Genomic DNA, 139,192 nt, shown 5'->3' with positions numbered 1-139,192 from the left:
GCTAGCGACAAATCAAAATTTTCTGGAATCCCCGAGGAGTTAAGATAACAAAGCTTAAAAAATATCTCGCTACAATCACCACCGGCCTAAGCGACGCTCTGATTACGTGCAAAAACCTGAAAAATGATCGCATTTAATAAACGTATTCGAATCAGGATACAATTTTGACATTCTGTCAAAATTTAATTTGAGCGGGTTACATTTTGATTAATCCAGGCTCACGTGATTACCAATCAACCAATCACAATCTTCTTTCGAGCAAGGGAAACCGCAGGCGTATAGCAATAATCAATATTTCTATGGCGCAAATCAACATGAAGATATATTCAAATGCACGTTACATTCTAAGTGACACATAAGAAAAAAAAATTAGGAACAAGCATTGTGAACGTACAGAGGGTTAAAAGTAATTAAATACGGACAACCGAGTGTTTAATAAGCAAGGTGGAGGGCACGAACCCAGGACACTATCGCCCTCTTTAAGTAGCAAATTAACGTTTAACAATTAATATCAAGATCAAAACCTCTGTTACAGTATGATGTTATTGATTAAGATATTATTCATAAGTCAATTAAGACGATATCATTGACACATTACCTCCCGGTCCTCCTGGTCCACCAGGTCCTCCAGGTCCTCCTGGGCCACCGGGTCCTCCAGGTCCCCCAGGTCCCCCTGGTCCTCCAGGGCCATTGGGTTTCCCCGGGGCATAAGGAGTTGGTGTCGTCTTCTTGGTTGGTGCTCTTGGAGATGCTGTTGTAGGACCACCAGGTCCACCTGGTCCTCCTGGACCACCTGGCCCTCCAGGTCCTCCAGGACCTCCTGGACCCCCAGGCCCTCCAGGGCCACCAGGTCCCCCAGGGCCTCCAGGACCACCAGGACCTTTTGGGCCTCCCGGACCTCCTGGTGTGCCTGGTTTCTTTGTTGGTTTAGTTGGCTTTGTTGGTGTTCCCGGACGGCTTGTTTTGGGTCCTCCTGGCCCTCCGGGTCCTCCAGGCCCACCTGGTCCACCTGGGCCTCCAGGACCACCAGGTCCACCAGGCCCTCCAGGTTTCCCTGGCTTCTTTGTTGGCTTAGTAGGTTTGGTAGATTTTCCTGGGACGGGCGTTGTCTTTCCACCAGGCCCTCCGGGACCTCCAGGGCCTCCAGGACCTCCTGGACCTCCGGGACCTCCAGGCCCTCCAGGGCCTCCAGGTCCTCCGGGTCCTCCAGGTTTACCAGGTCTCTTTGTTGGTTTTGTTGGTCTTGTAGACTTTCCTAGGAAGTAATTTTACATAGGCGTCTTCACCGCATGAACACATACGATATTTATGGGAGAAATGTTGTGCAACGGCTACAATTGTGCTTCCTTCTTTTGTAACTACGATATCCATTTTATTTTCGTATCTAAATGACTCACATTGATATCGTCAAGAAAAATTTGTTATAAAACAATAGTTGGAATAATTGTTATGATACAACGAAGTTGCCGGTCTCCTTTACCATCAGTTGGTAAATTAGCATCTCGCTCAAAACTATAACGATCATAATATATCATAATTTGGCACTAACATCAATTGGCAGCTTAGGTGCATGTCAATAGAAAATGCATTATTCACTGACACTATTTGTCCTAATCCTTGAATTATTTTTTTAAAAGCTTCCATAGTAAGCTCAAGTCGTACCTGGTTTCTTGGTTGTTGGTCCGCCTGGTCCGCCGGGACCACCTGGGCCTCCTGGGCCGCCAGGCCCTCCTGGACCTCCAGGTCCCCCAGGGCCTCCAGGCTTACCTGGAGGCTTTGTTGTTTTCCCTGGTCTTGGGGTTGTCTTTGGTCCTCCGGGTCCACCGGGTCCACCTGGACCTCCAGGACCACCTGGTCCTCCGGGACCTCCAGGGCCACCTGGGCCACTAGGTCCTCCGGGTCCGCCGGGTCCTCCAGGTCCTCCAGGTCCACCTGGTTTACCTTTAAAAGCGTGAATTAGATAGCATCAGGCGGTGCTATGATCAAACTGTGTAATAGAAAGATGGGTTGTGAATTCCTCACCTGGAGGAGTTTTCGTTGGCTTTGTGGTTGTACCAGGTTTAGGCCCTCCAGGACCTCCTGGGCCGCCTGGTCCACCCGGTCCTCCAGGCCCACCAGGACCCCCGGGACCACCAGGACCCCCGGGACCACCAGGACCACCTGGACCACCTGGTTTTCCAGGTTTACCTGGGCCGCCTCTTTTCGGTGTTGTCTTAGATACTGCAATAAAAACATGCGAATTGTTAGAAGTCCATCAGTCAATCTTGAGATGCATAGGATTTATTACTCAAGAGTATCCTTTCTAATGAACGCTTTCCGCTCCACTATCTTTTCGCCAGAAAGAAGGACAGTTGAGGTTTATGCGTCATATATTCTATCCAAGAGATCGATCACATGATATGAGTAACCTCTACAGGTTTAAAACTGTAGGTTTTGAAACGAATCCACTCTCGCATATCAAGGGACTAACAAGTGTAAATATTAGAAGAATTGTAGACTACTATTTGACATTTTTAAGGGTACCATTTAGCTTAACATCTTCATACTAACCCGGTTTTGTAGGACCTACTGGTTTAGTTGGTCCGCAAACACATGGCTGAAGCTTTGAAACTGACAGAGTACCACCCGCACCTAAACAGCAACAGGTTAACCATTAAACAGGGTATATGACAGATTAGATAAGTTACATAATGTTCAAATTACAGAATCAGAAAGAGGTTGAAGGACAACATCCTCTTCTCTTTCTCCACCGTGGGCAAGTACATGCTGTCGATGAGTAAATCCGTGTTTTTTGCTTTTTTCTGTCCACGTAAGACCTTGTGTGATGAACGTGTTTTGGAGAAAAGTAGGAGAGGTAATCGGGAGTTCAAATGTTTGGAAGCTTATAATAGGTCAACACATCTAACGGTATAGGACCCTTATAGAACATTGGTTATTTTTAAAATTATTTCTAGATATTTTTTACTAAGGAAGCAAAAAGTCGACAGATATTGTGCAGTGTGATTCAATGAATATAATTGTTATCCAGTTTGAACATTTCATTCATTGATCTACAAATGACCTCAATGTTGCACTCCGTTAGAAGATGTACGTCTGTGAGCAAATATGTAAAAAATATCGACTGAGTTGAGACTTTGACTCCGATCAATTTTTTCTCGCACGGTGAGTTCGTTTGGTGCTTAAGCTCGTTGAATACTTACTCAAACAGATCGCTTTCTTAAGATCGTTTGTGATGTACTGTATCTGCTTAAAATCCGACGTGAAAACGTGCGTCTTGTCAGGATCAGTTGCCATCGAGTCCAATTCCTTTGCGTTGAAGTACCTTCCCACTCCTACTGAATAGATTGTGATACCGTTGGCTCGTAGTCTCTTAGAGATTCCATGTACGTCATCGATTGAGCCACCATCAGTAATAACCACCAGTACTTTACGAGCTCGAACACGTCGGCTTCTCGTGAAAAGCCTTCTGTTGGCAAAGCTGAGAGCCCGACCTGTTCTCGCTCCCGTCCGTGGATAGTAGATTGGCCGGTTGAGAGCCGTGAATAACAATGAGTTACTCTGATATCTGAAATTACCGAAAGTCAATGATCAAATTCTACATCTGTCAATTTACTTTAATTTTTTCATAGAAAAATTTTTTTGGAAATAGGAGGGCCAGAACAGGCATTAGATAACTTCCACTGCTGTCTGATGGATAAGTATTATCCACCCTTCGAAATTCAAAGATGGGAAACCAGATATGTAAACTTTAACAAGGAGGTCAAAGATGATCGCTATTTCCATTGTAAGGGGGAATCTGTCATACCACTTTCGTTCGAAACAATCATTCTAAACGTTTCAGTTTTCCGTGGAGTGATTGAACTGAACATCAACGAATATTTAAAAAAAAGTCATTCAATTTGGATATCGCGACCAGTGAGTTCAGATTTCCCATCTTATACTGAAAAGCAGCTTGATCACAGTTATAACAGCGAATACATCATTGATTTAAGGATATATTTCACACTAGCTTTAAAGTATTTCCTACACTAGTTTTAAACTATTTCCTACAGATGATAACATCACTTTTTCATGAGACAACCAACCTTCGGAAATTAAATATCATCTTCGGTCTTGTTCCATACACAGTTAAGGACACTCGGGTATTTCTTTTGGAAATGGCGAATCCCATCGTCAGTCCTCGGACAAATTCGATTAGTTTTCGGAAGTTTCCGACACCGTATCTTTCAACGCTTGAAGAACCATCGATTAGGAAAGCCAGATCTATTTTGGCGCTACAAGCTGAGAGGATGTTAATGCAACATAACGCTGGTTAGATTAAGCGATGTCGTAACATAAGTGTGTGTAAACTGAATTGTGTTTATTTGATTATGAGAAGTAAAGTGTCAACCCAAAGCTGGGAGGGATTTCAGTGATCTAAATAGAACCCTTCTCCATTGTAAGGCCAAGGTAAGAGTGAATTTTTATTGAGCGAAAACATCGATCACGCAGTGGATCAGTACAAAATTGAACGATATGCACAGATTGACCCGGTGTTTTAACTGCTAAGTCTTCCTTAAGAAAACACTATTGCTGACTATGAGTTATATGTCACAAATGTTTATGACTAAAATAGCACTTTGCGATTTCTTGAAGTATTTGAAGTATTTCTTTAAATATAAATACATGACAGATGTTGTGTTAATATTTTGGATTTCTTTACCTTGCGCTTTTGTTGGCTTTGCTGCAAAATGGAAACAAAAAAAAAGAATTAGTCATTTTAATATAATCTCATATGTAGACAGTTTAATTTAATTTGATTTAATATTACGGTGTGATGCGAGTACTAAATGATTTTCCCACTAATCCTATCTTGTTTATCTATGATATGACAGCAGTAGAGATGTCGTGATTATACATTCCATGACATTAACACTTTGGTATTACTTACGACAAGGTGGACACATTCCTGGAAGCACTGTTGGAGAGACTGCAAATGATTGATTTGTAGGATTGTAGATGTCATCCTTTTGTCCTTTGTTATCAGGTGCGTGTTGTCCCTGATGGTCATCATCGTTGTCATTTCGTTCATCATCATCTTCATCGTCTTCGTCTTCGTTGTCGTCGTCATCATCATCATCATCGTCGTCGTCGTCGTCCTCGTCATCTTTATGTTCTTCATTTTCAGCCATCCGATCAGCTTCTTTCTCTTGTTCCACGGCTTCTTTCTCGATTTCATCCTTGTAATTTGGCTCTTCGGAGGACTTCTGTTGTTTCACATTTTCCTTATCGTTCTCTTTAGTTGGTGTAATAGAATTATTCTCTCGAACATGGTCATTTTCGTTCTCTAATATCAACTGCGTTGTCAGCGGATTCGAGTCATTTTTTTCTAAAAACTCTTTATTTTCGTCATCATGTTTTCCAGTGCTGTTGTAGAATTTGTCTTCATTCTGTTTAAAATCGTACCCGGCAAAGCTCTGTTCCGTCCCGTTGAATTCATGGTAGTCATCTGCGTCTGAAATAAAACCCTTCGTTTGTGGTGAAGCATTCCTGTCAGATCCCAGTTGGTCCCAAGAAGAGACTTTTCTAGTGGAAGCTTTTTCTGATGTAGGACGTGCCTTGACTGGGTTTGCCTTGCTATTCTTGGCAGCAGGTCCGGGATTCGCGTAATGCGGCGAAGTTGGAGCCACTTGAGGCTGAAAGCTCGGTACAGCTTGGGACTGGTAATTAGGTGGGTACCCTGGATAGTTAATGTAACCTTGGAAACCCTTATAACCACCAGTGTCAGGGACACACGGTGGTTTATCTGAAAAAGGAAGACGGAAATATAGTATTTGATTAGAATATGTGACGAGATTCTTAACTCATCTTCTCGTGGCATACGATAGCTGGATGATGATATGTGTACGAGGCAAAGTATGTTTCTATTGCGAAATGTGAATAGAGTGAGTTGAGGTGGGGAATATGAAAAATTAATGTAATGTAAACTGGTTTATTTTATAACTAACCTGGACAAACCATGTTTGACGGACAACATGGCATTGATGAATACGCATATTGCTGTCTTGGAGCACCCCAGGCTACAAATTGAAACGAAGGAAGCTTTAGAGTTAGTCACTTCTTATTCACTTAGTGTTCTTCTAACCAATTAAATGCAGATCATCGCAAAGCTGATGGTGGTAAAAATTAAGCCTGGGAAAAGTCAGGCTCGAATGGGATCCGAACCAAGGACTATTCTGCGATACTGGTGTAGCACAGAAACTAACTGACTGACTGAAACTAACTGAGCTAAGTTTAGGCTCTATTTTAGCTTGTCAATTGTGATTTCTAACCTCAAAGACCTCTCTCTTTTTCCGTGGTTCTGATGTTCGCTTTTCATATATCCTCTAATTCAATGGAAGTTAAGTATAAAATGATACACTTTACTCATCTAATAATTTTCGTACCCAAATTTTGCCTCTTCACCGGTTGTTCATCCTCATACTCATCCTCGTCGTAGTCTGTAAACAAATCATCGACTTCTCTGTTATTGAAATTTCCACTGCTATCTTCACCCCGGCTTGCCGATGTGGGCGTCGTTTTCCTTTCGTTAGTTTCTTTCCTGGCGTTAGCACTATCATCACTTTTGTTCCTATCGTCTTTATTTCCATTTTTCGCTTTGTTCTCCTCATCATCATTTTCTTGATCATTGGAATTTCCAGAGCCAGAGCTTTCGTCGACCTCCTCCATGAAGTCAGGTGTTCCAGAGGTCTCATGGCTAGGGGCTGTATCGACAGGTTTGCTTTCTAGGTCTCCTGCGCCATCATCCTTTGGTTCCTCTGTCACGTCCATACGACCGTCGTTCGCGCTGCCCTCGGCCGAGCCTTTGTGCATGACGTCGGGTGTTAATGGAGACATTTCAGTCCTTTCAGGTCCGGTTTTCATTGTTTCATTCGGCATTTCATTCACTTGGTTGGAATCAGTTATACTGTAGCTACTGTTGGAAACGTTTTGTGCGTTTTCGTAGCTGTCTTTGCCAACATTTGGTGCGAACTGGACGCTATTATTTGCAATGCTTTGAGTGAATTCGTAGCTATCATTGGCTACGGTTTGCGCTTTGTCGTGGCTATCTTCGGCAGCATATTCAACGCTATTATTTGCAACACTTTGTGTGAATTCGTAGCTATCACTGGCAACGTCTTGTGCGTTTTCGTAGCCATTGATGTTAGGACTTTCCACATACTCAGTGCTGCTGTTGTTAGGACTTTCCATGTACTCAGTGCTGCTGTTGTTAGTACTTTCCACGTACTCAGAGCTGCTGTTGGTCGGACTTTGCATATATTCATAGCTGTCATTGGTCGGACTGTGCGAGGTCGCTTCTAGAGAGCTATCTGGATCAAATGATCGGTCATTTTCCTCGGACATATCAGCCACGTGATTAACACCTTCATTTGTGGTATACTCCGTGACGTCACTACTGTTTTTTTTAGCGTCCACGTCACCTATGTCTCGTTTTTCACGGACGTTAGACGCGGAGTGCTCCGACAAATAAAAAGACTTTGATTCAGTGGCTAAGCTCTCTGCCTGCCGCTTTCCCACAAATGAAGGTTTTAAATCCTCCACTGTGTTTGGCTCGTAATACATGGGTCCATAATTGTCTTGGCTGTACCATTCTTGGGCAAAAGAATAGTTTGCTACGAGAAGCAACAGCGTGCTTCGTAGCAGTAATAAAATAATCATCTCAACCCTGCAAAAAAAAAAAACGTATTAATGAACATCTTACGATTTTTCCATTCTATCTCTTCAGCTCAGAAAATACAAGCTAAACACAGGGACACATTTTGTGTCTAAAGTTTATGTCTTTGGATCGAGACGACCAATGAACGAAGCGTTAATGATAACATTTTTATATCGCTGTGTTTCAAATGTGACTTCTATAAATCGAAAATCGTCTCCTCTAAACCATTTCAAATACGTCTCTTCTTATTATTTCTTTCTTTTGAAAGTTATGTCTCGGTCCTGACTCAAACCGTACTCACGCCCTCCATGCGTTAAGGTGAGTCCTCTTGCCACTACATGCCGCCCATTAAGATAATTATCAATCTTAGCATAGCAACAAAACACGAGGTAAAAAGACATGGCATTCTTTATTCTCGATGGAAAGGTGTCAAAGTTTTTCATTCAAGGTAAAAATCTAACTCCAAACTTTGTTTTTTTGTACTTTGCCAAACGTATCAATCACCATCAATTACTCAACAGCTGTTTAGGATTCTTTAATATTTTTATACACAACACTTCTTACAGTGTGCCGATTGCGTCACTTTGCAGTACATCAAACTTGTCTCCTTACTTGTGGAATATAACACCTCAGGTTGTTCCACCTGTTAAGATTTCCCTTTGAATTCAAGAAACCAACTTGCTACAAGTAGAAAGATCCTGACTGACCTATAGGTCTTTCGTGGTTGAGCTTTGGAGTCAACTTTATTTCTATTTTTAACTAAGTATGATCACTTCCCGGCAGACTCAAGGTTTGCGATGGCTAATTTTTGTCATCTTTCTATATCGGTAAACTTAAAGTAAATCATCATTACAGCATAAAATGCTGATAGGTTTTTGTTTGTTTGTGTTAATGTAGATATCTTTTTTGACATTAACACACAGGTTCTCAGTTAGGAGAAAAACGATACAATCTTATAAACGTCAAGGTTAAAACAGGTAATTATCTCGAATCCTCACAGAATTATGTCACCAGTGAAAATTAACTTCATCCTTTCACTATCAGCTACCAGAAAAATCCGAAAATTCACTTTGTAAAAAAAGAAAATGATAAAAGGTGCCACATTTAAGTACTGTAGGATTTCCTCCACAGACGCAAGAGTTCAGACAACATTTCTCAGTTCTATCATTGACTTTATAGGTCACAGGGTTAAATCCCAAGATACAGTTAAAAAAGAAATTGTGTCTAAGATAGAACCTTTCATGCATTGAATTTCATGCAAAATAATCATTTAAAAACTGATCCAGGTTGAATAGACTTAAAAATCCTTAATTTTTCAGAGTCAATAACAGTAGAGAGCTTACGGATCAATTCTGTGTCAAACACCAACTGAAATAGATCGGAGAAAATGTAATCAATTATCCTCGTCATATCCTTTGGGTATCTGAGGCTTCGAAGTAGCTCAGAATAGGAGTCCGGCTTTTTAAAGTCTAAACACGGCTGGTCGACCTGAATAACCGCCCATGGGTAGAATGAAAACAGACTACAATGGCAGTTAGACATCGCTAGGGTCATCTCATTTCTTATCCTATCAAATACGCTTTATAATGGGAAAACTCTACACACGAATATAAAACAAACTCTATAAGACTAACAATCAACTGTTCAACAGAGGATGTTTCTATTTTCCTTTTTTTTTCTTTATTTTTTGTCTTTGGCCTGATAACGTAAACTTGTCAAAGGGTTCAAGGTCATCCGTTGTCAAAAAGTCAAAGCAGTGTTTTTATTGCCATATTAATGATAATTTTCCTGTTTCCTTGTTAAGAAAAGAAAACCCACAGTTTAATAGGGATTTGTAGAATATTCAGCCGATTGACTTTTGCTTCTTTCTTGATCGCTGATCTAATTAAAATTTATGCGTGGAGAGACGAAACAAAAGAAGCGAGGATCTTGAGGATGTTGAACCTCAATAGCACAATAGCTTTGATGAATATAACTCGTTAAAATTACAGTCGAGGAGAACTATTCTGCCTTCATATTCGAACTCTGTTATCAGCCAAGCTAAATCATTTTAAATTCTTTACTTAAATGAGCAAAAAGCTTCTTACCCTTGTCTTTCATTAATGTGCCAGTTTGGGGGGCTGTGCTCTTTCGTAGAGAGATCCTTGATGTTAAGTGTAATACAAGATTTACAAAACGACAACTGAAAAATTCATGTCGGTCATGTTATGGTCACGTCACCAGTCTGTAAGCACTGCTCATGCCTTGGATTTCACTGTTATAAAATAGTTTTTATAAAATAACTGGTATGTTGAGAAACGATTTCGTATTATCAACTTGGTGATGGTTACGCCTTTATTGTCTTCATCTGTGCACAAAGAGGTGAAAGACAAAAATGAGAAGCAGCTGGACATTATTTTGCTAATTTGGTATCAAACAGGCCTCTTCTTCTTCAGATATCGTTGTGTTGTTTATAAAAACTATCATTTTGTTTATGGTGGTTTATTTTAGTACCAGCCTTGAACGAAATAACACGGAAAGCCCCAAGTTAATTTTTATCAATTCCTCTTGAATGTGAAACCACTTACGATATTTGAATATGAAGCGTCAATAAATTGGGCTTATTATCACGAAGTTTTTTTTATGAAAATCACCTTTTAAAACCTTTGATTCTGACCCTGACACCTTCAAACCACCAAATGACCTCATTAACATATATTTAAATTGATTTAATTCATTTCTTGAGGTCCGAAACAGCGCTTTAGTTTCCGGCGAAGGTAGACAGAACTTATCCGGGGCATTGTATTCACTCGCTGAAAAATCTCTTCCAAAAAGGAACAAAGATAAAAAAAATTCCAAAGGAATGTTATCTTCTAACAGATAAGAAATAATTTTCAAAACTTTTATTGCAGTGAATGATGTATAAAATAAAACAGTGTAAGATCTAACTCAGATACTTTTCTGCAAATTAGTTCTTAGATTAAACGTTTCCAATGTGACTTTCCTTTCAATAATCTTCGTTTTTCCAGTTATACGTGAAAGAATAGCCTTTGAACCTTTGAACAACAGTCAATACAAAACTCTTACACGCATTACGAACCATTGTCTTATGGCCCGTTTCGGTACCATGTTAAAATTATTATGACTTATGGAAACGGCTGGCAGTTTATTTCTTCATGCCATATTCAGGATAACGCATTATTAAACAAAGGTGAAAAATTAAAATGGCTGTGCCTTTATAAAAGCCATGAAAACGTGTTCAACAGCGTGTTTTATGCTCTACACGCATAAATTATACAATTCAAGTCATTCCATGAAAAGTTATTCATTGCACGACCCGACCCAATCCTCGCGGTTTTGTTGTTGTTGTTTTTTTTTTTCTCACTCCTCCGCTACTCTTGCGCTTCGTTTCACTGATTGAACGTCTGAACAGGCTAGCACTTTAAGGAAGTTGTGAGTTGCGTTTAACCATGCTTGCTCTTGATAACCCTGACACTATACCATGTCGCGTGACATCATAGGAAAGTCTGATTTTAATTTGCATTGCGTGACTGATAGATTCAACTGCAGAGGCAAAATCAACAGTGTACCACATTTTAATTTTCTTTGTTAATTTTACGATGACATGTAATGTTTGCTACGCTGACATAAGTATAGTTTCTTGATTCAACTCTCTGGCACGTTCAGTTTTAGGTTACACTTGTCACTAATATAAGACTGTCTGACGTGACATCCAAATCCTCAGTTTTCAGAGTTGTCTCTTTCTTTGGCAATTTTCCTGAAACTCGTTACATGTCGATGTGAGTAAGCCCTCTGTGATTCGTAATACAATGGGAACGACTGGTGACAAAAAGAATAGTAGCAGTCTTGACAAGAGTCGCGATACGAATGACTTCCAAGCCGATGCAAATTTATCGTCAAAGGAGAATTACGAATTTGACGATTTGCTCCGTCTGGTCGGCGGATTCGGTCGTTATCCGATGCTGTTGTACGCCTTTATGTGCTTGATGACGGTACCTATCGGCCTTCAACAACTAGTGCTTGTATTTTATGGCGCGTCTCCGCCTTTCCAGTGTGTCGCCTCGAGCACTACCATGAACAGTTCTAATTGCGAGATCGACAAATGTTGTGCCAATTGCACCGAATATGAATTCAAGGGTAAATATACAAGTGCCGTCTCTGAGGTTAGTTTGAGTTTAAAGAAGATTATAACAATTACTACCCTTGAAAATATAGTCTTTTGGTGAGATTGTATGCTATAGAAATATTTAAATATTTAACAGTAAAGGAAGCTAGATTTTTACCCCGTGATTTGATATTTCCCTCATAGACTCTAACTGGGTGTTATCCAATATTTACCTATATAATATCGGTTTTAATTAACATACACACACACACGCACGCCCTCTATAACAGCAATGTTTTGAAAAAGCCACTTTTGATAAAATAATTGGTTATATTCATTTCATACGACTTTTCCCCACTAAACACCTTTTTTGGAGTACCGTTGTAAAGTGTTGAGTGTATCTAGTATTAACGTTTGCAAGTCTGAGTGCACGAAACAATAAACGACGCATAGATGATATACAGACAGTCAGAAATCCCAAGAATAATTAAGCGTTTGACCTCCAGGGTCTCCATGGTCAAATTTTAGGCAGTGGGGTAAGCCCGCTGGTCTTGTAGCTTGTCGTCCCATATTCAAGCCCTCCGCCCTGCTACTCTCTGGATTTGTTCTCGATTGCTCTGAATTAAGAATTCAACTCCTTGGCGTGCGCTTTTGTATTTAACCAACTAGTCTTCCTCCTGGCTCCTGCCAGTTGGGGCTTTTAAACGCTATGTTTAAGTTTATTTACAATGTTCATGTCCAATTATTGCTTAATTTGCAAACGCATTTAGACTTGTGGAATTCCTCTGAAGAACTGTTATTGTTATTATTCCCTAATTTCCCATTCTAGCCGCACCTTTCCTCTGAAGTTATATTAAAGAATTTGGATTTTCGCCTTCAGACCGATGGATATGTCAGGAGCCCATAGGCTCCTGATGTGTCTATTCTGTTTGCTGAATAATGTCTTGATATTATATTGCAAGTCCGTCCTACTGAAAATGAGACACGACAAAAGAAAGACTTGATTTAAAAAAAAAATCGCTTTTATTTATTTCTTTTTTTGGTTGTTATTTTTTTTTTCCAGTGGGGGTTGATTTGTGATAAAAATCATCTCAAAGCGTTGACTCAAGCAGCATACTTGGCAGGACTTCTCGTTGGCTCCTATGCCTTTAGCAGCATATCTGATCATTTGGGACGAAGGGTCGCTTTTTTCCTCAGTATCGCCTTCCTGGTGAGTGCATCGCGCAATGACCACTTGATTACTCGTTTCACAATCCATCATAAAAAAAAGGAAATAATTTACGCGTATCCCAATTTCAGGCCGTATGTGGCACCGTCTCTGCAGTTGCAGACTGCCTCTCTCTTTTCGCCTTGTTCCGAGTCGGTGCGGGAGCCGCTGCCGCTGGTTGTCTACTCTCCCGCTTCGTTTACTGCATGGAGCTGTCAGTTACGTCAAATAGGACTGCTGCAGGGTTTGTCAGCAACATCTTCATGACTGTGGGTTACGCCATTTTAGCTTTACTGGCCTACCTCATGAGAGACTGGAGACATCTGATGCTAGCAGTGTCGGTACCAGGGGTCCTACTGCTCCTTTTCTGGTGGTAAGTCTCTTATTCCTTGAAAGTGAACATAGGAAATTATATCAAGTTGTGAACCTTAACTGTCATTTTGTAAGCCAACTAAAACCGTATCACTTTGTCTTAATGCGAAAAAGGTGGATTCCTGAATCTCCGCGCTGGCTTGTCGCTCACAATCGTCTGGATGAGGCTCATGGCCTGCTCATGAAGTACGCTACCAAAAATGGCGTCTCCGTTGACCCTAAACAGCTGAGGCACATGATCTCGGAAGTAAGGAAAGCTGATGTCAGGAAAAATGACACCCGAAAATATGGGACTTGTGATTTGGTTAGGACACCAAAACTGAGAAAGAGAATTATCATCTGCTGTTTCAATTGGTGAGAAAAGACGATAGAAAGATAATTTGTTTTGTCAATTATTTTATGTGTGTTTCGGTTGTTTGGTGTGTTTATACGCTTAGATCAATTCATTTTGTGTTTTGTTTTGACGTTTAGGTTTGTTAACGCTCTGGTGTACTTTGGACTGAGTTTGAATGTGAAGAATCTCGCTGGAGACATGTACCTGAACTTTTTCATGTTGATTATCATCGAGTTACCTAGTGCATTGTTGGCCTGGTTTTGTCTTCAGAGGTAAGAACATTTGATAAAAGAAAAGGACTCTAGAGGTTGCAAAACAAAATGTTTTGAAAATAATGAGGTGAAATGATGTCCTAGAACAATATATTTTGGTTTTTCTTGCTGTTTTTAAGAATAATGTGTCAACTAAACCTAAATACACTTCTCAGATCCTTCTTTTGGACAAGGGTCAACACACTGTTCAGGAAAGCTCTCCGATCAGTAGTAATGGGAAAAGACGATCCGGAAACAAACTGACTCTATCGTTAATGTGTGCCTTATCGACGTGTCCAAAAAAGAAACGTCCTTGAAGCGTTTAGAGATGGTTCAGTTGTGTTATATAACTCAATGTTTTGATAGGTTTGGTCGCCGCATTCCGTATTGTGCCTTCATGCTAATTGGCGGAGTTGCCGGCATGCTGGTGTTAGCTGTTCCAAGCAAAGCTGGTAAGAGGGGTGAATGGTAGGTTGTTGAATTTCCTGCAGACGAGGATATTGATCTAAAAACCACTAATTTAATCTTTTTCACTTCGCTGCCCGCAGTGTCAGTATGACAGTTTCCTTACCAAAAAACTAGTTGAATCAGTTAGCCAGTCAGACAGTCATTCTCGTTTATTAGTCTATCTATCTGTTCAAACTTCTGCCCGTCCATCCATCTTTCCGTTCGTTCGTTCCATCGTTCGTTCGTCAATCAGTCCGTCAGTCAATTAGACAGACAGGCTGTCAGTCGGGCGGGAAAAGGCAGTCAGGCAGACACTTAGTCGTTCAGTCAATGAGTCAGACACTCAGTCAGTCAGTCAGACAGTCAGTCAGTCAGTCGGCCACACAGTCCGTCAGATAGTCAGTCAGACACTCATTCAGTCAGTCAAAACGTTAATCATTCAGTCAGTGAGACTGTAAGACAGTCAGTCAGTCAAACAGTCAGTCAGGCAATCAGTCGGTCAGTCTGCCAGACAGTCAGTCAGTTGTCAGTCGGTCAATTGCAGTCAGTCAGACAGTTAGTCAGTAAGGCAGTAAGTTAGTCAGTCAGTCAGTCAGCCAGTCATTCAGACAATAAGTCAGTCAGTGAGAAAGTCAGACAGTCATGACACTCATTCAGCTAGTCAGACAGTCAGTCGGTCAGCCACACAGTCTGTCACATAGACAGTCAGACACTCATTCAGTCAGTTAATCAGTTAGTCATTCAGTCAGTCAGACTCTAAGACAGTCAGTCAGACTGTAAGACAGTCAGTCAGTCAGACAGTCAGGCAATCAGTCGGTCAGTCAGCCAGACAGTCAGTCAGTTGGTCAGTCTGTCAGTTGCAGTCAGTCAGACAGTCAGCCAGTAAGGCAGTAAGTCAGTCAGTCTGTCAATCATTCAGACAATAAGTCAGTCAGTGAGAAAGTCAGACAGTCATGACACTCATTCAGCCAGTCAGACAGTCAGTCGGTCAATCAGCCACACAGTCAGTCAGACAGTCAGTCAGTCAGTCAGTCAGTCACTCACTCAGGCAATCATTTAATCAATCAGAAAGTCAGACAGTCAGTCAGTCAGACAATCGTTCTGTCAGTCAGACAGTCAGTCGGTCAGTCAGCCAGTCAGTCAACACTCGTTCAATCAGTCAGTCAGTCAGTCAGTCAAACAGCTAGTCAGTCAGACAGTTTATGACTATCAGAACTTAACTCCTAGTCGTTATTCTCAGAATATCAAGCAGTGATCACAACTCTGGCCATGATCGGCAAGTTCTGTATCTTATCCACTTTTCTGACCATCTATGTTTTCACTGCCGAGCTTTTCCCGACAGTTATCAGGTACGTGACAATTGAATACAACGCCTACCCTTTTCGTGCGATAAATGAAATCTAATTGCAACAAATGAAATAAGCTATTTATGAAAACTGAAATTTCGTCCCCACAAGTGTTTTTCTTTGCGATCCGAATTTGCACCAAGTGATTATTCTTTCAGTTTTCTATTTGATAAAATATAAAATATAAATATATCTTTAGGAACACAGCTGTGGGCGTTTCCTCCATGATGGCCCGTATTGGAGCAATATTGGCACCTTACATAGTTCTACTGGTAAGATATCTATCATCCGTAACCTTTTAACAACAAGGATAGCAATCCCAAAGTTTCGGGGTTTTAATTGCTAAAATTATATCACCTCTTCCCCTAGGCGGACCTTCCCAATCTTAATAAAACGCTTCCGCTGGTCATCTTCGGAATACTTGGAGTAACCGCTGGCATAGTGGGTCTATGGCTGCCAGAGACGCTTTTCAGTCCCATGCCCCAAACCGTGGAACAGGCGGAGGCCTGGCCTGAGGACTACAAGATTTATTGCTGCAAGCAGCCTGGGCCCAAGAAATCAAACGCAGGGTCGAAAAAAGTCAACACCGGAGAAGAGGAAGGACAGAAACTTTGCGATGTTGAAAGTCAGGTGTAGTGCAAAGGCGCAGAACGTAGTTTGCTTATAAAGAAGTGTCTATGATACTTTGTGACATGCAAAATTGCCTCACATATGTAGAAAGGTAAATCCACCGAATGAAAAAAATAAACTGAAAAGGGCAGAGTTCCTTTAAAATGAGCATTTAATGTGTTTTGTGTGAATAAAGTACGTTTGGATTAAGTCTCGCTACCGATGCGATGATTTTATGTCAGGTTAAAGTGCGCTAACTCTGTGGGGATGGCCCAACACGAGAGGAAAACGCCTTGTGCAACCAGCAAGTGCGTTTATTTTTCGTTCAGCAGATAATGAGCTAGAAATCTCTAACCTTCGGGAATGGTTGGACACGTAAGGCGAAGACATGCGTGAGAGAGGTATGTGGGGCAAAAATATGGGATCAGCTTGGACTACAACATGGTGTGGGGCTCGGCAGATAGCTTTGGAGGAAGTGGTGAGTGAATCGATCACGTTTCTATTATATCGTAATGTATAGTGTGCAAATGGTCGTAAAAGCGACAAAATCAGATGAACTGTGAATGATCCCCTGAGCATCGAAAGCGGGTGGTAGTCAAAATTTTGGCGATGGAAAAAGAAAAAAAAACAAGTAGTCTTCCCATTTTATTTCCCACATGAATTGAAACTCGAAAGAATTGAACTACATCATACACCTAAAATATTCCCTAAATATCGTATGAGGTGACTTATAGCTTTGGATAACCATACAAACATATCATTAAGATTCATTATCATTCAAGATGTGTTAATCTTTCAACCAACTAAACATTATCACCGATGCCACTGTTTTCATATGTTGCGTTAGTAAGCCGGGTATTCTGGTTTCCGAAGCTTTCATCTTGAGACAGTGATGAATTTACCACTGCGGAATGAAATTGGGTGTTTGCTCGTCTTCTTTGCTTTGAAACTATTCTGTAGAACGACACTAGAACCAGCGCCATTGGAAGGAGAAGAATAAGTGATACCAGCTGCATGACGAGTAGAGCCACATTAAACGAGCTGTTGGCTTTGTGTTGAATTTCTTGTGACCAATAAATCTTAGGATCTGCAGGAAATTTTTGGGAAATAAAAGTAAACGTTTCTAGAGGAAATTTGCGATATTCCTTTACCCTCTGTTGTCATAAACAGCGCTCTTCTTTACTCTCACGTCGCCTACGTGCGGGGTCATGCACGTCGCTGTTCGTTTCTAGTCTCTCTCTCTCTCTCTCTCTCTCTCTCTCTCTCTCTCTCTCTCTCTCTCTCTCCAGGGCTCTGAGAAGACTGAACGTTCTTATCGTGGAGTGCGAATTGTTTTAAAATTTAACGTTCTAGAGGCCGACATCCCTGAGACCTACAGTGTACTTTCTGAACTCTTTTACACAGAAGATCTTAATACGGAAAGGGGTGTATAATCATCTAAAATATTGCGTATAGCAAGACAAACGACAATTTCATTAGAGCCAACTCTTCTTTATAGATATGGCTTATTAAGAACTTTAGATAGAGACGGATCGAGGCCATCTACATGAGCACTCACCAACACATACCACTCCATTATTTTCAGAGATGAATCCATCTTTACACGTACAAACTATACGATCATTCGATGAGGAACAAAAATGTTGACAGCCACCGTTGTCCTCTGTACACGAAGGCAAAGCGAGTAGTTCTGTTGTGAAAAAAAAAGGAAAGGAGTTGACCCTCTTTGGAAATAACATTTTCCTATTACTTTGGAAGGTTATCAAGATATTGTTTTGCTAAGTATTCATTTATTTGGTAATGTCTAAGGCGAGAGTCTTGCATGTGAACTCGGCCTTTGACATGCGTGACTGGCTCCATGAAAAGTGCAAGAATAAACAAATCCTGTGATTTGGTTGGATAACCGACTGGGTAAGCTTTCTTGTAGGTATTCATTCCGACTGTTGTCATGGAGATGGGTTATTACTTAAATAGAGAAGTTTACATCTTCACCTTTCTCACAAATGAAAGTTGAACTCCGGGAACAGTTTAAGTCATTCCATTTCACCACACCGTTGCGAACTTCAAGGACATACATCTCTCCACAAAACTCTTCTTGGCGATAATTGTCAGGCTGCCCTGAGTACCAGTCCCGGAATGTCACAGGGGATGCGTCGACCCACAACCACTTCGAAGGATCGGAAGGTGCTCTATGTAAACCGAGCCAAAAATGCCTGCTGTGCTGTTGCGTAATGACGAATTCTCGAATCAGGAAAGAGTTTTCTCTTGCATTGGAGACTGTGACCAGGTGAGCATTATATTTACTGCAGTTGAAAACAGCAGCGCGCCAGTTGAGGGATGACTTTGGTGATAGGTAACATGACTTCTCGAATCTTTCCAGTTTTTCGGACAACCTTTTGGAATTATTGAAAGAAAACCGTGATGTCAGTATTCGGAGAGCGTGGGGGTAATAAGTGAGCATCGCAGATAGATGCAACGCTCTTGAGAAACCCAGATTTAAAAGATAAAGGGCTGGTCGTATTGACAGCGTGCTCATACGGCTGGAGAAGCTGCTTTATTTCTTACCGATTTCAGTTAAGTCGAACGAAGATTCCTTTTATATTTTGTTAAAATGATTCAATTTATGTCCATGAACGTCTAATCAAATTGAAGGGCCATATTAAAGAAACTTGTTTCTTTCGGAAGCACATTATTGCTTCTTGTTGCTGTTTGCCCTCTAGTTCGACACCTTACTTTCGAAGACCTGAGAATTAGCACGTGTTGCGTTTCTACATTTTGTCAATAAACTCAACCGTCCGCACTTATGCCCCAATGTAGCGGTTCTTTTATATACCTCATGTTTTTGTTGGGATAATAGTAAAATCATTTTACCAGCTGTTGAAGAACGTTCGACCTGTTGGAATTAAAAATGTTTGGGATATGCGCCTTCTAACACGACTATGGATCCCAATTTATCTTGCCCGTCCGTCAAATTTAAGAAGGATTTTAAGCCTAATGATACTTAGTTATTCGCGTTCTAGCATCGAGGAAACGATCAAAACTTACAGAAACGACACTCTGTTGACAGGCATTTGCTAAAGTAGACCTTGTTTTAAACAAAAAATATGCATGCGTTTATCAACGGCGGGTACCTGTCGACAGGAATATTCCGTTTCTTTACTGATCTCACGTGAAGCAATACGCATAAGCTGAGGTATAAGCAGGTATCTGAATAAAGCAACTTACTTACCTAGTTGCTTGTTTAAGCAAAATATTCCTGCTGCATGCAGTATTATAGCAATTCCAACGATATTCTTAAAATTCATCATGATCTTGTTCTATTTATAGCCTCAGTATTAAAAATGAAGGGATGCGTTCATGACTGCTGTTTTCCTGCGTCGTGGAAGATGCGGCTTTCAAAATTATTTGTTTTCTGTAAAAATAAAAAAATTGGCAAGGGATATCTTATTTTACCCTTTGACAGATGTTGTATGCCTAATAAGGAATCAGGTGGAGCCAGCTTATTTATCATTCGCTAATGAGGTCGTTAACGTGGTGCATCTGATTAAACGAAATAAGCCTCGTTTACGCCAATCATCTTAAATTTGAAAATGCTTTCTGTCCCCGGTATCGTTTTGAAATCGTTTCCAAGAATTGCCCGCACTCTCAACATCACCATGACTGATTTGATAGAGAAACTTTGCATCGGAATCAATTCCGAGTCCCAGTCCTCCGAAGCCGCACCTTTCCCTGCTAGACAGGGTTATGAAGGAAGGCACGGGGAATAACAACAGACACCAGGTCACAAACGCCATATTTCAGCGGAAACAAAGCTAGATATTTGAAATTCATCTAAGCGAAACTTGGAAATTCTTTCCACAGGATTTTCTGCCACTTTTTTCTTGCACTTTTTCACTTTCAAAGTAAAGAGAGCGATATTTTCGAAACATTAATTTGTTGTTTCCCAAGAGGAAGCATTAATTTCATTAAGTAATTTGTTGCAGCTTCCTTATGGAGCAATGCGCAGAGAGTACCTTAGTGCGGGCGCATAATTGCAAGAGTCACGTGCTCAATCATACGATCACCGCACCTCCGCCACTCCCACGTTATAAACGTCATATCAGTTCAATTGTACATAGGGAAGGAGTTTTATCATTTTTCTTTCGCTTTCTCGGACGGTGATGGCGTCGAAATCATGTATAGTTTTTATTCTTCTCATTTGTTTCGTGTTGAATTCGTTTTCAAAACCGGCTCATGAAGAAAATGGTTTCACATCTTGGGTGATGCGTTTAGAAAGCGACGTACGAAACAGAATATTGTCAACTGGTCTTTGTTCAGTTTGTAAACTATTGGCGTTTGTCGCTCAAATTGCGCTCTTAACAAACAAAATCGAGGCGGACGTGGTATATGAAGGACGTTTGTTATGTAAGGAACTGAAGATAGAGGATTCACGAGTTTGTACCGATGTTATCTCAGAGTTTCGAAACGAAGTATTGACAGTCGCCGACAAAGCGTTTCTCGATCCCATTGAACTTTGTGGAAGTCTGTTAGGTCCTTCGTGCGCTCATGCCAGAGATCTTGGGGAATTTTGGAATTTAACCGTGCCTGGAAATAAGCCGCCAGTTAAACCTGTTCCTCCTCCAAAGGTTGGTTTTTCTACCTCCTAATTTCTTAAGTTGTGAAATATTTCTCTGTGACGGTTTCTGTTTACACTCTCCTAACTTTGGTCTCGTCGTGATTAAGAATTACGTCTCACAATTTCTATTTCCCGCTAAATTTTAATAAAGGTTAGGGGTATGAAAGCCTTAAACTTTTTCCCAAACCTTGCCTTTGTTTGATTTTGCAAGGCTGAGCAGGCAAGTAAATGTTCAAACAAGCAAACTGATATGTTGGTCATGTGACAAACAAATCTTCGTCTTGTGACTTGTTCAGATGCGCCGCTTACCGTAACGCATCGTTCAAAACAAGATTCAGCTACTTGTTGAAATTTAGCGTTACAAAATTTATTCTGTACTACATACAATAACTATACGACTTCGGGTAACATTAGAAACCCTGAAAGTTTCGTACGTAAAATGGCCTGATCCTCAGAAAACAAAGAGAATTGTCACACTGAAATTAATATCATGGATTTATGATGGATTTATAATTAGCTAGAGATACCGACCCTTTGAACAGACATTCTGAAAATTGATTCAATTTTTTGTGAGATTTCATTTAACTGTATACTCAAGACTGAGATTTTAGTCAAACAAGGTCAAAATACATCTTAAAAATTTTGTCTGATGTAACTAAACATGCTATGCAGTGACTGGCCTCAGAGGCTCTAACACATACAGTGTGTCAGAAGCTTCGAAACCCTGTCTTGCATTGTTTCTCTTTCAAGTAACAAGAGAAGGTTGGCTGTTGGTGGTTATTGAAAGAAGCCACCTTTAATATATGTAATTTTTATTATGTATTAAATATCAGTTTGTGAAGGGAAATCAACTGCTGATCACTCAAGAATGAAAAGCTTATTTTAGTTAGAAATATGATGGGAGAGATTGCTGAGTGAAAGGTTATTGTTTGTTTTCAGCCTGGCTCACCAGTTTCCCGTGTGTTACACTTTTCTGATGTTCATCTTGATCACCTGTATCAAGAAGGGAGTGACCCTGATTGTGGCGAGCCTCTGTGTTGTCGCAAAAATGATAAGCCTCCAGGTATGTTGTGGTATTTCTTATACTCATGATTGCTACAGCTAAGTTCCAAACAATCTCTTAAAGATGAGATAAGTGAAAGCTGAGTAAGTTTACCATTTCTTATAATATGAAAATCAATTTTACTTGTAGCATAACCTACATGAAATTTAACCCTTCAACTCCCATATCAAATCTGTAATTCTCCTTACTGTCAACCATACAATTCTTTTAATGTTAATTCAGAGGATTTAGTACTGGATCAACTTATCCTCAAATTGACATTTTTCTTTATTCTCATCATTCATCTGGTTGATATTGCATTGATATTTTTAGGAGAAATTCTGTCTTGGTCACTCATGGGAGTTAAAGGGATATTATTAATAGTTGATTATGTGATTTGGCACCATTGGTCTCAAAAGGCTTCTTATAATGTAATTTGAGGAAATTCACACATCTGTTCAAAAATGGCAAAATTGAGCCAGAATACAATGGAATTGCCAACTTTGAATGGAAATTTTTTGTCTTCTAAAAGCTCTTGTGTCGAAAAAGACCTATGAAACCTTAAATTGCAAGATGGTCTGTGATTATTATCACTTTGTTTTGATTACAGCACCTGGGAAGCCCAAAGCAGGAAAATATGGAGACTATCAGTGTGATATTCCTGCAATAACTTTTGAAAGTATGTTGCAGCACATCAGCAGTACACATCAGGTGCAGATATACGGAGTTCTTATTAGTGTTTTATCTGTTTTTTTGCTGGGATGTACATTGTCGGCATGCAGTAAACAATTGCTTCCTTTTTGTGGAAAGAAGGCTTTGATAAAAAGAATGATATAGTATTTAAATTTTACATTTTATATGTTTGTTCACCTATCTTTGTTGTTGTGCATTTTACAGGACATTGATTATGCAATTTGGACAGGAGACATTCCTCCACACAACATTTGGAACCAGTCACGTTCAGATCAGGTGATGTTTACATAATGCTCATTCAATAATAATAATGATGATGTTGATGATAATGATGATGAAGAGGTATTACACAAGCTCTATAATAATCAATTGCACAAGGTCAATTGATAATGATAATTATCATCACATGAAATGAGAAAAAAAATATTGACCGTGGATAATAATTATTTTTTGTACAGAAAGAGGCAGTTAACTATGCTAGTCAACTTTTAGAGAAATATATGCCAGGAGTGACAATATTTCCTGCTGTTGGCAACCATGAGGGAGCACCAGTGAATAGGTGTGTGAAAAATATATAAATAACTATTTTTTTTTTTTTTAACTACCAACTTGAAAGGAATTTGTGAATAAAAACTGTGCATTTTAGAGTGCACAGGTAAAAGATCGATTTCATCAGTTCAAAAATAATAACTTATTATTACATACAGTTTTTGAAAATGAAAAAAAATATATTTGTCACTGGTTCTGTTAGGATTACTTGGTATCAATTCATGACTCTATAGAGTAAAATTTTGAGTGCTTAACCCTTAAAGTCCCAGATCAAATGTGCAATTCTCCTTACTGTTAACCATACAATTCTCATGTTGGTTCAGGGAATTTAGTATTGGATCAGTTCATTATCTCCAATTTTGATATTTTTCTTTATTCTCATCGCCTATCTGGTAGATATTGTATTGATATTGTAAGGAGAAATTCTGTCTTGGTTACTCATGGGAGTTAAAGGGTTTATTATTCATTGGTTTGTATACTGTTTACAGCTTCCCTCCACCATTTATTACTGGTGATAACTCAAATCAGTGGCTCAGAGATGCTTTAGCTAATGACTGGATCCAATGGCTTCCAAATGATACAATTCCTACAATTCACAAGTGAGTCAATGTCCACACTTTAAACTTTGAAAGAAAAACACTCAAGAGGAAGATGGATACTTTTGCTTAGGATGATAGGAAAGAGAGCAGTTAAGCTATATGGCCAATGTCATAAGAGCTTGGTTAGGTTTTTGTGGTATGAAGTGACTAGGTGTATTGCTACTGCCCTCAGATGAAAGTCCATGAAAAGTTACCCTCCAGAATTTTGTCAAGTTTTCCTGACAGTTCACCTGTACCCATTTACAGGAGGCAGCCAGGATTTTCAAAGGAGGGGTCACACTGTGTCAAACAGAGGGTACTCCCCAGATTGTCATGTTGACCTTCACACTCTGTTTTAATTAATGTGACAAAAGAAAAGGCTTACAAAGAGAGGGTCACAGCACCCCAGGACCCTTATTCCCCTTCCCCTTCCCCTTCCCCTTCCCCCCCATCTTAGCTATATGCCCTTTGCAATTTATACTCTTTGGTTGTGAGAGGCAGCAAGTTAATTAGTCAAGTATATTGCCCAAGATCACAGCACAACTACCAACTACATAACCAGGTCTCAAACTCAGATCTCTGGAACCATAAGCATTTAGAATGTTAAGCAACTAATAAAGCAAACTGGCTATCTCTAAGCAAAGGCAGATACCCTCAAAACATGGTTTAATCTTGGCAAGGTTAATTACTTTTGCCATGACTGTAATTGCTCCTTATTGTTCTCTACCCATAGAGGAATCTTCTACACAGTCTATATGTCAAAAGGATTTAGGATAATTTCAATTAACATGAACTACTGTAACAATATGAACTGGTATGTCAACTGTTTATCTGCTCAAACCATGTATTTATGTGTGGTATTTATTTGCTGTGTCATTTGATTTTGTTTTATACACACTCAGTCTTGTATGCCATGCATGAAAGACCTTGTTTTTTGTTATTTTAAATTCTATATTAACCTCTTCTAGGTGGCTTTTAATTGATAACTATGATCCTGCTCATCAACTGCAGTGGTTGATAGACACTCTACAAGAAGCTGAAGACAATGGTGAAAAGGTTGGTTTTATCTGAGAGAGAGAGAGTTAAGCTTTTAAGATGTGAGTGACATACTGTGCCACACCTTCTTTTTGTAATACTAGTACATCATATTCACCAGTTTAGTGATGAGTAGATATGACTTATTAACCAGAGGATGTTATGTCGATTGTCACATTTCTGATTTGCAGATCTTGATGACAACCAGTAGGGTTAAGAGGGACTACTCTGGGGGTTGGAAATAATCTGAAATCCAAGCTGATCTTTTTAGATTGGTTATAATTGTTGATAATGGGTTTAACAAGAATGTCTGTAGAATACAAAAATAGGTTAGTAGCAATCTGAAATAAAGTATAAAGGTGTGAATCAAAACTCTCTTTATGAGAGCACCATTCAGCTGGGAAAAAAATAGATTGGTGTGAATGAAAAAGTTGTGAAGCAACTTTTGAAATTATATTTGTCTGCTTAAATTTTAATTTAACCTTTTAAGCTTTACTTTAACAAGATTTAACAAGCATGCAGATGTCTGCTACTTTGAAGGAGCTGAATAGATATGGGTATAAAGCTGCTTATATGATTTCAGGTTCACATTATTGGCCATATTCCTCCTGGCAGTGGTGACTGTCTGACACCTTGGAGCTGGAATTACTACAAGATTATAAATCGTTATGAGAGTACGGTCACAGCCCAGTTCTTTGCTCATACACACCTTGATGAGTTTGAAATCTTTTATGATGAAAAGACTAGGAAAAGACCCACAAAGTAAGAGTTATTATTATTACTTTTAAGCAATTGCCTGCCTTTTTTTAAATACATGTAATGCATGGTGCAGAGGAACAAAAGTTTGATAAATACTTGAAAGTATAATGTCCAGAAAAATGTATTAGAAATTGGAGAGGTATTCACAAATGTTTTACAAGGAGTACACCTACAGTACCGTTCGAAGATAAGCGAACCACTCAACGCGTTCCCCACGCAGAGCCAACGCGTTGGCGTTTTGAACTTAACGCGTTTGCGTTTGCGTGTCCACGCAAACGCAAACGCGTTTAGTGAAGCTCATTAGAAGATCACACTTTAAAACCATTTTGCATAACAAGAGGCCCAAACAAAGCCGACTTTTTTGTCACATTCGCCTTAGCATCTCCACGGCGTCTGTGTATTCCCGATAACAAGCGTTATCCAAAGATCTGTTCCTGATAAAAAAAAAAAAAAAAAAAACCGAACTAAGAGTCAAGCGATTTCATTTTACAACCTGTAATTTGTGAATACTTTCGAAATTCTCGTTCACCTGTATCCCAAACTGTTTTCTTTTTTTTTTTTTTGGTCGATCGATTTTATGTTCACGTGCCGCATGTCTCGAAATTCATCACAAGTCGCGGCGCTTGTGTTACCAAATAAATGAAATTCTAGCCGTATTAAGTTTGCGAACAACTTCGAATTCTCGGATCCAAATTTATCCTTTTCGATTGATCCTGTGTTAGTTATATCGCCGACATTTGAGTATCGCGAAAAACCATGCATGTACTTTAAGTAAGGAGCAAGTAACAATAAATGTATGTTCTCACACACACAATACAGTCGGCTGAAAGCCGGGCGAAAAGCGGCAGAACGTAAACAAAAGCGTGACAAACCATAAGTATGTTTTTTTCGCTAGCAGTTCACGAATAAAACTCGTGACTCGAATTTCTATCGATAGGCTTTAAATAATGAAACCTTTTGCCTTGGCTTGGGCTACTGGAGATTGTTTGACTTGATTAACGCGGATTGTTGAAAACCGCCTGATGTTTCCCTTGACGAAATCGTGATTGAAATTTTGGTTGCAGAAAGAATCGACTCGCGTGGCCCAGACATTCTGGCGATGAGCGTTTTCGATTCTCGACTCAAGAAGCAGAGAGCGCATCAGTTCGACTGGGTTCTTTTGTTAAGAGTTGCTCTGTAGTTTTCGAAAGCTTGCCTTAATTTTTTTTTCAGATATCTGTCGCAGAATACATTTTGTTCAAAACCGGCGAAAAGCAACAGAACGTAAACCTTGACCGACAAGTAAAATTATGCAAATTCAAAAAGGTTTTCAGTTGCGGATGAAGGCCGTCCTTTGAGTTGGTCAACAATGGATACAAAAGAAAGAAGGTTGGAGGTGGCAAAGTGAATAACAAAGGTGATACGGGTCGATGATCAACGCGTTAGCTAACGCGTTAGCGAAAGAGCACTAACGCGTTGACTTCTTCGAGCCCACGCGTTGACAACGCGTTAGGTGGTTCGCTTATCTTCGAACGGTACTGTATGTTTAAATCTAAGGTGATAGAACTGTCAGTAACAAATCACTGCAGACAAGAAACATCTGTTTGTGAACATTTGTCGTTCCTGCTCCAATTGTTGTAACCATGAACATACCAATTCCATCATAAGTAACTCCCAGTCTACTAGTCCTGTGTCTTTATACAGATTTCCCTACCCACCTGCCCCACCATGCTCTGCTGATTAACCCAGATTTCAACTACTGAACTCTGGGCATTCAGGTCAAATTTTTCCAGATATGCAAGCTGTAGTGAAACTCTGTTGGTATGTTTATCAAACCATGACAACAGATATAATGGACATTTCATGGAAGTGTGACTTGAGACAGAGACAGTTAATGGTTGTGCCTGTTTGGCTGATTCATAATATGTTGATTATTCTTGACAGCATTGCCTATATTGGACCAAGTGTTACAACTTACCAACAACTTAACCCTGGATACAGGATTTATGAAGTGGATGGTCATTATGTAAACAGTTCTAGGGTAAAATGAACTCTCCATTTTTTATTACTTTTTTTTTGTGTGTGTGTGTGTGCCATAATTAGCACCACCCTGTAAATGAGGTTTCCCTTCCCCCTTATTAGTCATCATTTAAAGTAAAAGAATCAGTCTATGTTAAAACATTTAAAGAATGATATGTATGGCCATAAGTTTGGAAAAATTTAACAAGTGCTACCCCTCAATAAGGCATCCACTTCAATAAGCGCTGGCTTGTTACCTAAATCGGAAAGTACTGTACTTCCTTGATTAAGAGCAAATTTTGGCTAAAAGGAGGGGTAATGATTGGAAAGAGGTTGCTGAGGAGGGTGGTTATTATTCTCTTGTACTGATTCTGCTTTATTTGAAGCCTAAAAAGTGATAAATGAAATAAAGTGCCAATAGAAACAGGTTTTCCTTGTAGCTATATTATTTAAGGTGAGAGAGGAGGAGGGGGGGAAACTAATTCAAGAGAGCTGCCAGTTTGTTATAATGACCAAGGGAGTGGGCACCTATTTGAAGGAGGCTGCTTATCAGGGCGTGGGTGCTTAGTCAGAGAATACGGTATGTACCCTGGGCACCATATGAAAGATTTATTGTGCATATAATATGTAGGAACTTGATGTGTTGGTGTTTCTTATGTCTCTACATCAATTAGGTACAGTACTGTATTCCTGGGATTTGCTCTTCCCACTGACCTTGATTTTTTTTTTTTTTTTCCAAAGGCTATCCTCAACCATGAAACTTACATTTTGGACTTGGTGGAAGCAAACAAGGGGAATGTAAAGTGGAAATTGGAGTATTCTGCCAAGGTATAGTCCCAAGAGAAATTAAAAAAGGTGGTGGTTATTTATTTTGGCGAAGGGGAAATGAATGTATCATCTTGATGGCAACTCTGGTGATTGTAATTATTTTCTGTTTTTTTATTTGAAAAGGAGGCATATGGAATGAAATCACTTTTGCCTGAAGATTGGGATGACTTAGTACATCGCATGGCAAGCAATACAACTTTGTTCAATACTTTCTACAAGTAAGTATTGTGAAACAAATCGTGAGCTGATTATTCTTCAGTAGTCAAAATTCTTGTTTATATGTTTACTTGCATGTGGGTACAGATGTTTTCAAGGTGCAAACCCAAAAGGGGAGTGGAGAGTTGTTTCCCTTTCAAGAATGTAATTTCTCTACACAGTAATATTGCTGAATCAAAAGGAAATAATGGCCAACCTGAGAAAGTTTGATTGTGAAACAAATTCTCCTTGTCAGTACTGAAGAAAATGTATAGAGAAGAGTATAGAGAATATGGATACTGATGTCAGGGTGTAAAGGGTTAAAAAAAAGTATGACTGACTGTGTTATTCAAGTTGATTGTTTGATGTTAAAGTGCTTTAGCAGTAATGCCATTCCTCTCTAAAGTCTCTGCTTAGGATCCTTATAAGTGATTTATTTTCTGGACTTTTGTTAATATTTTTTAATATTTGTTTAGATATTACACAAAATCTGCACGACACGATTCATGCGATGATAGTTGTCGTAAGTACACGCTCTGCCGCATGATGAGTGGACGTTCCCATGATGATAGTGCCTGCACCCTTAACACAACCCTAACACAAGAGGAGAAACATTCCTTTGATCAATCTCTGGATTTTTGCTGAAGTTGGAATCTCCCTAAAAATTATTTGGCATTACAAATAAAAGGATAAGATGAACTTATTAATTTAAGTGTATAAAAAATGTAGATGACATGGTACATTTAGCTTAATTAATTGTGAATTAATTATTTATATTACAATTGTTCTTTCATTGGCTATGCGAAGTTGTGCTTTTATTTTGAAATTTTTCAGTTTCTAGTTGCACTCTCTTGATCCAAATGATAATAGAAAAAAGATATAGTAACATTTGAAACTCGCCATCTTTTAATATGAGGGCGATTTTGTATAGAGCTCATTAGAGGTATTTAAAGCATAAATGAACCATGGCTAGTTGAACCCAGTCAACTACAAATGTGAACCATTTTTTACATAGTGTTATTAAACGTTTCTTATTCATTCGTATGTCATAATGAAAAATAAATGAATTTTTCTTGGTTAAATGTGTCATGATCAATCCCTCAAGGTATGCAATTAGTATTAAAGTAATAAGATGTTTGTTTGAGTGAAAAACAAAGGGGTGCAAGACCTTTCTTTAATCTAAAGGAGCTGCAGTTTGATGAAGCATATATTGATTGAATGTCACTGGAATGTTTCTTGTGTTGTTGTCTCTTTGGTTTAAATCACATGATATAAGATGCTGCAAAAATGTTTTGTCAAGAGTTAAACAGCATGTTATGTAGCACATGTTCTATATTTAAACCTCTTCTCTATAAAGGAGAGTGACCATTGAAGGAAATGGGAAGGGAAGGGAGTAATATGACAGATTTTTTTCAAAGGCTGGAACATTTTTTACAAAAAAGAACAGCCTTTTCTCTAAAAGCAGCATCAACCTTGTGAGGGGGTGAAATGAAACAAACAACTCAAGAAGTAGCTATTCAGGAAAGACTTACATTATAACAGCTTGACTCAGTCAGGCGCTCAGTCCCTCACCTTGTCACTCAGTCGGTAGGCAAGGGGCAACTCCACCCCAGTCCACCCTCCTCCTTCCCTTCCACTTCAAGGTTTCGGATTCCTCACGACGAGATCATGTAACAGCTGTGAGGATTTTGCACAGCTGTGTGGATTTTGCACAGTTCTTTTGGCTATGAGGCACATATTTGATATTTTCATTATTGAAAATGAACGATCAACTCTCTCTTAAAGCTTTGCATATCATTTTGGTTGGAGAGCACTTGAGAAGCCGGTTACACAGCGAGCAAGAGCCTCCAATGATTCGAGACAGGCGATATCACCTCCGTATGTATCCTTGCTGTTTTATAGGTCGAGACGTTGTTGACTGGTTGATGAAAAATAGCGACGCTAACAGCCGTGCAGGAGCTGTACAATGCATGGATATTCTTTTGGAAAATGGAGTAATTCATCACGGTAGGTCTAAAAAAAAAAAGCTGCCTCGGTACGCTCAAGCGCACCAGCCCATGACGAATTGATAATTAAAGGTTAAGCTGCTAATTAATCCTATACTTTCACACATTACATTTTCTACAACAACACAGTACTTGTACTTACATTATTTATTGCATTTTGTCTGAGGGAAGAATCTATTCACGCTATTATCGCTATGTTAGCGATTAGTTAGGGCGGCTGTAAACGCTCTCTATTGATAGAGAAAGCTCTTTAGTGACGTATCGCGCTGAGTGGCTTAAATCCAGCTATCTGCCAGAACAATGCAACGAGTTTCGGATGAGCGTCTTTTTCAATGTTTTCACCTTTGCATTATTTCATACAAAGTCGTTATGGAACAGGAGGTTTGCTGTTTTTACCATATCTTGGTTGATTAACGCTCCATGTATTTATAGAGCACTTCAGCTAAACTTAAGTCTGACTTAATTGATACGCCTGACACAAGCCTGGCTCCGGTTGTCATTTTGTCATTTGGCGGTAACGTTCGTGTTGAACTTAATCTTTGCCAAGTAGCAATTTGACATGATACTTACTAATACTGCATTCACAAGGTTGGTTAAGATTCTGCAACGATCATCTTTAAGAGGGTTCCAATCGAGTTCACCGTTTAGTCGTAAAAAGCGACAAATTTCAACTATTAGTCGTAAAAAAAACATTATAACTGTTAAAAATTTTTCTTTTTATCACAAAGTAATGAATTCTGTTCAGTAATAAATCACAGAAGACATCAAAATGTGGAAATTGGAATAAACACTTGGCTGCGTCTCATGCACCACTTTCTTGTTCTTACCACATTTTCAGGTTATCTATGATAATTATTTTACTGAAGAGACCCACGGCAATATGTAATCTAGTTGGTTAACACTTGATGGGTGAATTTGGTGCACCAAGTTCCCATGTCTTTCGACACTACTTCAACGATGCTGACCACCAACCAACAATTGTCTCCTGCAGTCTTAATAAGATTTTACTTTTAAAGACTCTTCTATCATCCGACACCTCTCTTTTCTTTTCTTCTTTCTTTGACAGTTGTCGATGACCATCACTTCAAAGATGAGATGTTGTTTTACAGATTTCGAAGAGATGACAATACAGTTGTGAAAAACTCTGACCTTGATGTAATATATAAGGGTTGTGATATTTACTACAGGTAAATTTAACGAAGGAAGTCTTATTCATTTTTATGCTTATCATTTCAATTTGCCAACCACTCAGGTCTCTCTTCTAGAATTGAAAATGATTAAAGAAAAAAATAAAAACTGCCGTTGCAAGCGCTTGCTATTACAATGGTAAAAACTAATCTCCTGCAAATGTCCAGTATGCCTCAAGAAAATGCATTCAAGATGAGTTACCCCTAAATTTTAAGTGAAAATCATTGAATTTTGTCTTCATGTTGTAATGTTGTTTTCATGTCCCAAACAAAGGTGACATAGGTAACTGCTACTATGATCAAGGTCATTTTTGTCCTAGTAGTTGGAAGGGTGTCTAACATCATCCACCTGAAACAGTAAATCTCCACCCTTAGGGTGTATATATAAAAAAAAGTGGGTCTTTACTGGATTTTGATATGTATGTTTATCTGTGGGACTTTTTTCTTATACCTTTTGGTCATTATTGATCCTTTCACTCTCAAGATCTTAAAGAGAAAAGCCAATCCCATTTGTAAAAGCTAACCTGGAAACAACAAGATTAACTAGTTTGTGGTGTTGATGTTAGCTTATATATCCTAACCTTTGTTTTAATAGGTCAATACACAATTAATTTGTCATAATCTACCGTTTCTGAGTCTCATGGTAACTGACTCCTTACTTCTTTTTCTGTTGCAGGGCAAAGAACGAGGACAGCCATTTGATCAAGTTACGCCCTTGTCATGACTTTGTCTTTAGGAACTGTTTCACAGGATATGAGCTGGTAGACTGGTTAATACAAAAGAGTGAAGTTCCTGACAGAGCACATGGAGTTGTACTTGGAAGAGAGCTGTTAGATCAGGGAATTATTAAGCATGGTACTTTAAAAAGACCCAGAATGCTAGCAGTTCATTAAGCACTTGAGACAAAATGTTCATTTTAGGCCTTTGATCCTTTTGACTACACTGAAGCATCTAATTTCTCCTTACAATATCACCCCTGAATCAACAATTAAGGTCAGGAGAATAAGGGAAATGATCACCAACTAAAGAAGCTCCTGATTTATAAACAAATTTACTTTGTCAGTACCACCACCAACAACAACAACAACAAACTTTATTTATTTTAGCAATTAAAATACATATCTAACAATCCCTAAGGGTAGTCTGTGACGCATACAACTCTAAGAGGGTCCAGGATTATGAAAAGAGAAGGGCTCAATGTAGAGCTGAACAGAGGAAAACTGTGGATATACCCATGTTTGGGCTATAGGTGTATTATTATTAACAATCCCTACCCACAAAATAGAAAAGCTGATCGAGGTGGGAGAGAAACTAAAACAATCATTAAAATTAATTCTTTAATAACAAGTTTGACTGAACAGAGGAGATGACTAGGAGATCATGCATAGACATGAACAATGAAAAACAGTACAATACATTATAGATAAGCCAATTAGGTATTACATATCACAACTGGAATAAAATTACACACAAAAAACAACAATAACAATTGAAACCAAAAAGATTATAATTTTCTAAATTTATCAATTAAAGTATGGATGTCAACTAAGTATCCTCTTACATCAAAATGTTCAGCAACTGTCTATGCAATAGTCTTTTAAATTTTATATTTAGGGAATGTATAGAGAACATTATGGAGAATATGCATGCTGATGATAGAATGTAAAGGGTGACAGCCTGTGTTTGGTGGCTATGTGGCACTGAAGCTGTAATGTTTTTATTACTTAGTGTTTGCATGTTGTATGTGATCTTAAGTTAAAGTGGGATATGTAAATATTGCACAGAGTGACCAGCATCTCATTTCTCCGTACATTAATACTGCTCAATCATTCATTAAGATCACAAAAATAGAGGAAATGATCATCAACCTAAGAAGCTACAATTATGTAACAAATTCTCCTTGTCAGTACCAAAGGAAATGTATAGAGAGTAGTTTGGAGAATATGGATACTGAGGTTTGGGTTTAAAAGGATTAATTGCCTCTTTGGAAAAAGAGTAAGCTTTTTGCCTGTTTAGAGAGTCCTTTGCTTCCTTTACAGGGCAACCTATAAACTTTAGTATTCTTTCTCTTTCAGTTACAGATGAATTTCACTTCCGTGATGAAAATATCTTTTATCAGTTTATGATTGACAAAGTAGTAAACAAGAAAATGGTGGACGCACTGGGAATTGTTGATAATAAGCAGCCAGGCTCACCAAGAAATTTCAGGCGGAGGAATCTACCTCCTCTGAACACACAAAGGTCCAGCCCAGTTCCTTTTGCAAAAGAAAGACCAGAATTGGATGAACAATTTGGTGAGGAGAAGGGAATAATTCCGTTAGGGCAACTGTTGAACCTAGACATTTCTTCTAATTTTCTAGCAGAGTTGTCCAAAGTAATGAAATAAATGTTTGAATGAGGGAAGGGTGCATTTCCCACTCCAATTTAACAACCATGTCACTGTTGCACCAGTATTTTGAGTTGTTTTGTTTTTTTGAAACATATTTGCTCTACCATCTAGAATTGATTGGCTCAGGTTCTTAGAGCTTTGGTAGGGTTGGTTTTTCTTTGAAGTTACTTATTCAGTTTTAGACAAACATGATATAAATATCCTAAAATTTTTCCTGAATTGTTTAACCTTACAAGTAACTTTAACTAATTGCAGATTATGAAAGATCTCCAGAAAGTCCAGTTTTTTTCCCCTCAAGTGGTAGTTCAAGCCAGTCACCCAGACCAGGTACAGGATGTGACTGGACAGTTTAACCCTTTGACTCCCAGAAGTGATTAACATGTATCTTCTCCCTATGTTATCCACACATTATCCAGCCAACATGTAATGAGGATATTCAAACTTATCAAGTAGAGGTTGGTGGTTCTGATCTATCACTAAATTCATGTGACTTATTTACAAGAAAATGTGTAGCAGCTAGAAGGGAGAATTGATGATCAGATCCTGGGTTGAGAGAACACCAAACTAAGGGATGTGACCTATGCATTAATTTGTATTGTACTTTTGTTCATTGGCGCAAATGTTACTCAGAAGTAGCCTTTTTTAAGGTATTAATTAATTTTGTGTTTTCTTTTCTCTCTCTCTTAATTTTTTTAGTTATTGTCAGAGAAATTACTACAGGAGAGTTAATGGATCCAAATGGACCTTATGTCATGAAAAATATAAGTGTAAGTTGTCCTTCTCTTCTCAAAGTGCAGAATAGAGAAATGTATTTTGTTGGCCAATTAATACTTGTAGAACATGGAGCAACCTCAGTTTCTCAGCAACTACTCAACAACCCCTCCCCTAACCTAACAACAATCAACTGATAACAAGTCAGGATTAATGTTGGGATAGGGGAGGGGTAGGTGTGTAGTTGCTCAGATACTAAAATTGATCTCAGAGCAGCAAGCTTTTTCTTTTTGCATTATAGGTTAAGAGTGATGCAGTTGGTTTTGGATTTGTTGTGCGGGGGTCTAGTCCTGTCTATGTCCAAACAGTTGATCCTAAAGGTCCAGGAGCTGCTGCTGGGTTAAAGGTCAGAACAGTATGACTTGTTTGTTGTTGTAATATCTTTCCATCCCCTGCCCCTTCCTTTGTTCTGTGTGAGATGTCCATCTTTTCTATTTACACTGGTCACAACTGAACATGACTTAAATCAGGTTGTTTTGTCCAGAACCTGTCTCTGCTTTTGTTGTAAAAAGGATAAGGAGTGTTGCTGTTGGGGTCAATGTCAGTATCTAAGCAACTGGACACCTGACCCTTCCTTAACCCAACAACAGTCAACTGATAATTAGTGAGGTTTCATGTTTGGTTAGGAAGGGGTATGTGTTTTTGTGCTGAACTTTCATTTTATTATAATTATTAATTGCAAGTGCTGCTTATAATGATGCATAGGGTGGTGCACTCCACTTAAATTCATATATTGCAATAATTATCACAGTAATTGTCATGTAAAAAGTTTAATTGAAGACACGTTATCTGGTTCAGTTGTTTAGTTCAGTTTCAACCAAGCTAACCAACTTATTGTATTGGTAACCAGTTATTTGCCACAATGTACTTCAATTATGGAGGCGGTCAAAAGTAACTTCTCAGATGACTTCCAAGTTTTATTTGAGTTTAATTTCAGTTTGTTTTGAACAAGCTGAACTTATTTCAAAGTCACCATTTGGTAATCTTAATAAATCATAAAAGGTTAAAAAATGGAAAAGAACATGGTCTGAAATGTTACACTATGTGTTATGCAGTTGTTTATCTCACTTTCACTTTGGACAATGAGCACTTTAAGTAATTGTGATGTTTTACCTTGCTATACAACTGCTGAACTCAGATAGCCAATTGTTCTCTTATGCAGAAAATTTATTTCAAATTTTTTCTTTTTTCCTCACCTTGGGAACCACAAGACACCCAGTAATGCCTTTAAAATAGGACTTGGCCTCTCAATTCATTGCTGAGGGTTTTAACAACTGTTTTTTCCAACCTTTTCCAACCCAAGAATGATTGTGTAACACTTTGATTATATGAAGACTTTCCTCTTGTAGGTACGAATGTTTTTAAAATCAGTAAATGGCAAAGATGTCCTCCATTGGAACCACAGACAAGTGTCTCAGGAGATTCTGAGAGGGCACAATCTTGTGCACTTAGTTGTTATGACCCATTTTAAGGGTGTGGAGTAGGTCCTTTTGACCTGACACCACAAGCCTGCCACCATGCTCTCATTGTTAGTGCTTCAGTTAAGGTGTTTCTTTGCCTTTGAGCAATGCTTGCCTGCGAGAGGTCTGGGCCTAGTTGTTTGAAGTCCAATCAGCACTCCAGGGTTAGATTTTAATCTGGGTTTCTTTATTCCTTTGTTCAAAAGCCTTTTTTGGATAATTTTCTCCATCCTTTTCAGGGCATCCGTGAATCAATAAATTGTAGACCAAAGGAATGTTTCTGAGTTTTCTGATAAAGCTTTCAAATCTGAAATCAGATTTCACACTACCAAACACTGGGTTTTCTTAACCCAGCTTTGAACAACCTGGCCCAAATATTTTGTGCCAGACCACTTGCAGACCTGTGGCCTACTTGCTTTATTCAAGGCCTCAACCCTTTATTTCCCAAGATCTCATTAGTAATTCTCCTAACTGTCTGCCATACAGTTCTTGTGATGTTAGGTTGGAAAAGTTGGTATTGGATGAACTTATAATCCCCTAACTGATATTTTTCTTTATTCTCATCTCTTGTCTGCTTGATATTGTAAGGAGATACTCTGTCTTGGTCATTCATGGGAGTTAACCCTTTAAGTCATACTAGTGACTCAGACAGAATTTCTCCTTACACTATCAATATGATGTCAAGCAGACAAGTAATGAGAATAAAGAAAAATATCACTTGGGGAATTGTTGGTTGATCCAATTCTAAATTCTCCAAACTAACATCAGATAAATTGTATGGCAGACAGTAAGGAGAATTACTAATGAAATCTTGGGAGTCAAAGGGTTAAACTTACTTGCTGCAGCACTAATGATGAAGGCCCACTTAAAGGCTATGACACCAGCCTCTATCACAATGAAAAGAAACAGCTGCAATTACTGATCGCTGAAATTAAGAGTTTCTTTCAAATGCAATGGACTGAATCAGTTTTATTTAATAGATGTGATGTTGATGTGATTGTTACATAATAGATATCACAACTCATAACTTCTTAAATTAAGAATTTCTTTCAAATGCAATGGACTGAATCAGTTTTATTTAATAGATGTGATGTTGATGTGATTGTTACATAATAGATATCACAACTCATAACTTCTTAAATTAAGAATTTCTTTCAAATGCAATGGACTGAATCAGTTTTATTTAATAGATGTGATGTTGATGTGATTGTTACCTAGTAGATATCACAACTCTTAACTTGTTAATAGTAATTTTGATATAATCAACATCAGATGATTAATTTATGAAAATAAGAAATCTATTACATTTATAAGAAAACTTTAAGGATATTTTTTTAATCAAAAATGCTTATTATAATTGTATTTATAAATGTTACCATAAATGGAAACAAATGGTAATAAACAAGAATTAACAAGTTTATTGAATCATTATCTCTAGTGAGTTAGCTTGGGTTTCCAGTGTAATTGAGATATGTGGAGGGGGGCAGGAGCCCAGGAGAACAGGGGGTGGGAGAGGGTGGGAAGTGGGAGAACAGGGGACGGGAAGTGGGATCTATGGGGGGGGGGGGGAAGAGGGGTGAAAGTGGGAGTAGAAATAAAGAAGGCGATAGTTTGTTGTTTATCACTGGTATTAATCAGTCAAAAACACTTATCTAGCAAAGTTTTGAAAACCGACATACTTTGGAGCCATGTGAGCGTTTTATCACTTAAAACAAATCTACAGAAAACTTTACAGGTTTCTGATTCTCTTGATTAACCTGAAAACGGGAGCAACACAATGAAGGGTGGGAGTTGGGAGGCAAAGGGGCACAAAAGTACGGGAGACGGGAGAACGTGGCACGGGAAGCGGGAGATTCTGACCCCTTGTCCACCCCCCTACATATGTATAGTTTGATTCATGTCATAATCATTTCTTATCTCGGTTTATTGGAAATAGAAACTCTTCATCTTTAACCTCAGCCTTTAAATTATCTAGTGGAGTTGAGAGCAGTTTCTTCTATACAGCCTCTGTGTAGTGTTTGGCACATGACAATCAATACAAGCAGTAATAATCACATTTGAAGAATTGGTGGGTTTGTGACATCTAATGCCGCAGCTTTTTTAAAACCATTCTGTTATGCCACTGTAAGATTATTATGGTTCTGTAGACTTCATGATTCTAAGTTCCTAAGCAGAAATAAAACTGGTTGTTTCGGATGACAGTGGCTAGCATAGAACCATAACGTCAGACACTTAATATAAATTGTAATGCTCCTGTTGTTAATGATTAACTCTTGCACTTAGGCAAACACACCATGAGTTCGTCACAGAGTTCTCAAGTGCACTCTATTTGGAGGCAACCACTCCAAACTGCACTGTTTAGTTCCTTGTAACAGCTGCAGTGGCGGCAAATGAAGATGCGATTGCCAATCTCGGCCTCCTCCGCAAAAGAAAAAGATCCAGAAAGATCCAGAGACAGACTACGAGAAGCTGTATTCGAAGCTTGTTCAACGCCATGAACGAGTCAGAAATGAAGTCCTTCCAGGCACTGCAAACGCAGAACGAGGATCTGACAGCTGATTTATAGGAAAAAAATGTGAAGTCGAGGAGCTGAACAGCGATGGCCAGGAAATTGCCGACCTTGTGAAAACCAAGGAAAAAGTGATCGAAGATCTTAAGAAATCCCTGGCCGAGGCAAAAACCCGCATTTCGGTAACGCAGGGGAGATACGTAGTTTCCAGGCTACTAATGCAGCAGCAGTAGATGAGGAACATGGGAAACAGAAAGCCCATCACTACAGCAGAGTGCTTGCCATCCTCCAAGAAGAACAATGCAGAATGCAATGCAATGCCTTTCGGCTGGCGAGATGCCCCCGCAGCACCGTCAGGGATTTCGTCGGGATCGCTGAGTTAAAGACTGTCGATGCCAAGGAGCATCAACTACTACACTGGTTCAGTGAAACAACTAGTACAGGCATGTCGCAAACGTTTGCGACGTTATCTACCAATGATGACTGCCATGCGGAGGAAAGAAGAGTACTCCCACTGACGTTGAATCCGCGCCTCCACGAGCAGGAATGTCATCCGGCTCAGAAATGAAAAAAAAAAAGACGGCTCCTTTAGGTGCCACCAGCTTTAAAAGGGTTTCGGAGGCAGGGCATTTCGGGGATTGGGAATTAGAAAACCTTTTTAATATGGCTAATAAATGAAATCGAACCAATTTGGCCAAGTTTCGCCAACCAACGCAAAAAAGTGAGCAAACGCCGTAGTAGCTATTGAGAGCACAGTACAAGGTATCTTTTTTAAATGACTTTTCCCCTGTTTATGTAGTTTTAGAAGCAATAGGTGAGTAAATATGTTTACGATAATTTCAGTTTACGACCCACCTACAGGTTACCGACTGAGGTTGCCAACAGGTCGCCGACTGTCGGCCGACTGTTAGCCGTCAGTAGGCCAAAACTTTGGCCTGAAACATAACGAAAGCTGTCAGTCGACAGACGGCTAACAATCAGCCAACAGACGGCCGACAATATCTTTCAGGAACTGTTCTTCACTTTTACCCTTTCAAGAGCTCTTTTGGTCAGCACAACTTTTAGTTACCAACGGGTCACCAACAGGTTGCCAACAAGTCGCCCTCTGTCAGCCAACTGGTGGCTGACAGTAGGCCAAAACCTTGGCCTGAAACATAATGAAAGCTGTCGGTTGACAGTTGGCCAACAGTTAGCCAACAGTCAGCTGACAATATCTCTCGGGACCTGTTTTTCACTTTTATCCTTTCAAGAGCTCATTTGGTCTGCACAACTTTTAGTCCAAAATTGAACACTAGTTTCTAAAAATGGACACTAGTGTCTAGAATTGCATGCTAACGTCTAAAATCAGGCACTATCGTAAACAATCGTACACTAGAGCCTAAAATAGCACATTAGTGTCTAGATTCTGACACTAGTGTCTAAAAGAGAACACTAGTCTAGAATCTGACATTAGTGTCTAAAATAGAACACTAGTCTAGAATCTGACACTAGTGTCTAAAACAGAAATGTCTAGAAATTGAAACTAGTGTCTAGAATCTGACACTAGAGTCTAAAATAGTACAGCAGAGTCTAGAATATGACCCTAGTGTCTAAAATAGAACTGACTAGTATCTAGAATCTGACACTAGTATCTTAATTAGAACGCTGGGCCTTAGAATCTGACACAAGTGTCGTGAATAGAACAATAGTGCTTAAAATCTGACACTAGTGTCCAAAAATAGAATGGTAGTGTCTAGAATCTGACACTGGTGTCTAAAATAGAACAATAGTGTCTAGAATAGGACACTAATATCTGACATAGAACACTAGTGTCTAGAACCTAACAATAGTGTCTAAAATAGTGATTACAGTGCTGTATTCTTTGAAAAAACAGATTACAGACTTGCACGAATTTAGGATGGGGCTCCTGAAATTTCTTAATTTCAGTTCTATAATACATATTTTCATATCATGTAATCTGCTTTAACTTGTCATGAGCACTTACACTGAAAAAGCATGGAAATTTTTAACACAGTGAAAAGAAAAGTCAGCGCATAAATGGTATGCTGAGGTTTATTAATTCTTACCTGTAGTTACCAGAAGTAGAGTTACACAGACTAAAGACACAAACTTGTGTACTTGCTAAAGCATCTTTGACAAGTCTTGCCAGTCACTGAAATATCTCTGAAAGTATTTTGGGAATAGTAATCTCCAATAGCTGTTTTGCATTTTTTGGAAAATGTTTCTGATAACTGGAATAAAATAAATTCATGAATCACTTGCAATAGCATCTGCTGTTGTGCATATAATAATACAGACTGTTAAAATATCTGGGGATTTCAAGTCACAAATTAAATTAAATAAACCCAATGAGCCTTGCAGTGAAATAACAAAATTACACACAGGTGAAATGATAAATAATCCAATAAGTTAAATCAAATTCTATTATTTGTTTTGCAAGCCAATTATTATCATTATAGAGAAAACAAGTTCAAATGCTATTCCAAAACTGAATGATAATTAGCTGTTTTCAAAGTCTAGTGGATGGGAATTTTTAACCGTGCATGAATACAGTTATCATTCAATCAAACATTCATTAGAGTTTGCATCCACATATTCACTCAGTTTCCTCTTTCAGTTTACTGAGTAAAGAAGCTCTTCACCTTTGACACCAGCCCTCAAATTATCCAATGAAGTCGAACAGCGTAGTTGTAGAACACTGGTTGTCAAATATGCAATATGAGGGGTAATAATTACGTTTGACATGTTTAATAGTGGGTGGTCCCTTGGAAGAACTGGTGGGTCTGTGACATCTAATGCTGCAGCTTTTATAACACCCTTCTGTAATGCCACAGTAAGATTATCATGATTGACAGTTTCTCCACGACCTACATTAATAAGTGTTGCTGTAGGCTTCATAATACTAAGTTCCTCTGCTGAAATGAAATTGGTTGTTTCAGGGGTCAATGGTAAGCTCAGAACAACAAAGTCAGATGCTGTCAAGAGCTCCTTTAATTCCAAACAGAATGTAGCACCTGAATTTTATGGAGAAAAGAAACAAAAATAAGTAAGAAATACCATAGTGATGATGTTCCTCAATTGGGGTTTATGACAATATGTAGGTTCAATTGAGGCCTGTTACTACATATAGCCTCTATCTCCACTATAAGACATGGAATAAGAAGCCAAAAAAATAACAATTCAGGCTTACATTGTAAATGAGGTTTAAACCCTACTTACAATTACAGAAACCGTAACTTCTCACAAAAATTCAAATTCAAGTAAACAAGAAATTTAGGGATATGGCTATTTTTTCTCAAGGACCCTTCCCACTATCATTCAGTTTAATTCACTCACCCACCTCATAAAAGTTTATGGTTACCAATTATCCTGGAACAGTTGGGGGGGGGGGTTTCTTGTGGGATCAAAAATTACCTCCTAGATATAAAAAGGTGACTGATTTTAGACAATACTTTTGAGGAATATCACCATTGAGACCCCACAGCCACAATTGTGTGAACTTGGCTTAGTTTAAGTTATTGTAGACTATTTGAGAGTACAAGTTACTCTGAAAATCATCTTGATCCGCATCAATTGTTACCTGAATATATTTCCAGCTCTTCTTTCCTCGTCCGACAATGATATAAAATGTTCATTTTGAATCCTTGAGCTCTCTCAGCAATTGCTCTTCCAATGTTCCCAAAACCAACAAGGCCAAGAGTTGAACCAGTCACTTGTGATGGAGGAATCCAGCGAGAAATATTCTAGTAAAATAAAGTTAGCTTCTTATTAATTATTCTATTGTAATACTTAGGGATCACTTTCATACCAAGTATCTGAAATTACCTTATAGACTCCTGTTTATGTAACAGACACTTAAAAACTCAATGATCTCGTTAAAAATGAACTCCTCCCCCCCATCTGACATCAGATTAGACTTAAAAAAAAAATGCCACACAGGTTATTTAGCTATATATCATATATCTGTTTCAGGAGAGACTCAAATACTAGTCCAACAACATTTGTGTCAACAAGAATGACAATTCATCGCTACATGCAAACTGGACAATTTCAAGTGCTTGACTTACAAATCCACCCAGTTTAAATTATTCCTCTTCTTCTACACATTTTAGGAAAAATTACACCAATCAATACAGTTTTGAAAGTAATCCAGAAATTTCCGTCAACACTCAGAAGTCTTTCGGAAATTTCTGTAATCCGTCGGAGTCTTTTCGAGATGGAGGATACAATCTTACCGCTGATTGTGCTGCATCAGACGACTTTGCTACTTCGTTCGCTTGTAAAATTGACCTCGCAGATGCCAACAGCAAACCGAGAGCAAACTCTGCGACGGAATCGCTGTTAAAATAGCCCGGAACATGACCTACACGAATTCCACGTGCGGTAGCTTCCTCTACATCAATGTGATCCACACCTGCGCTTGGAGTACTGATCACTTTTAAATTCGGCAGCAGGTCCATAATTTCTCTGTTCACTCTCATTTTTGAACGTCTAAATCCATGGTTACAAATTATTCCTTTCACTTTTTCCCGCTCGTTTTGGCTCAGATCAGCGACTTTCACTCCGTGGATGAGAATAAAATCGTCCTTAAATGAACGCTCGGCAAGTTCTAACATCATAGGCAATGGAGAAGTCGAAGGAACCAAACACAACACAAGTGGACGTGAAGACATCGTAAAAGATTTCCAAAGATTGTAAAAGGCCAGCACTGTGATTATATTGAAAAGTGATATGAAAGGGCTCCGTTAACGTAAAAAAACGCTAAAAATTACACCCCGTCTGCCGGTTACAACCTATGACTAAAGGTCTGGTCTCCAATAAGTATACGTGACACCAGGTGAGTCTGACCTGTGACAAAAAACAAAAACATAGGCGTGCTATGCATGCAAGAGTTGTTTTTTGTGGAGTGGGTGGATTACTTGAAACATTGTAAGTTATGTCTACATTCTTACAAAAAGAAAGAAGAGTATTAACGCGAAAAAGAACGAAAATGTCTGTGGTCTTCACCTTTACTCTCATTTCGATGTATCTCAACAGATTTCAAGGAAGTAAACAAGATTTGATTGACAAGCGGGAGACTGGTTCAAGTTAGAATCGATAACAAATCGATACTACCACTGACGATTGAGTTTTATCACTAACGATTGATATGTTGGCAATATTTGATTAGTTCATCTTTGCTTAACAAGCGGGAGACTGATTCAAGTTAAAATCGATAACAAATCGATACTAGCACTATAAACGATTGAGTTTTATCATCAGCGATAGTTATTTTAGCACTAACGATTGAGTTTTATCATCAGCGATAGATATTTTAGCACTGACGATTGAGTTTTATCACTAACGATTGATATTTTTGGCACAAATGGCCCTCCATACTCAGAGCACCGATAGTAAGAAATACGCAGGCAAGGGTTGATGGGATCATTGACCAAATGCATCGACGCAAACACATTGATGACATGACTAACAAATGGCTTTCACAAACTCCAAATCCGCCTCGCGAAAATACACAAACTTACACCGGTCGGTAGACCTATCATCGCAGTTTGTGACGACCCTACTGCGAGAATGTCATATTTTGTGGAGACACTACTCCAGCCTATTGCGCAATTGCAACAATCCTATATAAGGGATACTGTCACAATTTTTCCATTTAAACTCTTTATTCAATAACGCAACAGCTACTACATGACAACATGGGCGAAATCAAAATGGCGGGTCCGATACCACGTTTTTTCCCACAGGTCCGATGGGAGCGCGTGGTATGACGTAATATGACATCCCCCTTTCTACCGATGTAATAATAATAATAACGACAAAAAAAAAATGGAACTTATCATGTCTCCAGAACATTACAATACTGGTTGAAAGGATATCCCTCCTGTGCTTATACTTATAAGTCTATTCTTTAGTGTCTCTACTGTTATAGATCCAGCCTTTGTGCAGGTGTCACAGTCCTCCCAGATCTGGTCACATATCCTCCAGCTATGTTTGAGGGTCCCTGGGGGATGTTGTTCAGTGGCACTGTTTCGCCAGATCCTGGTCTGGGGGCTGCACCGTTTTTGTGCGATGTCTGTGTGTGACTGACTGGGGCAAGACTAGTTGTCTGCTGAGGTATCTCAGAACCTTGGTATACTGGGGTTTCCACCCGCTGGCATTGTGTTCCCCTCACTGCAGTTGTGTCTGGTTTCAGTTGGGCCCGTGTTCTTCGATAGGTGGTACCTGTACTGCTGGATCTGATGATGTAAGATCTTGGCTGTTTGGCGGGTTTTACAATAATGCCAGGTTCCCAGGTTTGTGAGTGGTGGTTGTACGTGCGGATGGGTTGGTCAGCTTCGAATGGCTTTTTGGGTGGTCCTGAATGCTGGTTGTAATAGTGGGCTTGTTTCTCCTGACGGGCTATGAGCTTACTTTTCATGACCTCATGGTGAGAGTGGTTGAGGAGGACCCTATGGCATGCTGGTAATCTAGTTTTAAATTTTCTGTTGGTGAGCAGTTCTGCTGGGGATTTCAGCTGGTGATCCAAGGGAGTGGCCCGGTATGATAGGAGAGCAAGGTACGGGTCCTCTTTATTTTCATCGCACTTTTGGAGAATGTTTTCCACGGTCTGGACCATTCGCTCAGCAAACCCGTTGGATTGGGGGTATAGGGGGGAGCTAGTAATGTGTTCTACCCCGTAGACGTTCATAAAATGCTTGAATTCTGCCGAACTGTACTGCGGTCCGTTGTCGGTCGTCAACTGCGTAGGGATGCCGTGTTCTGCAAAGATGCTCTTCAGATGGTTGATAACTGCAGATGACGTGGTGCTTGTTAGTCTCCTGATGACAGGAAATCTGCTGTATTGATCTGTCAACAGGAGGTATTGCTGCCCTCTAAATTCGAACAAGTCCGAACTGAGTCTTTCCCATGGTCGGTGTGGCGGTTCTGGCTGTAGTATTGGCTCTTTCCTTGCTTTATTTTGGTATTTCTGGCAGGGTTCGCACTGGTTAACTTGGTTGATGATTTCCTTTGTAATTCCAGGCCAGAAAACGGATGTACGTGCTCGTAAAAGGCATTTCTCTTGCCCTAGGTGGCCTTGGTGTATGATGTTCAGGATTTCAGGTCTGAGAGTAGGAGGTATCACGATGCGGTCTCCTTTTAGTACTAAGCCGTCCTCGATGGTCAGCTCTTCTCTGAAATTCCAATAGCCATGTAGCAGTTGGGGGCACTCTTCTCTTTTCTGTGGCCATCCTTCAAAGACCATTTCTTTTAACAGAGACAATACAGGATCCCTCCCTGTTTCGTCACGGATCTGTTGTAGCTTTGTTGGAGTTGCAGGGAGATGTTGTGTGACGTGGTGGACATATATCTCTGAAAGTTGACTGCTGCTAGGGGTAGGCTGGGGGCTGACTCTTGAGAGAGCGTCGGCTATTGGTACATCAGGACCTTTTACGTAGTTGACCGTAACGTCGTATTTCAGGGCTCTCATCAAGAACCTCTGTAATCTAGGTGGGCAACTGGACAGTCGCTTCTTGAAAATCGCCTCAAGAGGTTTATGGTCAGTGTTTACTGTACAGTGCTTCCCAAAAATGTAGTAGTTAAATCTCTCTAGGCCCCATACTACACCAAGTGTTTCTCTCTCAATGTTGCTGTAGTTTTTTTCTGTGTCTGTAAGTGCTTTGGAGGCATAGCATACAGGTTGCCCCTGCTGCAAAAGGACGGCGCCTACTCCTTTCTGGGAAGCGTCAGTTTGAATGACAGACTCGATGTTTGGGTCAAAGTATCTGAGGACTCCCATTGATGTGATTTCCTGTTTGACTTGGTTGAATGAGTCGTCGTGTTCAGGTCCCCATACATATGCGGTGTCCTTCTTGGTAAGTTCTCGCAGTGGTGCTGTGAGGCTAGCCAATCGCCCTGAGTATCTTGTAAGGTAGTTTACGAGGCCTAAGAAGCTTTGGAGGTCTTTGCGGTTCTCAGGTGGGGTCATCTTCTGGATTGCAGATATCTTACTGTCATCTGGTTTGATTCCATCCTGGGTCCATTTGTGGCCGAAAAAGCTGACTTCCTGACATTTGAGCTGTACTTTGTCTTTGTTGAATTTGATTCCCCTTTCCCTGGATCTGATCATGAGGTTTACCATGTTCGCATCGTGCTCTTCCTCTGTAGCTCCGTATATGAATGTATCGTCTGCAATGCCGGTGACTCCTTTCAGGCCCTCCAGTGCTGAATCTAAGTGTTTCTGGAACACATCTTGTGATACAATAAGGCCAAAGGGGAGCCGGGTGAAACGGTATCTCCCGAACGGGGTGTTGAAAGTAGTCAGGTAGGAGCTGGCTTCGTCTAATGGTACATGCCAGTAGCCCTTTTTGGCATCAACTACACTAAAGAATTTGGCACCACTAAGCTGTGTGACTACCTCATCAATTGTTTTGGTGTAGTAGTGTTCGCGTTTTATTGCCTTATTTAGGTCACGTGGATCGAGGCAGACTCTGATTTTGGTGACTTCTCCTTTGCCGTTGGTTGTTTCAGAGAGGACGATGCTATTAACCCAGTCTGTGGGTTCGCTTACGGGTATGAGCACTCCAAGTTCTACCATGGTGTTGATTTCCTTTCTAAACATGTCTCGAAGGTGTACTGGTACGGTACGTGGTGCGTGGATGACAGGTTCAGCATTGGAGTCTAGGGTGATGTGATAAGGTTTCATATTGAAGGTTCCCAGGCCTTCAAAGCAGTCTCCGAAGTTGTTGAAGAAGGTTATCCTGTCCAGTGGGGGGTATGTTTCAGTGTCTAGACGGCTAGGGTATCTGCTGGTCCTTTGGTGCGGTTTGCATGGTCTGTGTTCTTTAAGGCGGGTCTCTTTGTCTTCTTTGGAGGTTTCTAGGCTGCAATTAAATTTTACCAGCTCAAGTTCCTCGCAGGTTTTACAGCCAAGCATTGTAGGTCCTGGTACGTCAGTAACATTGAAAACGACTTCTTTAATGCTGCCATTTTGATGGACGTATAGTGGACAGGTTCCAAGGGTCTTGATGGCGTGGCCTCCATACGCAGTAATCCTGTGGTGTGTTGGGCCAAGGGGTATCTGCTGGGAACTGCGGTTGAGTCTGTCATAGTCGTCTTTGGAGATGACATTAACTTCTGCACCAGTGTCGACCTTGCAGATAATAGGTATCAGGTGTGTATCATGGGGGTCTACCGTGACTTGTATTTCAGTCATGACTTTGGTGCGTTGTTTTTCTTTTTGTTCAATGCTTGCGATCATTGAGGTACTGGGGCTGTCTCGGGCTTCTAGTGTTCCCAGGAAGACTTTGTCGTAGCTTGTGCATTCACTTGTTACACCATCAGGTTGTTCTTTTTGTAGGGTCATCACATCTGACCTTGTTTTAGACTTGCAAACTTTGCTAAAATGACCGCGTTTGTTGCAGTTGAAGCATTCTACTCCAGTGGCTGGGCACTGCTGGTCTTTGGTGTGTGGTGTGTCTCCACATCTGTAACACTGTCTTAGGTTGTTGTCACGTCGTCTGTTTCCTCTACCACTGGTGTACCTTTGGTGGGGCTGGTTTCTGGGCTTGTTTTCTCTGCTGATTGCATTGACTTCCCCTTCTTCTTGCTTTGGGTTTGTAGTGTCACTCATTGCTTTTAATTGCATCTGGGTAGCCTCATCAGTTCGTGCAATTTCTTTTGCCCTTGCAAAGGTTAATTCATTACCGCGGGCAATGCATTTTCGTCTGACCTCTTCCGAATCGGTGCCGAAAACTAATGTGTCACGCATGAGTTCGTCATGTAAGTCAGGTGGGTAACCTGAGCTCTGTATGAGTAGCCTTGCTTCAGTCAGGAAGGTGGCTAGGGGACGATTATTCTGTTTCAGACCTCGTAGATAATATCTGTTCAAGATATGGTTTGCTTGTGGTTTAACATGGTCTTCGAATCTTTTCCAGTATTCTTTCAGGTCTTTTTGTTGGTCTTCGGTTAGCGACCAAGTGTTAAATAAGTCTATTCCGTAATCGCCTGACCATAGCAGCACATATTTGCATTTTTGAGTGCCGTCTCGAGCTTTTAACGGTCCATCAAGTAGCAGTTCACACTTTTGGCGGAATCTCTTGAATCTAGTTAATAAATCTGGGCCAGGGGTCCAGTCCATTTTTGGTACTTCAAACCCAACCAAGTCGCTCATTTTTGGCTAAATTGCACGATAAGACAGGACTTTGTAGTAAACACTGTAAAATCGTACGTACCGGTTTTCTTGGTTGTTCTAGCGGTGAGAATTCCTCTATTGGTGTAAATCCATCCCACTCCTGACACCATGTCACAATTTTTCCATTTAAACTCTTTATTCAATAACGCAACAGCTACTACATGACAACATGGGCGAAATCAAAATGGCGGGTCCGATACCACGTTTTTTCCCACAGGTCCGATGGGAGCGCGTGGTATGACGTAATATGACAGATACCACTGCTTTTTTTAATTTCTTAGAAAGAACAAAGATAAGCAAAGATTCTATTGTGGTATCAATAGGCGTTTCTAGCTTAATTGTACACAAATATACCTCCAGAAGAAGGAACGAATATAGTATGCGAAGCATACTAAAAAGTTCCACAACCATATCGCACCGATCCCAACGTACTACCTCAGGGCAATGCTTGGCTTAATCCTTAAAGAAATTCGTTTCAATTCAACGAGGAGAACTTCCTCCAAACATATGGAACCGCTATGGGTACGAAAATGGCAGTATCACGATCGTTTATTTCCTTTTGTCACAACGTACCACCCGGCATTTAAAAATTGAAACAAATACTGGTGGGGCATCGGGGTCTGATACACAGTTAGCTCTTGTTTACAAAACCTCCGATCATCTCTTACAAAAAGGGAAAATCCCTTGTGAGGGCAAAAACATAATTAGAAGGCGATAATGCAACGCGACCACAAAAGCCACATGGGGAGGTCGAGACCTCCGCCGTTTCGGAGCATGCCCACAACACCGGACACAAGCCAGTCTGGAACGAAGTAAAGTTTATTGATCGTGACCCTTATTACTACACGCGCAGGGCCAAAGAGGCAATTCACATAAGACTTCACCCTAACAACATCAACAGGGATAGTGGAATAGGAATTCCAGAAGCGTGGATGCCCACGATCAAAAAACACAACAACAGGAGAGCCGTGCGACAGCGGACCGCCGAGGGAGCAAATCATTGATCAGCAAGGATCGAAATGCACCAATCAGAGCTGTTGAAAAACAACTAATCACAGCAGAGCATCATGCTTTCTAAGATCACGCATGACCAGTCGACCTCATCGCCTGAAGAAGACTAGCAGTATGCAGTCGAAACGTCGCGATCTACATCACACGTGACTACATCGTGAGACAAACGAAAAACTTAGCTTTTATAGAACAATAGTGTTCACACTGCAGTATTCTTTGAAAAAGCAGATTACAAACTTGCAAGAATTTAGGATGGGGCTCCTAAAACTTCATAATTTCAATTCTATAATACATATTTTCAAATCATGAAATCCGCTGTAACTTATCATGAGCACTTAAACTGAAAAAGAAAGGAAATGTTTAACCCTTTAACTCCCAAGAGTTACCAAGACTGAATTTCTCCTTACTATTTCAAACCAACATCAAGCAGACAAGTGATGAGAATAAAGAAAGATATCAATTAGGGGATTATCTGTTGATCCAATACCAAATTCTCCAAAATAACACCAAAAGAATTATATGGAAGACAGTAAGGAGAATTGCTAATGAGATCTTGGGAGTTAAAGGGTTAACTCCCATGAGTAACTAAGACAGAATTTCTCCTTACAATATCAATACAATATCAAGCAGATAACTAATGAGAATAAAGAAAAATATCAATTTGGGTATAATTAATTGATCCAATGCTAAATTCTCTGAACTAACATTCTAAGAATTGTATAATTAACAGTAAGAAGAATTACAAATTTGATTTGGGAGTTAAAGGGTTAATACAGTGAAAAGACAGGTCAGAAAAGTCAGCACATGAATGGTATGCTGAGGTTTATTAATTCCTAACTGTAGTTACCAGGAGTAGAGTTTTATGCACTGAAGACCCAAACTTGAGCACTTGCTAAAGCATCTTTTGCAAGTTTAGCCAGTCATTGTAACATCTCTGAAAGTATTTTGGGAATAGTAATCTCCAGTAACTTTTTTGCATGTGTTTGAAAATGTTCCTGATAACTGGTCAGGAATAAGATAAATTCATGAATCACTTGCAATAGCATCTGCTCTTGTGCATATAATAATAAAAACTGTTAAAATATCTGGGGATTTCAAATCACAAATCAAATCAAATAAACTCAATGAGCCCTGCAGTGAAATCAACAGCCATACACCCTGTCAAAAAGTTACATACTGGCAAGGAGTTAAATCAAATTCTATTATTTGTTATTTGTTTTGCAAGCCTTCAGGACAATTATTATCAATATAGTGTAAACAAGTTCAACTACTTAGCATTTCCAAAACTGAATGATAATTAGCTGTTTTCAGAGTCTAGTGGATGGGAATTTTTAACAGTGTATGAATACAGTTATCAATCAATCAAATAATCATCAGTTTGCATCCATGCATTCACTTAATTTCCTCTTTCAGTTTACTGAGTAAAGAAGCTCTTTATCTTTGACACCAGCCTTTAAATTATCCAGTGAAGTCCAACAGTGTAGTTGTTGAACATTGGTTGTCAAATATGCAATATGAGGGGTAATAATCACATTTGACATGTTTAATAGTGGGTGGTCCCTAGGAAGAACTGGTGGGTCTGTGACATCTAATGCTGCAGCTTTTATAACACCCTTCTGTAATGCCACAGCAAGATCGTCATGATTGACAGTTCCTCCACGACCTACATTAATAAGTGTTGCTGTAGACTTCATAATACTAAGTTCCTCAGCTGAAATGAAATTAGTTGTTTCAGGCGTCAATGGTAAGCTCAGAACAACAAAGTCAGATGCTGTCAAGAGCTCCTTTAATTCCAAACAGAATGTAGCACCTGAATTTTATGGAGAAAAGAAACAAAAATAAGTGAGAAATACCATAGTGTACCCATCTTGTGATGATGTTCCTCAATTGGGGTTTATGGCAATATGTAGGTTTAATTGAGGCCTGTAACTACATACAGCCTCTATCTCCATTATAAGACATGGAATAAGAAGCCAAAAAAATAACAATTCAAGCTTACATTGTACATGAAGTTTAAACCCAACTCACAATTACAGAAACCATAACTTATTCTCACAAAAATTATTCAGATTTAAGTAAACAAGAAGTTTAGGGATGTGGCCATTTCTTTCTCAAGGACCCTTCCCACTGTCTTTCAGTTTAATTCACTCACCCACTTCATAAATCATAAACATTTATGGTTACCAATTATCCTGGAACAAGTGGGGGAGGGAGGGGGGTATCTTATGGGATCAAACATTACCTCTTAGATATAAAAAGGTGACTGATTTGAGACAATCCTTTTAAGGAATATCACCATTGAGACCTCACAGCCACAATTGTGTGAACTTGGCTTAGTTTAAGTTGTTGTAGACTATTAGAGAGTACAAAGTTACTCTGAAAATCACCTTGATCCGCATCAATTGTTACCTGAATATATTTCCAGCTCTTCTTTCCTCGTCCGACAATGATATAAAATGTTCATTTTGAATCCTTTAGCTCTCTCAGCAATTGCTCTTCCAATGTTCCCAAAACCAACAAGGCCAAGAGTTGAACCAGTCACTTGTGATGGGGGTATTGAGCAAGAAATATTCTAGTAAAATAAAGTTAGCCTCTCATCAATTATTCTAGTGTAATACTTAGGGATCAATTTAATACCAAATAGCCGAAATTACCTTATAGACTGCTGTTTATGTAACAGACACTCAAATCCACCCAATTTAAATTATTCCTCTTCATCTGTGCATTTTGGGAAAAATTACACCAATCAATACAATTTTGAAAATTGTCCAGAAATTTCTGTCAACCCTCAGAAGTCTTTCAGAAATTTCTGTAAGCCGTCAGAGTCTTTTTGAGATGGAGGATACAATCTTACCGCTGATTGTGCTGCATCAGATGACTTTGCTATTTCATTTGCAAGTAAAATTGACCTCGCAGATGCCAACAGCAAACCGAAAGCAAACTCTGCAACGGAATCGCTCGTAAAATGGCCTGGAACATAACCTACACGAATTCCACGTGCAGTAGCTTCCTCTACATCAATGTGATCCACACCTGCGCTTGGAGTACTGATCACTTTTAAATTCGGTAGCAGGTCCATAATTTCTCTGTTCACTCTCATTTTTGAATGTTTAAACCTACTGCATAGTATTCCTTTCACTTTTTCCCGCTTGTTTTGGCTCAAATCAGCAAGTTTCACTCCGTGGATGAGAATAAAGTTGTCCTTAAACGAACGCTCGGCGAGTTCTAACATCATAGTCGGTGGAGAAGTTGAGGGAACCCAACACCACACAAGTGGATGTGAAGACATTGTAAAAGATTTCCAAAGATAGTAAACACCAGCCAGCACTGTGATTATATTAAAAAGTGATATGAAAGGGCTCCATTTACGTAAAATATGTTAAAAATTACACCCCCTCTGCAGGTTATAACTTATGACTAAAGGTCTGGTCTCCAATAAGTATGTGTGACACCAGGTGAGTCCGCTGATCCGTGACAAAAAACAAAAACATAGGCTTGCTGTGCATGCAAGAGTTATTTTTTTATAAAATAATTCAAATAGTACGCGCGCTCTGATTGGCCATAAAACTATTTTACATGAGCGTATGTAAACACGGTTTTCGTTCCTCTTTCATTAGTCATTTTATAAAAGAAATGTAAAATGGTTTCCGTGTTTATATAGTCTGATGTACATCGCCAGAGAGCAAGGACATTTCGAGCCCGCTAACAATTATCAGCGGTATATCGTATTACACTCCGTGACAATAGAATATCACGAGAATTCAATATGCCGGCGATCACGGCTCGATCTGCAAAGAAGAGTGTTTCGTACCATGACTTATACAATTTGAGCACCGCAGATCTTCTATTTGATGAAAAGAAAAAGAAAAGAAGACCTGCAAGTAAATCTTTGAGATTTTTCGAGGCAGAGCGATGAAATGATGTCAGAATTTTGATTTGCTTTAATTTAATTTTCGCGCTAAGACTACTGAATTTGCATTCAATGCCTGGCATATTTTTATTCCGAAAAGGACCGAGAACTAATTTATTTCCCTGCAAGAATATAAACAAATGTGGCCAACGATTCGAAGATCAGCGTTGCTCGTGTTTAACTATTTCAGTCATAGTTTTCAACATGGCGTCTCGTCACTTACTCAACGTGAAAAAAAAAGGATATTCTGGCGCGTTGGGAACTTTTTTGATGGGAGGAAATGGCAATTTTACAGGATATTTGGACGCTTCGAACTCTGTAGCAATCAATTCGATCGAGAGCAGTTGACTTTATTTATGCACTTTCCTGTAATAGACGAGTGTTTGGGATGGAGAACGACGGATGTTGAAGAACTGTATGGCGACCTAGGTCAATAATCAATGACAAAAGAACTGGCTCGGGAAGTAAGTGGTTTTTATTTATCGAGTCCCTGTGAGGTTTGATGAATAGCAGAATCAGTATATGAATATGTCTCGATCGAAAGCAGACGGGACCATGAGCTCCTGATTGTTATATTTTAGAAATTTTACAAATTTCCATACAGTTTCTTATATTATTTGGACGCCATTATGGACGAAATGCGTAAGCGCGGCCGCCATCTTGTCCAATATTTCTGCCGATGAAACACTTGGGAGGTTGGGAGAACACTCGATAAGCTGGAAACCACTCCGCTATTGTAGCACTAACGATTGAGTTTTATCATGTTGTAAATGGTTACAATGATTTTCAATGACGAAATGTAAAAAATTCACATGATCAACATCAATGATAACAGAGCCATTATCTAAGTCCTTAGATAGGTGTTTAAAATAGCATGCTAATGTCTAAAATCAGACACTATATGGTAAACAATTTTACACTAGTGTCTAGAAATAGAACACTAGTGTTTATAATCTGACACCAGTGTCTAATATATAGAACAATAGTGTTCACACTGCAGTATTCTTTGAAAAAGCAGATTACAAACTTGCAAGAATTTAGGATGGGCTCCTAAAATTTCATAATTTCGATTCTATAATACATATTTTCAAATCATGAAATCCGCTGTAACTTATCATGAGCACTTAAACTGAAAAAGCAAGGAAATTTTTTAACCCTTTAACTCCCAGTTTGTTATTTGTTTTGCAAGTCTTCAGGACAATTATTATCAATATAGTGTAAACAAGTTCAACTGCTTTGCATTTCCAAAACTGAATGATAATTTGCTGTTTTCAGAGTCTAGAGGATTGGAATTTTTAACCATGCATGAATATAGTTATCGATCAATCAAACAATCATTAGAGTTTGTATCCACGCATTCACGTAATTTCCTCTTTCAGTTTACTGAGTAAAGAAGCTCTTCATCTTTTACACCAGCCTTTAAATTATCCAATGAAGTCGAACAGCGTAGTTGTTGAACATTCGTTGTCAAATATGCAACGTGAGGGGTAATAATCACATTTGACATGTTAAATAGGGGGTGGTCCTTGGGAAGAACTGGTGGATCTGTGACATCTAATGCTGCAGCTTTTATAACCCCCCTCTGTAATGCCACGGTAAGATCATCATGATTGACAGTTCCTCCACGACCTACATTAATAAGTGTTGCTGTTGACTTCATAATCCTGAGTTCTTCTGCTGAAATGAAATTAGTTGTTTCAGGGGTCAATGGTAAGCTCAGAACAACAAAGTCAGATGCTGTCAAGAGCTCCTTTAATTCCAAACAGAATGTAGCACCTGAATTTCATGGAGAAAAGAAACAAAAATAAGTGAGAAATACAGAAGTGTTCCCATCTTTAATGATGTCGTTAATATTGTTTATGAAAATATGTAGGTTCAATTCAGGCCTGCAACTAAATATGGCCTCTATCTCCACTATTAGAAATGGAAAAGGAAGTCAAAAAATAAAATTTCAGGCTTACATTGTAAGTGGGGTGTAATCCTTCCTTACAATTACAGAAGCCATTACTTCTTCTGATAAAAAATTCAAATTTAAGTAACAAGAAATTTTAGGGATGTTCATTTCCGGATGGTTATTTCTTTCTCAAGTACAACAAGGAGGAGTCGCCATCGTTGTAATAAGCGTTAAATCGAGGCTTCTCCATATAATGATTATCCTTAATTCTCTTCGCCAATTCGTTAATTTTCTGCACGTAGCTATGGACATATCTATAGATACTGTTAGCGGCCCTCTTTCAGCACTTGTTTCAGCTTTACAGAGCTAGGATAGGTTTTTGTAACGTAAATTAAGTTTAAGTCACCCTTAGCTATTAAGAGTGCAAGCGGGTACCAATGTGTACATAGAGACTATTTCTACTCCTATTCTGAAGTTCAACTTCGAACTTATAGCCTTTTTTCCCTAAAGTCATGTTTTCAACCGACTAAATCACAAAGTACCATCACAAGTCAAGTGCGTGCTCCCAGTTTTTCAAAGGACCCATTAAGTTTTTCTGTAATGCGAAAGATAAGGAAGTGAAACGTAGTGCTAAGGAGGATAGGAGGAAGTGGTTAAAGGAGAGGGCTACAACAGCAAAAAAGGCCAATGAGAACGGTAGAAACAAGGAGCTCTGGTGAGAGCGATAGTAAGCACATATGAAGGGTTTGAATGCGCTGTGATCGCCGACGGATGCGAGGCATCAGACTGGTTCAAGATTAAGTCGGGAGTAAAGCAGGAATGTGTAATGTCAGTGTTCTGTCACGCGTGTCACGCGTCTAGCGTTACCACACAGTTTAGCATTGTAGCAAGGTATCATGGTATTGATTTTCCATGTGATTTAGGGATTGTCATTGTATTGTCGTGCTCGCTGGTGAAAATCCTTTCTCGTTCACCGCGAAAATTTACTTCGAATAAATCTGGTTACACTGACTGAAGAAGAATTTACGTCTCTTTTGTTACGGTGAGCAAACTTATGGATCAGGGTCCAAAGGATCAGAACAGTCAGGATTCTTATTCTTACTGGCCATGAAGTGTCGGAGGATCTTGATTTTTCGGACAACAGCGCACTTCTTTCATCCAAGTTCAATGACTTGCGTGAGAAGACTGGGAGATTGATGAAGGAAGCAGCTAGAGCTGGCCTTAAACTTAATGAGAGAAAGTGCAAGACACTGAGGACTTAGTTTGTTAGGGACAGGGAGAACATTGTGGTGAATGGTGAAGAAGTGGAAGATGCCAAGGAGTTTGCGTATCTTGGAGCTATTGTAGACAAGGAAGGTGGAGGCAATGAAGATGTTAGGAACAGATTGTAGAAGGCACAAGGTACATTTCAGAGACTATGGAAGGTGTTGTCGGCCAGAGAAATAGGAAGGAGAACCAACATACCCAGATCACAAAGACCGATGAAAGAAAACTGAATAGTTTCCAAAGCCAGTGCCTAAGACGGAAACTGAGGATGAGATGGCAGCGAAGAATGACAAACAAGAGAGTAGTTGAAATGGCAGAAATCAATGAAATTAGCCGCGAGGTGCGAAGAAGGTGGAACTAGTTGGGACACGCACTCAGGAGAGAGGGTGGGAACGACTGTTTTACGGCAATGGGGTGGACACAAGAAGGTCGAAGGGCGAGAAGGAGATCAAAGACCACTCGGAGAAGGACTGTCAAAAGAGAGAGGGGGGGAAGTATTTTGTAGAATCAAACATTAATTTTTAGATACAATAAGGTAACTGATTTGAGACAATCGTTTTGAGAAATATCACCACTGAGACCTCATTGCCAAAATTGTGTGGTCTCGGCTTAGTTTAAGGTGTTGCAGACTATCTGAGGGTTCAAACTTACTCATTCTACAAATCACCTCGATCGGTATCACTTGTTACCTGAAGATTTTTCTAGCTCTTCTTTCCTCGTTCGACAATGATATAAAATGTTCATTTTGAATCCTTTGGCTCGCTCAGAAAGTGCCCTTCCAATATTCCCAAAACCGACAATGCCAAGAGTTGAACCAGTCACTTGTGATGAAGAAAGTGAGCGCAAAATATTCTAGTAAAATAAAGTTAACTTCTTGTTAATTATTCTAGTGTAATACCCGGGGATCACTTAAATACCAAATACCTAAAATTGCCTTAATAAACTCCTGTTTATGTAACAGAAACTCAATGATTTCGTTGAAGTTAAACCCCTCTCTTACCTAAATGGCCTAACTCACTGACATCAGATTAGACTTCAAACAAAAAATGCCTCACAAGCCATTCGGCTGTGTATCATACATCTATTTCAGAGGAAACTAATGAATCTGCATCAATCTGCTCTTTAGGACAGTTCAAATACTAATCCCACCAGAAATGTCAACAAGAATGACCATTCATCTATGCATGCAAACTGGACAATTTCAAATGCTGACCTATAAATCCATCATATTTAATTTTTTCCTCTTCATTCGCACATCTCGGAGAAAATTAAACTAACGAATACAATTTTGCAAACAATCTAGATATTTTCGTCAACCCCCGGAAGTCTTCGGCACATTTTCGGAAATTTCCGTAAGTCGTTGGAGTATTTTCCAGATGGAGAATAAAATCTTACCGCTAATTGTGCTGCATCAGACGACTTTGCTATTTCGTTTGCCAGTAAAATTGACCTCGCAGATGCCAACAGCAAACCGAGAGCAAACTCTGCGACGGAATCGCTCGTAAAATGGCCCGGAACATAACCTACACGAATTCCACGTGCGGTAGCTTCCTCTACATCAATGTGATCCACACCTGCGCTTGGAGTACTGATCACTTTTAAATTCGGCAGCAGGTCCATAATTTCTCTGTTCACTCTCATTTTTGAACATCTAAATCCATCGTTGCAAATTATTCCTTTCACTTTTTCCCGCTCGTTTTGGCTCAGATCAGCGACTTTCACTCCGTGGATGAGAATAAAATCGTCCTTAAATGAACGCTCGGCAAGTTCTAACATCATAGGCGATGGAGAAGTCGAAGGAACCAAACACAACACAAGTGGACGTGAAGACATCGTAAAAGATTTCCTTAAGATAGTAAACGACAGTCAACACTGTGATTTTATTTATAAGTAAAATGACGTGGGTACGTGTCGAGGGCTGAGCCTGACGTGGTTCTATTGTGCGATAAACCAAATTAGTTGGTTGACAAAGGGAAATGATTTTTGTAATCATATACAGTTCAAGAAAGGGATAATCTTTTGTGAGAGAATAACACTGCTTGTTATCGGAGAACGCCGCCTTTTATCGTGATATGTTGATTTATTAGAAATAAACATTTAAAAATTCTGCCATTGCGTGGATACTATCTCCAGAGGCCGGAGAATCAAGCAAACGTGAACTCAAGGTTGTACACCATTTCAGGTGGTTGGAGTGGACTTGCAGGTCCTATTCTTTACCAAGTAAGTCCTAAGAAAGAAAACAAAGCGTATTTGGTGTTATACGGATGCAGCTTGACCAGGGCAGTTCACCTTGACTAGTTAAGTCTCTGGAAACCAACTATTTCCTGGCAAGCCTGAAAAGATTTATTGCCCGTAGAGGAATACTCAAACTATGGATCAACATTTAAAGTTACTTCCCACCATCAGAGGTCGAAAAAATCGATTTTCTTTTATATAACCAAACTGAATTCAAACATTGAATCTGACGTTTCCTTTAAGAAATTTTCTGAAACCTTCAAAAGCACCCGAGTTATTTAAAAAGACGTGTTTTCAAATATAACTTAATAAATCAGGAAGGTGTCATAATCTCGGTCCTGGGCGAAACCCCTGAGGGAACTTCCGCGGCAACCTCTCATCTTAGGGCTCGTTTTTCAGTTATTTCCATATTTTGTTTGCATCGCGCACTTGACAAAAGTCACACGTGGCAGCTCTTTGTTTACGGAAAAAATCTTTGCTTGTAGTAAAAGAGAAACCGGAAGAAAGTCCTTGGTAAAAAAGAAAAATTTCCTCCTATGAGGAAAAAGTCGCTTAAATTATATCTTTATCGTAAGCTGCAGTTAGTAAGCTTTCTTCTGTTGTACAGTTTGCTAAGATTTTAGTAAAATCAGGGCGCGTACGAATTTTTTTCCGAAGGACACCCGCGAAGGTGGGAAGAAACCTTAAGACGCAGTCTCTCTAAAAGTGTCCTGGTGCGCTTCGAGTCGAAAAATCGATTTCTCTCAAACTTTGCCCAAGAATCTTTCTTAGTCTACAAGTAATCGAAACCACCTTGGTTTTTTCAAATACAGCAAAATATTTTTTTTCTGAGCGAAAACCCTTCGGTGCTCAAACGCCCGTTTTTAACAACACCGATTATCAAAAGTAGCATAAATTGCTGACCTCGTATTTTTACAAAATTATACTTTAAGCGTTTTGTTTTGTTTCGCATATTTAGATCAACCGTTTATTACAACAGAGCACATAAGTTTTGTCTTTTTAAGGGTTCTTTTCACTAAAAATACTTTTGTTTGACACACTTTGACGCTACCGCCGTGACCTGAAATATGGAACTTTTTATCTCGGCTCAGCGCAAAACTTCAGCCTCTTCCCGTCGGTTTTTTTTATTCAGACTGGCTAAAATAGGGTAGAAGAGCATGGAAACATAAAACATGCTGTGGTTTCGGCGAAATTCCGAGTCTAGAATAGCCGGCTAACAAATTACGCGCATTTTCGAAAATTCATATGGCCAACTTGTGTTTGACGAGTGATTTGAGTCCTTAAAAGCTTTTTAATGAGTTGCATTAAGATAAAACATCATTAAGTAGGAAAAGATCTTCATTTTCATCTCGAAAAACAGATCTGCCGAAAGCTGACTCTTGGCTCTAGGCAACCTCTAATCTATCAGTCATTTAGAGAGAAAGGGGGGAAAAACTTTAGTGGCCAGGACAGCTATCACAAGATTCAGGTTTATTCAGAATAATACTAAGTTTCAAAGTCAAAGTTTTCGTATTCGTGGTACTTAAAGTAAATTATTTTTCAGTTGATTTGTGACATGTGATCAAAGAATATTTTACCACGCGGACTGATGTATCTTAAGGCCCTTCTTCTGAGTTGATGAAACCTCAAGTTCTCACGAAGCGTGGAACAAAGAAAAAATTCTGAGTCCCCATGGACTCTTTTTCTTTTCTTTGCGGACTTTATCCCACGCTCGTGACAAGACGAAAAACATATTTCTTTATTTCGTTACCGAGCTCAAACCTAACCATCTCTCTTATGTAAATTAAGTTCCTCGTGCTGCTTCGTCCATGTCGATAAACCACAAGTTTTCAAGTAATCGTCTACGATTAAAGATTTGACCGGAACATATAGAAATCAACCAAGTAGAATAGTTCCAAATACTACAGAGTCTACGAGACTTGTCTTTTTTTTTTCCTGCAATACGTCCCCGCACCAAAAAGTGCGCGGGTGTGTTTTCCATCAATTAATTTTTTGTCATTTAACCTTATGCAGTCTCAAATCCCACCTCAAAGAAGAAGGACTTACATTTTACTCATTACCCTAGTTTTCGGTCCTGGTGTTTCCAGAGCACTCAAATAAATATAAATCTTTTTAAGTCTTCTTATTTTCTTACTTCGTCCAGGTATTCTAGGTTCCTAAAGGTCTACTACATATAATCCAGAATCCAAATAAACCAAACTGTCACAAATGTCATTGACAAAGTTGTGGAATTTCAATATACCGAAATGATTGTTTGAAACTTGCATTGCGTATAATTTTACTTTTTCGCGAATGAGCAATCTTCGACCATTTTTTTCCTAGCCAAAGTTGATTTGGTGTCTCTTGAGTTAGATGTGATTTCAAAATGCTTGCACATTTCCTTGAGCGTCTTAACTTTGAAAAATAAAGGTTTATTTTCAAACGCCATTTCGCAAAGGTTGTAGATTCATACATCACTGGATGCTTGATACCACTGATTTCAGACTGTACGTCTACACTGGCTTTCTCGAGCATATGTTCATCTGTTAGCGAGGCAAACTCTTCAGCTATTTCTTCATTATTGTCAGGCTCAGCGTCATCGCTGGAGGTTTGCTTGCCACCTGATCGCTTTCTCTTCGCAGAGAGTCGCGAAAAAATCCCTGAATTTGAAGCTTTGAAAGCCACTCCATTCTATAAAACATTCGTGTGCCATTTGTGTTGCGAGCATTGCACATATCGTTAGCTACTTGTGCAGGACCTCTTTTTCTCCCAGTTTTAGACCAAATCAATAATTCGTATGGTTTATTTGTTTTGTTTTTCGAAAAGGTATCTCACTTCCGACGATTTTATGCGAACTTATAATTTGTGGACACAAAAGAGGGAAACCTTTCAATAAATAAATTCTCGAGGTGAAATTTCATTAGATTAAAGGTTACATTTTCGAATTGAAAGGACTACACTTTAAGTGTTGTTAAGGTGAACAGTTTCTAAATGAACAACTTGAAATATTCTGAATAATCTTGTCATAGTTACCTCGTCCTCTAGACTTTTCCCCCTGGCTTTTCTCATAATTGACTGATAAACAAAACAATAGGTCGCCTAGAGCTAAGAGTCAGCTTTCGGCGGCTCTGTTTTTCTAGAAGAAAATGAAGATTTTTTTAACTTAATGATGTTTTATCTTACTGTAACTCATTAAAAAGCTTTTATGGACTCAAATCACGCCTCAGTTACGAGTTGGCCGCATAAATTCCGTTTATTTTTGAGACCGCCCTCATGTGCATTGTTAGGTCGAATTTTCTAAAATGCGCGTAATTTGGTGGCCGGCTATTCTAGGAGTTCGCCGAAACCACAGAAATTTTTTATATTTCCATGTTCCTCTACCCTACAGTTTGAACACCTCATAGGACTCTTTAAGAGTGTATTTTATAAGACCATTAGGCAACGGAACATTGTGTTTCTCAGAGTTGGAGGAAGTTGTATTGGATGTAGAAGTTGCCTTGAACAACAGCCCTCTTAGTCTGGTAGCAGAGACCGGAAAATCGGGCTTTCGTTCACCCACGAGCTAGAAAAGGTTTGACAGTGGATTTTATTAGACCAATACCTCCTGAGTAAGGCTCACTACGTCGTAAAGTCGAGAAGTGGTATACGATCTGAGAGAAAAGGGGGTTTGCTACGTCACCCATTCGTCAGTGTGAAAACAAGGTTGTAAAGTGAATAACATTTGTTTACTCCTCTTTTTACACCTTTATCAACGCTTGCGGTCCAAATACCCGGTTAGTTCAAAATACTTGCTTCATTAGTTTACTTTTACCAAAAAAGCGACGTCACGTGAAGAAAAATCCTTAAGGAACTGTTAGACCTGAGGGATGCATTCTCGTGACTTGTCTTTCAATACTTCATCAGCGCAACGTGCTAGCTCAAACTGAACAGCTCATTTTCTTCTTTAAACCACTCTTGTTTAGCCTGACCAGTATAAAAAATGACTTGAGGTCGTCTCCCAAATGCAGAACACTCTTTTAGCTCGTAAATCCTTCTACCTGTTTGAAGGGATAGTTTCTTGTCATTGTGGTTGGCCAGTTGGACTGGTGGTGGTTCTGGTCCATACGGTCATACGGCAACCATAGATGTCGCATGAGTTGTGTTTTTTTCCATCGAGGGTTTCTTCATTGACATCTGTGTTGTCTGCCGCTAGTTGAAGAAACAGACCAGGTGCTATATTTGTCGGTACAACAGTGCCATACTCATCCGCATTAGCAAGTATTTCCGCTGCAATATTGGTGTCTGTCGCACGTAGTTCGTAACAACTACAACAGTGTCCCATTTTGTTGAGGAGTGTTATAAGGAGACGCGATGAGGTGAGATGGTGCACACATAATGCTTGGCCTATGTGCTTTGGAAGCTTTGTACGCGTACGACTATTACTTGAGCAATGAGTTATGTCCTGCGCAATACTAATGACTTGATGTTAGTTCTTCAAGGATTCACTGTAGTGACAGTCTGAAAACTTAATAATTATCATCTTAAATTAGAAGCAGAGGATAAACAACTCTGAGCATCAGCCTCGTCTTCATGTTTTGTTATTTAATCGACCAAGCATTGATTTTCGATCATTAAAAAAAGAACAAAATACCTGTAAATGGTGAAGTGAACATTTGGACAGCCAAATGACAAAAGGTTTTGGATAAGAGAGGCCGAGAATCGAATTTCATACTTGTTTATAAAAAGACAAGGATTTTTTTTACATTTTCAAGGGCTTCTTAAGGATTTTTTTACATTTTCAAGGGCTTCTTAAGGATTTTTTTTACATTTTCAAGGGCTTCTTAAGAATTTTTTTTACATTTTCAAGGGCTTCTTTTTTTCTTGTCTCATGATAAGTCACGTGACGTCGCTTTATGGTAAAATTTAACTAATGAGGCAAGTATTTTGAACTAACTGGGTATTTGGACCGCAAATGTTGATGAGGATGTAAAAAAAAAAGGTAAACAAATGTAACGCTCTTTACAACCTCGTTTTCACGCTGATGAAGGGGTTACGTAGCAACCCCCCTTTCTCTCGGATCGTATACCACTTTTCGACTTTACGACGTAGTGAGCCTTACCCAGGAGGTATTGGTCTAATAAAATCCACTGTCAAACCTTTTCTAGCTCGTGGGTTGAATAAAACCCCGATTTCCGGTCTCTGCTACCGTACTGAATTACCTAAGGGATGATGTCCAGTTACCTATTTTCACTTCAAATTCGATGCTACGCGTCAACCCGACTCATCTTCCAGAATTACATGCGCATGCACTCCACTACCCCAACAAGGATCTGCGGAAACGGGTGCGATACCTATGCGATGGACCCGTGAGTATGTGCGGAGTCTACGAGAACAACATCGTGAAGTGGGGGAGAAAGCAGACCTCTCATCCCAACGGTGGAGATGTTGTGATTGTGCAAGACGAGAATAAGAACCGGAATCACTGGAAACTAGGGACTGTGACCTGGCTCATTAAGGGGAGAGACGAAATGGTCAGAGGTGCGACTGTTCGAACAAGCTAAGATCGTAGCTTGAAGCGTCCGATTCAACAGCTTTACCCTTTAGAGCTTTCATGCGTTATGTGGCCAAATTCAGCTCTTAACCCGAAGCCGTTGAATTCTGTGTGAGACCGAGAAGGGATGCTGCAGCGGCATATATACAGTTAAAGAAAGGGATAATCTTTTGTCAGAGAGTAACATTGCTTGTGATCAGAGAACGCCGCCTTTACCGTGATATTTTGATTTATTTGAGATACACTTTCAAAAACTCTATCTACTATGACAATGCGTGGATACTATCCAGCGGCCGGAGAATCCAGCAAATCCGTTCTCGCAAAAAAACGTTAAAAAATAGACCCGCTCTGCAGGTTACAACCTATAACTCCCCTTTACTACCGGTAAGTACCCTAGAGCGTTACTATTTCTCCATTGCGTGACATCCGGTGAGCCTGGTCCGTGACAGAAAAAAAGAGGGTCAGAGGACAAAAGAGGGTCACAAAACGATGACGACAAAAGAGGGTCACAAAACGATGATCTCCAACGATGCAAAGTTTATAACAAACGGAATCCAAGATCCAGGCTTAAAGAATGAATATGCACTCTTCGGCAATTACAGAACCTGCTTGTCCATACAGATTTTGCTCTTGGTTCTTAATTAATCTGGGACAAATCTTTTCCAAAATCCGTAGATCTTCAACCCATAAATCATAAATAAAAACCTTTTTTTCTAACTCCGCTTTTCTCTTTGATGGCTTTTTATTTCTGAAAGCTCGCATATACATCGAAAATCAGTTGTGAAACGAAGCCCACTTATTGTTATTTAGGTGAAAATCGCATAAAAAAGGGTATAGAACATGCATTTTACTTTGTCCAGAGTGAAACTCATTTCAAGAATCAAGCTGTTTCGGAAATTTTGACACAGTAGAATTTTTTTGTCTTAGTCTCTTACAAGGGGCAGCGAAATAGAATTACTTTGTCTCAATCTCCTACAGCTTACTTGAGTACGAATCATTGTTTGAATTTTATTTGTAACAGTCGCACCTGTTCCGCTACCCCCTGGTTTGCGGTTAAAGAGCTCTAAAATTATTATTAGCCTGTGAGTACATCCTGGTTATTTGCGCTAAGGCACGAGCGCCTTTTAGCCCGCTAGTAAGTTAAACGCCATGTGCAATACGAGAGAGAGAGGTCCATTGTATAGGATCTGGAATCTTTGACCTTTCGCCGGCTAGCGTGGCTTAAGGCTTCAAACTTACTGTAACCCATTTTGGGCTAATGATGAGGCCCTGACCGTAGGCTAGAAAAGGATGCGATCGATAAAAGAAACAAGAGCCCGTTATGGGGTATTACCACGCGCAGCTGAACAATGATGCAAAGAATTAACTGCATATACACTCTCATGAAAGGCCTATTCATCAGTTCCCCGATAATAGCTTGATTTATCCGACCACATATGTTCTGAACTGTCAATATTGTCACGGAATGGTTTCGCTCCCACGAATCAAGTTTTAACGGAAGTTCAGCTGTCAACTATCTTTATTCCGATCTCCATTTAATGGGTATATCTGATAATTTAAAAGTAACATTTCATTCAGCGATTGAAAACTCTCCAAAGCGCCAATTCCAGCACATGGCGCCCACGAGACCAAATCGTCTTCCTATGTTGTTGACGGTTACAACGAATTGCAATAACGAAATGCCAAAATTCACACGATCAACATCAATAATAACAAAGCCATTTTCTAAGTCCTTTTCGTAGGTGATTATCTCTCTTTCAAATTACAGAGAAAAAATGGGATCCTTTAAAATCGTGCGCTGAATTCACAAACTCTCGCAGCTGGACACCTTATTAACCGTGCCTTCCGTCACGAAAGTATAAATCTGACAATGGATCTAAAATCTGTGAAAAGTTTCAATCGCTTAGGAGCAAAGCAATGCTATAATTTCTCAAAACGAGAAAAATCTTTGTTGGTACATTACCCATCCATGTTCTCATGCGGAAAAGCATGACGCAACGAGCTCCGTGATTTTCTTATTTCCGGTCGTTCTTTCCCTCTTTCGCTTTTGTATCATGTATTTTTATCGAGTGTTTTGATTGGTTTATCTCGCTCAGGTTATCTAAACCCGCACTCTAATTGGTGGAGACGAACAAAAACCTAGCTTGCTGTCACGTGTGTCGTGAAAACAAATTTCCAAAACAAATTGATCTGCGACAGAAAATCTTTACTGCGCTGAAAGAAAATGTGAAAGTAGTGCTTTGGATCAGGCGTAATTTATCCGACCAACCGCTGTTGATATTTCTGGCTGAGACGTACTCGTGTTTCCTAGAATTGAAGTTTACGGACAACGTTCAGTTGGGTGTAGAATTCTTCATTTTGGAAACATTATTTCGTGTTAGGAGAGCTCTCTTTCGTTTCCTTCGCCATTATGGTTAAAACGTTTCAAGCGTATCTCCCTCACTGCCATAGAACCTATAGCTGTATTCACTGTCGGGCTCATCTGGCAAACCACGACGAACTTATTTCTAAGGTAGGTGCAATATCTTTATCAAAATTAATTGACTTATACGTTTGAAGAGATGATCGTTCGTGGTTCATGACAACAACACAACCATATTGATTCAATTCATTTTATTTTCAGTCGTTCCAAGGTAGTCAAGGGCGGGCGTACTTGTTCAATAAAGTGTGAGTATAATTTTATGGTAGTTTCATTTTCAATTTATGGTGTGGGAAGCGAATTTCGTCTCTGATTATCCTTGACGATTTTTTTCCGCAGAGTGAACGTCGGCTGCGGTCCAGCTGAAGAGCGAGTTTTGTTGACAGGACTGCACGCAGTTGCCGACATTTATTGCGAGTGCTGTAAAACCACCTTGGGTTGGAAATACGTGAGTATAACTCTTCGAATTTAATTTTTTTCTTTCGCTTTTGCCGAATCCGCCATGTTATTTTGCATCAAATTTCCGCTCGATAGTATTGCGTGGGTTTTGCGCGGGATCGAAGCAAAACAACTCTAATATGCAAATTTTGCCAGGTTGAAAACATGACAGCAACTAATGTCTCTGAACGAGTGGTCTAATCATGGCTGCATTTTATCTTTACTTTCCCCCCAGGAACATGCCTTTGAGAACAGCCAAAAGTATAAGGAAGGAAAGTTCATCATCGAAATGGCCCATATGATCAAAGACAATGGATGGGAATAGGCAAATAATAAAATAGGACCTACCACAGTGGACTAAAAATTTTTTATAAGCCCTGTGGGCAGACTTTGGATTTTGTACAGAGATTATGTTTTATTCATAATGTTGAAAGAGCTTTTATACCTAAACAAAACCATACAGATATTCTGGTTTACGAACAGAACAACTGAGACCTCTTTCGTAAAGAAATCGTGGTCATTTTCTCTGTAAGTAGAAGAAATTGCTCATCTCGGGGTCTGTCTTGCGCATATTGCGCTGGTAGGTATCTCGTGAACGTCATGAGCTTCCCCTAAGCTTGTAACGAGAAAGCTTGTATAGTTAAAGTCGTTAATATACTTGAAATCTTGTAAATATGAAAATCATATTGTAGGACATGTTTTATTTGACTTGTGTGCCGAGGAAGACAATATTAAAATTGTTTGGGTTGGTACAAATTTATGTACATTGACTAATTCATCTTCGAAAGATGTTTGATATTCTTACGGACAAGGAAATCATACAGCGATTGATTTATTATCCGTTAACAAACCAAATCGGACAAATTTGAGTGAGGTTTTTCTTTTTTATCGGCCTCATTCTCGTTTTGATTGCGTATCCACGAACTTTATCGCTTTCCTTTAAATACGACAGCGCTTTTTGTTTTAGTAACTAAAGATTTAAAGCAGATTGTTATAGGCTTAGCATTTGCATAATGTTGATATTTAATGCTATCATTTTCTAGAAGAAACGAAATTGAAATCGAATCCTTCATCTTCAGGCAATATAGAAAGGTTGTAGATTTATGAAGTCGCTAGAGCGGAAGGTGGAATGTTTTCATATTTTCAGGAAAATCGCTCGAAATATTGTTCATGGTAATTTGACAAATCTTCTGTTGGAAAATAATAACTGCAGTTGTGTCTTGGATCGAATTTCCAGCGAATTTCGGCATTGAATGTGGACATGCACTCTCGAAAGGAAAATTATGCCGCTTTCAGTTCGCAACCCTCTTATAACTGTTGAAAACAACATTTACCCAACAGGAGGAAAGGACAGGACGGGACGGGCTGAAAAACAGTTTGTTTTATCAAACCGCTCAAGGATTAATCCCGTTTTCGTTAATAGACTAACAGTACAACGGTGATTACAGTTTCATTCCAGCCAGCAGGCATGCCGAGCGAACACGTTTTTCAAAATACTCAATGAATTATTTATTCAGGGTTCAAAAACTACGTGATGTAAACAGAAAACGCTTAGCAATGCAATACATCTTAAGATGCTGCTTCCGGAAACTTCATACACTTCTTCAGACTCTTAAGGGTGAGTAAGGAGTGAGACGGCCCGATATTTCATCGAACACGTTCAAAGGAACTGGTCTCTAGGCAAACAACAACAGTTGTTCAAAATGATAGTGAATAGAGGATGAGAGAAAAGGAATTATTTTAAAAAAAATTAAAAAGTTTTGAATCCATCAGGAACTTATTTAGCTTCTCTCTCTGGTTAAAAGCAAGCATAAGAAATGAAATAAAGTAATGTCAAATTGAATCTAAGGTGATCTAACGATAGAAATCGGTTCTATACCCCCGATTTGAACAGGTGGGTTCCCTGAAGCAACTTCCGTTGTCACGCTGAAGTGGCTATTGGTCTATGACTTCCGGTTGGGAACATCAACCTTTCGTGCCGTGTTTCCCTTTCGTTTCAAGCCGCCAGAGTAGGATTTCATCACGAAAAGAAAGGACCATCCGCCGAAAGTCAATACTATGTGTATGCAAGGAAACTGTACAAATGACTATGCATGGAAATCATGAGTAGAACTGAATTCAATGCGTTTCAATACCTTTTCCCCTCAGGATATAATATTTTCCGCTCTATAAAAAGCTGCCGGAAAACTTTTGTCCGGGACTTATACCTATATTACGGTTCACTGATTTGAATTGATAGGTCAAGTGAAAAATCACTTAGATAGTGGACCTACTCACGTACGATGCAATCCCTTGACCCGTAAAGAAAAGAAACATCTTCGCGACCCTCCCCTCCCTCTTTCATCATTCCGATGAAGAGCTCTTGAAGGTTGTCACAGCCCTTGATAAATAATCATGGGGGAACTTTCGCTTTATGTTTTCCTACTTTTTTAAACTACAGTTGTGGTTATCATTTGCGTTTGAATTCAAGTTGCATTAGACGACATGGACAGAGGAAACAGTTTTGCTGATTAAAATTAAGGTATCCATTCCAATTTTGCGAAAACGTGACACGCCTCGCTGACATCCTTGAGTTCCTGATTTCGCAAATTTTGATCTTTTATTAAGTTATGTTTTCACACACAATATTTTGGCTAAATATAGCCTTGATCATGACTGAAATGTTTTGAACATCGAAAGAAGAGTTCATAATATTGAGAGCAACTATATATAATCGTCCTTCACCTTATTTTATTGGCTAAACAGATGAAAGGAGCGGGCTTCACTCTACATGATGTGATTTTTCACATATTTTAAATTTCAAACCTTTAAAAAGGTTACAACAGGACCACATCGTCACAAGTTTTAATTTGATTTTTATGCATTCGAATTATTCTCAGAGAGATGGTTTGGGATAAGCAAGCAACGGGTCTGTGTTCCTTGTGAAAATTTTCGCGCTTTCTCTTTGAGAAACTAAATCCTTACCCATTCATCTTTAAAATTATTTTTAAAACGGTTTTATGATGATCTTTCGACTTTATAAGTGATCTTTCGCAGACTCCGTGGTCTTCAGGTCCCTGGCTCCTTGAACCAGTTTGTATTGACCTTGTACCTTGCTCATCGTAAAGGTACTAAATAAGGTTATTTTTCTGAAATGATAAAAAGGCCAAGAATTTTTAACTCATCCGTCTAATTACTAAATAACTCAATATTGGCGACTATCATTTATCTCGAAGTTGCCACCCAGCCACGATCTACTCATAAATATACCACCTTAATTCCCTTGAAAGTTTGGGGGAGCAAATTAAGTGATTAACATGTAATTTCTCCTCGTAATATCCTCACAATATTCAGCAAACAGGTAATGAGAATACTAAAAAATATCAGGTAGAAGTTTCCATTGTGATCTAACAACAAATTGCAACTAATTTATAAAGACACGTGTAAAATGGTCAAAGAACTAGATTATCGTGGTACATTGTAGCTCTGAACTGAAATGGAGAACTGTAAGGTCCTATTATAAACCCTACAATCATTCCCTCTTTCTCACGTCTTTTCCGTATTTCTTTCTTATACTTTCACTTGTTATAAAAGAAAACAAATGAAAAAAAAAGTTGATAAAAAATTAAGTCTCCCGATTAACTACGGCTCAGCTAACTACTGAATCGTGAGCGTTCGAGCGGCTCTCTCTGATCGTGAATGCCAGTTTCTAAGGAGTTCCACGCTAGTATTTCCAGTAGCCAAGTAATAGGTTTGAGATAAAACTCTCGTCAGTCTGTCTTCTACATAAAATTTGATTTCCATCGAATTCAGTCAAAACGATTGTTGGAATATTATGCAATTAGCGGATAGAGCTCCTAAAACGGATAAAAACGTGACTATGCGTATTGTGTTCCGATCGTTTTTCTTTCGAATATACAACATAAAAGATATTCATACTTTAGAAATTAAGTCATTTGTATATTTTGGGAATGATCAATATATGGCCACGTTTTTTTATCACACGTTTCATAGGAGCTGACATATATGCAGGGGATCGACACTTACTTTTCTTCCCTTACTCCGAAAAAGCAAAATTGTAAGTTATCTTGAGTCGCGGTCCGCATAGAAATACAAGCCTTAGATATATAAGGGTCAGCCTTTAACAACTTCTGCTGTACTATTTTCGTTTGCGTAACAATCGCCAGTTTTTTCCGCTCTTCACCACTGATTGAGAACAGGCTAACAATCCGTGAAGACAGTCAACCGCAACGTGATTAGCTAATATTCATATGCATGAGCGCTGTTCTAAAATCCTGAAAAACCAATTAGAGGAAAGTTTATTATTGTCAGTACTTCTTATCACCTCAAACTGCTATATTTTTTAATCGCATTATCAACATTTTCCTGAAAATACCGAACAGCTAAAAGAATTTTGAGGGAATTTAATTTAGGATGACTGAATTTATTTGGCGCTTTGTGGGAACAAATTTATGCGGCTTGAGAAGACTAAAATTTCAACCAAGAACTGATTATTGTGATTTTCTGCTAAAGGGGCAGAAATTCAAAATGTTCAAATTTTCCATCTTGATGAATCGTACAAAGAGGAGCTATGACTGTAGACGATTCATAGATTAAAATTTCGAGTAAGTCCAAATAACGACAGCCTTTTGAATCGCATGAAGAGATTCCTTTTCCCATTTTTCAGGGGCGTTCTACTGTGCGAAATTTTTTTTCGACGGAAATTCTACCTGCGGATCAAAGGCAATCCGAAAAATGGTTTAAAATTAAAACCCACTAAATATTTTTGCAAGTTAAACTGAAGATATTATTGATACAGAAGAAAATGAAGACCTTTTCGATACTAAGTGCTTCGTACTTTGCAAAAATAAAAGGGCAAACTCTCTGAACTAATTCTTACTGACAGGGCATACTCACTTGTGTGATTGGCCACAAGAGGTCTAAGGGATGAGTCCAAACGCAGCCATCCTCGGAGACCCAAGGGTTCGTCAGTCGATTTCTTGTAAGGGTAAAGGGGCTCTTCTGTTGGTCTCTCAGGATGAATCTCGTCGTTCTTTGAACTATGTTACGATCACCTCACATACTTATTTTGAGCAATATTGTGTCAGCGGTCTTATCTTTAATAGAAACAAAGAACAGCTGGAGCTACCGAGTACAGCGTGACAAAACCTACGATTGAAATTGGATCTGAGAAAAAAAATCATTTATTTGAATTCTCAACTTTCTTGAAGGTATAAGGGGAGACTCTACGATAAATATCCATGTTGCTACTGCCAACGCATGCACTTCATTTCCGGTTTGTGCCCGAGGAACCACTCTGTCATTCAGAATAAAGGCCCGGTTTGTTCCACCAAGAAATGGATCAAGGGATATTGATCTATTGTTATCAGGTATGCATAGCAAGTAGCTGTGAACCGTAGCAACTACGCCAGCTAAATTAGTAATGTGACTCAAAACTGTTTTGCACTTCCTTCTACGAATATTAATCGATATGGCGGATCTCTGCGCAAGGAAACTTACGAAAGAGTCGGTAGGTTTTGCTACAGCAATATAGAACAAAAAAAGTTAGTACAGTCAGTTCAAAGTTATTATCATGTTTACAAAGATTGTTCAAGTGTCCGGCAAACTAAAAAGTTGCTACCAGAGACTGCTATGAGAGAAACATTCAGTTTTGACACATGATCAGCGTATATAAAAAGCTTAAACAAGACCGGAGGAATTGTAATAAAAGGATGCTGGTTGAGATTGTGCCCACTGCAGAAACAGTGTACTGAAAGTTTTTACAATTAAATTAGAACTTGTTGATGCAGGCTCGTATGCAAAACAACTTATGTCAGTTGTATGTTAAGTGGCGGTTACGGTCAATTGTTCCGATGGTTTTGACATAACATGACCATCTTAATTTCTGCAAAAGCGTATAATTGAAGTGGTATACGAAAATGGCCTTTTTTTAGGTTATTTCTTGAGCATAAGAGCAATTAACTGTTTTTCAAAAATTATAAAATAATTGTGACATTACTATGAGGGTAGCAAAGATGGTTCCCAATTTTGGTTCCATGCCAAAATCTTAGAAAAATTCAAGGGTGATGTGTATTTCAACCAATATTTCACAGGTCACAGATTTAGAAGGGAAAATTCAAATCTCACCTTTCCTTTCCTTTCTGTAAAATTCAAATGTCACATAGTAATTGTGCGCTTACTGGTAGTTGTGAGTCACTTGTCAACCCTTTGCTGCCCTCTTCTATGATTATTTAGCAATAAATTCTTTCAATTGGTAGAATGCAGCAATATTACTCAAGGAGGGAAAGAACAATGACCGCTTTGCTACCCATCCCACCCCTCAAAAATTGCGATGGTACCTTCTAGCACATTCACGGTATTTCTACGTTTTGGAGCTGACGGCTGCATTGTTTCTTCTTGCCTTGGGACTCACTGAAAAACCTCCAGCACTAAAGGCTAATAATTTGAGTCTTCCAGTGGAGGTAAGTGTACACTCAGCTCTAGGCAGAGGTGTTAAGGGAGTGTTTTGAAAAAAGGAGTGGAGGTGAGACAGGGTCAGAGAGGGGGGTGGGTGGAATAGGAGTTACCTGCTGAAGCCAAAGGCTAAGGCAGATAACATAGACATGAGGTTTGATCTTTCATGATATCATGCAAAAACCATATTCAATAATTGTTTTATTTTCATTTTTTTCAACAATCTACAAAAGAAGACACTTTTCTCTGAGTTTTCAAAAGTTTGAGAACACCACATGGATGAGTGGCTTGGAAACTAGAGAGACTTTGAATTTGACATGATAACCCAATATCTGCTGCAGATATTGGGTTATTATGTCAACTTCACATGCTATTGTATACTGAATGTGTTTTTATAGGGTTAACTTAATCCAAACCAAGTCTAATGTATAATAATGTTGATTGACCACCATAAAGAGTTTCTAAAGATGAAATTTCCAGTGCTAGCCCTTCATCAGAGCAGAAGTGTGATCCTGATGTAGAAAATTATTATGAGGAGATGAGGAGATGGAGATTTTACCAAGGCAATTTTATACTGGGAAAGTATCTCCTGTTTGAGGGACTTAAACTAAGGCCCTTCTACCTCCCCCACCCACTCTCCTTTACTGATGCCGATTACACTTGTGATTATAATGCAGTTTTATTTTCCAGTAAATGCAAAATAATTAAGCTCTAAGTTGTGTTGTAACATGATGTCCTTAAGTATAGAGAGATTGATTCTATATCTGGTCAAGAAGTAAATTGTTCAGTATCAATTTATGATTGAAGTAGCAGTTTTACTGAACAATTAAGAGAGTTTATTACTTCCCAAGAGTAAATGATATATGTAAGATTAATCATTTGATGTTATAAATTACAATAATGAACATTCAATACTGTTTACCAGGTTCATGCAGCCTTGGAGGTTCTCTCACTGATGATTGTCTTTGCTGGACTTGCTGTAAAACTGAAGTGGCAGGGAGTAAAACTTTTCTTCACCCATAAGAGAACCCTTCTCAAGGTACATTACAGTGCTACTTTGGTACATGCAATAATTTTCCATCACAAAGGGTTGATATAGGACTTTTCAAGTGAAAGTATAAAAAAAATGAAGCCAAATTAATTACAGAGACAATCAGATTAATGAAAAAGAAATTAATAGAAGCTGATCAGGGCTTGAAATGAAAACAACCAGAATGCTCAGAGGATGGAAAAATGTGCACAAGCTATCACACTGCAATTGGTTGAGGTTTTAAATCTAGTTGGTTGAGAAGGTAGTAGAAGTTTTCTGGACCAATCACCAAGTGAGTGAATGTAATCTTGGATTTTTTAAACACTTGATTCAAATTTCTCTATCTGGACAAACTGGGTGTGGATGTTTAGCAAGAGAAAGAGAAGATTTGAGACTCAATGAGAACACTGTATAAAAATGACAGGGATTCTTACCATCTAGAACCTCCTAAATATTACAGATCAATATGGGTCTGGCTTATGCTTTTACACTTGCTAAAATGCCAATTCAATAAATGTATTAATTCAGTTCAAATGTTTCACCTACCATCAGGTTTTTATCTGGTGCGTGGTATTTATAGAAGCCATTGTGGTGCTGGTGAGAAGGGAGAATCATTTTCGAGTAACAAGATCTCTGCGCCCACTGTTTCTCATTGATACACATTACTGTTTTGGGGTGAGAAGGTTAGTCTCATTCTGTAGTTAAAATTGAAGGTAAAATTTTCACTGTGATTTGTGTAAATAAATTTGTTGTTTATTGCTCCAACCTCGAGTACTGACAGGATCCAAAAATCTCTCCTAGTAGAATTTTCCTACCAAATTCATGATCTATGGTGAATTAACACCAATCTCAAAGACAGATGTAAGGGAAGGGATCAGGTTTAGGGTTCACTGTTCAAGGGCTTAGATCAGATTATCTTGGGGATCATCCTATTGTGAGTACACCTCCCAATCAGGGGAAACAGAGCCGTAACATATCCTGATAAATTAAACAAGAGACATCAGCCTTGTGTCTAAGGAACTTTTGGACAATTCTAAAATAAAGGTCAGATGACAGTAAAGCAGTAAAATGATGAAGCAGAAGATGACAATGATGGCCACGAGTAGTTTATGATGCCCCCCAACCACTGACCACACCTCAGCAGAGTGCTGGGAGTGGTTCTATCAATTGAAGATGTTGGCAGCACAATATCTTTGGCTGTTTTGAACTTTTACCTTATGAAATGAATGTAATCACTTCCAGATGTAAAAATGAGATTCATGCATTTTTTTTGTTTTTAAATTTTAGGGTTCTAAGACAGATTTTACTTTCACTTCCTCCAATCCTGGACATGCTCTTTCTGCTGTTTTTTATCATGGTAATCTTTGCTATGTTAGGTAAGAAATGAGGGAAAATTGTCATAGAGAAATCAGTTGTTAGCTTTTATGTTGTTCATTAAAAAAAATGATATATGAAAAGGTACTGGTTACCAATTGAAATTCAATTAGTGTTATAACTCCATCAATTCCTAAATTAAATGATTTCTGGAGAATAGTTATCTTGTAATGTAGATTAAAGAATTGTTTTTCTGGTTCACTGATCGTTCTAGAGTTGAAGAGACATTTGGCTCAGGTGTGATCCATCAATTCTTTTAGCTTTGTGTTATGAAACAATGTTTCACTCACAGTTCCTGCAATGGGGCAGATGCTGACATCAATTGAATCTAACAACATGCGTCAGAGCATTGTTTTATATTGATGGAACCTCCAAGTGTCTATTGAATCTCAATTCATATATTAAACTTGAAAGCTTGTAAAATCTGGAAAACAATTAATTGAAATAGGCCATTACTATACAGTATACACTGATGGAAATGTCCTAAACTTGAACATGCAGGGCATGTATACAGATAAATCAAAACAACACAAATATCCTGAGCAAAACAGAACTACCTTTGATTGTACACATTGTGGTATATAAATACAAAAATAAACAAGATGACATACCTCTTTCCCCGTTCTATTACTTGACTAATATTCTGACAATCCTTCAATTTATCTTCACTGACTATACTTGTAACTCACACGTGTCTCATGGCTGAATGAAACATAATGCAGACAATTTGAAAGTCTGTCACACAAAACAAAAGAGTATTGAAAGTCATGCAAATAACTGAAAATAGCCTTTGTTACAGTTTCCTTCTTGCTTGCAGGGTTTTACCTGTTTTCTGACAATGAAAAGGATGAGGTAATTTTAATTAGTTACTAAACCTATTTATTAAACATGTTGACACATCTGATGGACCAATTTTCTTTTTCACCATCACACCTCACTCGCATGCTAGATTATTCAATTAAAGAAAAGTTCACTGCTTATTGGCTTCTAGTCTTTCCAAGGACTTCTATTTAATTCAGTCTCTTTTTGCAAAATTAGTTTTTCAGCAGCTTCTGGAGAAGCTTCATCAGCTTATTTGTGTTACTTACAACAGCAAAGTAGGTGAAATTTAATTGTTATTTATAAGTTAAACAAGAATGATTTTAGGTCATTGAAATATTCGCACTCTTATTAATTACACTAAATTTGTGAATTCTGTTCTACAGTTATCCTGATGTAATGATGCCAGCATATAACAGATCACGATGGTCGGTTATCTACTTTGTTGTTTACATTGCAATTGTTCTTTACTTTCTCATGAATCTGGTAAGGTTTCAAACAACTACAATGCATGAATTGTAACACAGATATGCACCACAGTATTGCTTATATTAATATTTCCACTGGTTTCAACCAATCTGGCAAGTCACTTGACTCTGATGATGACTTCTGCTCAGGTTGTTGAATGTCAGTCACTATAACCAACAACACTCTGAGTCCTCTTAGGACTACTCTCACCTGGACAATCAGACTACATGGTCATTTACTGTGTATGGCAATTACCACCCAGTTTTCTTGACCTGTTTCTTTTAACCTTTTAACCCCCAAGACTAGGATCTAATTTCTCCATAAATGATATATCAATCCCATATATCATCCCTGAATCAAATTAAGGGCGTTAGAATAAAGGAAATGATTGTGAGGTCAAGAAGCTCTTGATAATTATGTGAATTCTCCCTGTAAGTACCTTAGAAAATGTATAGAGAACTTGCAAATTAATGTTAGGGTGGAAAGTTATGGGTTGACCTTTCACACTGAGAAGTACCTGATGAAATTAATTTCTACCAACAATATCTCTACATTGTCAAACAGACAGGAGATAAGAACATAAACAATTAGAGAAAATTATTAATCAGGAGATATCTTTTCATGTTAGTCGCCAGACCATAAGTCACTCAGTACTTTATCATGACAAAAAGTTTTGTAATTTTTTTTCCAAATTTTGGCCCTAACCAAAATTAATTGCATATAGCCCATGGTAAAAATATAATGTTTTCCTGCTTTGACATTGCAGCTGTTGGCTGTGGTTTATGATACCTTTACAAACATTGAAAAGGATAAGTTTAGAAAACTCTTTCTGCATAAAAGGTAAGAATTTCTGTGGCAGTTGAAATTTGGCTAGTGTCTGCAACCTGATGGTTTTAGTTATTATATGGGAATTTTAACTACCCCATAATGTGACTTCAATTCCAGTCACAATATTTCTTTCTTTTCCCTCTATTCTCCTTCTCGAGGGTCCAGGTAAGGGAGGAAGGAAAGATCGTAAGAATCTGACTTACTTCAGAGTACAAAAAGTTTCTCAGACTTACTGCAGTGTTTGTTAAAGTCTTGACTGGTTGTTCTATTTTCTTTAAGGCATGCTGTAAGACAAGCTTACAAACTTCTCTGTAGTGAACATGTAAGTTGTTGATATGTTAGTAATGTATCAGTTTTTTATTAATAATTTACTGGTCAGTCAGTCTGTCAGTTAAATATGTCGTTTTCTGTTTGCCAGTGGAGCAGACAGCCAGGAGACAAGAACCAGTATGCCATCAGTCAGTCAGTCAGTCAGTCAGTCAGGAATTAGGTTGTCAATCTATTGGTTTGTCAGTTTGTCTGAGTTAGTCAATACCCAATGTATTAATTCACTGAAATAGTCCACTTTGAAATAACTATTGTGTTAAACTAATTATGACAACTAAGGTCTTGATTGAAGGCAGGGTCATTTATGTGTCACTAACAAACTTCCTGTTACAACAAAATTAATTTACTTACAAGATAAGATAATCTACACTTTTTTCAATAGCCTCCACATTGGATCCCATGGGAAACTTTTAAAGGCTTGATGTCATTTTATAAACCCAAAAAGAGTAAGTGCTTTGATTTATTTCTGGCTTATATGTAAAAAATGTGCTCAAAGTGTTTATTACTTTTTATAGGTTCACAGTAAATGATAATATTTTGAATATTATTATCAACAGTCAGTCAATAAGAGCCTGGATTAGTCCCATATCTTACTCACGCACTATTGTTGTGGTTTAAATGTTTTAAAGAATATTATTAAGGTCATTAATCTAAAGATTGTTACTTTTCCAATAGCTGATGTCGAGAAATATCTTGTTTTCAAGTCACTAAATAAAAGTAACACTGGAAAATTAAGGTAATGTTCTTTTTCAAAAATGCATTATTTGTAGGTTTTTCTAAAGATTTGGCTTATCGGTAATTGTAGTTTAAAATTTAATTGCTTTCTACATCTGGTACCATTGTGGCTTGACTGTGACTCCATATTTATACTAACTTGCAGTTATCAACTTTTATTTTAGCCTGGATGAATTTTACAATGTTTTTGAAAACAGTGAGATGAGGTGGAAGCGGGTATGTATCTATTATTTTATCCAAAGAAATTGAAGAACATTTTGAAAAACACAATTTTTAAAACCTGCTAAAACTGCTGTGAAAATCGTGTTATGATTTATCTCACATGGTTACTGTTGTTGTTTTCTTAAAGGTAACAGAACATTACAATCAGTGGTTTAGCTGTTTCAGGTCATGTACCTGTTTGTACCGCATACTCAAAGGCAAGATGTAATATCCATGTTCAGTGTACTTGAATCGTCTTTTTTAGGGCGGTATTCGAATTGAGTGTCGTAAAACCAAAACCAGATTAGCGACAACCGCTAATGAGAAGACAGGAAAATACTTTAAGAGCCAATGAGAACTCAAAGTGAATACAAGCAAACTGCCCAAAGCGCGGGAAAACGCGGGTGACCATGTCGCGATTGGTTTTAGTTTTGAATCTGATTGGTTGAGGAAGTAATGGTAGTATTCTGGACCAATCACCAAACGAAAGAAAGCAAAACCAAAGCAATTCCGATTTACTTTCGACACTCCATTCAAAATTGCTATATAAGTGGGAATTAATTGTCCAACCAAGACAGGGAGGATAACGACTGTGTAAACACTTATTTTTACCTCTGGTTCCTTTGGCCTTGGATAGCTTCACAATTACATCTCTCTTTTGAAAAATGGAGAATTGTGAGCAGTTGGCAGAAAGTTATTCATTAAAACTTTTCTGACATGGAATTCTCTTAAATCTCATCCACTTCTAGTGGCCTATTTGACAATCTTTTCAAAAAAATTATTCTTGAACTTTTTTAAAGTTGAAAGTCTTTTTCTGTATATCTCCCCGGATTTTTAAGGGACGTTTTGTTTGTAACACTTTGTGGGCTTGTTAAGAAATATCCTTGAACATTTTAAACCTACAGGATCATTCGTAATTCACTGAAAACATAGAAAATAGTTCAAATTAATATTCTTAGAAAAGTTTCGAGAATGCTTGGAAAGTGAACGATTTGTTTTGGCCAGTCCAATATTCAGCATGGTTAAAAAGCTTCTTCCGCTTGATTGGTATAGTTTCTAAACCTTAATTTCGTGCCAAATGCCAACTAATGATTATACTCTTATCGGAACTTAGATGTGTAAATTCGTCTAGATACAAAAGTTTCATTTCTTTTCACAGGTATTCGCTGGCTCATATCACAGAAAGCTTTTGAGTTCGTCATCTGTAAGTCTTCAGTTTTGAATCTTTGCTGCTAAATTGTAGAATTGCATTTCACTCGAAATTAGCAAATCCACTCACACTTTGAAATATTGTCTTGTAATTTCAAGAAATTTCAAGAGTTGAAACAAAGAAATTAGCTCATTTGTTTTTAGAGGCCGTGTCGTAATAGCACTACTTCAAAGCTTCATTCAACCTACGAACAAACATTTATTGGCCTTGAACTCCGCTTTCAGGTCATGCTTTGTTAGTCTTCATAATACAATTAGATCAATTTCTGCTTTGAATAATCGTCTTTAAAATTTTCTTCTTTTACAGATGGAATTATTATTGCAAATGGGATTTCAGTTGTTGTGGATATCATTGTGTTTTCCAGTAAGTTATTTTCTTTTCTTTGATTTTAAGCTTATCGAATTATGTCGTCAAAGAATCTGTTTAGAACTGAAGTGTCTCATTACACAACGCAATGAGGCGGCGACTTATCAAAACTAGATTTTTCTTGATCGGCCATGTGACTATTACCAAAAGCGGGAAAAATGCCCATGAACAAGCCGCGGCGCGTGTTGGGTTGGCCTCTGATGGCTAAAATAGTGGCGTGAGTATTAAGAGCCAATTAGAAAACGCGGGGCACTTACCCAAATAAAGAAATTCTGCGCATCCGTGCATAGATGATATTTGTTCTGACCGAAAAATGTGTTGAGCGTTCCATGCGAAAGATTTTATTTACTCTTTATTTGCAGACACTCCTCAAAATGAAAGGCAAAAGAAGATAAGAGAGCTCCATTGGTACCATATAGTCTTCATTTGTAGTGAGTTGATTCATCAGTGTCACATGTTTTTTTATTCCTAAAAATTTTTTATTTCTGATACGATGCATAGCTCGATTAATCTTTATTGAAGTTTTTTGGTTGGTTTCGTATTGGACTTAAAATATTTGGGCTGTTTTTTACGACTCATGGAGATTTCCTTGAACTTAAATATCCATGTAGTTATGAGGATTTCCTTCAGATATTCACAATGTAACTTTAATATTTCCAGTTTATGCAGTAGAAGCCTCGCTCAAACTCCTTGGTCTTGGTTTCAGGAAATATTTCCTGTCTGGCTGGAATATGTGAGTATTCAAGAACGGAGTTTAAGTTGTGCTTTCTTGTGTTACAGTTTAGGCTATCGTTTCTGACTTTGTAGATTCTGACTTGCAACCAACTTTTGCTCAGCGCGGCGCAGTTGCTGAAACTCTGAACAACCGTGAATATCAACACTGGTTGCTTTTTGCACGGTGCACTACTATGTGTAGTAAGTAAACAGGCATTAAAAGGATAGATACATTGCAGTTGTTTGTTTGTTTGTTTGTTTTGTGGGAAAAAACTTTGAAATATGGCAACTGTTATTTACAGCGCCAGCTGTTAGCAAAAGAAAGTAGAAATGTTTTAGAAGAGTTTCCCCCGTTTTCAAAGTAGCTTTTTAATAATCTGGGATTAATAGTCGGTATCTGAGCAACTGTACATGTGCACCTACCCCTCCCCTAACCCAACATTAACCTTAGCTCAGTTGTTATCAGTTGACTGTTGTCGGGTTAGGGGAGGGGTGGGTGTGCAGTTACTCGATTACTGACATTGATCCATTAACTGTCTTATTGTGAACTAAACGCTTCTATGGTTACGCTATCTTACAGATTCGACTTCTTTGTAACTGTGGCTGGTTTTATTGGTGCAGTGTCAGCATCCTTCAGTTTTATCGTCTGTTTGAGACCCTTGAGACTTTTGCTGTAAGTATTCAGTTCTTTTAAAAAATCTTATTGAGTTCTTCATGTTACTAAAGCAATTAATATTCCTTGCAGACTTTTTAAATTGAAAGAAAGATACCGTGACTTGTTTGAGACAATAGGTGTCTTGTTACCTCGAATGGCCAGGTAATACAATCTCTGTTTTAGTGGAATTGTTCACTGCCAGGTAGGCGTGGCACTGTTGCTTAAAGTTTATTCATGGCTGAGCGTGAGAATGATATTTTTCACGCAACGTCTTCTACTTTGCTAATGCGATTTGCTAACGTCACCCAAGCACTAACGTTACTCACAAGAAACGATTTTTCTCCCAGGGTTGCCGTCGTCATTCTGTTGATGTACTACTCGTTTGGAATCATTGGAATAGAATGCTTCTCTGGACTTGAACTAAAGGATTGTTGTGTGTAAGTATTCTCCTTTCTAATAACAGTCTTTCATCGAATATTTTTTCACATGGATCGAGCGGAACTGATGGGTCAGAGAGGGAGGAGTGAATTCCTCTAAAATTCTTTATAAGTAGTCTCTCAAACTAATGATTGTGCACCGAAACGACCGCATGAAGACCAAGCTCGATCTAATGTTCCGCGTGAAAGTGATATAATGCGAGTCGATCAAGTTAAGGCTAATTTGGTGTGCGAACATTAGGGGAAGTAGTATTCCGCATATGTTTGAAACCAGAAATAGCTCAAGTGGAATCGACGCACCCCACCCAATAACCAGTCTGTCCTTCTCTTTCCCTTCATTATCTTTTGGATGGTCTCAGTCCAGCCACAAATCACCCTTAGCTCGGAGGTTAAAAGTCTTACGAACTAGTTGTCTGGAAGATCGTTTGGTCGAATCCCAGTTGAAGCGCTGAACATTTGTTTCTCTCCAGTATGTGTCGGTCACCGACTCAACAGCCTCGTCTTTCCTACCATTTTATTTTATTTTGCACACTATCATGCGGAACAGGCGTTTCTTGGACACATTTAAGTCGAGCAGTAATTTTCCGGTTGTGCAGCGGAAGCAGTCGCCCTTGTTGCTCGCCTCTCTTGAGAAATGCACCAAAATCCTCTAGCGTTTTAGGACCTACTGATACATGGGTTGGACGTTGGACGTTATGAGTTAAATGTTGCTATTCCTGAATGTATCTCATCTCTAATTGTCTTTTTTTATTATTATTTTGCACAGAAACACTTCGTGGGAAGGAGAATACAAGGAGGGTGGCTATTATTATTTAAACAACTTCAATGATTTGCTACATTCATACGGTAAGCGCCTTGAAACTGTTTCTGGTTAAATTATTATTGCAAATAGGGAAGAACCACAAGCGAAGCGCTTTTTTTATTAACGAACAAAAGATATCCAGTCTAAAGATGACTAGTTTCTGTGTTATAGGCAGTTAAACCACACTGAGGGAGACCCCACGCGTACGCTCATTTTCCGCCGTTTTCTCAAGTCCGTTCTTCATTCGATCCTCCCCGAGAGGGGGATCGGGGTGGAGTGAGCGCAGATTCATTTCCCGAAAAACGGCAGGTAATCGAGCGTACCCTCTGTCGCTATCACCCCGGTACTACCAAAGACCTCTTTTCACCCTTCAAATGTAAAACGTCTGTAAACATCTGCTAATTGGCGTACACTTATCATAACTCACAGAAATTACCCATCATGAGCTATATTTTGATGAATGGGCCTTTTACGGATGCGCGGGTGATTAAGAATTCAAAACCTTTTTCCAACTCACCCACCAACCCAACTCTCCTTTCCGCCCCATGCTTGCAATTTTCTCAAATTCATTTAAATGACCGCCTGTCCATTGGAGAGTTTCATCACATCGTACATAACCGTTTTTATTACGTTTCTCTGTAGTGACTTTGTTCGAGTTGACAGTGGTAAACAACTGGTTTATAATAATGGTAAGAAAACGGGATTGCTTGTTTTAGTGTTCCACTCGCTTAGTGAGTGCACGCGATCCCTGTGCATCATTTAAGTTGTATTCAACTGGTGTGGTGGAGTTATTTGCTTGTTTTGTGCAACTTCTGGATTAGTTTTTTCCTTTTCACAATCAGCTTTCTTTTCCTATTTATTGATAGGAAGGGTTAGTTTACCTGACATCAGACTGGGCCAGAGTATTCTTTATGTCATTTTACATTGTCACAATGGTAGGTCTTAAAATCACCGATTATCATAGTTACACAAGTTTTTAGACAAAGATCTGCATACTTAGGCTTTTGAAATAGCCTCGGGGGAAGGGGTACTTAAGTCAATGTTTGCTGGGTGTGTGTCGCTGTCCTCTCAGAACCTTTACCCCATTATAGACTGTTTTGTGGCCAATTATAGATCCCATCCTAGTCACATTTGAGCCTATGGAAGTTTAGGAGAGCTTCTCTTCAGCGAGTTTCTTAGGCTACCTACCAGGTCCATATGCGACACGCTTCCTAGAAGGAATGCAAAAAGCGCCGTGGAGATAGAAAAACTATAGAATGAAGGGATGACCTTGGTAGATGAGTAAAGAAAGGTCCAAAACGTTTCTGAAACATTTCAGGCGTTGCTAGCTTCTTTTATTTTCTTCTATGTGCTTTTAGAAAAGAACTATTTTGGCATATTTTTACTAGTTCTCGGTAATCAAGTATCCTCTTTTCCTATCTTATTTTGACCAGGTTGTTATGACAATAGTTGTGGCGTTTATCCTAGAAGCCTTTCTCTTCCGGATTGAATACAGAAAAGAACATCCTGCCGACGAGAAAGGTGAAGAGCGTCAGATATTACTGTAATCGAGACTGTTCTGGACCACTCTGCCATAAATAACAACATTGAAATGTTGAAAACGTTCTCCGTTGTCTCTTGTTAATGAATTTCGTATTTCAAAGATCATGTATCTTCGATCGTTAGTGGCGTCACAGACGTTGTACAGCAAAATAAGCCTACGTGGCGTGTGTTACCTTTCAAAATACCATAGAAGAAGGAAAAGGGTTCGCAAAGCGTACACATTATACGAAGTGGCATTAAGTTTTTTGCTTGTCAAGATGGAGAATAGCTGCGCTTAGAGGAAAGTGTGTTCAAAATTGACAAAATGGTTTACGTCTCCACAGAGGATATGAAAATCAGGATGGAAATCATTGTGACCTACGAAGAACTCCTGGCCTTGGGCGAAAGCTATGTGGAAGATCTACAGCCCGATCAGCCCGTAAGAATATCATTATTTCGTAGTCTGTCAGACATTTTCATTCAACTCCCAAGTTTTCTGTTTTTAGGGGAATGTTTCTTGAGTCATGAAACACCACCTCTGTGACTTCAACTCAAATTCCTGACCCGTCAAGGGACCAATCAGAGATCTGCCGCTAACTCACGCGGCAAGCATAGTACATGATTTCCCACTTCGGTAGTATCAAAATGACCGTATATTTATGCTTTCCATTTGCGTAATATTCCGTTCAACAACTGAGCAATAACCTGAAAACTTACAATCTATTATCACTGGTTATCGAAATGAATTACGAGATACCATTCAAGGGTCCCGCAAGACAGCTTCCTATGCTCGTCAGGCACATTGAACCGTTGAGAGACCCATAAGTTATTTTGAACGTATAAACAGGTATCGTTATTTAAGGGTTCTTGTTCATAAATTTTACACTTGTTGGGCTGTAGTATTTTAGTCGATACACTAAGGTCCCAGATGCATAGCGGTCTTTTGTACCGAGGTTTAACTGTTTCAATACAGTTTGAGACTGTTATGTGACTCACGTACACTCGTTTCATTTCACTGCAGGTTCATTACGTAGGAAAACGCCCCAAGACAAAAATGGATTTGAGCGTAAAAATGTACGACGATGAAGTCAAGGTATAAACTTTTCATTGGTCATTAGTTTGTAAATTATTTTGTGGTAAATTAGTCAGTTGTTAACTGATGAATCATTCTGTAGTAAATTAGTCAGTTGTTGATTGTTAAATTACACTGTAGTAAATTAGTCAGACAAGTAATGTTGAAGCGACGAGGTCACGCCATCATTAAGCCCCGTTTTTGTTTTTATTTGTTTGTTTGTTTCTTAACAAAATCTCGTTTATAATTAACCTGTTTCGCTTTTCCTTGTAGGAATGGATAAAAAAGGAAAGGGCCCTCAACATGGGAGAAACTTCAGTGCACGCTTATATAACAGAGGATAAAATGCCCATGTCTTCTACCAACTCTCCTTCATCACCAGTCTCCTCGAATACGTCATCCAATGGTCTTGTGACTGATGAGATAACAATGGGAGAAGTAAACACAGTGTTTGATGAGGAAGAAGTAAATTATGACGCCACCTTTTGAAAATGGGAGCGGGAAAAACTGTTAACCTTCAACAAGAGTTCAACAGATTACTCTATTATGTACATATACTCAGTAAAATAGGCCATAACCATACAATATACACTAATCGAAATGTCCTAAACTCGAACTCGAACTTTTTAAAAGCGATTTGTCTAAAAAAGATATTGATTCTAAACATTTTTTAAATTTTGCAAAATATATTTTTTGAATGTCCCTTTTCGGCTTCCGTGGTTTGAAATATTTTTTGATGTTTTGATGGTTGACCTCAGAAATTCTCTACAGGCTCTAAAGAATACCACATCTGTTCAAGAGGCTCAAAAGCTAATCTCAGATAATAATCTACAAACAGTCTTAGGGCTTGCAGGTACCCATCAGATCTTAAGTAAACAGGAAGACATTTAAAATCATGTTGACAATCTCGACTGCTCATTGGTTTGTAATTGAGAGGGTCCATGCAGTATTTGAACAATTTAGAGGAAGGCTATCCTAACTAGGTGTCCTTGAAGCAATGACAGAAAATTAAGAGAAATTTAAGGGTTTTTTGGCTGTTCTGAAGTAGCTGCCATCGTCGTGACGATGGCGGCTTACTTCCTGACACCTATTTACACCTCGTCAGGGAAAAGGCTTCTAATTAGTGATTGTAATAAAGGACCTCTTGTTGCAGCGTTTAGATCACCCCTGATGGAGGTACTAGACAGGAAGTGTCGAAACATTGGGTCTGTGAATTGTAAACAAAGGCCCGGTTTGTCCCCACAAGAAATAGATTAAGAGATCTAGAAGTATTGTTCTCAGGTATGCATAGCAAGTAGCTGTGAAGAGTAACGAATTCAACAACTAATTCAACAGCCAAAAGAGTATTGTGACTCAAAACTGTTTTGCACTTCCTTCTACGAATATTAACCGATATGGCGAATCTTCGCGTAAGTGGACTTACGAAAGAGTCGGTAGGTTTTGCGACAGTAATATAAAACATCAAAAGTTAGTAGAGTTATTATTATCAAAGTTATTATTATATTTACAACATTATTTGAAAGTGTCAACCTAAAAGGTTGCTTCTAGAAACTGCCGTGAGAGAGTTTTGATACATGATTAGCGTTTACATTTTCACAGAAGGAAAGAGTATTTATGCGGTAAAGAACGAAAATGAAGAATTAACTCACGCACAGGTATTTTATGACTGTATTGGTGCTACGGATACCTGTTAGTACAAAATGCAGTAAAACATTTCCGCACAGCCCCATACTATTGTAAAACAAATCTGTTTTCCCAACGACAATATTGATTTTATCATTGTTTCCTCTATCCAAAAACTGAATGCATAATGTAGTATGGGGCTGTGCCGAAATTTTACCCAAAATGCAGACTGCAGACCGCAGACCGGATACAAAATGTAGACCAGGTACAAAATGTAAACTGCAGAGTGGGTAAAAAATGTAGACTGAGAATTTAAAGTTTTTTTTCGTCTGGCATGTGATAACATGTCATCTTACGACTTAACGAGCGTCACGCAATCGCTTCTCCGCGATCAGCGTTCACGATTATTTGCACTATTGTGGAATATTCTTGGCCCCTTTCTAGATCAAAATCGTTCCTAATATAATTTTAAGCCTTCATATAGTGTTTTCACTTTGCGCGCGAGTTGATTGGTGTGATGTCTGTACAGATTTTACCAACTTAATAAAAGTAGATGTAGATGTAAATGAGATCTCACTATTGAATATTTAACACGCACAATATTCGAGAAATGCTTTTGTCAGCTCCCACAAAGAAAAAAACAAAGTTTCTTTCCAACAGAAAGCCTGAGTGAACGCAAATATGCGTCCAGTTTGCTTTAAATCGCATCTTTTCCCCAGCCAGTGAGGAGGCTACACTAAAAACAAAACAACCAATCAGATTTCAAGGCTTGTTTGAAGTAATCTATCAAATTGCAGGAAAATGAAAGACAAAGAGTATCATATAGTAAATTTTGCAACTTTTGTTTCCAAAACTCTTATTTTTCCCCCCATAAAATGGATGAATTCAACTTCAAACCGGCTCAGTTCTGCATCAATAAAATATTTGAACTGACCAAGTCCTGTATTTGTATCTGAATTCGGTATATTCGGTATCCGAATTCGTCCTTGGCCAAACCTCAACGACTCCACAAGATCACTCTCTCCAGGCAACGAAAACATTTCCATTCGTCCATTGTTCTCAAAATTACCCTCGAAACAGCCAAAAAAATTCCCTCAACAGTCAATAATGACATAAAATCCACCTTGCAACACACTTGCAATTGTTCAAAATTCTAACATTGAAAGACCCGATCCAAGAGTAACACCATGATGTTTACCATGAAATTGACTGCAACCAAACCACCAAAGAGAAAACTCGGCCATCTTTCGTAGAAAAATCATTGTTCAATAATAACACCTCTTAACACTGCATATCAGTCAGACACGATCTCACGTGAGGTGAAAAAGCTACCTGGGAGCCACAGAAAATAGTCCATAGTTAATATTAATCAGACATTCATCTAGAGATAGCGCCAAGCAAACCAATCCAGAAAAATATAATTGGCACTCTCAACGAATCATGAATCTTGCAACACAGCTTGCTGTTAAAGAACTGCTCAAATCAAAATGTTTGGTGCAATTCATCAAAACCTCAAGAAATATTTGATTTAAAATTTTGCCACTCACTCTCATCATGAAGGAACAATAACCATGATCATGCTACAGTGCAGAGAACTCCATTTTCTCTCGAACAACTATCCACCATTTTATTAGCATGAGTAACACGTTTATTATAGGTAATCTGATGTCTTTCATATGTCCAGCAATATCGCATTTCTCATAAAGTGCGATAAAATACATGTTAAAAATACAGAAAAGCCAACATTTCTCATTCTAAACGATTATTCCATTTTACGAACCGCTCTCTCTGAATCCCATGTTAATTTGTTGAACTTTGAACACCTCTCATCCATTAATTTTTTCTAAAATTGGGGCATGAAACCAAAATTGGGACCCAATATTTCACAGGTCACAAATTTAGAAGGGAAAACTTCAAATCTCACCTTTTCTTTCCTTTCTGTAAAATTCACATGTCACATAGTAATTGTGGGCTACTGATATTTGTGAGTCACCCGTCAACCCTTTGCCACCCACTGCTATGATTAATGATTTTTTAATAACAAATTCTTTGGTAGAATGCAGCAATATATCTCATGGAGGGAAAGAACAGTGACCGCTTTGAAACCCATCCCACCTCTCAAACATTTCGATGGTACCTTCTAGCAAATTCCCAAAAATTCTATGTTTTGGAGCTGATGGCTGCATTGATTCTTCTTGCCTTGGGACTCACTGAAAAACCATCAGCACTAAAAGCTAATAATTTGAGTGTTCCAGTCGAGGTAAGTGTACACTCAGCTCTAGGCAGAGGTGTTATGGGAGTGGGGGGGGGGGGGGAGTTGAAAGGGAAAGTCCTACAACATATGGCTTTACAAAGTATGAATAAAGAGGATAAGTTTCGAACTTTTGCTTAGGGCTTGGAAACTAGACAGACTTTGAACTTGACATGATAACCAAATATCTGTGGCAGATATGGGTTATCGTATCGATTTCGCATGCTGTTGTATACTGAATTTATGCTCATAGTTTTCATAGGGTTAGCCTAACCCTAAGCAAGTCCAATGTACAATAATGTTGATTGGCCACTATAAAGAGTTTCTAAAGCTGATATTTCAAGCGCTAGCCCTTCATCAAAGCAAAAGTGTGATCCTGATGTAGAAAATGACAATGAGAAGATGCAAAAATGAATATTTTACTGGACCAATTTTATACTGGGAAAGTGTCTCCCAATTTGAGGGTATGGCTATGGCTATGGCTATAGCTATGGCTTAATGGCTATGGCTCTCCTTAACCTCCCCTCCTTTACAGATACAGATTACACTAGTGATTATGATGCAGTTGTATTTTTGGGTAAATGCAAAATAATTAACCTCTAAGTTGTGTTTTAACATGATGTCCTTAAGCGTAGAGAGATTGATTCTATAAGTAGTCAAGAAGTAAATCCTTCAGTATCAACCAATGATTGAAATAGCAGTTTTACTGAATAATTTAGAGGGCTTACTATTTAATATGGGTAATTGATATATATAAGATTAATAATTTGATATTGTAAATTACAATAATGAATTCAATATTGTTTACCAGGTTCATGCAGCCGTGGAGGTTCTCTCTCTGGTGATTGTCTTTGCTGGACTTGCTGTAAAACTGAAATGGCAGGGAGCAAAATTTTTCTTCTCCTATAAGAGAACGCGTTTCACGGTACATTACAGTGCTACTTTGGTTGTAACATGCATTAATTTTCCATCACAAAGGGTTGATAGAGGGCTTTTCAAGTGAAAGTATAAAAAAACAAAGCCAAATTAATTACAGCGACAACCAGAAAAATGAAAAAGAAATTGCCAGAAGCTGATCAGGACTTGAATTAAAAACAACCAGAATGCTCAGAGGATGGAACTAAATGTGCACAAGCTATCACACTGCAATTGGTTGAAGTAGAGTCTTACTAATATGCGAGCCAGCGAGTCATGCGAGTCACGATGCGAGCCATGCGAGTCATGCGAGCCACGGTTTTAACGTAAGAAAAAACATGCGAGCCATGCGAGCCACAATTTAAACGTAAGAAAAAATTACATAACGCTGTATATTAAATGATACATGACGCGAGTGACACTAGCGACATGTAGCGACGGTTTTAATTTCATAGATGATTCTAAAACGTGATGTAACTGTATTTATCTCGTGCTATTTATTTGTTTAATTATTTATTTTAAGATCTGTTATATTATGTTTTGAAAGGAGAGAAAATGTCGAAGAAAAATACCTTCGAAGATGCGTCTTGGTAGTAAAACGATTTATCAATGTTCAGATAACATCAGTACTGTATAGATTACATAACACTATCGAAGTCACGCATTCTTTGTAGTCTTTAGAGACAGAGATGTTTTTGTTGTTGTTGTTTTTTGATATATTTTTATTTTTCATTTTTCATGGCTCGCACCCTGGCTCGCATGGCTCGCACCCTGGCTCGCATGACTCGCATGGCTCGCACAGTGACTCGCATGACTCGCTGGCTCGCACATTAGGCAGACCCGTTGAAGTCTTACATCTGATTCGTTGAGAAGGTAGTAAAACTTTTATGGACCAATCACCAAGTGAGTGAATGTAATCTTGGATTGTTCTCAACACTTGATTGAAATTTCTCTATCTGGACAAACTTGGTGTGGATGTTTAGCAAGATAATTAGCACCATTATTATAATTGTAATTAGAAAGGATGTGAGACTCAGAGGGAGTACTTAGTTTGATAAAAATGACAGGGATTCTTACTATCTAGAACCTCTTATATTAGTGTTATAGATCGATATGGGTCTGGCAATATATTTTTTGGCTTGCTGAAATACCAATCCAACTTTAAAACAATTCAAATGTTTCACCTACCATCAGGTTTTTATCTGGTGCGTGGTATTTATAGAAGCCATTGTGGTGCTGGTGAGAAGGGAGAATCATTTTCGAGTAACAAGATCTCTGCGCCCACTCTTTCTTATTGACACGCATTACTGTTCTGGGGTGAGAAGGTGAGTCTCATTCTGTAAGTTAAAATTGAAGTTAAAATTGTCACTGTGGTTTGTGTAAATAAATTTGTTGTTTATTGTTCCAACCTCAGAGTATCAACAGGATCCAAAAATCTCTCTTGGAAGAATTTTCCCACCAAATTTGTGATCAATGGTGAAATAACACCAATCTCAAAGATAGATGTTAGGGAGGGACCAGTTTTGGGGTTCACTGTTCAAGGGCTACAGATCAGTTTATCTTGGGGATCACCCTATAAAGAGTATCCCTCCCAATCAGGGGAAACGAAGCTGTAACATATCCTGATAAGAGAGCACTGGGATTGGTAATCCACCAATTCAAGACGTTGGCAGCAAAATGTCTTTGGCTGTTTTGAACTTCTATTTTCTGAAATGACTGTTATTTCTTCCCGTTGTTTGAATGAGATTCATGCACTCTCTTTTACTTTGAATTTTTAGGGTTCTCAGACAGATTTTACTTTCACTTCCCCCAATCCTGTACGTGCTCTTTCTGCTGTTTTTTATCATGGTAATCTTTGCTATGTTAGGTAAGAAATAAGAAAAAAAAATTAGTATTAGAGAAGTATGCTCCAGAAATCAGTTGTTAGCTTTTATGTTGTTCATTAGAAGGAATGATATATGAAAGGCACTGGTTACCAAATTCTGAGATTAATTAGAGTTAACTCCATGAATTCCTAAATTAAATGATTTGTGAAGAATAGTTATCTTGGAGTGTAGATTGTAGAAATTGTTTTCTAGTTTACTAATCATTCTTATAACAGTTGAAGAGACATTTGGCTCAGATGTGATCTACCATCCTTTAGCATTGTTTTATGAATCAACATTTCACTAACAGTTTCTGTAATGGGGCCAACACTGACATATATCAATCTAATAACGCTGCGTCAGAGAAATTTTTATATTGACGGAACCTCCAAGTGTCTATTAAATCTCAATTCATTTATTAAACTTGAAAGCTCGTAAAAATTGAAGTACATTAAATTGAAAAAATCCATTACCATTCAATATACAATAATCAAAATGTCCTAAACTCAAAACATGCGGGGCATGTATACAGATAAATCTAAAGAACATAAATATCCTAAGTGATACAGAACTACCCTTGATTGTACACGTTTAGGTATATAAATCCAAATATAAACAAAATGACATACCTCTTTCCCCATTCTATTACTCTAATATTTCAACAATCCTTCAATCTATCTCCTCTTCTGACTACACGTGTAACTCACATGTCTCCTGGCTGAATGAAACATAATGCTAACAATTCAAAAGTATGTCACACAAACCAAAGGGTATTGAAAGTCATGCAAATAACTAAAAATAGCCTTCATTACAGTTTCCTTATTGCTTGCAGGGTTCTATCTGTTTTCTGACAATGAAAAGGATGAGGTAATTTTATTTAAACCTACTTATCAAACATGTTGACATATTTGACAGACCAATTTTTTTTCCACCATCACACCTCACTTGCATGCTAGATTATTCAATTAAAGAAAAGTTCACTGCTTATTTGACCTCTAGTCTTTTCAAGGAATTCTATTTAATTCAGTCTCCTTTTGCAAAATTAGTTTTTCAGCAGCTTCTGGAGAAGCTTCATCAGCTTATTTGTGTTACTTACAACAGCAAAGTAGGTGAAATTAAATAGTTATTCATAAGTTAAGCAAGAATGATTTTAGTTCCTTGAAATATTCTCCCTCTTATTAATTACACTAAATTTGTGGATTCTTTTCTACAGTTATCCTGACGTAATGATGCCAGCATATATCAGATCACGATGGTCTTTTATCTACTTTGCTGTTTACATTGCAGTTGTTCTTTACTTTCTCATGAGTCTGGTAAGGTTTCAAAGCACCACAATGTATAAATTGTGGCACAGACATGCACCACATTATTGCCAGCTAATATTAATATATTTCCACTGGTCTCTACCAATCTGGCAAGTCACTTGACTCTGATGATGACTTCTGCTCAGGTTGTTGAATGTCAGTCACTATAACCAACAACACTCTGAGTCCTCTTAGGACTACTCTCACCTGGACAATCAGACTACACAGACATTTACTGTGTATGGTAATTACCATCCAGTTTTCTTGACCTGTCTCTTTTAACCTTTTAACCCTTAAGACTAGGATCTAATTTCTCCATACATCATGTATTATACATCATCCCTGAATCAAACTAAGGTCAGTGGAATAAAGGAAATGATTGTGAGGTCAAGAAGCTCTTGATTATTATGCAAATTCTCCCTGTAAGTACCTTAGAAAACTTGTGGATAACAGTAAAGAGAACTTGTAAACTGATGTGAGGGTGGAAAGCTATGGGTTAACCTGTCACCCCCAGAAGTGACTGATGAAATTAATTTCTACCAACAATATCTCTACATTGTCAAACTGGCAGGAGATAAGAACATAAACAATCAGAGAAAAATATTAATCAGGCGATATCTTTTCCTGTTAGTAGCCAGACCATAAGTCTCTCATTACTTTTTCGTGACAAAAAGTTTTGTCATTTTTTTTCCAAATTTTGGCCCCAACCAAAATTAATTACATGTAGCCTATGGTAAACATATAATGTTTTCTTGCTTTAACATTGCAGCTTTTGGCTGTGGTTTATGATGCCTTTACAAACATTGTAAAGAATAAGTTTAGAAAACTCTTTCTTCATAAAAGGTAAGAATCTCTGGGGCAAATCAGTTGAATTTTGGCTAGTGTCTGCAACCTGATGGTTTTAGTTAATATAAGGAATTCTAACAACTCCATGATGTGAACTCAACACCATCCACAGTATCTCTTTCTCTTCCCTCTATTCTCCTTCTTAATGGTCCAGGTCAGGGAGGAAAGAAAGATCTTAAGAATCTGACACACTTCAGAGTAACAAAAGTTTCTCAGACTTTAAGTGTGTTTGTTAAAGTCTTGACTGGTAGTTTTCTTTTCTCTAAGGAAAGGTATAAGAAAAGCTTACGAACTTCTCAAAGGTGAAAATGTAAGTTGTTGATAAGTTAGTAATGTATCAGTCTATTATTAACAATTAACTGGTCAGTCAGTCAGTCAAATAGATCATCTTCTGTCTGTCAGTGGAGCAGACAGCCAGGAGACAAGCACTGGTAGGCCATGAGTCAGTCAGTAAGTTAGGCATTAGGTTGTCAATCTAGTGGTCTGTCAGTTGTCTGAGTTAGTCAATACCCAATGAATTAATTCCCTGAAATAGTCCACTTTCAAATAACTATTGTGTCAAACTAAATATAACAACTTAGGTCTTGATTTAAGGCAGGGTCATTTATATGTCAATAAGAAATTTTCTGGCACAAAAAAAAATAATCTACCCCTGAGGTAAGATAATTTACACTTTTTTTCATAGCCTCCACATGGGATCCAATGGGAAACTTTTAAAGGCTTGATGTCACATTACGACCCCAAAAGAAGTAAGTGCTTTAATTTACTTCAGGCTTATAAGTAAAAAATGTGCTCAAAGTGTTTATTACTTTTTACGAGTTCGCAGTTAACTATAATATTTTGAATATTATTATCGATACTCAGTCAATAAGAGCCTGGACTAGTTTCAAATCTTAGTCACACACACTATTGTTGTGGTTTAAATATTTTAGAGAAATATTATTAAGGTCATTAATCTAAAGATTGTTACTTTTCCAACAGCTGATGTGGAGAATTATCTTTTTTTTAAGTCACTAAATAAAAGTAACACTGGACAACTAAGGTAATGTCCTCTTTCAAAAATGCATTATTTTTAGGTTTTTCTAGAGATTTGAATTGGTAATTTGTTTTTCGGCTTAATTGTAGTTTAGAATTTATTTAGTTTCTACATCTGGTACCATTGTAGTTTGACTGTGACTCAATATTTATACTTACTGGTAGTTATCAACTTTTATTTTAGCCTGGATGAATTTTACAATGTTTTTGAAAACAGTGAGGTGAGGTGGAAGCGGGTATGTGTCTATTATTTTATCGAAAGAAATTGAAGAACATTTTGAAAAACACAATTTCAAAGCCTGCTAAAACTGCTGTAAAAATCGTGTTATGATTTATCTCACATGGTTGTTGTTGTTGTTTTCTTAAAGGTAACAGAACATCACGATCAGTGGTTTAGCTGTTTTAGGTCATGCAACTGTTTGTACCGCACACTCAGAGGCAAGATTTAATATCCATGTTCAGTGTACTTGAATCGTCTTTTTTAGGGCGGTGTTCGAATTGAGTGTTGTAAAACCAAAACAGAGTAGCGACAACCACCAATCAGAAGACAATAAATACTTTAAGAGCCAATGAGAACTCCAAGTGAAAAGAAGCAAACTGCCTAAAGCGCGGGAAAACGCGGGTGACCATATCGCGATTGGTTTTAGTTTTGAATCTGATTGGTTGAGGAAGTAGTGGAAGTCTTCCGGACCAATCACTGAACGAAAGAAATCAAAACCAAAGCAATTCCGAATTACTTTCGACACTCAATTCAAAGTTGCTAAATAAGTGGGAATTAATTGTCCAGCCAAGACAGGGAGGACAACGACAGTGTAAACACTTATTTTTACCTCTGGTTCCTTTGGCCTTGGATATCTTAGAAATTATATCTTTCTTTTGTAAAATAGAGAATTGTGAGCAGTTGGCAGGAAGTTATTCTTGTAAACTTTTCTGACGTGGAATTCTCTTAAATCTCCTCATCCACTTCTAGTGGCCATTTTGACAGTCTTTTCAAAAAATTGTTCTTGAAATTTTTCAAAGTCTTTTTCTGTATATCTCCCTGGATTTTTTAAGGGGTGTTTTGTTTGTAACTCTGTGTGAGCTTGTTAAGAAATATCCTTGAAGATTTTAAACGTAACCTACAAACCCATTCGTAAATAACTAAAACCATTGAAAATAGTTCAAAGTCTTAGAAAAGTCTCAAGAATTCTTGGAAACTGTACGATTTGTTATCACCAGTCCAGAAACAACCAAGTCACGAAATTCATGCGATCAGCATGAAAAGCTTCCTCCGCTTGATTGCTATAGTTTCCAAAACCCCAAGTTGATGACAAATGCTTATGATTATTGTCTTACCGAAACTTAGATGTGTAAATTCGTCCTGATACAAAAGTCTAATTTTTTTCACAGGTATTCGCTGGCTCATATCACAGAAGCCTTTTGAGTTCGTCATCTGTAAGTCTCTTTGAATCTTTGCTGCTAAATTGTAGAATTGCATTTCACTTGAATTTAGCAAATTCACTCACACTTTGGAATATTGTCTTGTAATTTCCAGACATTTCAAGAGCTGAAACGTAAAGAAATTAACTCAAACGTTTTTAGAGGCCTTGCTGTAATAGCTAAGCTTCATTAATTAGACCTACGAACAAACATTTATTGGCCTTGAACTCCGCTTTTAGGTAATGCTTAGCTAGTCTTCATAATACATTCAGATCATTAATTTCTGCTTTGAATAATCGTCTTTGAAATTTTCTTCTTTAACAGACGCAATTATTATTACAAATGGGATTTCAGTTGTTGTGGATATCATTGTGTTTTCCAGTAAGTTATTTTCTCCTCTTTGATCTTAAGCTTATCCAATTATGTCGTTGAAAAATCTGTTTAGAATTGAAGTGTCTCATTACACCACGCAACGAGGCGGCGGCTTATCAAAACTGGAGGCAATTTCTCTTGACCGGTCTTGTGACTAGTACCAAAAGCGGGAAAAACGCCCGTGAAAAAGCCGCGGCGCGTGTTGGGTTGGCCTCTGATTGGCTAAAATAGTGGAGTGAGTTTTGTGAGTCAATTAGAAAACGCGGGGCACCTACCCAAATAAAGAAATTCTGCGCATCCGTGCATAGATGATATTTGTTCTGACCGAAAAATATGTTGAGAGTTCCATGCAAAAGATTTTATTTACTCTTTATTTGCAGACGCTCCTCAAAATGAAAGGGAAAAGAAGATAAGAGAGCTCCATTGGTACCATATAGTCTTCATTTGTGGTGAGTTGATTCATCGATGTTACATGTATTTTTTCCTAAATTTTTTTTCTGATACGATGCATAGCTCGATTTACCTTTGTAAAAGTTTGTAAGTTGGTTCCGTATTGGATTTAAATTACTTGGGCTGTTTTTAAAGGCTCTTTCAGATATATGCAATGTAACTTTAATGTTTCCAGTTTATGCAACAGAAGCCTTGCTCAAACTCCTTGGTCTTGGTTTAAGGAAATATTTCCGGTCTGGCTGGAATATGTGAGTATTTAAGAACGGAGTTTAAGTTGTGCTTTCTTGTGTTGCAGTTAAGGCTATCGTTTCTGACTTTGTAGAGTCTTTGTAGATTCTGACTTGCAACTAATTTTTGCTCAACGCGGCGCAGTCGCTGAAACTATGAACAACCGTGAATATCGACACTGATTGCATTTCGCACGGTGCACAACTGTGTGTATTAAGTGAACAGGCATCGAAGGATAGATACATTGCAGATCTTTGTTTGTTTTTTGGTGGGAGAAAACTTTGAAATATGTCAAACTGTTATTTACATATTCCAACAGCACCAGCTGTTAGTCAAAGAAAGTAAATATAGTATAATATAGTAAATATAGTAATATATATATAATATAGTAAAGTAAATATATGTAATATAGTAGAAAACTTTGAACTATGTCAAACTGTTATTTACATATTCCAACAGCACCAGCTGTTAGTCAAAGAAAGTAAATATGTTTTAGAAGAGTTTTCCCCGAATTCAGATCATTAGTTTTATAATCTGGGATTAATTGTCGGTATCTGAGCAACTGTAGATTTGCACCTACCCTCGCCTAACCCAACACTAACCTTGGCTCAGTTGTTATCAGTTGACTGTTGTCGGGTGGGTGTGCAGTTGCTTAATTACTGACATTGATCCATTAACTTCCTTATCGTGAACTAAACGCTTCTATGGTTACGCTATCTCACAGATTCGACTTCTTTGTAACTGTGGCTGGTTTTATTGGTGCAGTTTCAACATCCTTCAGTTTTATCGTCTGTGTGAGACCCTTGAGACTTTTGCTGTAAGTATTCAGTTCTTCTTAAAAATCTTATTGAGTTCTTCATGTTACTAAAGCAATTAATATTCCTTGCAGACTTTTTAAAGTGAAAAAAAGATACCGTGACTTGTTTGAGACAATAGGTGTCTTGTTACCTCGAATGGCCAGGTAATGCTATCTCTGTTCTAGTGGAATTGTCCATTGTTATGTAGGCGTCGCACTGTTGCTGAAAGTTTATTCATGGCTGAGCGTGAGAATGACAGTTTGTCACGCAACGTCTTCTGCTAGGCTAATGCGATTTGCTAACGTCACCCAAGCACTAACGTGCAAGAAACGATTTTTCTCTCAGGGTTGCCGTCGTCATTCTGTTGATTTACTACTCGTTTGGAATCATTGGAATAGAATGTTTCTCTGGACTCGAACTAAAGGATTGTTGTGTGTAAGTATTTTCCGTTCCAGTTACAGTCTTTTATCGAATATTTTTTCACATGGATTCTTTACAGGTAGTCTCTCAAACTAATGATTGTTTATCGAAACGACCGCATGAAGACCAAGCTCGATCTAATGTTCGGCGTGAAAGTAATATAATGTAAGTCGATCACGTTAAGGCTAATTTGGTGTGCGAACATTAGGGGAAGTAGTATTCTGCATATGTTTGAAACCAGAAATAGCTCAAGTGGAATCGACGTATTCCACCCAATAACCAGTCTGTCCTCTTATTTCCCTTCATTATCTTTTGGATGGTCTCAGTCCAGCCACAAGTCACCTTTAGCTCGGAGGTTAAAAGTCTCACGCTCTAATTGTCTGGAAGATCGTTGGGTCGAATCCCAGTTGAAGCGCTGAACATTTGTTTCTCTCCAATATGGGTCGGTCACCGACTCAACAACCTCGTCTTTCCTGGCATTGAGTTTTATTTTGCACACTATCATGCAGAACAGGCATTTCTTTGACGTATTTTAGTCGAGCAGTGATTTTCAGGCTGTGCGGCGGAAGCATTCGTCCCTATTGCTCGCCTCGGCTGAGAAATGCACAAAAATCCGCCAGCATTTTTAGACCTATGATAGATTGAGAGAGAGAGACCTATGAGAGATTGAGTAAGACGTTACGATTTACATTTTGGTATTCCTGAATGTATCTCATCTCTAACTGTATTTTTTTTATTTTGCACAGAAACACTTCGTGGGAAGGAGCATACAAGGAGGGTGGCTATCATTTGAACAACTTCGATGATTTACTACATTCATACGGCAAGCGTCTTTAAACTGTTTTCTGGTTAAAGTATTATTGCAAATAGGGAAGAACCACAAATGAAGCACTTTTTTTATAACGAACAAAGGATATCTAGTTTAAGGATGACTAGTTTCTGTGTTATAGGCAGCTAAACCACACTGAGGGACACCCCACGTCTAAGCTCGATTTCCGCCGTTTTCTTAAGTCCATTCTTCATTCGATCTTCCCCGACGGCGTGGGGGGGGGGGGGGGGGGTGGGAGTGGGTGGGTGGTGTGAGCGCAGGCGCAATCTCAATTCCCGAAAAACGGCAGGTAATCGAGCGTACCCTCTGTCGTTATCACCCCGGTACTACAAAAGACCTCTTTTCACCTTTCAATTGTAAAACGTCTGTAAACATCCAGCAATTAGCATACACTTATCGTAATTATTTGCGTCATTGCGTCACTTAATGCGATTTTACAGAAATAGCCCATCATGAGGTAAATTTTGATAAATGGGCCTTTTACTGATACGCAGGTAATTAAGAATTCAAAATCTTTCTCCAACTCACCCACCAACTCACTTCCCTTTCCGCCTCATGCTTGCAATTTTCTCAAATTCTTTAAAATGGCCACCCTTCCATTGGAGAGTTTTATCACATCGTATATAACCGTTTTTTATTACCATTATCTGCAGTGACTTTGTTCGAGTTGACAGTGGTAAACAACTGGTTTATAATAATGGTAAGAAACACGATTGCTTGTTTCAGTGTTCCACTTGCTTCATAAGCTTCCGACGGTGTTTAGTTGGATCAGCCTTCGTGAGTGCACGGGATTCCTGTGCATCATTATAGTTGGGTTTAATTGGTTACCTTTTGGTGGAGCTAACGGCTTGTTTTGTGCAACTTCTGGATTAGTTTTTGCCTTTTCATAATCAGCTTTCTTTTCCTATTTATTGACAGGAAGGGATAGTATACCTGACATCAGACTGGGCCAGTGTATTCTTTATGTTATTTTACATTGTCACAATGGTAAGTCATAAAATCACCGACTATCATAGTGACACAAGTTTTTAGACAAAGATCTGCATACTTGGGCTTTTGAAATAGCTTCGGGGGAAGGGGTACGAAAGTCAACGTTTGCTCGGTGTGTGTCGCTGTCCTGTCATAACCACTAACCCATTATAGACTGTTTTGTGGCCAATTAAAGATCCCATCCTAATCACATTTGGGCCTACACGGTAAGTTTAGGAAAGCTACTCTTCAGCGAGTTACTTAGGCTACCTATTAGGTCCATATGCGACACGCGGAGATAGAAAAATTATTATAGAATGAAAGAGATGGTAAATTTTGACCCTAGTAGATGAGTAACCAAAACGTTTCTGAAACATTTCAGGCTTTTTTAGCTTTTTTTATCTTCTTCTATGTGCCTTTAGAAAATAATTATTTTACCATAGTTTTATCAGTTCTCGGTAGTCAGGTAATCAAGTATCCTCTTTTTCTATCTTATTTTGACCAGGTTGTTATGACAATTGTTGTGGCGTTTATCCTGGAAGCCTTTCGCTTCCGGATTAAATATAGACAAGAACATCCTGCAGACGAAGAAGGTGAAGAGCTTCAGATATTACTCTAATCGAGACTGTTCTGGACCACTCCGCCGTAAATAACAACATTGAAATGATGAAAACGTTCTCTGTTGTCTCTTTTGTCAATGAATTTCGTATTTCAAAGATCACGTATCTTCGATCGTTAGTGTCACAGACGTTGTACAGCAAAATAAACCTAAGTCGTGTGTGTTACCTTTCAACCTACCATAAAAAAAGGAAAAGGTTCGCAAAGCGTACACATTATACGAATTGGCGTTAATTTTTTTGCTTGTCAAGATGGAGAATAGCTGCACTTAGAGGAAAGTGTATTCAATATTGACAAAATGGTTTACCTCTCCACAGAGGATATGAAAATCAGGATGGAAATCATTGTGACCTACGAAGAACTCCTGGCCTTGGGCGAAAGCTATGTGGAAGATCTGCAGCCCGATCAGCTCGTAAGAATATCATTATTTCGTTGTCTGTCAGACATTTTCGGTCAACTCCCAAGTTTTCTGTTTTTAAAGGAATGTTCCTTGAGTCATGAAACACCAACAAGCACCAGCAAGCATAGGACATGATTTCCCACTACGGTAGTATCAAAATGACCGTATATTTATGGTTTCCATTTGCGCTATATTCCGTTCAACAACTTAACAATAAGTTCAAAACTTTCAATCTACTATCACTGGTTATCAAAATGAATTACGAGATACCATCCAAGGGTCCCGCAAGACAGCTTCCTATGCTCATCAGATACATTCAACCGTTGAGAGACCCATAAGTTTCATTGAACGTATAAACAGGTATCGTTATTTAAGGGTTCTTGTTCATAAATTTTACACTTGTTGGGCTGTAGTATTTTGGTCGATATACTAAGGTCTCAAATGCGTAGCGGCCTGTTGTACCGAGGTTTAACTGTTTTAATGCAGTTTGAGACTGTTATGTGACTCGCGTACACTCATTTCATTGCAGGTTCATTACGAAGGAAAACGCCCCAAGACGAAAATGGATTTGAGAGTAATAATGTACGACGATGAAGTCCAGGTATAAACTTCTCATTTATCATTAATTGATGAATTATTCGGTAGTAAATAAGTCAGTTGTTAACTGATGAATTATTCTGTAGTAAGTAAGTCAGTTTTTAATTGTTAAATTACACTGTAGTAAATTAGTCAGTTAGACAAGTAATGTAAAAGCGACGAGGTCACACCATTTTGTCATTGCGCCCCTTTTTTTCGTTCTTTGAATATTATCTCGTTTGCGATAAACCTGTTTCGCTTTCCTTGTGGCAATGGATACAAAATGAAGAGCCCCTCGACATGGAAGAACCTTTAGCGCACGCTCATATAACAGAAGATACAATGGCCATGTCTCCTACCAACTCTCCTTCATCATCAGTCCCCGCGAACACGTTATCCAATGGTCTTGTGACTGATGAGGTAACAATGGGAGAAGTAAACACAGAGTCAGACGAGTAAGAAGCCATCTTTTGAAAATGTTTTGCTTTTCCTTGTAGCAATGGATACAAAATGAAGAGCCCCTCGAAATAGGAGAACCTTTAGCGCCTGCTCATATAAATGATGAGGTAGAAATGGTAGAAGTAAACATGGTGATAGACGAATAAGACGCCACCTTTTGAAAATGGGAGCGGGAATAACAGATACCCTCCAACAAGGTTCAACAGATTACTCTATTATGTATATATAATCAGTAAACTCTTACCTAAAATAAGGCGGATACTAGTTTGATTGGTTCCTATGCGGTTGGTTTTTCAAGCGCTCCTAGGGAAGGTACATTTTTTATTGGGGGGGGGTGGGTGGGTCGGGGTATTTTAGAAATTTTTTGCGAAAAAAGTCGTGACCCTCCCACTTCCCAGAATGGATTAATGCATGACCCCTCACAAATACCTACACAAAAACATCTGACCCTCCCCCCACCTCCTCCAGGACAAAAATAACCGGAAGTGAAAATAACTAACCGGAAGAGGTACTCACACAACCACGTCTGTGCACAAAGCAGTTAATTGCGTGGCGTGTGATTGCACGGTGAAAACTTGAAAATGGGCAAGGATATACGAGGAATAGAAAGAGGGGAATGCGCTTGTGGTGAATGCGAGGATTTCGTGAGGTCAGATGGGCCGACTCGCCTTCCTAAAAAGGATGCCCGCTACTCCTCTGACTATGTTGATGGCACATCAGGTGAGGAACCAAGTGAAAGTGTAAGCCCGAGTAGCTTAAGTGACGAATCGTCACCGGAGACTGAAACATTTCGGAAACATTACCGCCGTAAAAATATGGACGAAAGCGGACACGGGTCGAAAGAGACGATTATGTTAGTTGGAAAGACAGTTTTTTGATATAATATTTCGACACCTGTAAATAAGTCAGATTAATCTTGACTGGTAGCTTTGCTTGTATATACAAGCTTTAGGTTTCTACACACTTCGCGTGTTTGTTAACTAATAAGATTCAACTAAGCGACATGGAGTCATTTTTTCCTTGTCAAAAAAAACTGTGACCCTCCCCCGGTTACGAATAAAACAGGTTTGACCCTCCCCAATTTGTAAAAAAAATACTAATAACCCTCCCCTCCGAAGCCCCGGCCCACCAACCCCCCCTCTCTTCCCCCCCCCTCTTCCCCCCCCCCCCCCCAATAAAAAACGTATCTTCCCTTATCAATGTATCTGGGGCTGCTCTAACGTCACGTAATGAACTGTAGTTATGTGACGCCGCATTGTTTGTCACACAACGAAAGGGTAGAGCGTCAGTTCAGTGTATTCAGCTGGAAATTGTAAAAAGACTTCTAAGACCAGGTTAAAATGGTAAAGGTTTACTTATTATTAACAATTCCGCCAAAATATTTAGATTTCCTAGTGGATTATTTTCATTCTGAAAAAAGAAAAAACCATACTCTGGGAAAGTCTTTTAGGGGGCGAGACAGAGAGAGCAGACCATGACATTGCGGCTTTAGGCTAATCCGCCCATCGCATGCTGACTGTTTTTTCACGTTACCATAATGCGCTCACTTACTTGTAAAACTTAGTCTCTTAATACTCCACTATAACGAAACATAAGCTGAAAGCTTCTAGTCTCCAAATTTATTATCAAGAATTCTAGTCCAGAAAAGGAAGCGAAAAGACATTAGTTGTGAAAAAGCTAGTTGATCACTTTTGAAATATAATTTCCCCCTTTACGACAAACCTTAGCAGCATTATTTACGTAGTAAACCTTGAGAATATGCCATACACTTAGTTTACTTTTTTATTCGGCTCTTATGCAGGCGACGTCAGTGAAAAAGAAAATAATACAAGCTTAAAGTTAAATAATTTTGCAATAAATATTCCTTGATTCCGTTTGATGAAATGTCTAACTCTAGTCGATCTCCCAACGCGAAGTGTTTTTCTTTTCCATTCTCTTGACAAGGTAAGCTTAACAGTTGCATACAGAACATACCTAATGAGTTTAAGCACAACCCGTGTTCCCTTTTTTTTCTTTTTGTATTGTTTTTGTTTTTTCTAATTATTTTCCGTTTTTTTTCCACGCAAAATATGATCACTTGACTTGTTGATGTACTTTGAAGCTCCCAATGAGTGATTCCAGAAAGTAATTTGTTCCTTTTTTGCGGCTTTTAAATCCAACCGCTGATTAACGAGTATTTATTCAACAGTTAGACACCACTAGCGGTGTTCCACCCCGTCACATGACCGTACAGCATGATACATTCCTCCTCAGCTTACAGATCCGAGGGAGTACGGTCATAAGACGAAGTGCAATCTCTTCAGTCACGTCGAGCCGATGTACCATGATCCATTCTTCTGCAGGATTCTGAAATGAACTTTGTAAACTCTGCGCAGTACTTCCATTCCCTGAATTTTGTTCTTCGCTTATGGCGGGCTCTTCCTCTGCCGTCAATGTATTTTCCAATTCATTGCTTTGGGTAGGGGTGTCCACTTCGTGTTCACCCCCAGGAACTAGTTTCGCATTGCCTTCGTTTCCGTCTCGTAGTACCCCCGTTTCCGAAGATACTCCTTCGTTAATAACTCGTACTTCTTCGTCTTCGGTATCGGGGTTGGTAGTAGTTTCCACTAGCCCTTCTACTGCGGATGTCTCAATTTCCGGAGGTATTACATGTACCTCGGCAATGGCTTGTATTTCGTCATCTTCGGTGTTTGCATCGGTTCCCGATGTGTCGCTTTCCGACAATTCATCGTCTTCGGTAAACGGATAAGCCAAAGCAGTGACCACTGTAAGATCCGAGTCGTATCCGTCAAGATGGCGGTGGCGACTTTCAGATTTAGTTTCACTTGTCTGCCTTTGGATTTCGGTGAAGGCATTTCCCTCGTCACTGCTGCCTTTGGTTTCTTCAGCCTTAGTTTCTTCTTCTTTATTTTTCTTCGCCTGTTCGTCAATAACAACTCGTACTTCGACTACACGCCCTCCTAGACCTTCAGCAGATGTTTCAATTTGTTTAGCTTCGCGTGCAATAATCTCTTGAGAAATTTCAACGTCAGCTTTGACTTCCTCCTGTTCATCGGTTTTGTTCTTTTGTGGCGACAACTCTTTGTTTCCTTCACAGTTCAACTCATCAGCGCTATTTTCTTTCTCTTGATTGCGCTCTTTTGTTGTCCCATTCTCTAAATCGTCTGCCACGTTTGATTTTACTTCAGAGGTTTTTGCGTCTTGCTTTACTTCAACAACCACAACAACATCAGCTGTTTCTCCGAGCGCATCTTTGTCTTGGATCTCAATTTCATGATCTTCCCTCTGCCTTTTCAACTCTCGATTGCTGTCTGTTAACTCTTTCTTTCTCTTTACTGCTTTCGAATTTTCTTCGCATTCGGTCGATTTTTCTTCAGTATCTTTTTGGGCGACACTTTGTTCTTCAACACTTTCCTCCAATCCAGAACATTCATTCTTGTCTTCCTCCTCATTCCTCTTTCTAGCTCCCTTATCTGCGTTTACAGTTTTTTCATCCCCTTTCGATTTTTTCTTCCCATGTGGAACAGAACTTGGATTCGTAAACTTCCTCAATGAACGACGCAAAATATTCTCCTTCTTCCTTTTCTTCAGTGAAAGTTCCGTTGTCCCTTCATGTGCCTTTGCGGAGCCGTCTTCCTTTTCTGCGTTGCTTTCTTCGTTTTCGAGAGAATTACCCTGTTTCTCTTCAACAGAGCCCGATTTCTCCTCTGCTGTTGCATCTTCTTCCTCCGCTACAATCGATTTGCGTTCTTCTCGGTTGTTTGAAATTTTCTCTTCAAAGTCGGCTTGCTTGCGTAGTGCACCGCCATCCATAAGGTTGACGTCATTAGTTTCTTTGCCCACACCAATTTTAGCGCTCGCGTTAATTTCACTTTTTTCTTCATCTTTTTTACTTGATTTTCCTTTTGGTTTTTTAAGACTCTGTTTGTTGCGCTTGAAGCTTAGAACTGTCACTTTTTTCTTCTGCTTACCGGTCTCTTTCTTCCTAGGGTCCGCTTTTTCTTCTCTCTCATCATCTTTATCATTCGATTCACCTTTGTCAGCAGCAACAGGTAGTTTGAGCGAAGTCTCCTCCACGTCCATATCCTGACGATCTTCAGGGCTCTCGAATTTTTCAGATCGCTCCCCATGGCCTTCGCATGCGTCAGTGTTAAAGGTCTGGCTGACATTGTACTTGCCTTTTGTGGTTTGACGGAAACTTGCAAATTGCTTTATATTCATTCCTTTGTTGTTCGTCGCTGTGGACTTTTCGTTTTGGACTCCCTCGGGAGAAGTAAACGGTTCTCTGTTTTCCATCTCCACCGAACCTTCAACAGTCTCGAATTTCGCTTCGTCAGCTTTATCTGCTCGTTTGTCACAAATCTCATCCGTCTTCTCCTCGAAGATCTTCGGATCCTCTGCGATAGTTTCACATTTCAAAATTTCAACACGTTTTTCTTCATCGAGTGAGGCTTTGCGTTTGGAAATTTTACCTTTCTTAGAGCGGCGAAAACTTAATCTCCCCTTTTTGGTGCTGTTGGCTTGATCAGGTTTGAGGGTTTGTTTTTCATTGCTCTTTAACTCTTGAGTTCTTTGTGTCTCCTGTTCACCTTGGCTTTCTTTGTTCGTACTTTCTTTAGCTGTTTCTTCCGTCGTTGCGATTTTCTTGCTGTCCTGTAAGGTGCTTTCTTCTCGGTCAGTTGCCGTTTCACTTGCTTTTTTCTCCGCAAAGATTTCTCCTTTTCCTGCCGTATTCATCTCAGAATTATCGACAGTATTTTTTTTGTCGGGAACAAAATAAGAACTTTCCTGACCTTTAAACCCGCTCTCCAAACGTCCATTAGATTGTGCTTTTGTTGCCTCTTCTCCGCCCTGCGTTTCTGGCGTCGATTTTCGGCCGGGTTCGTCTTTGGCGCCGAAAAGCTGCTTGTCGATTCCACTTGTTTGCGAACTCTCTGCCATTTTAAATACGAAATTTTAGAAAGATCCTAACGCTTGCGTTACAAACTTGTCTTAACAGAAATGATTAGAATTGTTTTAACTGAAAGAGAGATATCAAATCTGTCCAATGATCGTCACAGGGACAGTCACGTGACGCATATGCACGTGAAATTAACGAGTGTTTTATACGAGAGCTTTATCAGCTTGGCATCGAGTTTTTCGCGTCGTCAATCTAGGCAATGTGCGTTTTTCTTTTATCGCTGAGATTGTTTAGCCGAATTTTATGGTCTAGAGGAAAAGGGTATATAGTTAGTTGTACAGTGTTAGTAGCCAATCAGAATAATTTTAAAGTCGTAAACTTTCTGCCACATGTTGACAAGGTGTAAAAATTAGCGCAGTGCTTTAAACACGTAAGCAGTGTCACGAGCTTATATGTGATTTACATGTGAAAAGAACGTGAACAACTAGATCAACACTCATTCTGATGCCTCGAATATAATTTTTATTTGTCTTTTTCCGTTTAAAACTGTTAGCCACAAAAATTACCTCAAAATAACGCTTTTTGTCTTAACAGTGGATTTCCCTTAGCCTTCATTTTGACGGAGCGTGTTTTAAGCTGTTTTTTCAGCGCTCTTTCATCGAAACGTTTCCCTCTCGATAGCGATCAATACACGAACAGTTATTTGCATCCTTTACTTGGTCCTCGCTATATTAAGTTGCGGTTCGAGCATTTTACATGCACGCACTTAATCAATAGAGAAGGTTCTTGCGAACGGCAAAAACATTTCATCATTCCCTAAAATATTTTGCCTTAGGAGAATGCGTTTGTTCCTGATAAGAATAAACTTTTCTTTTACTCGCTCCTTTTTTGGAAGTATATGAGGATTCAATAAGTAAACGAAGTAAAGGTCGAGCTTAAAATCCCTTATGATTCTCATGTGAGTTTAATAAAGGTTACTACGTCATGCTAATCTGTAGCCACGAGCTAACTTAATTGAATGTGAAGGAAAACGCGCTTAAAATATTACTTTGCTAACTGAGATAGAAAACACCGAAATGAAGGCATGAGGGTGATTAAGAATGAAAAATATTGGTACAGATTGCAAATTTCCGACTGAAATATTGAGGCTCAATTTTTCACGATTTGTGAAGTGTAACGCACGCAATGGGCACATTGCTGAGAAGGCTTTGGGAGTCATTCTCGGTTGTTTCATCTAGTCTCAGTTCACTTATTTCATACTAAACGCGGCGGTCAAGTTCGGGGGACTAAAGTTCAACGAACAGGTCTATTTATGGGTGCAATCAATCGATTATTCATTTACCCTATGAATGTCGAACCCGTTTTTTCGAGGAGACATATTTTTTCCATCCATGATAAAAGAGTAAACTGAATTTTATGTGCCATAGCTAAACAGCTTCAACAATGCGAGTGAAGAAAAAAGCTTAAGCTAACGGAAAGCAGGACATTCAAATTAATCTACAATTATAGCTATCTTGAATTTGGTAAAAAGGATTTGTTTTTTTTCAGTGGTTAAAAAAACAGCGTGGTAGCTGATCCCCTCAAGGGCTACGATGGTTTTCTGACATCTCTTTCATAAAGCTCTGCTTAAACAATGAAGTGAGGACACGTTCCGTCAAGTACTCTCGAGCGAAAACGTCCAAAACTCCACAGCCCCAATTTTTCCTGTTTAAGAAATCTCAGACTCGCACAGACTTAAAGGCATTTGTTTTGATATTCGTTTAATATCTTGTTATTTTTTTTTACAGATAAACCAGCCTTCCCTCGAAATCAAAAGAATAAAAATGCATTTTGAAATCTATAAAATAAATATTTTTGCTGGTTCCCTAAATCTGGTACATAATAAAAAGACGGAACGAACTATAAATTTAAATCGCCTTTTTTCACCAAAATATTTTTGTTCAAACGATGCTTTTAAAACTAAACCCATTTGAACTCTTCTCAAATTAAACCATCTACGTTTCTTTACAACCCTAAACATTTTCTAAAGTTCCGAATATTTGGAGCGTTACAAAATTTGGAGAAATCATGATAGTGAAATGACTTTAAAAAAATTAATAAAAAAAAAAACTCTCGCTCGCAATATCCTCCTGGAGCTTAGAAACTCCGAACTGAACAAATTGCATCGGCTATGCGTATTTCTTCTGATCACAGTGTTGAATGAAATAATTCATATTTTCTGAAATCTTAACAAAACGTTTCAGCGATACGATTATTTTTTTTTTCGAAATAAACTATTTCGAAAAGATAGATTTCTAAGGCAATGCCAAAGAACTGAAAACTGTTAAAATGCAAAGCGGTGGGTCCATCATGCGCCGCACAGTCAATGCCGAGGATTTTTCAGTTATATAACTTGATTTGATTTCTTTAGAGTTAAAGGGAACTCATGATAGCATGGTGACTTGATCAGTTACGTAATGAGGAAAATGTTAAAACAGCTTCAAAACGACCAGCTTATTTTAAAATGTGATATGTAAAAAAGGCAGCAGTAAGGTTCTTGAGCGGTTGAAATGAAAATAGAATAAAAAAAAAATAGCCATCGTTCTTTGATCATGTCCACAATCCTCAAACGTTTTTTTTTAAGCTCGTGATGGCAGTTCATATGTCAGATTCTTGTAATTCAAGTGAGCTACGCAAACTGCCCTCTTCAAAGTTTGTTACTGCTCACAACAGTGTCTCTTCAATCGGTTTTGCCGCTTCGATCTTCTTTTGAGCCTTTTCGATCATTTTTCGCTGTTTAATCGCAGTTATGAAGTAGTGGGGGTATTTCTTGATCAAAGGCCTAATGAAATACACCAGAACTTGTCTTGTGGCTTCTTTTGCTTGTTGCGCACGATTCAGCAGGGAATTCCAAAGAACGTCTAGTTTTACAAGGCCAAAACCATAGGCACACACGGACATTTCGTACTGAAGAAGGGAAGAAATTGAGCTGGCCAGAAGAAAATTGTCGGTGTTCAATCCAAGACCTTTGAACATCGCGTGCACTTCTAAGTAGGTTCCGGTTGAGGGCACGCCAATCTTGTCTTGTAGGTTCTGGAGACTCTCAACTTTCTTGATCACTTCCATTAATTCGTCCCCGTCGGGTTCGATTTTGTCAGAAACTACACTTTGAATCTCTTGGATTTCTGTAGAAACATCTGGGACTGCGATGTTTTCGCCCATGGCGTCTATGACTCCTTCTACTCCAACATCAGGGCTTCCATCGTCTTGACTGACTAGCTGTGGAACAATTTCCTCGGTGTTCAGGTTGTCCACTACTGGTGGGGTTAGAAGGATCTCTATCGGCAGAGGCTCCTGTTTTTCTTTTTCTTCTTGTCGTTGTTTCTTCTTCTTCTTTGATCGTCTGAATGTCAGACTACGTCGGAATCGACTCTTAGACTTTTCCTTTTCGTCCTCCAGAGTTTTCGTTTGTTCATCTTCTGTTAGTTCATCGCCAGAACTTGGAATTGGCAACTCGCTAGCGGTGACGAGCGAGCGATGTCGTCTGTGTCCATTCTTCTTCTTCTCTGGTTTAAGAGTTTCTTGTTCAGGAGTTTCTTGTTCAGGAATTTCTAATTTTGAAGTTTCTGGTTGTGGAGTTTCTTCTTTAGGAATTTCTGGTTCAGAAACCTCTTCTTTCGAAGTTTCGTCTCCCTTTTTATCACTTTTCCAATGAAACATTCCAGTAAGGCTTCGCTTAACGGAAAAGCTCTCTGCCATGTTCACTTGAATAGCTACAATGACATAAAAACAGATGAACTTTGGTAGCAAGAATTTATGTATTCGTCCTTATATAGCAGAATGAGTTCAAACGTGTTAATTCCCTTACTGATGCAATGCATTACAAATAAGCGTGCCGCTCACCAGTGGAACACGTTGATTGGACAAACATACGACAAGTGAAACAATTGCTTCGTTTAGATTCGGCAGTCTCGATCAAAGTTCACATAGTTTGTTGTCGTAACGAATTTGTCAATTGAACTTTAATATGAAAATAAATTGAACATTGTTCGCTGAAAGGTAAAATACAGAATTATCTCCTTGTTGGTCGTACGTAGTTCCTAAGATTATGTTTCTCCCATGGCGTACAATCCGATTGCATGAGAAATGCACTGAAACCCTTTGTAGGCAAAGAAAAAATTCACATGGAGCCTTAACCTTGTACAAACAGAGCGTCACGTTAGTGGCAGAAATTTTATTGAAGTTAGGTTTTTATTATGAGTTTTTTCTTTCGTTGCAATAAAAAAAGTAACCAAGATTGTGTTACAGTGTTTTAAGCCGCTGTCACCATTTTTTTTTTTACAGTATCGGTCAAAAAAGAAAAAATTTCAGGTCAAGAGACTGAAGTAAGGATTGAGAATACATTCTTGCAACCAACACCACCATCAATATATGACGAGACGTAAGGAGAATCTGCATTTTGACGAGAGGGTCCAAAGAACCGAAGTCAAAATAGATTATGTAAATATTCCGTGATAAAGCTCAACCAAAAGTTTCGGTTGGAACATGACCCTTGAAAATGACCCGAGAATGTTTTAGGTGTTGAGGTAAATGCTTATCATAACTCGAACTCAGAAAAAATAAAAACGCAGTCGTCTTCATGAAGTTCCATACTCTTTTGCCTTGGACTTTTTTTTTTTATCTGAGTTCAACGTATATATGAGAGAATAAATTTTTTAGCTTTTTTGAGAATGCTTGGAGATTAAGTCAGAATATTTACGTAGCGGTTAAACCTTTGAAACTATGGGACGTTCAAGTACGATGGGAAACGCGAGGTAGGCACGCGACAAGCTCGAGTCCGATCATAAATAATGCGTTGACCTTTATAAAATATTCGTTTGGACCATTGCATAATATGCGGCTGTACCTAATCTCGGATGTTTAGATAAATGAATGTTTCATCATTGGTCCACCGCCAACTGTTATCGTGACCATTCCATTCCTTCGCCGGAAACAGGGTCGAATTCAGCCATGGGGAACGTGCGTAGATGGCCTGCAATTTTAATTAGCGTCCTCCCCCTTTCCCGCCTCTCCGAACAGAAACAACATGCACATGATTGGAAACGTGCCCAAGACTCCTTAAATCTTGAGCTATAACTGTGTTTTTTTTTCTCCGCCGACCTTGCGATTGATTGTCGATTGTAGCTTTTGTACGCTGTTAGCGATGCGATTTGGGCGCTATCATTAGTGTATTTAAAGTCTCCCACATAAATCGAGTTTTGATAAAGCGATATATGCTATTATTATCCAACTGCGATATATAAAGCGGTATGTTATTATTATTCAACTGCACAAAGCAGAGTAAGACAAAAACGCTTGAATCGAGTACAAACATCTTGAGATATATTGCATTGTAGAAAAACCTGTTTAACCAGTCGGCTGCGCGCGCTACGCTTCCCCATGTGCTTCGCTTTTTCCCCTTTCTAAGACATGCACATGAAATAAGCATTTGGATAATAACTTATAAGACTTTTTGGTGTGTAGTATCGCTGAGTATAAATTGCTCATCGCTCATCAAAAAAGAAAAGAAAAAAAAAGGGACAAGTATTTTCTTGGAACGAAATTTTCGTACTCGCTTTGCTAACATGAAGTTGTAGAAACTCTTGTTCATTTACGCCATAGGCGCCTTCAAATCGTGTTTGAAAAAGAGCGGGAAAGCGTGACAAGACGAGGTTTTTTCGTTGTTCTTCCTATGTATCCGTACGATCCCTATCTCGTTCATTTATTTGCTCATCAATTCGTAGTCTTTTCCTTGCCTGCCTACTCGTTCGTTAGGCTTACTCATCAGTCTGCCGATCTTCGAACTCTTTTAGTTGCATTCAATGCGGAGATAAATGATTGCGTGAACTACACAGAAACGCTCATTGAAAGATACAGGTGTTGTTTATTTTGCTATTGTTTTTTTACATATTTTCTGTCACGCAGGCTTTTGATTACATCCATCTCAGATGACTTCCAGTCATCTTTTGGAATGCAACTCAGGGGAAAGCAAACTCAGTTGTACTGTATTTGTAAAGCTGACCTCTAGATTTTTATAGAAAGTACATTACTATGACAAATTCACATTCCTCAAAATTCCTTCTTGAAAGTCTGACTTTTGTTAAAATGTTAACATATCTTACGCTTTTGGAAAAAAAAGCAATTTGAACTAATGCCGCATTCACACCAAAGCTTAAACATGTTTAAAAGTTGTTTTGTTAAACACAGTTTAATTTTTTTTTTCTTTTTAGAAACTATTTAACCGAATATTTTTGACTTGAATGTAGCACATTGGAAATGCAAGTTAGCAAGTACTTGAATCCAATGGAAAATCAAGTTTTTCAGTGCTCTGTTTATAATTTTCATTCAATGAAAACCAGTTTAACAAAACATGTTTTGCTGGTGTGAATGGGGTATAAGTTACAAAGTGATTGCGCGTTTTGTAACAACTATTGTTCGCTCAAAATTCTCAAAATGAACCTATTACGAAAATGCTTAAAAAGGAACAAGCGATCTTTCATTTTCGACTGATCCTACAGTTAATTTCTAAACAAAAATAAACTTAACAATGCTATTATATTTCATCATTTCTCAGTACGAAATACGCTTCGTATCTGAGAGTGTTTGTTCAAAATAGTTTCGTAATACTCCTCTGTAATTGATGGATTTCCCTTCAACCATCCTTTCTTGAAGTTCTTCAGAGAATAAGGCAAAAACACTCCGGTTCAACTTCTTTGTAAGGTATGCATTTCCTTCTTAAATAAAGTGTTCGTTTCGCATCTTCCTTTTCAAAATCTCGAAGATTGAGATCAACTATTGTCCATTCTCCGATTGATGAGAAAAATACTGAACTCTCAGCTATCCCACAGACACTATGAACTGGATTTGAAACCGATCCGCGGCAAGCATCGGCGCTTTTAGAACTAGCTGGGTTTTCGTCGCTTGCGTCCTGTGTCTTTCCATAATAGCAGTTCGGTTTGTATTTCTCCATTTTGTGTCTGACGCCGTCCGATTTCGTTCTTTCCCAGAAATGAAGATTAAGATTTACATATTCAAAATCTCCGTTTGGGGTTTTAATCTTTGGATGTTTGTCAGTGTGCAGCTGTGTGATTTCCACCGGAATCAAATCGTGCGTTGTCCGAGTTTTTATTTCAGTAATTAACCCCTCGTCTGAGCCATTAGTTCTCAAAACGGTGGTTTGATCCTCGTGGAAGTTATGATTCCACTCCAACTGACAACTAGGGATTGCTGAACAGTCGCAGTGAGAGTTGTTTAGATCGCCGAATGGCAACTGGTGTTTAGTCATTACTTGCGGAAACCTTCAAGAAAATGAAAACAGATTAAAATGCAGATTCAGTCGCTTGGAATAACAACGTGTTATGTAAGTCAAAAATAGCAGCAAAGAAAATGAAAAATCGATGTGCTTCTTTTCATTGCTGATTACATTGTTCGTGGTGATTCCCATTGGAATTACTAACGAAATGTTCCAATCTAATTTGGTTCTCAACTGTTCGTATTTACCGCCTGGTTTGGGTGATGTAGAAGCAGAACTACTCTTTTTATCGAACTGTTGGATTGAAAGCTGTTTGTAATCAGAGAGACAAAAGAGAACAGGACAAAACTAATAAAAAATTTAGTAGCAATTTACTACCAGCCTCTAAGAGGCTATTGAGCCCAGGCTTCCGCCTTCTCCTTTCCCACATCCCCTTCCCGCTTCTCGCGAGGATCGGAACGAAAACATCGAAAAACGACGCTAATGTTACAAGCCAGTGAGAGATTTGAGATAACCAATAAAAGAGGAAGGAAAAACCTTTAATGAGAAGGTGCAAACTACCAGTCGTTTTATAACTATTGATAATCCTCCTCCTGTGAATATCAAACCGGTTGCCACTTATTTGCACTTAGACACGTCAAATTGTTTCAACGCCTCCGATCGATTTTTCTCTCAGGGATCTTGCGATTTAAGAGACATCATGAGTTAGAGGATGGTAACCAATTTCAAGCTAATTTTAGCTCATATGACAACTCATGTCGCTTCCCGTTTTACACCCTAACATCAGTATGCATATTCTCCATACTGTTCCCTACATATTTCCTAAGGTGCTGACAAGGAGAATTTGTCTAACAATCAACAGCTTCTGTAATCGACGATCATTTCCATTATTCTCGCGACCTTAATGTTTGAGTCAGGGGTGATATTGTAAGGAGAAATTAGATGTTAGTCACTTATAGGGGTTAAAGCTCTTACTGGTGCTTTCCTATTGCTGACTTTTTTTACACAAATTATATTTTCACATCGGGAGAGGACGACATATAGATCGAATAAAACTTTGCGGCGACTTGAATACTATGTACATGAAAATGTATTGTTTTCATGAACCCATTTAGAATTTTTCTTGGCAGGAAAGAATTAAGGAATTGCGTCAGTGACGGCTAGTGTAAACCGATTTTAGGGGCGAAGAACATCGGCAATATTTCGTCAAGATCAGATTAAGGACCGCTGGGAAATTATTTCAATTTCAATACAATCTCGAGCAGAAGGCAATGCGAAGATTAAAGAGGTAATATATTTTGACTGAGCGCCAAATTCTCAAGCCTTCAACCATAACAAGGAGATCTTGAGAGGTGTCAAATTGATGATGGTCGCGTGATCGCCCACCTGAATGTCTCCGTTATAAAAATACTTATTCAATGATGTATCAATGTTACAGACAGTTTATATAATAGCAAAATAAAAGTTAACACTACTCTGAAGTAGGGAAGAATATTATCAAACAATCGTTTCCATAACTAAATTTGGAGGACAAATTCCGAGTCGATAAAAGTCGATCAGTAATTTAATTTGCAAGGTAAAGGTCTTTCAAGTTCGGTATTGTACACAACGTAAAACTGAAGAAATTTTTTCTTCAGGGTTAGGGCCAGAATAAAAAAAAAACAAAATGCTCTCAATCAAGTATTGCTAAACTGCTGCAAAATGCTATTTTTTTCGAACGTTTTCACTCTTAAAATTCAAAACACAAGTTGGACTTCCTGTCGCGAAGTTTGAATTGAAGTTTAACACGTGAAAGGTCGCGAAGTTTGGACTGGAAACCATATTAAATATGCGTTCGTTACAACGAAACACTTCTGAGTAAACGACTCTTTTTCGAAGAAGGATACGCAAGATTTTCAAAGATTAATATATGGAAAGAGATAAGCGTACCTGTACGAGACGGCTTGTGCAGATATTTCTGATGTGCAAAGTATACTGCTATTAGTGGCGGCCTGATGCAATGTTGGCGGATTTCAACTTAAGCTACAAACTTTAATTTAGCTCACGATCTCTGAATCATCTGAAGCAACAGTCTTACATCTTTCACTGCAACACCTTATTGCTAATTTCACTTCCTTGTTTCTTATTCATGAGTGGAGGATAAAAATACGTACTGATTCCCTTTCTCTTCGTTTCTTACTCGTGACTTACTCGTGACTAAATTCATTTGTTTACATTTGGTACGCCTATCACTTCTAAGTCAAATTAAAAGCACAGATATTTTTCAAATTTTTCACTGTACTTACCATTTCTTCCTATGGAATTCCGTTTAGACAACGAAGGTCGACTACGAATTCGTTCAATTACTTAGAGAGTGAATCGATAACCTCGGGTATAAACAGGAACTGAACTTTACCCGAGTGAGTGTCGCGCGCGTAAAATTTTATCACAACCACATACCACAAGTGTAACATGCGCGTTACTGACAGACCTGATATCACAAGGCTTCTTCGGTTGACAAGAAAGTCAAGGCTAACGTCTTCGGGATAAAAGAAGAAAGAAATACCAAAACGAAAAAGGATAAAAGAGAGCTTTCTATTCATCTGTAACTTCAGTTCAGCTCGTGAAACGTAATTTAACCCAACTTTAAAGTCAATATTGTCGATGGAATGTTAACCGATGGTAAGTTTCTCGTAATTTCACGATATTTTAACGGAAGTACCTAAAATACTGGCGAATGAACTTGACAACCTACACTTAATTGTGCACGTGGCAGAAAACCCCTAAGATTTCGTATGCTAATTATTTGGAGTGATAACATCCCCCTCAACAAGTTCTCTCTGCTATTCCCCTACTCCCCTCTTGTGCCCTGTCCTTTCCTACCCTCCTCCCCTACCTCCTCCCCTACTCACTCCTCCCCTACCCCCCTCCCATACCCCCTCATGTACCCCTCCTTTTATTCCATTCTGCAAGGATAAGAAAGTGCAAAAATTCCTATATTATAATGATGGAAAATATTTTAAAAAATGCACTTTTTCCACATTTACCTTGAGGGCAAAATATAAACTCTTGCAGCACAGGGTGTGTGAATACAATTGTCTCTTGGTGTGTATAGTTATCCTTTTACAACTTGACATCAGTATGCATAGTCTCCATACTGTTCTCTTTACATTTCCTTAAGTGTTGACAAGAAGAATTTGTTTAACAATCACGAGCCTCTTTTCTCATTTCTTTTTATCCTTGTGACTCAAGGGTGATACTGTGAAGAGAAATTAGATGCTAGTCACTGTTAGGGGTTACAGGGTTAAGGCACAGAGTGGTGTGAATAATGTAACTTCAATGAACACAACACAGTTTAAAGTTATTGTCAAAAAAGGTTACAGAATATCAAAGTCTATTACTGGCTTGGTTTCTTGCTACAGACATAATAATTTTACTAAAGTCTTCCCTAAAACCACCATAACTTCCATATCAGGGTTCAGATAACTATCTTAGTAACACAATTTGATCAATTTTGAACAAACTTTTCTTAAATTTATCAGGCCGCTGATATTTATTGCCTAATTAAGTCACTGGAGGTGGAAATCAATAACACTTGATGCTGTACATAATAAAACTAAAGTTTTAGTTCCTTTAGTTCAAAGCGGATGTTTCTTTTTGGTGGCTAGCCATATCCCTGGTACAATTAGTAATCAAATAATAATTTTATGTCCCTGGTACAGATGAAGCTGCAAAGGAGATATGATTTATACTTTCCAACTTAAACATGATTATCAAACCCTTTAACTCCCAGAAATGATAAACACCTTCCTATAGTATCCAAACATTATCCAGTAAACAGGTAGTGAGATTACTCAAACTTATCAAGTACAAGATAGTATCTTGATGGAACACTTAATTCTTGTAACCAATTCACAAGGAAAGGTATAGAAGCAAGAGGAGAGAGTTAATGATCAGATCTTGGGAGTCAAAGGGTTAATTGAGCAGAATTGACATTTCCCTTGTGATAGAAAATTGTACCCTTTTAGAAATTCAACATAAATAGTTCTGGCAGTTGTTTTAGGATGGGTGCATTCGAGTCACAAGCAAAACCAGTAGAGGGAACAATTTTTCAGACAAACTCAAATACTTACAACATATTTAGAATTTTCACTGAAAAACTGATGGTACTTCTTTAAAAGCACAGGGAATCCCAGAAGCTAAAGTGACCAGAGCCACTCCTATCTCTCATCATGATATTGCTCATTATTTGGTTTGAAAATTATAATTAAATTTTATGCACCTCTAATAAACCAATCATTTAGTCACTTGAAGTACCGGTCTCAGTTAATAAAATAAACTAGTAAGTACCCTGAGGAAAACTTATTTAATAGGGCTAACAGCACTATTAGGTTACAAGTAAAATCATGTGTTTTCCATGAAACTAGCTAGCCAATAATTGTGTCATAAGCCTATTGCCTAATTGAAATCCTCAAAGGATTTAATACCTCCCCTTTCGGATATCAAATGTGCTTTAAGCATTAGCGCAACCAATTCTCGAGTACTGTCACATGCTTTGTATCGGAACAACAATGGAACAGTTGTTAACATAAGATCCTTATCTATCCAGTCTTTGCCCTCTTTTACAAAACCTAGAGAGTTTGCCTGACAATCTATCTAAAGAGTAAGTACTTATTTATAATAGTAAATGTACCTATTACAATTTCTCTACTTTCCCTCGCCAATAAAAGATATACAAGGCTTTCTCTGGCCCAATTCCCATGTATGACGCAACTTTAGTATCTACTTTCATCTTTTTGACATTTGAGGTCATTTTGAAATGAAATAAATTAATATATCTCATACCGCTTTTTCACAACTTCTACGTTTTGCAATCTAAACGATGGAAATCAAGGAACCTTCCGTGGATTTACTTGATCAAGAAATAAATTAATGCTTCTTCTAGTTCACATAACACAACAACATACTTGATCTTTTCCATAAACTGAACTCAAAAGAAGCAAGTTCTCGTTCACTTCGTGGGTAGTCTTGTTCATGTCTACATAGATCCATTCTTCGTACGCCTTTTTGGCGTCTGCTGAAAGTTCTGTTGATCTTTCCATCGACGATTCCGAATAATCGGCAACATCCTGATCTGTGATAAAGACTGGCTCGTCTCTTCCAAATCCAAATTCCAGTTCCTCATCGTTACTATCAGCTTTTAATGGAGTTGTTTCTTCTGTAACTTGTTTTATTTCGATATCGATATGATCCTCATCTGGATTATCATCAACTTTAAGATCAACGTTTTCGATAGTTTGCGTTTCTGATCCACTTGCTGCCATATATATATACTTTATCTCAGGTCAGTACAACACACCAATGTTCGAGCGTAATCACGTCACGACTTGTTCCTCGCCTTTCTGTACGGCACTTTTACTATCTATTCGTTCTTAATGCTTAAAAAACTTCAGGGAAAGTTTTTTCTTGATTCAAAATACTGCCCACTACAGCTCTCTAAAACTTCTCAAAGAAGAGATTGATCTCAAATCTTCCTCCTCGAAGCGATTTGCGTTCTCTATGTCGAAGCATGAGTTGCCTTTAGTCTCGTTTTGACGCTTACACATCACGTGAGTTAGGTCACGGATGTGATCACGCAGATGTCACGCAAAAACCTTCCGATCACGCATTTACAGAACGTAAATTTGCTCTGAAATCGGAGCTTTGGTTACATTTGATTTCCCGAAGAACCAACCATCAAAGTCTCTTTTTGGGGGACTTCGTGTCTAACCGAAAGATCCGAGTTAGCACTAAAACTTCGAATCTCAAATACCAGACATACCAAGGTTTATGTCATCATAACAATAAATTAATTTTTTTCAGGGATGAAGTCAGCTCAACTCTCACAACAAAACCCTGGATTAAGAACTAGACGACAGGTGACAGGACGGTGCAATATTCATTATAAGATTTTGATGGTTTTCATCGCTTTTGCTCGGTTCAAGTAGCGTTGCGTGACGTGTCTAAAACCGTCTGCAAATGAGATTTAACCCATTTAGAAACTAAACCTAATCTCTTGCCCAGTTCTCTCACGTTAACGTAAAAGGTGGCATTGTCCGGGAACACCCGACCAACAAAACCTTGAATTCTTCAAACGCCAGGCGAATTTTTAAAAGTTGTTCACAAGTTCAGAAAGTGACACAAAAGTACGATTAAATAGTTTTTAATAGCAAATTTTCATTACAAATTCACTCAAACCCGGTTTTTTTCAAACACCGACACGAAGGGATACAACTAAGTTTTCTTTTAAAAGAGATGACACTTGAAATGCATGGCGGTTACTCATTTTAATACTAATTGAACGATGAAATCGAAAATAACCCCAGAATTCCAACTTGTTTCAACTACATAATGGAACACTTTCCACCTCGTCCACATCCCATGCATTTTACAGTTTTTTCGTCAAGTTCGTCAACACTCCGTGTAATTTCTCGCCTTTCATTCTTCAAGCTTTTCTCTGACAGCAAATCAACGTCTTCAAACACTGCCTCCTCTAAGCTAACGGCTTCTTCAACCGGTGATTCTTTCTGTTTTAACGTGTACATTTCTTCCACGATTTTATTTTCAAACACGAGCGCGGAAAGTTCGGGTTTGAACGAAGATTTCACGACATCATCATGAATACTATCTCGTGATTCGACACTCTCATTCGATTTCCGAGAGGCGTAAAAATCTTTCCCGAGCGACGATTCAATCAGGAACTTCGGCTTGTCGTTCTTTGATTTCGATTTTGTCGTTTTTGAGGCTTCAACTTTAGGTTTCTTCTCGCTTTCAAACGGAGCTTTTCCGAATTTGTCTTTGTTGATGTCCTTTTTGGGTGGCTCTTTGATGTTCTCTGTTTCGTTCGGTTCTTCAGGTTCTTTTTCAACTTCCTTCTCAGGTTCTGAAACAAACCCAGGTTCTTCTGAATCAGGACTTACAATTTTTCGTTGTCGACTGCGCGAGCGCCTGGCATGCTGAGCGTACTCACCCAATGTGTCAATCGCGGGTCCTTCGTTCTTTGTAGCCTCTTTCTCAGTCTTTTCGTCAACTTGTCTTTCAACAACCTTCTCAGTTGGCATTAAAATTTTCAAATCTGGTGTCTTTTTCTTGTTCTCCAATATGGCAGTTTCCTTTTCCTTGTTTTTAGTTGCTTCCTCTGTGACATCTGCGCCATTTTGGACAACATCTTTTCCAGCCATTAAATCTTTGATACCAAGTTTGGCTTTCCCATCGTCTACATCTTCTTTCGTTGACAGTTTTTCCACAATTTTCGTCTCATTTGGTGACTCATTTTCGTTGCTGGCGGGTTTAAGAACAATGTCATCAATATTGACCTTCTCTTTAAAGTTTTTGTTGTCACCCTTCACGGAGAAAACGTAACTATCATCCAGTTCAAGTTGGTTTTCTGTGTTGATGTCGGGAGCATAACTTTTCAACACTTCACTGATTAAATCCTCTGCTTCTTTTGAATCCAGCATCTGCAGCTCCGAGTCATGCGAGTTCTCTTCAAGTTCCTCGATTTCTTTTTCTTGTCTCAAGAATTCCTCGTCCTCCTCCAAATCTGCGGCCGGTACAACCACTTCAATGGGCTCATCGCGAAATATTTGTTCCATTTTCCTCGCCTCGGAGAAAATGTACTTATCCAGTGGCGATTCTGAAGAGAAGTTTTCTCGTATTGGAGTACTGGGAGGGGTAGCAGGCTCCTTGTCGAAAGAAGGCTGCCTACCACCAAAAGTTGGTATTCCTGTTCTGGGCTTAGAGGCAGCCTGCTCGTGTTCATTGGGTAAGTTCCCCACGGACTTTTGCGTGGCTGCATGCTTCGGGAACGAAGGAATTTTGCTCTCCACGGGCGAGGACGCCGCTGTAGGATTACCATTAGGCACGGTTTCTTTCTCTGCGCTTGAGGTTTTACGCGTTAATTTGTCGCCAGCATGACCTGGAATCTTGCTGGATGGTGTCGATTCGCCAGGCTTCGGAATCCCACTTGTCTTCGATGCGATTGGAAGGGAACTTGATGGAGACTTAGCGGCGATTTTAGGTTCTGGAATCTTGGACCCTCCTGCTGTAGGAACCTTTGACTCGGGGGTCGTATCGGACGGTGTGGAAGGGGTTGTTGGAGTGCATGACGAGTTCTCGGGGGGTCCATCCGGTTCTGTAGCTTTGGATCCTACCACAGTGGAAAGTTTTGATTGGGGTATTTTAGTTCCAGGGGATGCTGACGGTGATTTAGTAAAGGATGGAATGCGGCTGACACCCATAGGAATGCCGCTCCCCTGAGGGGAGGAAGATGCATTGGGTATCTTACTTTGAGTACCAGTAACAGGAGAATGTGCCTCTCCTCCATTCTGCGCCGCCTGCCCTTCATTCTGGCTGTCTTTGCGAGTCACGGAGGGTATTCTAGACTTGGGAATACCAGACTTGGAGAAAGACGGAATTTTACTGACTTGCTTGGCAGGTTCATGACCATTTGGTACACTTGTAGGATCTTTATTTTCTTTAGCAGAATCAGGTCTGTTGTGTGAGGATGTTGCTGATGAAGATATTTTGCCTCCTGTCTTGTCTTTCTGCAAAGCGCCCTCCTTACGTCCTGTTGTGGGTATTTGGGATTTATTTGAGGACGGAATTTTGCTCTTCGGAGGAGTACGTTCCTCAGCGCCATTTTTCTTTGTGATTGAAGGTATGCGGGAAACGTGCGAGTCTGTTTTTTCAGCGCTTCCTGGCGACCGAACGAGCGATGGAATCTTCGACATCTCACTGCTGCTTCCCGAGCGGGAGCGACTACTCTCTATTGAACACTTAGAAGGAGAGCTACTCAACGAACTTGAAGTTAAACTTCGATTACTAGATGTTCTATTTATATTACTTCCTGTATCCTCGTGGGTTGCGATTGGCGAATTAGTTCTTAATTTACCTCGCGGCCGGACAATGTCACTTTTTTCTCTCCTTACACTCGGCGACGCACGATTTTTAGTGATGTCACTACGTTCACGTTGAAGTCCGGCTGGCGATTGTGAACGCGGGCTCGGTATAGTACCGTTTTCCCGTTTTAGATTAGAGGATGAATTTGATCGCGCGCTACTCGGGGTAGAGTTGTTATTATTAGCTGGTGATTGCGTTCGACGTGGTCTAACAATGTCACTTTTCTCGCGGCGGAGGCTTCCGTTTCTAAAAGAGTCTTGAGACGTCTGAGGAGACCTGGAGGCCGGTCCTGGTTTTTTAGGTGTAGAAAAACTGGCGCTGCGTCTCGGTCGCGCACAACTCTTATCCTGAGCGTTATCCTGTTTAAAACCGCCCTGATTTGACTTAGCGACTGGTTTTACAATGCGTGTTTTATTTGACGCTTGGCAACCGTTGTTGACTGATATAAATAGCGGATAGCGACTTGAAAAATCGTTCGAATCGTGGGACTGCTCTGGTAATGAGCACACACTATCAGCTGTAGTATCAATACAATCACTGCCTGATCCGCTGCTTAATTTGGATTCTGATGCAGTTGTTCCGTTACAGTTCACTCCGTTAAGACGATTATCACTTTCGCTCTCGCTGCGTTTTCTCTGAGCTTGACAGAAGTCCCCTGACCTACGCCTAAGATAAGGTCTTTTTCTGAGCGCTACATCACTATTGCTCCTTCGGACTTTCTTTGGTTCAGGAACTCTTTTGGGCGGGGCTGGTCTAAACTGAATCTGGGGTACAGGTGATATTCCAAAGCTGGGGCTGGCACCAAAGATGGCGGACGCGTTCCGTGCTCTACTCGATGGTTCGGGGAGACTGAGAAAAAAAAACAAAGGCAATTAATTTTGTTGGCTGGCAAGAAACAGTCATGGTTGTTTGCAAGTCGCTCACTTAAAGGATTAGTTACACCTCTTTCATTAAATTCTTTTGTTGTTTTTTCCCTTTATTTCATCCCAAGCAGTTATGAGTTCATACATTTTTGATCCTTTGTCATCACAGATCTTTTCTGGTACTAATAAAAGGCTGGGATAAATCTCGAACCAAACAAACATTTTCACCCCCGAACCTAAACATAGCACGCAAGTAGATTAAAAAATGTCATTAAATTACCAACGCCACTGAGATGAATATCTCCGATATTGAGGTGAAAAACTCAGATTATGTGCGTCATTAAATCGTTCAATCACAAGGAGACGTTAAATATAGTCTCTAGAATATAACCAGACAAAATTACAAAGCCTTTCTGTTGATTTTCCAAAGGACTAGAACAAATGCACGCTAAAGAGTTTATTTGTTTTGTGCATCGGTGGTTTTCCGGTTAAAAACAATTTTTGTAAAGTTCTGCCATGTGCCCATACATATGAAAAATGCAAAGTAACAACAGAACTGGCGAAAATTAAACGATCAACTTTCTAAAGGCCCTCAAGCTGTTTTGCTTGCCTTGAAAACATGCCAATCTAATCTGAAAACATTTCTTGCAAATTACTTGAAAAGACAGTGACAGCGTTTAATCACTTAATAGAGTTTAATTCACTAAAGTAAATGACTACTTCGTTAAGAAGGCGTAACTTTGATAAAAGTTTTAGAAAGAACTCGAAAAAAGTTTGGAAAGAATTTCTCTAATAGGCGCTTCCGCGGGGTTGGAACTTAATTGATTTGCGGCAGTGTAAGAGAATTGGAACACGTGTAAAAATCCCATAATTACGCTGACAATGGAAGCATGTTGAGCAAGGTAAAACACAAGAATAATAACCAACTGTGAACAAAGAACGCAGCGGTCTATAGTGGAAGTCAGGACAATGATCTAAAGATAACTTTGATCGATGATTCTTAAGTAACCCAACAAAATACTAATCCTTGAAATCTATGAATGAAATAGAATTTGTACATTTGCATACGCGTGTTGTTTTCTTTGGCGTTGAAACAAAAGCGTTGGTGGTTTAAATCATTCCGCCTTCAATCAAACACACGCTATCTTGCCAGAATTTACACAAACTCTCCGACAAAGTCAAAACTGATTTGAGTAGCGAGACGACAGCTTCGTATAAATTATAGAACAAACTTTACACTTGTTATAAAAGTCGTCGATTCCTAATTATAATATCTATAGTAAGCTTGATAACTCAATTGCTTTGTTTTCCGATAACAGGAAAACCAAAACTTTGGCAAACAAAGTAAACAATTGCTACGAAGAAAAGCTTTTACACCAAAACTACTTCATATACATTGCTGATGATGAGCTAAATTTTTTTTAGCCTAAATTTTAAATTCATCCTCCATCAAAATGAAAATAAAATGCACCATGTTGGCGATATTGATAACGTCTGAAGCGCACTCTAGAAAAATGGAGCAACAATTTCTCTAAGGAAAAGGGATAACTTTATAAATCTGCAATACATTCCCAAACCATAATTTCTGACCTGTAACGTAGAATAAAATATTCTACGTGGAAAGAATATTTAAAGGCAGAGGTGAATAATATCAACAGCTTAAACCGCATAATGTAAATCTGTGTCTTCGTGCCCCCATGACAAACCCTCACAATACGATTTTAAACACTTCGGTAATTTTTAAATTGTAGAGATGGAAACCTTTTTGGATTTTATCAGCGCCTTTAAAATTGATTGAAAATTTCAATCCATTTACAACACAAAAGCGTTTACGAATTGATTTCGCTAACCCAACCGCCTTCTCTCTCAGCATGAAATATAGTATTTTCGCGTTCCAATCTCGATGAAATAGCAAAACTTTAAGGGAGTTAGGTCAAGAATATTTTGTTTTGATAAACAAATACATCTTGCAGAGAGATCCTGGCAGTGGATACACACACGAGGATTCCAAGATACTTCAAGAAATGACAGAATACGAGAACATATCGGACAGCTGCTGATAAATAGCTTTCAAATTCAAAATAATATTGAAATATCAGCCTCGCCAGTTTCCAGAAATTTTAAAAGCCTCTTCAGCTGACGGTCCAAAATATCAAGAACTATAATTTCGTAATCTCGACTTCTTTGTGACGATTTGACGCGTCTTTCATAAAACTACACGTAAAATAGAGAGCTATGTAAAGAAAATTATCAAAACTGTACTTTTCCAGAGTCAAGTGCGCTTCAATATTCGCTGGCTTGTCGAAATATCTGTCCCAAAATAAATTCGCAAACAAAATTAAACTTTTGTATTTAACGATCAGAACTGTCGATGGTAAGCTAAATCGCCCTTCTCACTCGTGATAATAAAATGCGCTTAGTGTTTTATCTCCTGATACTTACGGCTGCGCCAACTTTTCCCAGAAGGACGCCATTTCTCCATGCGGCTGCAATTCGCTCGCCCGAGATCGTTCGTTCGTTTGACAGGTATATGACAGTTCAGAACTACGATCATTAAATATTCTTGCCGTTTACTGCATTCGAAACAACGTTTGTACCATCACGGCCATGCTTCCTAAATTCGCGTTATTAAAAAAAAGTAGAGCGATGGTGAATTTCCCTCACTCTGACCATTCTGACGTTGCCGCAATAAATACACATAAACCTCAACCACAATTCACCAGTCACCGACAAGTTGTAAAGTATTGGCTTCCACAATTCTCATAATCGCGAAAAAGTCATTCGAATTTCCTTCATATTCCACCCATGCAATTGTCTGGCGGTTTGTTCTAAATATACAGATGACTGAATCAAAACTGTCAAACTGAAGCCTTATTTACATTCGGCGATATGACTTGCTGTAAGTATGCCTGGCAACACAACCTATCAAACCCAACAGAAGACAATACTCATATTTTTTGACCACTTGGGTGCGACCGACCATGCGTTGCATAATATATGAGCGCCAAAAAATAATAATAGTAATTATTACAATTCAGAAGAAAGTCGCGACAAGTACGAAATTTTCTGTAATAGACATTCGAAAGGCAGCGCAAAAATTTGTCAGCGTTTAATTACTAGGACAAAATAAATACTAGGTGTGTCCTGAGACAATGTTTTATCAGACAGTTTTAGAGTAGGCTTTTATACAAATATCCGTCTGATAGTAATTTTGACAGGTGATAAATTTCACTAATGCATAATGAAGGGCATAAGCTACAAGTAACGTTTTCAACCAGTTCTCACTCTTTTTCCAGCGTACTTATGTACATCAAAAGTTTCACTTTCGCCTCAAAGTGTAGTGGTTTGATTTCATATTAAAGGTATCTCGGCTACTCAATGAGAAATCTTCTCCAGCTTCACACAATCTGCTTAAGGATATGGAAACATTTGTTACAAACCAATATGCGTCGATATCGATACACGTGAAAAGGACGAGAGGATAGGAAACAAGCGCCGTTTCTTTTTGCCTCAGGTGGAAAGCAGAAAGTTTCGAAAGCACGTTTCGTATCGTTTTAGTCTACACCGCTTCTCAGAAAATCGCTAATTAAGTCTCGCTGTTTTCACTCAAACCCATCTGTAGTTCCTTTGTAAATGCACTGACACTGTTTACAAGCATGTGCGTGGAGCTCATCTTCGCATCAATGTAAACACAAATTCAACGGAAATTTCCACTGTTTCGATTGCACTTCACAAATTTTTCACAATTTCAAATAACCAGATATCCCAAACAAAAGAAAAGATGCAAAATACGTCACAGAAGCCTTCTATCCTATTCGAATAATTTTCCAGCCTGATTTTCAAGAACTGCTTCGAGTAACAAACCAAGCTACATCCACAATAAAGACCCACAATAAAATTTGAACGCACTCGAAATCGTTCAACTCGGCAACTATAAAGTAAGATTTAGATGTCATCTGCGCACACAGACAAGGCGTTTAAATCGATTCTAGTTGTATTCAAACAATCTAAACGCAAAGAAAACAGAAGTCTGAATGAAGTTTAGAAGTTTACACGCGCCCAAACATTGGTGTCAAACGAAACGCGTGTTACTTACCTAAAGCTTACCGCGGAAGTGCCGAACGATCTTCAAGAGCTCACAACAAAATTTCGCAGCCGATCTCCGTGACTTAGATCAGCTCGTAAATAACAGCAGGCTCACTGAAAAATTTCGCTGAATGCATGCTGACAAAGAGACGAGTTATGCAAATGAGTAGTTTCCGCGACAAATTTCACTTCCACTTCTGGCACAGCGGAAGCACCATGACCTGAACGCACTAAAACAGCCAATCAGGGATCAGCTTTTCCTGAACCTGCCTCGTCAAACGAGTTTCTGTTTGTTATTGTTTTAAGTACAGGAAGTTTGCAATTCAAAAGCTTTTCACAATTAAGCGCGTTGTATTCAAGCTACAATATTGCCACCACAATCTGTTTCATAGAATTAGTCGCACTTTTTCTCGCGACATAAGAAACTAATTTACAAAGCAAAGTAATAGGGTGAAATTTATTTCGTTTCCCACATGACATAAGTATGAGAAACTCTATCCTTGCCTGCCATAATTCCATATTTTTTTGTGATCACACTTGAGACTCGAGGCCAACATTGCGATCTGATAATATTTTCCAAAAGCTGATATTGCCTACTCCAAACAGACCTTTGACCTGCGTGTCAGCGATAAAACAGCCTTTCACAATGAGAATCAATAGCGCGCGGAAAGAGAGTATTAAGATAACTAAGTTTTCAATAAATTTCAGAATAAGTAACCATTTGTAAATTCTAGAACTAGCAGGGCCAAACTCATTTGGAGACCCCTTGAAACTGGGTACATACGACTTTAAATCTCTTCAAAAAGGAAGTATACCTTTAATTACAGCTAAAGTTATTTTTAAGGTTGTTTACGCTAGACTCCGTATATAAAATTGAGATGCAAATGACTCGTAATTTGCGTGGCTCTAAATTGTATCTGACTTATCTTTGACACGAATCATGAACGCATCGACGAGAAGCACGTACATAACCGAAACAACCACAGTAAGGAAGATAACAACAGCTTTGAAAATAAAAAGTTGATTTATTTTAAGTCAGAACGATTTAAAATGCCAAAACATAATGAAACGAGTTGCAATGACTGACGTTTATATTTTCATATTATGGCTCTTTAATTTTCTGATTTATTTGTAACACAGCAGCCATATCCCAAGGCCAGTGTGCGATCTCCATTAAACTTCTGTTGATACGGGGCCCCTGGGTTTTTCTGAGAATTTTTCAGTTTTGACAAATTATAAAAAGTTTACGGTTTTTCCAAATACCTGATTAAAATAGCAATCTAAATTTAAACATTTGAACAGCTGCCACTGGCAGGTGAGAAAGATTTGAAGCCAAGAGTCTCTCTGACTCGCAGCTGACAAGTTAAAAAACATCAAGAGGAACAATTCCTCCCAAGAGGTTGGGAGGTCGTGTAAGAAGCCGCATGAAAGTTTCAGTCCGCATCTCATTTGCAGAAATGGCCTGATTAAAAGCAAAACAGTTAGATATTAAAATTTCTTTCAGTAAAAATTGTTTTTCATATGCAATCAAGATGGATGCTCCATTCCTGCAGAAACTCTGCTAGAGCAACAAAGTGTACCTCACCCCATCCTAGTAAAAAATGCCAGATCTAACTTAAACCCCACCCCCAAAAATGACAAGTATGCTTTCTTTTATACACATTTTCAACCACCACCCCTCTCCCAAGATCAAAATGAGTCATATGATCAGAGAGGTCCTAAAAAGAAAAAACAGATCTGTCATTATCCCCTTCTCCCTCAGATGACAAGTATGCTTTCTTTCATACACATTTTCAACCACCAATCCCCTCTCCCAAGTACAAGAGCCTATTGACTTTGCAAAAAATATTGGCTGCTCAACTTAGCCTATAAAGTCATTCAATACTCACGAGGAAAAAAGAGAAACTAGTATTAACAATACTAGCATGTAAGGAGAAGAGACAACTGTAGATTTGTTTTGAATATTTGTCGGTGCGATGATTATGCAAAAAATGAAATTAGTGTCGTTGCGTCGGTATATCAACCACATTTGAGCCGACCGGTCTAAACATGTCTTATATCAGGTGATTGTCAGATTTCATCACTGTGCGGTCAAAGAGTCTTCATAATAAGTTCAAGCTTATGAAGAACTCTGAGGCTGAATATTGCAAAATGGACAACACACATGAATTAGTCATAAAAACTGGAGAATCGAAAAACCTCAAGGCTTGTGCTCATGTTTACCCTTCGGCGGCTGCATAAATGGTGTAATGTCTATTTTGGTGTCAAAAAATGTAATGGCGTAAAAAAGGTTCAATTCAAAAACGGTGAGTTATCGAAAACCAAACAAAAATTGAATGAAATTGATTGGTTACAGTACACTAAAAGTCTTTGCGCACAGTGAAACCGAACAGGTTGTTTTCAGAAACCGCTGTCACAACTCTGTGATTCCTAATTTATATTTAGCAAGCTACATCGACCTTGCTTTCGATAGGGATTCATTTAAGCACAGATATGATCTATAAAAAAAACACTTAAAAGAAAGTTCCAGTTTTAGCCTAAGAGACGGTTAAAATTTATCTGATTCTTGCGAGAAGAGTGCAAACGAAAAACAAATATCACGAGAAATGTGAACGGCGATTAGATGATAAGATCTAAAGGCTTGTGTCGATGAATATTTTAAGAGCGATCCTTGACTGTGTTTTCATACACGAAATAAAACAAAACATTCCATTTCAACATTTCAGATCAACAAAAAACAAACAGCTTTCTACGTAGACGAAATATAATAGTTAAAATCGATCACACTAACCTTCGCGGTTCCCTTTCACCGAAAGAAGCCAGCATTTCACTACAGATGTTTGAGCGAAGAAAATATAAAAGACTGACTGCTGACCAAGTTTTTAACGGAAGCGCGGTCAATATTATCTACCGTAAGCGATCTGTTTTTGCCCGCAAACTAAAACCACCTCCTCTCGCGAGTGGATATTTACATACACTCACACATTTGGATCGGAAGTAAACTATGAAAGTTGCCACATGCTGTACTTTGATTCTCTAAACAATCGGATTTGCTGAATTGTGATCTGTCTCATTTTTATCACTCGTCACATCTATCACAATCTATGGTGCCAAAATTAACACATCCCATATGAGTGTCGCAAGTCCGGAAATTTCCAGACTCATCACATTAGGTGGTCGAGGGAAAATCTAAGATTTGCGCAAGAAATCTGGATTTTTGATCTTCTCTTAATCCAAAGAAGGCGTTATGTTCCATCAAAGCGAACTGTTTCCCTTAAGAAGAAGAGTTTCTCTACGATGAGGAGATATGCATGCATCTCGTGGCCGCAATTTTGCATGCCTAAGGTGCCACTCGTTTTCACATCCCGGATAAACTGATGAGTTTGAAATCGGATGGGAGATCCAGTCACCTCGATTTAACCCGGCTACACATCACTTAGCATGGGAAAGAGGGTCACTGTGTTATGTAACCCATGAGATGTTTTCAAGGTTTTCCCCTATACCGAACATCCGTTTTAGGACGAAAAAATACTGAAGTTGATGAATTCTTGGTGAGCTCAACACCGGTTTTCTTCTTTCAGTTTGGCTTTAGAACCAAGCAATCTATAATAGCTCCAAGGTTGCAGTAAGTTAAGAATTTCAAACACGAGTGCAATTTGGATTTGAATAAAGCTCTAATATCTCTTGGTCTTGTGGGCTGGGACAAATAAGTCTTGACTTGGAGTAATTTTTCAAGAGGGCTGAGCTCTAAAGTCTGATCGGCTTTGAAGTAAATCCCATTATTGTTTAGAGAAACAGACGACTAAAAACTTAATTGAAATGTATGGTCATGGGCGCATGCTCATACTGACAAAATTCACGCGAAAACCGAGGACGCACTTTTTTTCTGCCTCCTTTTAGCATAAAGTACTCGGTACGTAAATGGCTCAGTAGCCCTGATCAGAAATAATATACACATCTGCATTTAAATAAAAACGCTATATTGTGTTCACAGTGGTATGCTACTTCACCGGACAACAGTAAAAAGAGATTCTGTTTTCTAGAACTCCATAGTGCGCGTGCATGGACGGCATGCTGGCACAGTTTATTCCAATGAATTCTCACAACTCATAACACTAAATAGCAACTTTTGGATGCGGGGAACTACTTGAAAAAGAGTAAAATCCAGTTGCTTCGTGTCGGCAGATCTGTTATTTATATATTTGTTTTAAATGTTCGTACCCGTGATCTGTACAGAAGTGCCAGTTTTGTGAATATCATTGCTGATACTCCCTTGAAGTGAAACTAAGAATATCATTGCAAGCTGGAATGCAGCTCGGATTTTTGTCTTTATCTCTCTTCTTTAAAGAGGCTTGAAGAAAGTTTTCAAGTAGTTATTTTCCGAAAGGGTTGGGCTAATTACACTTCCTCGCTTCAAGCTGTAGATATCGGGCTGAAACGAGGACGCAGTAATACCTAATACCTTAACTGGTGTAAAGTATAAGAACGTTTCCTTTTTAAATCGTCTTATTCAAATCAAAAAGCCATGACGTGGCTTTTAATTTAGCCCAACCTATGAACTTCTCTGTTCCAAAGAACTTTTTATTACTAAAAATATCTGCTATACTCTCATATCTTACTTAAAAGTTCTCCAATCATCCTAAGAATTATTTTGCTCATTATCCTACTACAGCTGGTCTCTCAGAAAACTATCGTTTACCAAAGTTATCAACAAAGGAATAATTTTCATTTTGATCAGATCTTTTCTAAATCAAAATCGACGCTTATTTCTATACTTTCACCTAGCAACTAACGCTGAAAGCAAGATGGAAAGACACCCATCTTTTGAAGTAAGCCCTAAGCTCATCACCTCAGAGCGCGGATAGTGAAATCGTGTCACCCCAAACTGAATTGCCTTCTTGTTTTATTGTTTCCTTGCTTTTTTCCAATGGATTTACCCAGGAAGGTTCCGCATTCATGCACATCTCTATATTCGAGGACCCCGCCTAGTCTCCAATGAAATGAAAATGAATTTAACTTGTTGTCTTCGTTTGATTGTATTTCCATGACAATAAACCACAATGTCCGGTCGCGATAACGCGATGAAAAGTCCAGATATGACGATACTACGTGATCGATTGCAATCCCAAAAACCAATATGTAATCCCTTCAAATTTCACCTTTGAGCCGCGCTACTTACATTGAAGGTTTTTAGAGAAGCAGAAAGCGATCTTACATGTTCTGATACAGCCTTCTCAACGACAAATTCTTAAAAAATAACTGCTCAATAAAGCAAATTGTTAGTTTAAAATTTTATGCTAAAAATAAAAACCATTCATTACTTATGTTTGAATGTTTCAAAGTTTTCCTTTCCCGGCGATGCTTAGCAACATGGCTAACAATTCTAACATCATTAATTTCAGTCGCCTATTAGGCACGTATAGATAAATCTAAGAATGGACGTTAATGCTGCTCTCATTCTCTAATTAACAAAAAGGTGTTCCGTCAAAATCAAAATTTCCTCTCAAACGTGATTTACAACGGCTAGTAAACCTAAGTTGGAGCCTATCAGGGATGAGTTTGAGGGATATCTATTGTTTTGTTTTGTTGTACAAAATTACAGTGGAGATCAGTTGTGACGATAATAGTTTAGTAACAATAAGCAGGAATTTTGGGTTGAGCCAATGTACAGCAGCCAAAAACAGGGTCTAGTAAAAATTTTGCCTGTTCAGGTAGCACGCGTAAGAAATCAACCCACATTTCTATGGGACTACGTAGCTAGGATTCTCCGCATTATAAAATTTTATTTTTCAACCTGCTTGTCTACAATGAAATCATAAACATTTCATTACGATTGCTTTCAATTGAGAGACGATGTCCGAGATCATTTTGCCATATTTCAGGACGTTCAAAAGAAAATTTTGATACAAGCAATAACGATTGATGGCTTCAGTAGGAAGATTATGATGAGTGAACATTCTCGTGATTTTAGTTGCAGCTGAAAATATTTACGACGTTCAGAAGTCTGAATTTTGTTTAAACAGATGTCGATCATGTTGAATTTAAAACAAATTTCAGAGGTTCGCAGTTACAAACTGACAACATTTATCGTAAAATATTGGCTAGACTTCAAACGAGTTGTTAATTTTTTTTATGAAAGAAAACTTTAGATTTAAAGACATCGTTGATTCACAAATACAAGCCTAAGCAACTTGTACGGATCTTGGTACAATAGTTATTTCTGATGATAATCTAACTTTACTCAAACATCTTGCGATCTTCATTACATCATGACTGAAACTGCCTCCTATAAATGATTTAGAGCGAATCAACGGTCTTCACGTTATGATTCGAGCCTACAGATACAAACAGCACGAAGAAATATTACGTTTCTACCTAATCGTGCGATTGTTATACATTATATCCAGTTTATTTGCGCAAAACCGATGTTGACTCGGCCCGACTTGCATCAAAATTTGAAGCACGAATGAGATTTTATAAAATTACCGAAATATCTAATCCCCTTCGACGAACACAATTTGAAATTTTTCCAAACAAGCGTGTGCAAAATTTTGTAATTATCAGTCATAATTTTGCTCGAAACTTCATGAAATCGATCATAGAATTATAAAATCAAAATTTTATTACATTACTAGGAAACGGATCGAAAAATAACATTACAAATGCTTGATGGTTTTTGGTCCAGCTCTAAAGTAGTCTTCAAGAAACAGATGTGTTCAAAAGCGTTCGTTGTTCTGCTCATTGTCTTGTTAGTCTTAAAAAATCGAAGAACGAAAATAGATCATGAATATGTTGGTCCTCAAAGTCTTCATGAACAGAGATCTTGACAAGAACTTCAGTGAAAACGTAAGGGGGCTTTTGTATGACACTTAAAACTACTTTGAAAATATAATTTTGATGGGCTCAGTCGGCGTAAAAAGCGAAGAGGAGCAGTTTTGAATACAAATGTTCACCAACACCTGCCATTTTCGAATCACATATCATTCCCGCGGAAAATGAAAACATTCGAATACACACCCAATTCCAAGCCTAGGTTTTCGTTACAACTTGACATGACTAAATAACACTGCGAAAAATCTATACCATCATAAACTGTACTTACAGAGAGAGATCTTTGTGATCGGTTTGTTCCCGAGGCAAATCTAAAATCCTGCAGATGAAAGAGGTTTGAAGATATGAACTGCGCGAGTAACATTAAACAATACGCCACTCCCAATCCACCAATGGCGATTATGTATTCGAATCAAGCCAATAAAGTTTATGTTTACCTCTTGCGTTCTCTAAGCCGTAAGCCTTCCATTATGTTCTAGACGCTTCGCGAAGGAACGCAGATTTCTTCCAGCACTTTAAGAAATTCTTCGACATGAGAACCCCAAAAAATGAATGTTTCCTCGCTCATGTTTCTGTTTACGGCGAAAAGACCTGACGAGGAATGAACTTAGATGACTTTTGCCTGATGAACAGGTGAAAGGAAAAACACCAAAATTTATGCCAAATCTCTCTTAGCGTCCGTTCGAATTATATCATATTCTACGTTGTGATTGGGCAGGCGGCGAAAAGATTCATGCTTTATTGTATTTAAATCACAAATTTAATGAAAAAATATGCGTAATTCGAGTTTGGTTTCTTGAGGACGCGGCCAGATAAAAAGATCAATTAGATTACACGAGTCCGTCTGAAATAATTTATAAGTTGTTTCATTTTTTTGCCCTCAGGCAGACGTTTTCAATAGTAAAAACTGTTGTAAAATTGTCTTTCAAAATAGAAAACCATTTACTGAAAGACAAGAGTGTGATATTAGTTGTGCAGAAATGGATCGCCAAACACTAGATTTCACACACTAGTCAGATTAATCCGACATTTCACTCTCCAGTTTTAAAAATTTTCAATTCAAATTTGCTTGATGATTTTTTAGGAAATGGAAAAACATTTAATGAGAATGAAAGGTCAAATATCAGTGCCTGTACACTTGTGTTTGTATAATATCTTTAAGACTCAAAATTTCTAGATACATTCATTTCCGGCAACATCTTCCACCGAGGCTTCAGAATCGCTACTAGTTTCGATAGTTTACATTCCTTTCGAAAGATGTAATTTAAGAAGTGTTTCCACTCTGATAACTTCGTTTTCTCCTTTTGTAATGACCAGATTAATTTTCAGGCGAGACAAATTTAAGTTCATCATCTGTAACCGTTTACGCAACAAAGAAAATTTCATAACACATACTTGGAGCAGTTCCCAATGTGTTAGAAAGGTGAATTTCGTGATCGATGACGCTATGGATAATTCTTTGCAGGTTGAATTACGTTTGAGATGGAGATTTCGCAGAATCAGTGTGAAAAACATACTTTGACCAGTAGGGGTCGTACATGTAATTTTGTTAATCGTCACCAGAACCGTTAGAATCGTTAATGACGTCACCAGAACCAAATTCAAAACCAACATTGAACATTGGGATTGTTAAATAATGCCCACTTATCCAAAGAAAAAGAGGGTATTTACAAATTGGAGGAATTTTTAACTAAAGACATTGTCTCCACTAAAGATATTTGTTCTAGGTGTATTTTTTTTTTTAATTGAAATGGTTACCATTAATTGGTAACAGGACTTCTTGTTGTCCAATTCTGTCTGCAATCATACTTGTGATCAACAAATCTGACTCCCATTTTGCATTCATCTGATTTTGTTCATCACTCACATGATTACAGACCAAATTGGACTCCACTCAACTCTATTATCATTATTTACTTCTCAACTCTGAATAGTTTGGGAGAAAAAAGGTAATCCCTTAATAATCTTTTAATACCAGGTATCATTGTAATCAAGATTTTGTATCTGCTTTTCCAGATATTCAAAGTTCAGTATGGCTGGAGTGAGTTTAAAGTGTAACAAATTTTCAATTGCAAGGATTGTGCTTTTCAAGAAGGGT

General features: G+C 38.6%; 14 protein-coding genes and 2 long non-coding RNA genes across 26 annotated transcripts in view; 7 read left to right on the top strand and 9 right to left on the bottom strand.

The window, feature by feature from the left end:
* LOC131797318 (collagen alpha-1(I) chain-like) overlaps positions 1 to 2,306 on the top strand; it is a 7,007-nt gene extending 4,701 nt beyond the window's left edge. Inside the window, exons 7-10 of the mRNA XM_066162299.1 lie at positions 578 to 694; positions 761 to 1,210; positions 1,651 to 1,935; positions 2,059 to 2,306. Coding sequence (XP_066018396.1) covers positions 578 to 694; positions 761 to 1,210; positions 1,651 to 1,935; positions 2,059 to 2,306 — 1,100 coding nt within the window. The remainder of the gene's footprint in view (positions 1 to 577; positions 695 to 760; positions 1,211 to 1,650; positions 1,936 to 2,058) is intronic.
* Positions 2,307 to 11,323: 9,017 nt separating this feature from the next.
* On the top strand, positions 11,324 to 19,701 carry LOC131797358 (organic cation transporter protein). 2 transcript variants are annotated; one of them, XM_066162787.1, is made up of 10 exons: positions 11,324 to 11,859; positions 12,865 to 13,011; positions 13,101 to 13,381; positions 13,495 to 13,734; positions 13,852 to 13,986; positions 14,332 to 14,417; positions 15,653 to 15,761; positions 15,958 to 16,030; positions 16,128 to 16,845; positions 18,378 to 19,701. In XM_066162787.1, the coding sequence occupies exons 1-9, from the start codon at positions 11,506 to 11,508 to the stop codon at positions 16,392 to 16,394; spliced, it is 1,692 nt and encodes a 563-aa protein (XP_066018884.1). In that variant the 5' UTR covers positions 11,324 to 11,505; the 3' UTR covers positions 16,395 to 16,845; positions 18,378 to 19,701. The 2 variants fall into 2 exon arrangements, with proteins under 2 accessions (XP_066018884.1, XP_058970958.2); XM_059114975.2 differs by having other exon boundaries at positions 18,295 to 19,701.
* Positions 16,853 to 19,701, bottom strand: LOC131797396 (C-type lectin lectoxin-Lio3). The gene is given in 5 exon segments (XM_059115020.2): positions 16,853 to 17,454; positions 17,926 to 18,057; positions 18,360 to 18,743; positions 18,746 to 18,760; positions 19,597 to 19,701. Coding segments are annotated over 5 exon segments (894 nt in total). The 5' UTR covers positions 19,676 to 19,701; the 3' UTR covers positions 16,853 to 17,170.
* Positions 19,702 to 20,443: 742 nt separating this feature from the next.
* On the top strand, positions 20,444 to 29,741 carry LOC131797384 (sphingomyelin phosphodiesterase-like). Its single transcript, XM_059115007.2, has 13 exons — positions 20,444 to 20,992; positions 21,922 to 22,045; positions 22,635 to 22,735; positions 22,922 to 22,993; positions 23,176 to 23,276; positions 23,755 to 23,865; positions 24,578 to 24,658; positions 24,813 to 24,900; positions 25,463 to 25,641; positions 27,562 to 27,658; positions 28,378 to 28,464; positions 28,588 to 28,682; positions 29,136 to 29,741. Exons 1-13 carry the CDS (start codon positions 20,528 to 20,530, stop codon positions 29,302 to 29,304), a joined length of 1,770 nt encoding a protein of 589 aa, XP_058970990.2. The 5' UTR covers positions 20,444 to 20,527; the 3' UTR covers positions 29,305 to 29,741.
* A 563-nt stretch (positions 29,742 to 30,304) lies between these two features.
* On the top strand, positions 30,305 to 36,945 carry LOC131797351 (DEP domain-containing mTOR-interacting protein). Of its 4 annotated transcripts, none has more exons than XM_059114964.2 (8): positions 30,305 to 30,666; positions 31,732 to 31,852; positions 32,529 to 32,707; positions 33,928 to 34,146; positions 34,497 to 34,568; positions 34,938 to 35,008; positions 35,254 to 35,358; positions 36,362 to 36,945. In XM_059114964.2, exons 1-8 carry the CDS (start codon positions 30,420 to 30,422, stop codon positions 36,494 to 36,496), a joined length of 1,149 nt encoding a protein of 382 aa, XP_058970947.2. In that variant the 5' UTR covers positions 30,305 to 30,419; the 3' UTR covers positions 36,497 to 36,945. The 4 variants fall into 4 exon arrangements, with proteins under 4 accessions (XP_058970947.2, XP_066018886.1, XP_058970948.2 ...); XM_059114966.2 differs by lacking the exon at positions 30,305 to 30,666 and adding an exon at positions 30,921 to 31,046; XM_066162789.1 differs by lacking the exon at positions 34,497 to 34,568.
* Positions 36,946 to 41,116: 4,171 nt separating this feature from the next.
* LOC131797397 (glyoxylate/hydroxypyruvate reductase B-like) lies at positions 41,117 to 43,939 on the bottom strand. Its single transcript, XM_059115021.2, has 3 exons — positions 43,217 to 43,939; positions 42,562 to 42,724; positions 41,117 to 41,995 (listed from the first exon to the last, which is right to left on the bottom strand). Exons 1-3 carry the CDS (start codon positions 43,652 to 43,654, stop codon positions 41,595 to 41,597), a joined length of 1,002 nt encoding a protein of 333 aa, XP_058971004.2. The 5' UTR covers positions 43,655 to 43,939; the 3' UTR covers positions 41,117 to 41,594.
* A 6,053-nt stretch (positions 43,940 to 49,992) lies between these two features.
* LOC131797390 (probable 2-ketogluconate reductase) lies at positions 49,993 to 53,656 on the bottom strand. Of its 2 annotated transcripts, none has more exons than XM_059115014.2 (3): positions 53,021 to 53,656; positions 52,576 to 52,738; positions 49,993 to 51,976 (listed from the first exon to the last, which is right to left on the bottom strand). In XM_059115014.2, the coding sequence occupies exons 1-3, from the start codon at positions 53,453 to 53,455 to the stop codon at positions 51,576 to 51,578; spliced, it is 999 nt and encodes a 332-aa protein (XP_058970997.2). In that variant the 5' UTR covers positions 53,456 to 53,656; the 3' UTR covers positions 49,993 to 51,575. The 2 variants fall into 2 exon arrangements, with proteins under 2 accessions (XP_058970997.2, XP_066018887.1); XM_066162790.1 differs by having other exon boundaries at positions 53,153 to 53,656.
* Positions 53,657 to 55,346: 1,690 nt separating this feature from the next.
* LOC131797317 (probable 2-ketogluconate reductase) lies at positions 55,347 to 59,153 on the bottom strand. Its single transcript, XM_059114919.2, has 3 exons — positions 58,632 to 59,153; positions 57,926 to 58,088; positions 55,347 to 55,852 (listed from the first exon to the last, which is right to left on the bottom strand). Exons 1-3 carry the CDS (start codon positions 59,067 to 59,069, stop codon positions 55,452 to 55,454), a joined length of 1,002 nt encoding a protein of 333 aa, XP_058970902.1. The 5' UTR covers positions 59,070 to 59,153; the 3' UTR covers positions 55,347 to 55,451.
* An 8,015-nt stretch (positions 59,154 to 67,168) lies between these two features.
* Positions 67,169 to 68,597, top strand: LOC131797349 (protein yippee-like 1). The gene is made up of 4 exons (XM_059114962.2): positions 67,169 to 67,492; positions 67,604 to 67,647; positions 67,739 to 67,847; positions 68,073 to 68,597. The coding sequence occupies exons 1-4, from the start codon at positions 67,391 to 67,393 to the stop codon at positions 68,160 to 68,162; spliced, it is 345 nt and encodes a 114-aa protein (XP_058970945.1). The 5' UTR covers positions 67,169 to 67,390; the 3' UTR covers positions 68,163 to 68,597.
* A 1,826-nt stretch (positions 68,598 to 70,423) lies between these two features.
* On the bottom strand, positions 70,424 to 72,989 carry LOC131797378 (uncharacterized). Its single transcript, XR_009341211.2, has 3 exons — positions 72,734 to 72,989; positions 71,864 to 72,111; positions 70,424 to 70,965 (listed from the first exon to the last, which is right to left on the bottom strand). It is a non-coding gene; the product is annotated as an uncharacterized lncRNA (long non-coding RNA).
* Positions 72,990 to 73,049: 60 nt separating this feature from the next.
* Positions 73,050 to 87,745, top strand: LOC131797316 (two pore channel protein 1). 2 transcript variants are annotated; one of them, XM_066162784.1, is made up of 28 exons: positions 73,050 to 73,206; positions 74,095 to 74,298; positions 75,216 to 75,329; positions 75,873 to 76,003; positions 76,608 to 76,696; positions 77,512 to 77,546; positions 77,733 to 77,791; positions 77,900 to 77,999; positions 78,748 to 78,821; positions 79,089 to 79,131; positions 79,519 to 79,582; positions 79,812 to 79,872; positions 80,036 to 80,087; positions 80,221 to 80,290; positions 81,232 to 81,276; positions 81,589 to 81,645; positions 82,011 to 82,079; positions 82,309 to 82,381; positions 82,943 to 83,035; positions 83,108 to 83,179; positions 83,365 to 83,454; positions 84,221 to 84,300; positions 84,899 to 84,945; positions 85,123 to 85,191; positions 85,690 to 85,777; positions 86,122 to 86,216; positions 86,799 to 86,870; positions 87,123 to 87,745. In XM_066162784.1, exons 1-28 carry the CDS (start codon positions 73,174 to 73,176, stop codon positions 87,336 to 87,338), a joined length of 2,295 nt encoding a protein of 764 aa, XP_066018881.1. In that variant the 5' UTR covers positions 73,050 to 73,173; the 3' UTR covers positions 87,339 to 87,745. The 2 variants fall into 2 exon arrangements, with proteins under 2 accessions (XP_066018881.1, XP_066018880.1); XM_066162783.1 differs by having other exon boundaries at positions 73,131 to 73,346.
* Positions 87,746 to 87,879: 134 nt separating this feature from the next.
* LOC131779479 (two pore channel protein 1-like) lies at positions 87,880 to 105,858 on the top strand. Of its 2 annotated transcripts, none has more exons than XM_066162786.1 (28): positions 87,880 to 88,282; positions 90,529 to 90,732; positions 91,535 to 91,648; positions 92,833 to 92,963; positions 93,417 to 93,505; positions 94,336 to 94,370; positions 94,550 to 94,608; positions 94,717 to 94,816; positions 95,577 to 95,650; positions 95,921 to 95,963; positions 96,339 to 96,402; positions 96,635 to 96,695; positions 96,873 to 96,909; positions 97,057 to 97,126; positions 98,078 to 98,122; positions 98,432 to 98,488; positions 98,860 to 98,928; positions 99,105 to 99,177; positions 99,882 to 99,974; positions 100,047 to 100,118; positions 100,300 to 100,389; positions 101,121 to 101,197; positions 101,857 to 101,903; positions 102,122 to 102,190; positions 102,678 to 102,765; positions 103,108 to 103,202; positions 103,720 to 103,791; positions 104,264 to 105,858. In XM_066162786.1, the coding sequence occupies exons 1-28, from the start codon at positions 88,244 to 88,246 to the stop codon at positions 104,369 to 104,371; spliced, it is 2,175 nt and encodes a 724-aa protein (XP_066018883.1). In that variant the 5' UTR covers positions 87,880 to 88,243; the 3' UTR covers positions 104,372 to 105,858. The 2 variants fall into 2 exon arrangements, with proteins under 2 accessions (XP_066018883.1, XP_066018882.1); XM_066162785.1 differs by having other exon boundaries at positions 96,873 to 96,924.
* On the bottom strand, positions 91,534 to 94,202 carry LOC136279200 (uncharacterized). The gene is made up of 3 exons (XR_010716772.1): positions 94,133 to 94,202; positions 92,827 to 92,975; positions 91,534 to 91,626 (listed from the first exon to the last, which is right to left on the bottom strand). It is a non-coding gene; the product is annotated as an uncharacterized lncRNA (long non-coding RNA).
* Positions 105,859 to 105,993: 135 nt separating the features above from the next.
* Positions 105,994 to 109,222, bottom strand: LOC131797392 (protein starmaker-like). The gene has a single exon (XM_059115015.2). It carries the CDS (start codon positions 109,164 to 109,166, stop codon positions 106,443 to 106,445), a length of 2,724 nt encoding a protein of 907 aa, XP_058970998.2. The 5' UTR covers positions 109,167 to 109,222; the 3' UTR covers positions 105,994 to 106,442.
* An 11,121-nt stretch (positions 109,223 to 120,343) lies between these two features.
* LOC131797340 (uncharacterized) lies at positions 120,344 to 121,949 on the bottom strand. Its single transcript, XM_059114952.2, has one exon. It carries the CDS (start codon positions 121,696 to 121,698, stop codon positions 121,321 to 121,323), a length of 378 nt encoding a protein of 125 aa, XP_058970935.1. The 5' UTR covers positions 121,699 to 121,949; the 3' UTR covers positions 120,344 to 121,320.
* A 611-nt stretch (positions 121,950 to 122,560) lies between these two features.
* Positions 122,561 to 137,686, bottom strand: LOC131797372 (neurofilament heavy polypeptide-like). Of its 4 annotated transcripts, XM_059114991.2 has the most exons (3): positions 137,532 to 137,686; positions 137,366 to 137,413; positions 122,561 to 126,163 (listed from the first exon to the last, which is right to left on the bottom strand). In XM_059114991.2, exons 1-3 carry the CDS (start codon positions 137,561 to 137,563, stop codon positions 122,758 to 122,760), a joined length of 3,486 nt encoding a protein of 1,161 aa, XP_058970974.2. In that variant the 5' UTR covers positions 137,564 to 137,686; the 3' UTR covers positions 122,561 to 122,757. The 4 variants fall into 4 exon arrangements, 3 of the variants coding, with proteins under 3 accessions (XP_058970974.2, XP_058970976.2, XP_058970977.2); XM_059114993.2 differs by lacking the exons at positions 137,366 to 137,413; positions 137,532 to 137,686 and adding an exon at positions 133,055 to 133,204; XM_059114994.2 differs by lacking the exons at positions 137,366 to 137,413; positions 137,532 to 137,686 and adding an exon at positions 128,620 to 129,041.
* Positions 137,687 to 139,192: the final 1,506 nt, after the last annotated feature.

The sequence above is a fragment of the Pocillopora verrucosa genome, chromosome 2 (genome assembly GCF_036669915.1).
Source record: "Pocillopora verrucosa isolate sample1 chromosome 2, ASM3666991v2, whole genome shotgun sequence".
NCBI lineage: Eukaryota > Metazoa > Cnidaria > Anthozoa > Scleractinia > Pocilloporidae > Pocillopora > Pocillopora verrucosa.
The sequence above is the reverse complement of the archived record's forward strand: the minus strand, read 5'-3'. Positions and strand labels throughout refer to the sequence as shown.

Excerpts from the sequence above, each read along its gene's own strand:
- LOC131797358 (XM_066162787.1), top strand. The coding sequence starts at position 11,506 with ATGGGAACGACTGGTGACAAAAAGAATAGTAGCAGTCTTGACAAGAGT. Across the intron at positions 13,382-13,494 it reads CTACTGCTCCTTTTCTGGTG|GTGGATTCCTGAATCTCCGC; the intron begins GTAAGTCTCTTA and ends AATGCGAAAAAG. Across the intron at positions 13,987-14,331 it reads GCCTGGTTTTGTCTTCAGAG|GTTTGGTCGCCGCATTCCGT; the intron begins GTAAGAACATTT and ends ATGTTTTGATAG.
- LOC131797384 (XM_059115007.2), top strand. The coding sequence starts at position 20,528 with ATGGCGTCGAAATCATGTATAGTTTTTATTCTTCTCATTTGTTTCGTG. Across the intron at positions 22,994-23,175 it reads ACCAGTCACGTTCAGATCAG|AAAGAGGCAGTTAACTATGC; the intron begins GTGATGTTTACA and ends TTTTTTGTACAG. Across the intron at positions 23,866-24,577 it reads ACAATTCCTACAATTCACAA|AGGAATCTTCTACACAGTCT; the intron begins GTGAGTCAATGT and ends CTCTACCCATAG.
- LOC131797351 (XM_059114964.2), top strand. The coding sequence starts at position 30,420 with ATGAACGATCAACTCTCTCTTAAAGCTTTGCATATCATTTTGGTTGGA. Across the intron at positions 34,569-34,937 it reads AAGCCAGTCACCCAGACCAG|TTATTGTCAGAGAAATTACT; the intron begins GTACAGGATGTG and ends TAATTTTTTTAG. Across the intron at positions 35,009-35,253 it reads ATGTCATGAAAAATATAAGT|GTTAAGAGTGATGCAGTTGG; the intron begins GTAAGTTGTCCT and ends TTTGCATTATAG.
- LOC131797397 (XM_059115021.2), bottom strand. The coding sequence starts at position 43,654 with ATGTCTTCACGTCCACTTGTGTTGTGTTTGGTTCCTTCGACTTCTCCA. Across the intron at positions 42,725-43,216 it reads CTGATGCAGCACAATCAGCG|AATATTTCTCGCTGGATTCC; the intron begins GTAAGATTGTAT and ends TTATTTTACTAG. Across the intron at positions 41,996-42,561 it reads AGAGCTGGAAATATATTCAG|GTGCTACATTCTGTTTGGAA; the intron begins GTAACAATTGAT and ends CATAAAATTCAG.
- LOC131797390 (XM_059115014.2), bottom strand. The coding sequence starts at position 53,455 with ATGTCTTCACATCCACTTGTGTGGTGTTGGGTTCCCTCAACTTCTCCA. Across the intron at positions 52,739-53,020 it reads CTGATGCAGCACAATCAGCG|AATATTTCTTGCTCAATACC; the intron begins GTAAGATTGTAT and ends TTATTTTACTAG. Across the intron at positions 51,977-52,575 it reads AGAGCTGGAAATATATTCAG|GTGCTACATTCTGTTTGGAA; the intron begins GTAACAATTGAT and ends CATAAAATTCAG.
- LOC131797317 (XM_059114919.2), bottom strand. The coding sequence starts at position 59,069 with ATGTCTTCACGTCCACTTGTGTTGTGTTTGGTTCCTTCGACTTCTCCA. Across the intron at positions 58,089-58,631 it reads CTGATGCAGCACAATTAGCG|AATATTTTGCGCTCACTTTC; the intron begins GTAAGATTTTAT and ends TTATTTTACTAG. Across the intron at positions 55,853-57,925 it reads AGAGCTAGAAAAATCTTCAG|GTGCTACATTCTGTTTGGAA; the intron begins GTAACAAGTGAT and ends CATGAAATTCAG.
- LOC131797349 (XM_059114962.2), top strand. The coding sequence starts at position 67,391 with ATGGTTAAAACGTTTCAAGCGTATCTCCCTCACTGCCATAGAACCTAT. Across the intron at positions 67,648-67,738 it reads GCGTACTTGTTCAATAAAGT|AGTGAACGTCGGCTGCGGTC; the intron begins GTGAGTATAATT and ends TTTTTTCCGCAG. Across the intron at positions 67,848-68,072 it reads CCACCTTGGGTTGGAAATAC|GAACATGCCTTTGAGAACAG; the intron begins GTGAGTATAACT and ends CTTTCCCCCCAG.
- LOC131797316 (XM_066162783.1), top strand. The coding sequence starts at position 73,308 with ATGGCGGATCTCTGCGCAAGGAAACTTACGAAAGAGTCG. Across the intron at positions 77,792-77,899 it reads GTGTTACTTACAACAGCAAA|TTATCCTGATGTAATGATGC; the intron begins GTAGGTGAAATT and ends TCTGTTCTACAG. Across the intron at positions 80,088-80,220 it reads GTGAGATGAGGTGGAAGCGG|GTAACAGAACATTACAATCA; the intron begins GTATGTATCTAT and ends GTTTTCTTAAAG.
- LOC131779479 (XM_066162785.1), top strand. The coding sequence starts at position 88,244 with ATGGCGAATCTTCGCGTAAGTGGACTTACGAAAGAGTCG. Across the intron at positions 88,283-90,528 it reads GTGGACTTACGAAAGAGTCG|AATGCAGCAATATATCTCAT; the intron begins GTAGGTTTTGCG and ends ATTCTTTGGTAG. Across the intron at positions 94,609-94,716 it reads GTGTTACTTACAACAGCAAA|TTATCCTGACGTAATGATGC; the intron begins GTAGGTGAAATT and ends TCTTTTCTACAG.
- LOC131797392 (XM_059115015.2), bottom strand. The coding sequence starts at position 109,166 with ATGGCAGAGAGTTCGCAAACAAGTGGAATCGACAAGCAGCTTTTCGGC.
- LOC131797340 (XM_059114952.2), bottom strand. The coding sequence starts at position 121,698 with ATGGCAGCAAGTGGATCAGAAACGCAAACTATCGAAAACGTTGATCTT.
- LOC131797372 (XM_059114991.2), bottom strand. The coding sequence starts at position 137,563 with ATGGAAGGCTTACGGCTTAGAGAACGCAAGAG. Across the intron at positions 137,414-137,531 it reads CGGCTTAGAGAACGCAAGAG|GATTTTAGATTTGCCTCGGG; the intron begins GTAAACATAAAC and ends TTTCATCTGCAG. Across the intron at positions 126,164-137,365 it reads GATCACAAAGATCTCTCTCT|TCTCCCCGAACCATCGAGTA; the intron begins GTAAGTACAGTT and ends TTTTTTTCTCAG.